General features: G+C 38.9%; 7 protein-coding genes across 9 annotated transcripts in view; all 7 read right to left on the bottom strand.

Moving 5' to 3' along the window:
- socs7 (suppressor of cytokine signaling 7) overlaps window positions 1-11252 on the bottom strand; it is a 24976-nt gene extending 13724 nt beyond the window's left edge. For 2 of the 3 annotated variants that reach the window (XM_038288143.1, XM_038288144.1), the window contains exons 1-2: window positions 9540-11251; window positions 2345-2436 (exon numbers count right to left, since the gene is read on the bottom strand). In XM_038288143.1, coding sequence (XP_038144071.1) covers window positions 2345-2436; window positions 9540-10873 — 1426 coding nt within the window. In that variant the 5' untranslated portion in view covers window positions 10874-11251. Of the gene's footprint in view, window positions 1-2344; window positions 2437-9539 lie in introns of all 3 variants that reach the window. The other variant, XM_038288145.1, reaches the window with a different exon arrangement.
- A 10562-nt stretch (window positions 11253-21814) lies between these two features.
- LOC119785533 lies at window positions 21815-39999 on the bottom strand. The gene is made up of 6 exons (XM_038288255.1): window positions 39895-39999; window positions 35047-35349; window positions 31960-32244; window positions 31473-31580; window positions 22592-22647; window positions 21815-22239 (listed from the first exon to the last, which is right to left on the bottom strand). The coding sequence occupies exons 1-6, from the start codon at window positions 39929-39931 to the stop codon at window positions 22120-22122; spliced, it is 909 nt and encodes a 302-aa protein (XP_038144183.1). The 5' UTR covers window positions 39932-39999; the 3' UTR covers window positions 21815-22119.
- Window positions 40000-57797: 17798 nt separating this feature from the next.
- LOC119785490 (CD48 antigen-like) lies at window positions 57798-62149 on the bottom strand. Its single transcript, XM_038288193.1, has 4 exons — window positions 61793-62149; window positions 61154-61459; window positions 57994-58278; window positions 57798-57904 (listed from the first exon to the last, which is right to left on the bottom strand). Exons 1-4 carry the CDS (start codon window positions 61842-61844, stop codon window positions 57798-57800), a joined length of 750 nt encoding a protein of 249 aa, XP_038144121.1. The 5' UTR covers window positions 61845-62149.
- A 12790-nt stretch (window positions 62150-74939) lies between these two features.
- LOC119785489 (protein krueppel-like) lies at window positions 74940-75532 on the bottom strand. The gene is made up of 2 exons (XM_038288192.1): window positions 75466-75532; window positions 74940-75332 (listed from the first exon to the last, which is right to left on the bottom strand). Exons 1-2 carry the CDS (start codon window positions 75478-75480, stop codon window positions 74940-74942), a joined length of 408 nt encoding a protein of 135 aa, XP_038144120.1. The 5' UTR covers window positions 75481-75532.
- Window positions 75533-78143: 2611 nt separating this feature from the next.
- On the bottom strand, window positions 78144-87733 carry LOC119785482. The gene is made up of 8 exons (XM_038288181.1): window positions 87729-87733; window positions 87110-87167; window positions 83255-83294; window positions 82510-82824; window positions 81488-81796; window positions 79715-80002; window positions 79098-79147; window positions 78144-78921 (listed from the first exon to the last, which is right to left on the bottom strand). The coding sequence occupies exons 3-8, from the start codon at window positions 83280-83282 to the stop codon at window positions 78847-78849; spliced, it is 1065 nt and encodes a 354-aa protein (XP_038144109.1). The 5' UTR covers window positions 83283-83294; window positions 87110-87167; window positions 87729-87733; the 3' UTR covers window positions 78144-78846.
- Window positions 87734-92163: 4430 nt separating this feature from the next.
- Window positions 92164-93146, bottom strand: LOC119785483 (oocyte zinc finger protein XlCOF15-like). Its single transcript, XM_038288182.1, has 2 exons — window positions 93064-93146; window positions 92164-92930 (listed from the first exon to the last, which is right to left on the bottom strand). The coding sequence occupies exons 1-2, from the start codon at window positions 93076-93078 to the stop codon at window positions 92298-92300; spliced, it is 648 nt and encodes a 215-aa protein (XP_038144110.1). The 5' UTR covers window positions 93079-93146; the 3' UTR covers window positions 92164-92297.
- Window positions 93147-110017: 16871 nt separating this feature from the next.
- Window positions 110018-117045, bottom strand: LOC119785467 (stonustoxin subunit beta-like). The gene is made up of 4 exons (XM_038288162.1): window positions 116965-117045; window positions 114977-115076; window positions 111972-113444; window positions 110018-111769 (listed from the first exon to the last, which is right to left on the bottom strand). The coding sequence occupies exons 2-4, from the start codon at window positions 115065-115067 to the stop codon at window positions 111228-111230; spliced, it is 2106 nt and encodes a 701-aa protein (XP_038144090.1). The 5' UTR covers window positions 115068-115076; window positions 116965-117045; the 3' UTR covers window positions 110018-111227.
- Window positions 117046-117279: the final 234 nt, after the last annotated feature.

Here is a 117279-nt window from a genome sequence, read left to right as displayed (position 1 = left end):
CATTTTATATTGCCCTGCTACTGAAATGCTCAATAGAGAAAAAAAGCCTCCAGCTTGTTTGTCTCCATAGTCTGGTTCTGTTTGCCACAGCGGCAGAAACCAGTCATCTTTAAGCCAAAGGCCCCTTTAGAAGCTGCAGCTGCAGTGGAGGCCCCAAACTCAGCCCTTGTTCCATGGGGCCACAGGGTCAAACTCAGTACCAGGTGATGATCGATAAACAGCTGCAGGAGAGATCAGTCATCGACCTTTAACTCAAAGTGACCTGGTACCAGGTGCATATATGAATCCCCCTGCATTAAAACATGGTGATCCATCATGAAATTTCCTTCCTAGTAAAAAAGTGCAAAGGCAAAATGCTGCAGATTCCGATTGAGGGCATTGGTGTCCCCAGCGAGCACCACAGGATTCCCAGAAGGCACTGCTTCTAGGACACCATCTAGAAACAGTGACCACTGAGTTATTTGGAAAAAAAAAATTCCATCAGTGACAACAAATAAATTAGTGATGAATTGTGTTTTGATTAATTCATGGAGAAAAAAAATCCTGGAACTAAAAGATTTTGCTTCTGAGAAAAACAGATTTTTTTTAATAAAGTCAGCATATTTATTTTAACCAGATCAGCTCCAAGCCTCCTCATCATTTTTACACGAGCACTCTGTCCTAAATAATTAAACACTAATGCAATGGTGAGATGGTCAGGTCAGCTAAACAGGGTGACTGAAGGGCACACACATGTAAATACATGATTTAACAATGCATTGAAAAACCTAAAAATCAGAGTAACAAACAAAAAAATGCTGCAAAGAAGAAAAGCTGCAATCACAGTAAATAGAGAGCAGCAAAGTGAACACGGATCGGGGACATTTTACATGCAGGGAGGCACAACATGTCCAGTCAGGGTGGCAATGCTGCACACCTTTACTGCAATGTGGAAGTAAATGTGATATAAATGGAACCAACACAACACTTTAATTCTTTTATTATGTAATTTTGTCTTCTAAGAAACAAAAACCACTAGGGATGCACGATATTGGGATTTTGGCCGATATCCGATATGCCGATATTTTCAAACTCATGTAGCCGATAACCGATATCGATACCGATGTTAAAGATGGATAAAAATAAGTAGTCATTGAAAATAGCAGTTTTATCCATTTCTGACACAAAAATAATATACTCAAATATATTTTTATACGCTGATATCAAATTGATTTTTAAAAACGCGGTATCGATCTATTTTACTTTCAAAATCTCATGAAATTTCATCGTTCTGTTACAAACTCTCGTGATATTTTGCAAATTCTTGTGAGATTTTGTTTGTAAAATAGATAGATACCGTTTCAATATATCAACATATAAAAATTTGGCAAAATTTCGTGAATTTTCGGGGGATTTCGTAGCATAACGATGACATATAGCAATATTTCATTAGTAAAAGAGATTGATATGGTGTTTTTAAATGGCAATATATCAGCATATGAAGATATTGTGATATTTGAATGTATCAATATTTTTTCCCTCGTCTTTAGAAGTTTTTAAGTCTGTAAAAGTTTTTGAGGAAGAAGAAGTAGTTTTTTTTTTTTTTAGACTTTAGAAACTCAGAAGCTGATCAAATATCGGGTTAAATATCGGTGGGGTGGCCGATGTCCGATATTCAGTTTTAAGGCCGATACAGGCCGATACCGATAGGGGGCAGATTATATCGTGCATCCCTAAAAAACACCTTTAGGTACAGGGTAACTGAAGAAAACAACTGTTCCACAAAATAAAAACATAAATAAATATAAAAAAAGAACTTGAATTACTAGACTGGACTGATTTTAATCAATACGGTGATTAAAATGTGCGGATCAACAAAACATATAAGAGAATTAAATCTAACATCTCTGAAACTTAGAGAATTAACACACACCAGGTGCTCCCTCTGGGTTCCCTGAATGTTCCTCCTCTTCTTCATCAGTCTCCTCTGCATTTTCCTCTTTCTCTCTGTTTGACTCTAAAATCTTTACCACCTATACTAACATAATTTCACAGTCACTCATTTTTTCAGACTGTGCAACTCTTTGGACATTCTGGGAATGCATTATTTATTATGTTTTTATCTAAATTCAGACTTGTGGAACATCTGATATCATTTTATGTTTTTAATCATATAAATGGTGGAAGAAAAATCAATATTAGCTTAAATAATGGGACCAAAAAATGGGCAGCACGTGTCGGCGATCAGTTAGACTGACGTCAAAGAAATCGACCTTAGAAAACCTGCATCAGTTGATCTCTGTTTATGTGTTATCATGTTACAATACGTTTAGTTTCTCCAAGTGAACCATAAAGTAGACCTTACCAGTGAAAGTGGAGAGGGAAGCAGAGAGGGAGGCAGTGAGGGAGGCAGGGGAGAAGGCACTGTGGGCCCTGATCAGCCGGGGCTCCCTGTGGCTGCAGGGACAGAAGGAAGAACGGAGAGCATGAGAACAGCAAGTAGAAAAGCTCTTCATACGGCCAGGAATTAGCCTGCTATTGGTTCTTCATAAGTGCACTATTTAATTCGGAGGTTTTTTTAACTGTCTTCATACTTTAGGACTTTTAAAGAGTTTCCCTACTTTACCTGCAGTAGATGATTATACAGTTGCATTAATTTTAGGGATGCACGATATTGCGATTTTGGCCGATATGCCGATATTTTAAAACTCATGTAGCCGATAACCGATATCGATACTGATGTTAAAGCTGGACAAAAATAAGTAGTTATTGAAAATAGCAGTTTTATCCATTTCTGACACAAAAATAATATACTCAAATATATTTTCATATGCTGATATCAAATTGATTTTTAAAAACGCGGTATCGATCTATTTTACTTTCAAAGTCTCATGAAATTTCATCGTTCTGTTACAAACTCTCGTGATATTTTGCAAAATTCTTGTGAGATTTTGTTAGTAAAATAGATCGATACCGCGTCAATATATCAACATATAAAAATTTGGCAAAATTTCGTGAATTTTCGGGGGATTTCGTAGCATAACGATGACATATAGCAATATTTCATTAGTAAAAGAGATTGATATGGTGTTTTTAAATGGCAATATATCAGCATATGAAGATATTGTGATATTTTAATGTATCAATATTTTTTCCCTCGTCTTTAGAAGTTTTTAAGTCTGTAAAAGTTTTTGAGGAAGAAGAAGAAGTAGTATTTTTTATTTTTTTTTTAGACTTTAGAAACTCAGAAGCTGATCAAATATCGGGTTAAATATCGGTGGGGTGGCCGATGTCCGATATTCAGTTTTAAGGCCGATACAGGCCGATACCGATAGGGGGCCGATTTTATCGTGCATCCCTAATTATTTTATTTAGATCAGTTTAGATCCCTTAGATTTAGGCCTGGATCAGTTTGTCCTGGCAGCTGACGTCTCCTGTCTTATAAACAAGTCTAACTGGATTTTTTTCTTTTTTTAAAGCTAGATGGATGTTGGAAGTAAGCATTTTCTATCAAAATTACTACAAAATAAATAGGAAAACGTATAAATAAAATGAATAAGTCATAATTGGTTATTATTTTCACTGGTCAGACTCTTTGTGTTAAGCAGTCTATTTGCTTCATTTCATGTTTAAATGCTATCTAGATTTATCTTAGATTAGCCTGATAAACCAGACTAAATGTGAGATTAAATGTGTACTCGCCGGCAAAAATTATTTTGGCCGCTGGCAGTTGGGGCTAGTTTACTAGGCTAAGCTTAGATAACATCTTGAAAAAAAACACGAGTACTTTCATAAGGTTTAAAAAATAGATTTTACCTGAACATCTATAACAATTTTCAGATTGAAGATGGAAATTCGTGGTGTGATATAACTTCCAATTTTATCATATGCAAAAGTTTAACCATCAGGAACTGAAATTAAAATTCTCAGAGTGAATCTGGATGTACAAAATTAATCGTATTGGTTTGAAAGTGAATTTCATTTACATGAAACTGCATTCAAAATGTGAAATCATATAAAACCTGCCTTAATGATTAAAAACTGTTTTTTAGTTTAGAATGTATGTAATGCATTGAAAATTCACTTCAACCAATTTAAATTTCAGTTCTAGTATTAAAATGTATTTCCTGCCACATCCTAGCTGCTGAAAGACCAGAGTAACCAAACACAGACTGGTGTGATGTTATATTTGGTGAAGGTATGGGGCTGAATTTAGACCTGGAGAAGAGGAGCAAACAGGAGCTTGGTGGACATCCTGCATCAGGTCCAATGATCAGCAGCAAACTCTCAAGTTTGTATTAAAAGTTATCATATGGATAAGAAGCATCAGGTAAACAGATGATTGGCTAACTATTATACCTATGATTCTTGTTGTTTTTAGTTTAATATGCTAAGTTAGCATAGTGCTCAACGAAGTCACTATCTGATCTGTACTATGGCCTCATGTCAGGAATCCAGTTTGTGTGGTCTGTTTTTGTGTTTCCTTTATTCCTCCACCAGGTGGTGCCCCGTCCTCATTGGGTCTCCCTGCACACCTGCAGCTCGTTGCCTCATTACCTGTTGAGTGTTCTTAAAGCTGCTGACTGCCACTACCTCGATGCAGAGTGTTTGCCAGTTTGGGGTACTCTAGCCATGCTTAGTTTACCACAGCCTAACCTGAGTTTTGTTTTGCCAGTTTGGGTACTCTAGCCAAGCTGAGTTTTGGCTGAGTCAAACTAAGCTTTTGTTATCCTGAGTTTAAATCTTGCTGTTTTTGTCTTTGCCTCTCGGCAGGAAGTCATCCTGCAAACTGGATGTTTCGGACCTTCTCTCCCCTGGAAGGATCTTCTGAGAACCAAACTGAGCTGATTCAAGTTTGTGGTTTGGATCAACCTTTTCCCCCCCAAGGATCATCTGGGGCTTCTCTTTGCGCAGAGGATTCATCTCCACAATAACCCGTTCAAGTACCGCAGGAAATCTAAGTGGCAGTCAGCTTCTCCGTTCATCAAGGAACAACCGCAACCTGGGTAAACCCTGTCCGCCCTCCATCAACAAGACAATCACTGGAACATCCCACACAGACTGGATTCAATCGGTCTGCGCCAGGTGACGTCAATGTTTACCTCGGGCGTGGTGCATCGTGGGAAAACCACCATAATAGGTGGAAAGTCGAGATAACCCACACGCGGCTGTTCTTTCGGCACAATTATTTACCAGAAATGACACGATCGTGTTGTGTGAGAGGCTGCCAGTCCCGGTGTCGTGCCAAGGTAGTTATCCCTGCGAAAATTTGTATCCCCTCGTCGGGAGCGCGCACGGAGTAGGAAGAACAACCCGAGTTAACTCCGCTTCAATTCCAACGTCCAGAACTTGAAATTTGAAAGGTTTTATGTGTATGAAAGTTGAGCTTTACTGTTTTATTCTTTACTTCACATGTTATAGCAGAATATCGCCAGTGATATTGATCTAAAACTAATAATAAACACAAACGTTTGCTTGAAAGCTGGTCGCTGACAGCAGTGTCTACTCCTCCCTCTGAAAGCAAACAGATCCTTGTTCTTTTCCACACGTTCATTAAAAAAAACCTCTCATTGTTTCACAGTGTCCAAATGTTCTCATCCCATTGAAAACTGTTGTAAACCATATACTTGTAATAAAAATGAAATAGAAAATGGAGTGCACGTGTAATCATTAAAGACTATATGCAGAAGGAAAATATTTCTTCCTGGTTGAAATTTAGTACTTAAATCTATATCTGTGTTTATAGTAACGTACAATTTATCTATGTTGTACTATCCTTAATAAACAGTTTGTCTTCTAACATCAGCCATTTTATTTCATCCCATATTGCCAGAACTGGCAATATGGGATGAAATAAAACCTGCTGTAATCTGTTACCCCAGTCTAAATCAGGCAAAAAAAAAGGCCCCATCTTTTTCATTTTTGGCTTTTAAACATCTTTTATGATGACAACTAACTCCTGAAACTTTGGAGTTGATTAACCTTTATTTCTTAAAGTTATAAGGGGGGAACAAATTATAGCAGGCCACCTGCTATAATCTGTTCCCCCTGTCTAAATCAGGCAAAAAAGGTCCCAGCTTTTTTCATTTTTGGCTTATAAGCATCTTTTATGATGACAACTAACTCCTGAAACTTTGGAGTTGATTCATTTTTGGCTTATAAGCATCTTTTATGATGCAAAAAATGAAAAAGCTGGGACCTTTTTGGCCTGATTTAGACAGGGGAGAACAGATTACAGCAGGTGGCCTGCTATAATTTGTTCCCCCCTTATAACTTTAAGAAATAAAGGTCAATCACATCAAAAGTTTCAGGAATAAATTGTCATCATAAAAGATGCTTATAAGCCAAAAATGAAAAAGCTGGGGCCTTTTTTGTCTGATTTAGACAGGGGGAACAGATTACAGCAGGTTTTATTTTATCCCATATTGCCAATTATGGCAAAATGGGGTGAAATAAAACGGCTGATGTTAGAACACAAACTGTTTATTAAGGATAGTACAACATAGATAAATTGTACGTTACTATAAACACAAATATAGATTTAGGTACTAAATTTCAACCAGGAAAAATTATTTTCCTTCTGCATATAGTCTTTAATGATTACACGTGCACTCCATTTTCTATTTCATTTTTATTACAAGTATATGGTTTACAACCGTTTTCAATGGGATGAGAACATTTGGACACTGTGAAACAATGAGAGATTTTAAAGGAACGTGTGGAAAAGAACAAGGATCTGTTTGCTTTCAGAGGGAGGAGTAGACACTGCTGTCAGCGACCAGCTTTCAAGCAAACGTTTGTGTTTTATAATCAGTTTTAAATCAATATCACTGGCGATATTCTGCTACAACACGTGAAGTAAAGAATAAAACAGTAAAGCTCAACTTTCATACACGTAAAACCTTTCAAAATTTCAAGTTCTGCACGTTGGAATTGAAGCGGAGTTAACTCGGGTTGTTCTTCCTACTCAGTGCGCGCTCCCGACGAGGGGATACAAATTTTCGCAGGGATAACTACCTTGGCACGACACCGGTACGGTAATTTCGCATTCTGTTTACTTTTTTCCATATAGTCAGAGAAACAAACTCAATCCTTTAGTCCTTCGTTTAGCTATGTTGCGGTTGTTTACACTACGCCTTTTCCACCAAAAATGGCGTCTTAGCAACAAATGTCACGTGACTGGCGGAGACCGATAAAGGACACCTTTTTCTGGTAACGTGAGTCTGCAACCTATTCCTCCTCTTCAAGTCAAAGAATAAAATTTCCCACTGAGCCTGAACTAACCGCAGTGTCTTCCCCTCACTTTCCAGTTCCGGTTCGAAGGTGTTCAGAGCAGCACTGAGCTCATCTCATTATTCTAAATAAACCTGTTAAACTTCTGCATTCGGGTCCGATCTTTAGTTAAATCATGACACCTCATTTGCGCATGCAACCAGAAATTCATCCAGGTTACCATTAGATAATGAAAATAAGATTCCAAATGTATTTTTTAAGTCGTTAAAATATTCAAGCCTGCTAAACCACATCGTACAAAATATCTATTGCTGAGAGAATGGATGCGTTCACATTATTTGTTATATTGCTTGTAATAATTGCTGATGACATCATCAGTATTGCTGATTAGGGGTGTAAATAATAATCGTTTTGTATCGATGCATCGATCCAACAGCCAACAATCCGATGCACCGACACGTCCGCAAGATGATCGATTCATGTTTTTTTTTTTTTCCTCAGGTCTATTTTTATCCATTTGCTCCTGGGTGTAATTCTCCCTCCCGTGCTGCGGTGGCGCTAAACCTATTTTGCCCTCCTACCTCGCTTCCTGGTTATACTCTTACAGCAGTGTGTTGCAGCAAGCTTGACACAGACATTTTTAAATTATGCTCAATATTGAAGCGTGGTCTGTGCTACACGCTGTGGGTCTAGATACGGCCGAGGCGGTGAGGAAGTGGGGGTGAGTTTAGTCCGATGACGGAGGGACATGAGGGCCAAAAAGAGCGGAGATCCAGCTGGAAAAAGGGTCCCAGCGTTCTCGTGCACCTCGCTCTTCTAGCGGGTCAAACTTCACGAGTTGTTTTCCGCAATTTCGGTCATAAAAACAAAACAAGCCGGCCTCCTGTCTGCGGCACTGTTTGGGGTCAGCTACAATTTGGGAGAGGTGCAGCGGAGCGTCTCTCAAGGGGGCGGTGACGTCTGGAGCCGAATTGCACCCATTGCACTGATTTTGTGCAGAAATTTTGCAGTATTTTTTTATGCAACTTTTCTACTTCTGTTATTTGCTGTTGTTTCTAAAAAAAAAAAATGCATAACGATATTACAGCTTTCATTGCTTTATTTCAAACTTGAAACTTTGTTTAGCCTGTAAGGTCTAAAAAAAAATAAAAATATTAATCGATTAATCGAATCGAATCGTGGTGTATTCTTGAGTATCGAAAATAATCGAATCATTGGGTCAGGAAATCGATACTGAATCGAATCGATATGATATGATTACACCGTGTTTATCTGTATTTTAGCGGCATCATTCTTTAGCTTAAGCACTTTATACTGTATAGGTACGATAAAATGCAATGATAAAACCAAGAAAAATGACAATTATTAACAATCAAAAGCAGAACAATATGCCTTCTGGAAGTAGGGCAGGGATTGCATTTCCTGGACAGATCGCGTAGAGATGAGTGATACAATAGGATGTAAATGCATTAATTCTTGTGACCCTGCTTATATTTCTGGATGCGCAAATGAGCTGATGGTACGGATCGGGTTGTGACAAACTGGTCTTTGATCAACAGTGTACCTGTTAGTGCAGCAGCTGTTGATGGATGTTATTGAGTGGGACAGCCCATATTCACCTGGATGACATGCAGGGGCATTTGTTTTCCCGATGCTTCTTATGCATTTAAGAAAACAAAAAAACAAAACAAATACGAGTTTTGCTGCTAGTTTTTTGGCATTACGTGAATCTGTGTTGGATTACTCTGGTTTTATTCAATGAACCCAGATGTGTGGCACAAAATCAAGAATTGAAATTTAATTCTGGAACAGGAAGTAAAATGATTCAAACTGAATTTTCAAGGTCATAAAATATATTTTAAGAGAAATTTGTTCCGTTTTAGATTATTTAAAAACAAATTTCATTTAGTTTCATGTCATCAAATAAAGCTTCCAACATTCACTTCCAAAAAAAAATGCACTTAATTAAAAATTTTGCAAATAGATTAACTCTGTGGGATTTAGACTCTTTATTTATGATCATCTTCTTATAGTTTCTTCATCTGGAAGCAAAATGTAAAGAACTAAAGATGGTGACTCCAGATTTTGTACAGGATTGTTTATCAAATCTACTGATCACTGCAAATATTAAGTATATCCCTGTTTTAGGATTGTTTTGTATAGATTGTCGTATGCAGGATGGAATGTTTAAATCTATTTGTTTTATTTCAAACAAAGTGCTCAGCCTTGTTTTCTGACCTGTAGACTATTCTGCGTATCTGCCGGTTTGCTGATGTTTGTATTTTTCTAGAACTATTATCATGGTCTGATTCTTTTATTGGACCCACCTGTCAGCATCCTGTTCAGCTCCAGAACCACCTTCCATGTCCACCAGACTCACAGCTGAGGATACTGAATAAGACACTGAGGGCCTTTTGTCCAGGATGTGAGTCGACCCGCTGCAGCTTTTAGTCCGGAACAGTTTACTCAGGCGGGTCTTCAAAGAGTTCTTCTTGGACTTCCCTGGAACCTTGAATGTCTTGTCTCCGCCTGCGGTTCGGTATGTGGGGGTCCTGGGGCCACCGGTGCACCGCTTTGCCCTTCTGGGAGTGGAGGACTGGCTTGGGTTTGGGCTAGTGGTCCAGGGTGAGTTCTGGACAGGTGTTGATGTCTTTGTTAATGCCTGAGTGGAACTTTCTGGACCAGCGGTTCCTGGCTGGCCAATTTCCTCCATCTGTGTCCTCAGTTCCACCTGGAAGCTGCTGATGGAGAAAGCCCCAGACATCTTTTGGATTATTTCTCTTTTCCTTTGGAGTAAAAACTCCCTGTGTCCATCATCAGCATCCAGCTCCTCCCCAGGGCCCTCCTCCATGCCCCTACCCCCCAGCCCCTCCAGGACCAGCAGAGCATCGCTGGTCTCTGTGGGGTCATCCCTGGGTTCTGCTCCCTGGGCGCCCTGACAGGAGCACTGCGGCAGCTCCGCTCCTTTCAGCAGCATCCTGGGTACCGCTCCTACCCCCAGCTCCCCGAACCGCCGGGCCAGCTCCAGCACCGCCTCCTGCTGCTCCCTGCAGCTCTCAGGTCCGGAGGTGTCCGCCAGCAGAGGCCAGGCGTTGGGGGTGGTAATGAACCGATGGCACAGCTCTGCGGCTCCCGGACCCTCCGCGGCTGAAGGGACTGGAAGCTGCGCTGCTGACGGTGTCTGACCCATCGGGTCCCGGGGCCCCTCTTCTCCAGCAGGGCGGTTGTTGTTGACAGCTGGGCTCGGTTCCAGTGCGTCCCTCGGCGCAGGGAGACGGTCCAGATCTCCGCTACGCATAATGTTGGAGAAGACAAGCAGCTGCGGGCGCAGGCCGGGGCTGGGGACAAAGTCAAACCCCTGGGGCCCCATGGAGCCCTGGGTTGTCTGCTTGGGGCCCTGCGTCCCCCCGCTGTCAGCTGCAGCCGTGGTCTCGCTGCTCTGGCCTTTGTTCTGCGGGCTGCAGGGACGCTGCAGGCCCGGCTCTCGGCTGATGTCCAAAGCCGGTTTAACGGCGCTGTTAACCAGCGCGTCCTTCCCCTTCCCGGCCACCGTCCCCCCAGACTGAACGTTCCCGTTTTCTGAGTCCAGGCGGCCATCCTCGGCGGCGGACACCAGGCGCATCAACACGAAATCAGGCGACATATCCTGCGCGTTGTTCATAATTATTTGACAGGATGACGAAATGAAAATCACAAAGCGTTTCGCATCGCTGACAGAGATGCGGTCCTTAGAATAAAGAAAGGATCGCGTCTCTCCTGCCTGTCATCGCCTCTCCAGGCTGGAGGCTGAGCAACAATGCACTGATGTTTTTCTCCTCCTCCTCCTTCAGGACAGAGCAGCATCCATCTGTGACTGATGGGGAAAATGTCTGCAGCTCCGGTCCAGCAGCAGGCCGATCCTGGGTCACACATGCGGGTTGATTTGATGCTGGAGAAATAAAAACTGGAGGATTCTCCGGTCATTGAGCACAATCTGTCTCTGATCCCAGCCTGGCTCCACCCGCTCCGCTCATCCTCCTCATCAGCACCAACGATCTGAACCAAAGCTTTCACATATTGATTTTGTCGTGTTTTTTTTCATAAGCCAATTTTCAGATAAATAAGCAAATATAAACATAAAATTAAACAAAACATAAATAATATATATAATATAATAATATTTTTGTTTATTCATCTACTTCATGAATGGCTGGTTCTAAATGGGGACCAGCAGGGGCCAGTGCCCCAGCAGAACTGGATGGCCCCTCCATTGAAGGCACCAAATCAGTTTTAGATCATGATATGCATTAGCACAGAAACTGTACAGGTTTAGTTTAACAATTATTATAAAATTGCATCTTTAGCTTCAGTTATATAGGATAGATCAGGATCTCCAGGCACAGCCTCGTAACCAGCATTTTGAACACTGAGGTCATGTCCTCCGTATTTTCCCGTTTATTTATTTTTTTAATCATTATTTTTCAATTCAGAAAAATGTCAAACTATATGATGAAAATTGTTCTGGCTTTGATTGGTGCAAAGATCAGAATGCATTCTCGTTTGTTAAAAAAAAAAAAGTCAACCATATATTGTTGCAAGTCATTTGATTCCTTTCGTGAGACATGCACATGATGATGGTGACAATAATAATAGTAGTAATAATAATTCAATATTAATAACAACAATAATAATATACTATAATGATAATAATAATAACACTCACACACTTAAATACTCTAATTTTGTGAGCTTTGGAATTGTTATAACAAACATGTTCATATTCACCTCCTTGATGGGCTTGTGATTTATTTCTCTTTATTCATGTTTCCAAAATATATAAAAAAAAAACATATTAGGATGTTTTTTGTCAAGTAAGATTTATGTCAATATTCAACATATTCTCATTATCAGTTCGTAGGAAATCATACGAAAAGTTATGCACAGTATTTCGTACGTTTTTAACGTTTTTTCTCGAAAAAAACTGATCCGTGCGCAACCAGACAGACGAAAAAAGCAGATCTGCGGACGGACGTAAAACTGGGAAAGACAGTGCAATAATTACTTCTTGGTGTCTCTAACTACATTGCTTGCTGTTTTGTATCTTAGGGTTAGGTGTAGGAATAGGTGTAGGGTTAATTGTAGGTTAAATTCTATGTTATTAAATGGTGCGTAAGATGCGCATGCGCAAGGATATCTTGTCTCGAGGCAAGACGTAAAAATACAACGAAATACGACGAAAAAAGCACCAAAAACGTCAGAAATTACTGTGCATCACTTTTCGTACCATTTCATACGAACTGATAATGAGAATACACTGCAATATTTGACCTCGGTATTTCTAAAATCCTGGTTACGGCCCTGTCCAGGCATGAAAGGAATTTGGCTTTCTTGATGTATCAAATAATGAACTATTGTCCTGTATTTTTGATTTTATTCTTTTGTTATTTGCCCAAAAGAAAAGCCTCCTGGCCCCTCAGATGGAACTGGTTTAGAACCACTACTGACTTCAATTTTGTTTTTTAATTTGGAATCAAACGAGATTTATTTCCCTGCAACCTTTTCATAAGAGTATTTTATTTGTGTAATGTTGAAATCTGCAATTCCCAAAGCAACAAAATCTTCATTCTTCAATTAGAAATAAAACATTAAATCAAAATTATAATAAAAAAAAAGGGTTGTAAAAAAATCCTTGAGTTTAACTTAAAAAAGTTTCACAAAATAGATTTAGATTGACTTATAGCTTAAAAAAAAATACACATTTTGAGTTAAAACAAATACATTTTGAAGAAATGTATTTAAGAAACAATAGTATTTTAGACAATCCAGTAAAATTACAAATTGAATGAATAGAAATATATTGCAGAGGTAATGATAATATATATTCACATTTTTTTTATAACAGGCTTCCTTTGTCTTAAAGAGCCACAAAACACATGTAGGGTGGTTCAAACTCCCCTCCAGGATCTGCTGAGGGTGTAGAGCTGATCCAGTGTTCTATGGCCAGGATGAAAGAACACAGCTCCTCCTGAGAAAAAAATTGTACCAACAGGTTTCAAATATCATGTTATTAAGCCTATCTCAACTTTCACAAATACACATATGTGATTCATACATGCACAGGATAAGATCCACACACGCACAGCACAACTCACACAAGCACAATAAAATCTACACACACTTGTGGAAAAGATCAGAACAGGTTCAGGAAGGCTCAAAGGTCCGAAGACAATATGGCTCAGGATCAGGCAATCAGAACACCAACAGGTAAGCTACAGAACTGTCACCGAAGGCTTGAATTATCTGGCACTGAATACTGGGAACAAGCAATCTAAATAGAGACTAGAGCAGGTGACACAGATAAACAGTGTTGAGAAACTGGGCAGAGCTAGACAGGTGAATGGAATGAACCATTAAGCCAGTCATTGGTGCCAAGATCATGACAGTTTTAGTCTGTGAGGCAGTCATCCTGTGCACTTTTAAGGAAAGGCATAACAGTTTCCATTTTGATAAAGCTTATAGTTTATAGTATAATTGAACTTTATCACCTCACATTGGAGGAATTTACCTCTGCATTTAACCTATCCCCATAGGGAGCAGTGGGCTGCCAGTGTGGGGCGCTCAGGGAAGAATCAGGGGTTAAGGGTCTTGCTCAGAGATCCAGACTGGCAGTCTGTGGGAGTGGGTTTTAAACTCACAACCTCAGGATTCCAAGCTCTATGTCCTAACCACTTGGCTGCCACTCCTCTCACTGGGCCGCCACTCCCCAGTGTAGTTTGATTGGCTCATTGTTATCCTGTTATCTCTGTAGTTATGCTGCTATAGGCTTAGGCTGCAGGAGGACATAGGGACCAGTTTTCACGATTCTGCTTCATTTTATCTATATTCTCCCATTCTGAAGTAATTGTTATTTCACCCCCTAACTGGATGCCCCCTCTATTTTTTTTCTTATAGTAGCCTCATCTGTTTTTCTTGTGTATGGTTTTTAAACCATCCTGAAGGGAAACATTAGCTAGGGGGCTGCCATCATCACCTCCAATTATTGATGATAAATGTGGGCCTTTTTTTGTGATTAGTCCTGTCTCTCTCCTAGACATATCTATGGACTGTGCTCTTACAGTGATTGACTGGATGTGCCCTCTTTTATCCATTTTGACACGAAAACTGACTCATAGCTCATCTGCTTACCTGTCACCCCATGCTCATTCAGAAGGAGTGATAGAAAACTTTTAACCAATCATACTGTGTGATCTGAGTGAATTGTATCTGTTAAGTGCCTCGGGATAGCTGTGAAGAGGTGCTATGTAAATATAATTTGTTGAATTAAAATTCATAGAATTTTGGGAAAACTATAACAAAACAACATGCAATGATAATAAATAGGGATGCACGATATAATCGGCCCCCTATCGGTATCGGCCTGTATCGGCCTTAAAACTGAATATCGGACATCGGCCACCCCACTGATATTTAACCCAATATTTGATCAGCTTCTGAGTTTCTAAAGTCTAACAAAAAAATTTATAAATACTACTTCTTCTTCTTCCTCAAAAACTTCTTTTTTACAGACTTAAAAACTTCTAAAGACGAGGGAAAAAATATTGATACATTAAAATATCACAATATCTTCATATGCTGATATATTGCCATTTAAAAACACCATATCAATCTCTTTTACTAATGAAATATTGCTATATGTCATCGTTATGCTACGAAATCCCCCGAAAATTCACAAAATTTGGCCATATTTTTATATGTTGATATATTGACACGGTATCAATCTATTTTACTAACAAAATCTCACAAGAATTTGCAAAATATCACGAGAGTTTGTAACAGAACGATGAAATTTCACGAGATTTTGAAAGTAAAATAGATCGATACTGCGTTTTTAAAAATCAATTTGATATCAGCATATGAAAATATATTTGAGTAGAATGTTTTTAGAGCATAAACAGTAGTGAATTAAATGCACACTGAAATAATTATATATTTTTTTTAATAAAATGAAGACATATTTTATTAAATTAATGACATATTTATATATTTAATTCCTTATTTATTTAATGAATTACACATTTAATTAATTGTTTATTGCTGTATTTATTTATTTAATTGTGGCACTTTATATTAGTGACGTGGTTGTAATTAATGAATGACACATTTATTTATTTAATTCCACATTTAATTAATTATTGACACATTTAATTATTTATTTAATGCTGTATTTATTTATTTAATTTTGGCACTTTTTATCCTCCATACACAGCAGGTCTGTTTTAGGAGGACCATTTTTATGCACAAGCACAGCTGACAATTTGGCACAGTAACAGCAGCACCTACTATAAGTAAGAGTGAGGAATAACAAAGGTTTTTGCCTTCTTATTGATTGAAAGAACAGTAAAGTACTTATCCTCTCTAGTTAAGGATTGATTTATTGACTAAAATCACTTCATGTTCCACATGTAAGATGCTTCCTTTTGGAAGCCCAGCAGATTGGAAAAGGTATTTTTAAAATAACATTATTTAAAATGTTGACCCTTGTAAAATCACAAAACAAACATCTCCACTGTTTGTTTCCAATTTTCTTTCTGATTAGGCTGTTGCTTTGTCACTATAATCAGTCCGCCTGCTAAATATTTTTTGTCCACTTGATGGCACAATAGAGCAAAGGATTCACCAAACTTTAATATGCTTTCATTATTACATACACACACACGCCCCACCCCCCTTATCTGCTTAATATCTGCTTACCTGGTATAAGACAAAACACATAAAAAGATTTTAAAGCTACAGTGTGTAATTTTCAGCGACATCTAACGTCCAGACTGCAGACTGCAGCAACATGAACATCTCCCCCCCACCGCTTCTCCCCCCCAACAGTACGGCGAGCGTTACGGGACAAAATGTCTTCCACGACGTCCGCATCACCTACCTTCTCAAGTGATGAGGTTTGTTTACATAGATAATTTTACAGATGGTATTTCATTAGTCTGTGTAGGGTATAGATTTCATGTAGACTTAAGATAATAAATATACCCGTAATGGGCGATCTCGCAATCTCTAGTTTGTTGGCTCTGCGCTGCCGTAGCGCAAAGATGTCTGCCTCCATGGCTGCGAGACCCGCTCCTATGTAATTATAAATAACAAATTCGAAGGCAACGCAAATATTAAGGTTAAGAGGCTGAGCTCGTAGATGATGATAAATAACATAGTTATGTATAATATATTACATTTCTGACTGTATATCCCTGTAATTATTACACACTGTAGCTTTAAAATGAAAAAAACAAACAAAAAAAAACAAACAACTAAATTGATGTACTTATATGCATGCCAAACTGGTTCTTAAGAGGTTCTGATTAAACTAATTCATCCCCAGAGTAAACAATTCCTGTGAAAACAAGAAACAGAAGAAAACCTAAAAATGCTGCATGCTTTTATTTTCAGTAGGTTAAATTATCTGAATGGTGTCTTTACTATAAAAAAACAAACGTACGGATGAACCTCGTCCAAAAGGCTGCTGGCAGAAACCAACTCCCTGTTGGTAAAATTAAATTAAACTCAGTTTATTTATATAGCGGCAATTCACAACACCTCATCTCAAGGTAGGCTACTTTACTGTTCAAGTAAATGACAGTCAAATTGATTCAAATTTTTTTATCTAAGGAAAACCAGTTAATTGCATCGACTCATTGACTGGAAGGTAATCCCTCACCCCAGGATCTAAGCATTTAGTTTAACAGTAGTTAGTGAAGCAGCTCAGTTGAAGGAACAGGAACACATCACCTTTAAGGTTTGCCCAGAAACCTCACCCTGTGATTTGCTTCTGCAGACATAACCATCATGTCTAAGTCTTCGTCACACTCTGTTAGTATCTGTTAGATCTTAGTAAACCAAAAAAAGCTGTGTGGTTTCCTTCAGCAGACAGTGACCAAAAACTGCCAAAAGCTGCTGAAGCATCAGATCATCAGACATTTAGCTGATGGTTTCTGACTTTGCTGTAATTTAAATGCTTATCAAAACCTTTCATAATACGATTGATGTTACAGGTTCTCAGTTGGACATAACATATTATCTTTGTTTCAACTCACCTTTTCCTGCTTTTGAGTTGCTGCTTAATGCTGAAACATTCGGTGTGAGATTATCCTGTTTGTATCTCATCTGTTCTAATGTTCTCTGCTGTCTGAAACTAATTTTTCACAAACAGAAGTAAATGAAGCAGAACTGGAGTATTTTTCTGTGTTTATATACACTCACCGGCCAATTTATTAGGTACACCTGTCCAACTGCTCGTTAACACTTAATTTCTAAGCAGCCAATCACATGGCGGCAACTCAGTGCATTTAGGCATGTAGACATGGTCAAGACAATCTCCTACAGTTCAAACCGAGCATCAGTATGGGGAAGAAAGGTGATTTGAGTGACTTTGAACATGGCATGATTGTTGGTGCCAGAAGGGCTGGTCTGAGTATTTCAGAAACTGCTGATCTACTGGGATTTTCACTCACAACCATCTCTAGGGTTTACAGAGAATGGTCCGAAAAAGAAAAAACATCCAGTGAGCGGCAGTTCTGTGGGCGGAAATGCCTTGTTGATGCCAGAGGTCAGAGGAGAATGGCCAGACGGGTTCGAGCTGATAGAAGGGCAACAGTGACTCAAATAACCACCCGTTACAACCAAGGTGGGCAGAAGAGCATCTCTGAACGCACAGTACGTCGAACTTTGAGGCAGATGGGCTACAGCAGCAGAAGACCACACCGGGTGCCACTCCTTTCAGCTAAGAACAGGAAACTGAGGCTACAATTTGCACAAGCTCATCGAAATTGGACAATAGAAGATTGGAAAAACGTTGCCTGGTCTGATGAGTCTCAATTTCTGCTGCAACATTCGGATGGTAGGGTCAGAATTTGGCGTCTACAACATGAAAGCATGGATCCATCCTGCCTTGTATCAACGGTTCAGGCTGGTGGTGGTGGTGTCATGGTGTGGGGAATATTTTCTTGGCACTCTTTGGGCCCCTTGGTACCAATTGAGCATCGTTGCAACGCCACAGCCTACCTGAGTATTGTTGCTGACCATGTCCATCCCTTTATGACCACAATGTACCCAACTTCTGATGGCTACTTTCAGCAGGATAATGCGCCATGTCATAAAGCTGGAATCATCTCAGACTGGTTTCTTGAACATGACAATGAGTTCACTGTACTCAAATGGCCTCCACAGTCACCAGATCTCAATCCAATAGAGCATCTTTGGGATGTGGTGGAACGGGAGATTCGCATCATGGATGTGCAGCCGACAAATCTGCGGCAACTGTGTGATGCCATCATGTCAATATGGACCAGTGAGTGTATGCTGGCAATTCTTTTTTTTTTTTTTTTTTTTTTTAGCTCAGAGTCATTAAGAATAACGTGTTTCACCTCTAATTATGCAGAAAATGTCATCTTCATTCCTATTCTTTGTAATTTGTTTTCATATTTTCTCTAAAGGACTACAAATGAACCTCAGGTCCAGAACCTGAATGGTGACCCATTCTCTCTTCCAGGTGCTTGGATTGGATCCCAGTTTGTTGGCCTTTGTTTCTCCACTTGCTGTCTGAAAAAGGACCAGAGGTTATTTGTGGAGTTTAGATCTAAGAAATTTTCTGACCACAGGGCCGATGTTTTGGTGGATTCTGATCTTGATGTGACATCATAACCACCTCCGCCCATAGTCACGATTCTCCATCATGTTAAAAAATCGACTGATTATTACAATGGCGTAACGACACAACAAAAGGCCCATAAGCAACATTATCTGGTTGGCCCTCATATGAAGTACAACCCATGTGAGGCGTCAACCAACCCAGTGGAGTACAGCAACATGGTGGTGCCCTTGCCAAAAAAGGGCACCACTATTTTCTATTTTCTTCAGATTGTTGTTGGCATTACCAGCATGATTCAAAGGTGAGCAATTAAGGTCAAATTTTAATGGTGCAATCATTTTAGATACGAATTTCACATCTTAATAGTAGAGACAGAATTATAGAGCCTGTACAACATGTTATAATTTTCCAAAGCTTCTAAGCCAACTAATCCATCTGAATCATAGATTATCGTCAACACCTAGTTATTATCTCTTTTGAAATCCGACCCGGGTTCCCTCTCTCTCATCAGACTTGTTATTAGATCAAACAAAGGTTTTGTGATTATTCCAATAGCGGTCAGCTGAGTTTGTTTTGCCTTGCTACAGTATTATCTAGAATTTGGAAAAAGAAACTTAAAACAAAAACTTTGTTGTTGTCAAAGGATCTCTTCATTTAACATGTTTCTGTTCTTTGTTGAAATCATCTCAATCTGAAAGATTTTCTTTAATTGAAAAATTATATTGAGCAGTATAAATGCTCTATATATGCTCTTTATATTATAAAGAGTAGCCAAATTCACTCTCTGCATTTAACCCATCGCCTTGGGGAGCAGTGAGGGGTTAAGGGTCTTGCTCAGGGAGCCAGAGTGGGAGTGGGGCACAAGCTCAGAACCTCTGGATTCCAACCTCTATGCCCTAACCACTAGGCCACCAATCAATGAATATTAGCTGGCCTATCATTAGACATGAACCCATGACCCTGAGATTATTCTAATTGCAAGCACATTAAAAGAAAGGAAGTAGATTTGCTAAAACAATAAAGGTAAGTGCATTTGAGAGGCCAATAAAGTGGTTGAGATTTAATAATAAAATGGTATTTGGAGTAGATGAAGGATCAGTTTCTGGTATATGTTATCTATGGTACTAGTTTGTTTATTGTTGATATGATTTTTAGATTGTATGCATTTCTTTATTTCAGTATCTGATGTGAATAAAGAGGGTTTCGTTTAATTGAATTTACTACTGTGTCATCTTACTCTGACTGCAGATGTAACATAGAGTCGTGATGATGGCTGTCCATCACATCCTGGCTTAGCATAGCTCTTAATCATCAGACATAAAGGTGACAAAAGAAATATGATAGGAAGCACCCTCCTATTCGAATAACACCTATGACGATGACCATTGTGCACTTCTGCTTTGGCTGAAGTGTCCCCACCATTTTTCCTGATTCTGATGGCGTCCTGGTCTCCCAGGTAAAGCGTGACTGTACCTCCTGTGCCCAAGGTTTCATCCTATATATCTCATGTGCTTATAGCTTCTCTTCTACCCAAGGGTGGAATGTGCACATGCATAAAATACTTAGAGCATAATATTTTAAGCACAACTGGACATGTACAAAAATGAATGTTGAGTAAAAAGTTTGTCAATCAGTGGTAAACCTCTCCTGTAAATTTTGTAAAACTGGTCCAATATGCAGGCTGTTCAGTGTCGCAGTGGGTAGCACTGCTGCCTTGCAGCAAGAAGGTTCTGGGTTCGATTTATCTGCAAGGAGTTTGCATGTTCTCCCTGAGCATGCGTGGGTTCTCTCCGGGTACTCCGGCTTGCTTCCACAGTCCAAAAACATGACTGTTAGGTTAATTGGCTCTAAAGTCCCCTTAGGTGTCAGTGTGTGTGTGAATGGTTGTTTGTCCTGTTTTTCTCTGTGTTGCCCTGCGATGGACTGGCGACCTGTCCAGGGTGTACCCTGCCTCTCGCCCGCAGACAGCTGGAGGTAGGCACCAGCACCCCTTGCGACCCCACTCAAAATCTGCCGGCAAAACATGTTCACTTTTGTTATCCTGCTGCATGTAGTTTGGATTACGCACATGAAAAATGCCTTCCAGTTGCCTTGGCAAACTGGGCCAGAGGCTGCTGTTGAATGGGATTCCCTGTGACAGCAAACTGCCGGTATGTGGGGGTCTGAGCAGCTAAGACAGCGAAATAATATTGGAAGGCAGGATGGTAATCTGGATGAACTGACTACACAGATAAAGTTTTCAGGTGGACTTTCTCACTTAAAAACATATAAAAACTAATTTTTACTCACCGATCACAGCAAATATAGCTTCCATTTTCCACCACGCAGCTAGAGCAGCAAAGATGCTTCAGCTAAACTTGTACAAACCCCCAAAATATGAAGCAGCACGTGAGTTTTTGATGCTTCTGCTGCTTGCGATCTGAACACAGCATTATGGGGTCCATGGATTGGCGGTGTTTTACATGAACACGTTCAATGAACAGCGTTCACTGAATACATTCATATTTTTAATAAATGGTGAACTGTATGGATCAGTTTTGAAAGAATAAACGTGAAAGAGAGCGACGCTCACTCTGAGAATAATCAAGTGTCCATTATTAGCTATGTAAAGTTATAATAGTAGGACAGCTGCTGTAGAGGTGCGGAGAGCAGAAGAACACTGGCAGAGGTAGATTCAGATAACGTGATGGACAGGAGACAGTTTTGGTTTGACAGTCTTCCAAACTGATATATGCTTGACAATTTGTACAAAAATAAGAAAATGCAATTATTATTACTATTTCTTTTTTTATAATCAAAACATTCATCATAATACCTGACCAGAAACCATGTATTTGCATTTATTTTTTTACATTTCCAGGCCTGGATAAAGTTCACAGTTCACGCACACTGATATGTAAGGCTTTGAAAATACATTAAGTTCAGAAATACACTATGTATAGAAACCACAACATATAATAATGACAATGGAAATTTTTTTTTAAAGATTTATTGATTTTATTATAATTCTTTGGGAAATTTTAAATAGGAACTGTTTTAATGCACAAGGAGTACAAACTCGAGCAGGAAATAAAGGGACACAGGAGGGTTTTAATCAGTGATTTTAATCAGTTGTGTTTAACTGAAGGTCAGAGTCAAATCATGAAAATAAATGTGGTTTTAGTTTTTTGTAGTTTGTATGGGTGTCTTTTATGGATGTATGGTGTCCCTTTTAACACGAACTGGGATCTTTTTTTTTTTTTTTTTTTTTATACAAATAGCAACTTTATTTTAAAGCAGAGATTTTATGTTTCTTGTGAAGGACCACCAAGTTCTTCTGATGTTACCTCAGGAAGCTTCAATTTTGCATAAACAGTTGTTTGGGAGTGGTCACAACTTTCTGGTGTTGCAGCTAAAGTCTCTTCCTGGAAAATTAAAAACAAACACATGGAGATTGTGAAATAAAAAACACAACAAAACTTGAGCAAGATAATTGCAATGAAAACCTCTGGTTGTTTCAACACGACCTCCACTGGATTCATGCAACCATTGATACCTTTGCTGATGTTTTGGGTAATTTAGATCGTCTCTTTGTGGAAATAGTCTTTAATCTTTTCCAACTTGTTCTAAACCTCAAATGAATGCATCATAACTTATTTTCCTTGAGGAGAGACCTTAGTGCTCCTTTATTTTTTAAGATTACTCTGATTGTAGATTTGGTTTCAATGAAAACAGTAAAAACCTTAAATACATTTTTGAGTGGAACTGTCAACATACCTCATGTGTTCTATTAGTCATCTGAACCTCCATATATTGGCACTCTCTCAGTGAACCTGCAAAATAAACAAGTTTTTGGATTAAATAAAAATTAGAAGCATTTCAAAGCAGTAATTAACTTATGGAGCAACAGACATATAAAATTGAAACTTGGAGTTTTAGTGTGTGGGAAGAAAGATGGTCTTTCATAACTGATTGAGGAGTAAGTCACTTTAAAAGCCCAAGTAGACCAGATAAACTTTATTTTGGGTTTAAATATCCATCTGTCCGTCCATCCATCCATCCATCTGTCCAAGTTTTTCATTAAGGTGAAATCCATCTGCACCGAAACTTTATTTAACATTGCACAAACTGGTTAAAAGAGCACTATGTGAAGTAATAAAGGTAAATTTTATTAAACCTTTAGACTTTAAAATTGCATCTTGGGTAAACAGTGGTTCAGTATTTGAATAAATGGGTTGAAAGGTTCAAGCATTACAGATTTTATTCATAAATATTCAAACAAAAAACTTAATGTAGTGGAGAGGTTTGAGTATGCCTATGATTGTAGGACTGTTTTCTGAAGCTTTGGCTCGTGGTGGAGTAGTGAACAGTTCTCTAAAGAGAGGTAAGGATTAAGTAGTCTTCTATCAACAACTCAATATGAGTCTGTTAGAGACCTCAAATCCCCGTATGTCCCAATCATTATAAGACAGAACAACTGAGACCTTGGTGGCAGGCATTAAGCTGATTCAGCAGTGGGTAGACCCTCAACTATAATCATTGGATATGAATAATGACTGCTAAAACCAGAAAATGAATACAGGTGACATGTCTTTGGAGGATGGGCTGTATTTATCCTTTGAAGACAAGATAAAGCTTGGAGTAGAGGAGCTTCTCTGCATTAAAAGGACTGTGGAAAATTCTAGGATTAACATTTCACAGAATGGCGATGAAAATCCAATAAAATAGCAAACTTCTGTCAAATATGAATTATGCAACCCAGCCATCTTTCCAGATTCCTTCAAATATCTGTTAAGCCTTTGTGAACAACTAGAGAAATTATCTCCTTTCATAAGAAATGCTTATTAATCTGTTTTATAAAGAGAGGCAGGCATCCCTGTCATTTTTTTATTCAAAAGATTCTCCCCAAAGAAAAAACATAGAAATCAATACATTTTCTTTGGATGAAGCACAAGCTTAAGGCAAAATTATCTGGAAAATCTTGTTGTCAGCTTTGTGTGAATTTGGATTTGCAATATTTTTCTTATTAACTGGAAAAAATATTAAATTATATATTATACAGTTTCCCAACAGCAGGTTTCAGGATAAGTATACAAACATTTTTTTTTGCCTTTGGAACCAGAGGAACACCAGGTGGCCAACTTTCACTACTTTCTTATTGAACTTCCAGTTCTCTTCTCTGGGTGGCGCAAGAGGTGGCCAAGTCACCTCTTTTAATGAGTCGCTACCAGCAGAGGTGTCGAGTAACGAAGTACAAATACTTCATTACTGTACTTAAGTACACTTTTTAGGTATCTATACTTTACTCCATTACTTCTTTTCCCTCCTACTTCTGACTTCTATTCATTACATTCTCCTTACATCTTTAAAACAAACGTTACATGTTATTCGGTTGCAGAGATCAGGGATTTTCGGACTGCAGCCAAATTAGCTCCTGATGGGAAATAACATTAGTGCCATTTTAAAACTCCACACTTTGAATTTATTAAAAATGTTAAGATTTTAAAACATGTGGTTAAAGATTCCTCTTGGTGATCGTCTCGTTTTCAACTTTTAATATATTTTTACACATCAGGGAAATAATCATGTCTGATTGTTTATATTTTAATTTTGACTCAGGCAACAGTGTTTGCATGGGTTTGCGGGAAACAAATTCAATTATATAACAATAGGTCACTTATATGAAAAAGCCTGATACTATTCAATTCAATTCAGTTTATTTTTATAGCACCAATTCACAACACGTCATCCCAAGGCACTTTACAGTTCACCAGATCATCCAGTCAAATTGATCAAAGGAAAACCAGTTCATTGCATCGTCTCATTGACTCAAATGCAATCCCTCACACTGAGCATGCTAGTAACAACAGTGGAGAGGAAAAACTCCCTTTTAACAGGAAGACTGGGGTTCAAGGAGACAGAAGCAGATACAAAAAGCAGCTGTAAAAGGCGGCCCCATCCAGGAAATGCACAACCAGGCAGACGAGCTCAGAGCCAACTCCCATATCAAAGGATGAAGAGAGCACATCCAGCCAGTCACAGTCAGAGAAACAGAACCACACAGGAAAACAGGCCGATCTCCACTATCTCTGAACAAAGATGTTGATGGCAGCAGCACAGCTGATATTTCTCTCCAGGATGGAGTTACAGACAAACAGGAACAGGTGAGGCCAAGCTACTATGTTACATTTAGCTTCCTGTATTACATTTAATTTTATTGCACATTTTTGTTTCCTGATTTAATTCTCATTTAAAATCGGCTGTCTTTATTAAAAGACAATTTAGTCCTGAAATTGTTTTAACAATCTTCTACACATTGTTTAAATTCTACTTTTCTGTCTAAAGCAACCAGTGTGGTGAGGTAGTTTAAATGAGGAAAGATCAGATTATCAGACTGAATAAGCCTGGAGCAGAATATGTGAGAGGGAGGCTTCATATGACACCGATGAGAAATATGATCTATTCAAACTAGCGTATGTGTTCACACAAGAAGCATTGAATATTTGATACCATTGTCACCATGCTCTTAAAGCAGGGCACTGGCTGCTCTCCTTTTTAGTAGCATGTGATGTGTAGCATGTGATGTTTAGCTATAAATTATGTTTTTGAACATGACAAGGAGTCAGAGAGGAAAATCTAGCGCTCCTTTTCCATTAAATGTCCATTTAAAGCCCTGGGATGTATTCTATATTGGTTATAGGAACCTCAGGGAGTTCCTCTGTGTGCTTTCCCCATTTCTCTGAAAGCCTGACAAAAACTGCAGTACCCTATCAATCCAGCAGGTGGTGGTAAGAAGAGCACGCAAATGTTTTTCCTTTACTTCCAGTACCGTGATTAACAGAGGTGTCAAGTAACGAAGCACAAATACTTCATTACTGTACTTAAGTACACTTTTTAGGTATCTATACTTTACTCCATTACTTATTTTCTCCTACTTCTGACTTCTACTCATTACATTTTCACATACATAGCTATACTTTCTATTCCTTACATTTTTAAAACAAACGTTACTCGTTACTCTGTTGCAGAGATCAGGGATTAGCGGACCACGGTCAGGTGTTATGCCGGAAAGTGCATCCCTGCCGAGACATGCATCCCCAGTACGGTTGTTATGAACAACATTAAATCCAAAGATTTTGTCCGCGGTTCACTTGATTTATTTGTTGTAGTCTCTTGTTATTCACACACAACAATAAACAGTGATAGCCGACGTGAGTTTGGAAACTGCAAAGCCTTGTCTTAGGCAGTGTGATGCATTCACGGGCGTCAGATATCTACTGTATGGTGCATTCAGGAGCATGGGACATTTCACACTTACAAGGAAAGAGCCATAAATGTAACGGAACTTCACTCATACAATAATGTATTTATTCAGAAACATTGTGGGCGTTCTTATAATACTGAATGCTCTATAATTATATTTCTGTTATTTTTTGATTATGCGTATCTGCTATCTTTTTATTCTAAAAAATCTAAAATATTACAGCAGCAAATTATCAAAGTTTTTCAAAAGCCTGTTCAAAAGCTCCAAATGAGGCTTCAGATCATACAGCGACAATTGCGCTGTCATTGTTTTACAGGCAGAATTTGCATTTGCTGACCCTTGTCCTTTTAACTACTGATGGATATAAAGGAATACAGTCATACAAGTGTCAACTCCTCTGAGATAGCAGGGGATGCAATTTTTGGCAATTTCTATTATTTATTTATTTTTATTTCAAAATACTTGATTGCATAAATACCTCATTTTATTTCAGTGTTAAATTCTGTTTAAAGTAACAGAGCATTAAAAATGTCTCTGGACCTTTACTGGTTGATGATTTTCTTTATTCAGACCCAGCTGATTTTTAATTGGTGACCCCTGGTTTAATGTTTATAAATATTTATTTCACTTCATGTGCGCCATCCAATGCAGATCATTTGCGCCATTCCACTTCTAGTGAAACTAGTGTAATTGGATGAGTCATATTACGCAAACATTCATTGGTTAGCTAAAGGAAATCATTAGAAGCAAGCAGGTGTTGTTCAGACTGTGAATTGTCTATGCTATGCTACGATGTCAGAAAAAGATGTTGAAATGTCTCAAAGGTCGGACACAGGCGAGAGCGTATTAGGAGACGGAGACCAACAAGACCTCCCTCATCTTTGGCCCTATCTCAAAAATTTTTTCGAAATAGTCAAAGCTTTCAATTCATATAGTGGCATCTTTTTTTAAAGGTAACTTTATACATTTATACTTTAAGTAGTTTTTGGAGCACATACTTTTTCACTTTTACTTGAGTAAAGAGGTCAAGTTGAGTGTTTTTAAACTGCAGTATCTATACTTCTACTTAAGTAACAAATGTGTGTACTTTTGACACCACTGGCTACCAGTCCCTCTTTGCCGATTGATAATTAGTCTGGTTTCCTTTGTTTGAGGATGCTACCCCCAAACCTCTCAGTTTACCGTCAAATCTCCATGCTCTTCAAAAGCTGCCTGGCTGGCAGTGTCTCTGGCTCCAGGAAAGATCCCATTTGAACCCTGCTAACCCCCATCTCCACCGTGCTCTCCCTCCACCTACTTTTCCACCATCTAATCCAAGCTTCACCTCTTGATCACACAGTAACTCCTGAGTCCCAAGGCTCCCAGATCATTTTTCTTCCCCCTGGTAGTTCACTTCTCTCTCAACACTAAGACAGCAAACAAATAGCACTGTTCAACTCACATATAAAGCCTTGACGTGCATTAAGGTTCTGTAGCACGTTTTGAGCAGGAGGAGCTTTGGGTCTGAGCAGCCGAAGCAGGGCCTCGTGAGCTTCCGAGCATCTGATGCGCATGGCGTGGAAAAATTAAACTTTTGCTTTTGGACGCACCACATCAACCATTCAGAAAAGCTGATTTGGGAGCTGGTGGGGAGACAGACACAGCACTGGTGATACAGATCGCTATGGTCACTCCTCTGAAACGGTTTCATAATGCCTAAATTAACCTGCCACTGCTGCCAGCAAAATATAGTCAATTTTATCATTCTGGTGCCTGCAGTTTGGATTATGTACACTAACATTACCTTCCAGCTGCGGCGAACAGTAGCGGAAAAGCGCAAAGAGGCTTTTTGAACGTCAAAAAGCACGGCCGGTGTGCCAGGGTCTGAGCAGCTCCAACAGCTAAATAATATTGAATGCAGGATTATAATCTGGATGAACAGACTGCAAAGTTTTCAGGTGGACTTCCTCACTTAATAACATATTAAAACTACTTTTTACCCACTGATCACAGCAAATATAGCTGCCATTGTTACAGGCAAAGAAAGGATAGGGTAGCTCTACCCAACACGCATCAGACCCACTTTTCGACCACACAGCTAGAGCAGCAAAGATGCTTCAGTTGCGCATCAGTACTAAACTCGTACAAGAAAAATGAAGCAGCACGCACATTTTTAATGCTTCTGCTGTGTGTGGTCTGAACATAGCATTAGAGTTTCCAAACGTACAGTAGGTTGGATCAATTCAGAGTTGCAAATTTGATTCTGAGTTTGTTAAACCTGCTTTTTGAAATTAGCCTCACCTGTTCTCTGACAGTATGTTGGAAGCATGCAACACATATTAATAGATTAGATACACAAAAGAAATAATTTATGCTCAATAATGTCAGGATATATGGAAGTTTAAAGAGGACCCAATTGCAGAGACTGAGGCAGCTTTAGTTCATGTAGATTCAATTGATAATGCAACAGAAATATAAGTCCAGTAGTACAAGGGCCAGGAAATGCAGGAACCAGAACAGAGAGTAACATGGGAGCTAACATGCAGGAAATTATCAGTGTGTTAGAATCCAGTGGCTGCGCCCTCCCAAGGCCAGATCCAATTACTGATTATGTATAGTGCAGCCCAGGTGCAGTGTTTCCTTCAAGGCCTTGGGTATCCTGTGATTCATTGCTGGTTGAAGCAAGCCAGCTGCTCCATGTGCAGAGGAAAAATGGAAATGGTGACGAACAATGGTAAAAGTTGTAAGTACAGTTAAAAGATGAATTCTTCGTAAAGTTAAGAACTTTGAGAAAAAGTTGTACTGTAACAAGTTAAAAGGTTTAAGTATCACAGATCAGATTAAATTAACTTCTGTTAATTCTTTCATGTTGAGGCGATGAGTAGGGATGTTATTGTTATTTGGTGGAAAGACGATGCAACAATATGTTTTTTAACAGAACTGGTATTGCTTCTATTGCTTAACAAGTGAGCATAACAAAAATGTTTCTAGCCTTCAATAAACATGGCTAATGTAATAGGCCACTTCGAAATGACATAAAACTAACTAGAATATATTTTCACAATTGTTGGTTAATGTATTTTCTACTGTCACTTTTCATCATGTTTTTAGTGATTAGGAAAATATTTAGCAAATAAATAATTGTATTTTAAATTAAATGTAATTTTTAATAAATGTTGGCATCAGTAGTTTAATTATATATTCTAAAATAATTATAGCAATATACAACTGTATTACTCATGTTTCTCGCCAAAAACTCAATTTCCATTTTCTTTACGTTACACTTGAAGGCATCATGATAACCTAATTGTCGTTTTACTGAGCCAATCTGAACACATCATCACGCAGCACGTCTGAAACTTTGTTTACTTTTCAAGCTAACTAGCTTGTATGCTTCCGATTACAACACGGATTTCACAATTACTATTTTTAACTGACCGGACAAGCTACAAAGTCTGTGTGCCAGTGGTACTCTGAGTGGATGATGGAAGACGGGCCCGACTGTGGTGTGGCGGCAGCAGCAGGAGGAGGAGGAGGAGTCTTTTCAGTTGAGCCATCCTCTAGCCACGAGCAAAGTTAACTGCCAGACTTCACTTGTTTTACTTTTAATATCTGTTTGCTTACAATTTCATTCCAAAACATTGGTGGACATGCTGCAGTGATTGGATTGATTAGATTTAAATGCTGTGGCGCGACTCGAGGGACACACAATTATGTTACAGGACCTCCGGGAGAAAAAAAAAAAAACGACCAGACTCGATAGTGGTATTGATAAGCCCAAACGTTATTGATTTTCATGTTTTGAAAAAAGTGGAACCGGGTCCTTGATAGAACCGGGTTTCGATCCCCATCCCTAGCGATGAGTCTCATGTTTCTTTTTCTTCATGTTTTTTCCCCCATCATTTATTGTCATTACACTGTCAAACGTACAGAGCAACAAAATGAACTCCCTGCATTTAACCCATCCCCTTGGGGAGCAGTGGGCTGCCATTGTTGGGCGCCCAAAGAGCAGTGTGTGGTTAAGGGTCTTTGCTCAGAGACCCAGAGTGGCAGTCTGTGGGAGTGGGGCTCGAACTCAGAACCTCAGGATTCCAAGCTCTATGCCCCAACCACTAGGCCACCACTCCCCTAATGAGGTTGTTTATCAAATTAGGTTATTCTTGTAAATATTGAGTAGAAGGGGCCCTAAGATTGACCCTTGTGGAACGCCACATGTGATTTCTTTGATCTCTTATGTAAAGTTACCCACTGATACAAAAAAAGTAACTGTTCTTCAAGTAGAATTTAAACCAGTCCAGTGTTGGACCAGAAAGGCCCACCTAGTTTACCAGGCACTCTCATAACATGAAGTGATCAACAGTGTTGATTCCTGTGCTGAGGTCTAATAATACCAGCACTGTGGTTCTTCCACAGTCTGCATTGGACAGTCTTTGTATTGTGATGGACACGGAAGACTAACTGGAAGTGGCTGTTCATTTTTAGGAAGCTGTTTAGCTTCAAAAAAACTTTTTGTCTTCAATAATCTTATAGATAAAGGGGAGGTTGGAAACAGGCCAAAAATTCTGCTAGTTCAAACTTCTCTTTTGGACACGCTGCCCTTTGTCTGGTAATTGCTGTTTTTCTGCTCCCGGGAAAAAACACTTGACGTACACAAACAGCAGGGATTTCCGAGCAGCTGCCTTTTAATGATACAGGTACAGGACATCTGGTACAACGAATTTTAATAGCATCAAAACAAGCCTATTCATATAAACATAACTGAAAGGTCTGCAGTCATACCGTAAAAGTTTAAAAAAACGTCTGACATAGATATTTAAACCTTTCTGAACTTCCCTTTGATCTGCTTTCATTGCACCTGCTACTGTACAGCAAACGGTTATTGACTGATAACATTACACTCTAAGGTAAATGTGGGGCTGACCTTCCGGTTTATCTTGGTGATAACTTTATAACTGGAAAAACAAATGAGCAGAAAGCTTCTCACTAGATGAGTCAGATTAACTATGTCATAAAAAAAAGGTCAGAGCTACAAAGTTGTTGGTATGGCATGTTTTATTGCCAAGATACAGTTAGGAAAATGGAGAAGTTGAAAAATTACTTCCCAATATAACTAAAACATGTTCCTACTGTAAAAAGCATCCACTAAGTGAAGTATCCTGTTTAAAACTATAAATATTCAATGGCAATCTAGGTTAAATTCTATAACAAGTCCATGTCAAAGACTATTTGAGCTGATGTAATGAGTTATTTCTCAACAGTGAGATCAATAAAGTCAATCAGTCATTAAAAAAGCTTATATCTACAAAAAGCAGTAAGGTATTTAGCTCAGCTTTAAACTGTAGACTGAGGCCTTTATTTGTAAAGGGTGAAAATCTATCAAACTGGGTCAAAAGAAAAAAAAAAAAAACTACTTGCCTTTTGTTGGTCTGGTTGCCTTTGTCCCTTGAAACTTCCACTTAACCATGAAAATGACCAGAACAGCAAGGAGAAGAAAACCGATGACAACTGGTATTATAGTCCCGTCTATTAAAAGACACAACACATTATGATCCTCTAATAAAAATTTTTAAAAAATACAAAAAAATGTTTTACTAGAGCTGCACAATAAATCAGATTGCAAGGATCACAATGTGTATGAAAGCTTTTAGTTTGGAAAATATAATTAATACCAATAACAGAGGTGATAGCTGGATGGACTCTTAACTACCTCGATATCCAGACCTGATGTTTAGTTTTCGTAGCAGAGATGATAAAACTTAAGGTGAGTGTTGTGTACATTATGATGATACAGATAATAAAATAATAAATATATTAGAAACATTAAGCCAACATGTCAAAATTGCATGTCGTGCTGATATTGTGCAGCCCTAATTCTAAATATTTATTTTACAACAAAGCTTACAATATCTTTGATGATCAGAACTTTCTGTCTCATTGAACCCACAGGATGTCCTCACATCAACGTGAAATGTCTTGTTTCCTGCAGGGTTGGCTGCTACACATCTATATGATGAGTATCTGTCCTGTCTGTGCATAGTGATGGGTAAAGAGACAGCAGAACTGCTCTGGTTCAGTATCTCCTCATCTTTGTACCAACGCAGAGACGTCGGATTGTCCACAGAACAGAGCAACCAGCAGCTCTCAGAGCTCACAGTCAGATTTTCTACTGCAGGAGTCGGAGGATGATCTGCAATAAATACACGGTGATCAGGAAATTTAGGTATAAGAATGATGACTTTCTGTGTTTAAGGTGATCCCCCCTTTGCACACCACTGATTGGAGATTAGACCAAAAATACAGAAGCAGGACATTTTATCCATTTACCTTCAACATGTTTTAAAACATGCGTTTTTCATGTTAGAAGTAAACCTTCGATAGCTGTTGCCCTCGGATTATTTTAGAAATCTTCTCACTTTCATCACCTGTTGCTCCTCATCCATACTCATTACTTCCAAAAGTCACTTGAATTAATTTTTATAGTTTAGGAAAAACAAATTATGGAGCATTATAAGAAATCATTAAGACAATAAGAAATTATATTACTCCAATATATTAAATAATAAGCACCACAACTTTAAAAGGAAATGGAGAACAATAGATACTGTTAAGGAAAATGTATATATCCATTGTATGTTTTCTGATTATATGTGATGTTAATATGACATACTGTTATTAGATACACTGTGAAATCAAATAGGTCTACAGACTTACATTAGTTAACTTTACTAGTTTAGCAACATGTTATTATCGCCTACATTTTCGAGGTAATGGAGACTTGCACTGGGAAAAATTCATAATACTTAGAATTTAAAGTGAATATTCCTTTACATAGAGTTAAAGGTATAGAGGAGGATCTTTCCAGGTGGATCATCTAAATAAGTGGTCCTCCTAAATGTTAATCATTCTGGTGATATATTTACAGAAGGCCATCCTAAATCATACTTGTCCCGTTAGCTATATTTTTCTGCGAATGCTCACTTTCAGGCGTATATCTGTGGTGAGCTACAGTTTCAGCCAGTGATTGAAGCTCACCTTTCTCAAAGCAGTTCTTTGAAAATGGCCGAGGGTGTAGTGTAAGAGAAGAAAAGAAAGGGGTAAGAACACGCAAATATATCCCAGAATGCTTTGCTCTCCTTCCAAAGCATTATGGGATTTGCTGTCATTAAACGGCTGCTGTCGCAATAGGCTGCGGATACTCAACAGCGCCAACTAATAAAAATAGCGCAGCCACTGCGCAGTGGACCAACTGGGAAGTGATCATCTGTCCGAACGATAAGTTGACCGAGTTCCCTATAGTCCCCACTCTATAGAGTGATTGAGGGATTTATGGGTTAGGGCGGATTTTCGGAAACTGAAAGCTTGTATGAACTATGACAACAGAAACTTTTAAACTGAGCGTAGACAAATGGGCTCGTGCATGATCTCGCACAGACATTTTTTTTAATTTAAAGTGGAGAAGGCAGGTCTTATAAAAAAATTTGATTAAATCCTCCACAGTACCTTTAAGCTAACTAGCAACGAGAAGTTACTACCGTTGAGAAGTTGGTGGTAACATAAACTTACTGTAAAAGTTGTTTGGTAACCGCAAATAAATCTTATGAAGAAATTAAGAAAAGAGACCTATAAAAAAAAAACTTAAATATAACTAGAATGTGAACAAATCTGACTTCAATTTTAGATATATTCCATTTTTGTCCTACAAATATCCAGAAGCTGTAAGATCTCCTTTATCTCTTCATATTTAAGTGCTGAAGCAACCATACCTGAGAATATGTTGATTGACCCCTGATTACGTTTCATTATGTACTTGAATTAAGCAACAACAACAAGTAGGCACATGGAGACTCCCTCTGCGTTGTGAACAGGTGTGTCTTAAGCTGTGTGTGTGTGTGTGTGTGTGTAGGGATTTTTAATGCAGTGAAAAAAAAGACAATTGCTGAACTTTTTTAAAGGTTACTTAAAATGTATGACACGATAAGTAAATAATGCAAATAGTTGGACTAGTGTGCTCTGTTAAGTTTTTTACTGAGTAATTAATAATGAAGCTGTAAATTTCCGAAACCGTATAATTTTTTTAATGAAATGGGTCTGGGGGGTGTGTACGGTGGCCCTGAAGTGCAAACTGCAAATGCAAATCTAAAAGCGCAACTACATTAAGAAAAACAAAACTACATAAAGCAAAGCGCAACTACATTAAGAAAAACACAATTACTTTAACCTACCGGAAAGTGGGAAACATGAGACATCGCTGATTGGACGACGGCGCCGTTTGACCCTTGAACCGGAAGTCATTCTGCCTGCTGCGGCTTTTGAAAACATGGATATTGTCGGCGCCCCAAACATAGCTGCCGTAATCCAGGAATATTTTGAATCAGGACATACGTACGAGGTGATACTGGATATGCTCAAGACTAATCACGAAATTTCAGTTAGTTTGCGTACACTGAAGACACACTTAAAAGAAGCTGGACTGTTCAGACGACGCAACTTCCGGTTCAAGGGTCAAACGGCGCCGTCGTCCAATCAGCGATGTCTCATGTTTCCCACTGGTACCTACCTTTTCCGGTAGGTTAATGTAATTGTGTTTTCCTTAATGTAGTTGCGCTTTGCTTTATGTAGTTTTGTTTTCCTTAATGTAGTTGCGCTTTTGAGATTTGTAGTTGCAGTTTGCACTTCAGGGCCACCGTAGATGAGAGCAAATATATTTATCTTTATCCCATCCCCTCCTAAATAATTTTCCCTCAATTTGTAATAATATTTGCAGAATATCATCCTGTATCTGTTTATAACTGGCTTAGGATAAACAGAAACTGAACTAAAGCAAACAATGATTTATTCTTGGTGAACTAATATCATTGTATGTAAATAAACTTTCCTTGCAAATATTTTCTGATTCTAGACACAGCAAACATCGGTAGGATCACATATAAAGGGTTTTAAATGAAGTGAAGTTTACTGCTCTGATTAGTACTGAGCTGTTATGACGTACCGTAAACTGTGAGATTATAGGAAGTGTAGAAAACTTTTCCTTTTTTAGAGTCAATGTTATAAATTCCTGAGTCGCTCCTCTGCAGGTCTGTGATCATAAAGAGTCCAGAGTTTTTGCTCCAGTGAAGTTTGTTCATGTAAATCTCCTCAAAAGTCTGAAGTTTTCCATCATTTATTGAAGCAATGTTTCTTCCTTTTAAAAGAAATCCAACCTCCAGCACAGGATCTGGGAAAGTGACGTTTCCACCAATGATTCCAATCAGGTTCTTCTTCACTTCCTCAGCTGCAAATAATCTCATCAACACTGTAAACACCAACAGATACAGAATGATTATCACTAAACTTCAAATACAGACATTGATAAATTACCATTTGATTCAACCACTGAACACAGACAGTTCTAAATTAAAAAGGTTTAATTTAAAAGGTTAATGTGGAAGAAGTTGAAGCTCAGTACTGGATCCATGTTCTTTTGTTGAGGTTCACTTTAGAGCTTAAACCAAAGGGAAACAGGATCATTCTGATTTAGGTCACAGTTTTCTCTTTATTTCAAAGCTAAAACGAGTTTCCCTTTAATCAAATATTATGAATAACAACATCTAACATAAAGTTATTTTAATGAAGAAAAAACTGGAAAAATCATCAAAATCTCATAAAAAGGTAAATGATGAAGGTTGAACAATTGCTTTTAAATGCTGAAAGCAGGACTGCTTGGTGTTTCCCGTCTTTCGTGATTTTAACCACTTTGGGGCAGCAGACGATTTTTATGGAGATGTTTTTAAGAAATAACCAAATCTAACTTCTGGAACTTGAAGCCGATTAGATCGTCCATTATACTTTTAAGATGCTAGTAGAACCTGCAGCTGAAAGATTCTCTAAGGCTGCCTTATTTTAATACTGCAATATGAGAAAGTAGCACAGCCAATTAATAAGACAGAATTACTCCACTTGATGGGAGCCTTGATTTCCATGAGACATTTCACTACACAATCTAAAGCATTGAAATATTAGCGGTTTCGCTTCTACCAGATGGGATTGTACTGATCAGGATGGTAGTTGTAAGCTGACCCAAGCACAAACGGCAGTTATAAATCAGTGATTTAAATGGGCCAAAGTTCTGAATGGTCCTGGTATTAGGCTGTCTTATAGAGAATCTGTAATTTGTGTAATCAGCTAATATTTGGTGGTTCAAAAACTCCAGGGCTGTCACTAGAGCACATCTGGAATAATCATGAAGTTCAGTTTTTGTTCATGTGGAGTTTAAATAACTGCCAATCTTTTTTTTTTTTTTTTTTTTTACAAATCTTTCAACAAACTAAGAGGCAAGTCCCCAACTGAGAACTGATAAAGTAGATATAAACTAAACATCAAGTAATGTCAAACCATTTAAAGTTAAACTGAGAAAGGAACTCTGCACTAAACTTTAGGAGACAAGCCACCTTTTTTTCAGTCGAGAACCATGGCCACTGTTCTCAACTGTGGCCATGTTGAGAACCGTGTGGTTCTCCGTGTGGCCACTTGGAGGAGCTGATTCTCATCATGACCACATCACTCAGCTGTGAACCGCCCCAGTGCATGCTGTAGGTCTTGGTAGGAGGGAGCAACTGGAACCACATCATTTGGAAAAAGCAAGATGAGATCCCGGTCTCTAAACCAGACCCTCCACTGCGCATAGCAATCCTGTCCATAAAGGTTATGAAAAGGACTGATGATAGAGGGGAACCCTCTTAGAGTCCATCATGCACTGGGAACAGGTCTGCCTGAACGCCGGGATTGCGGAACAGATTCCTGCTCCTCTTGTACAGAGTCCACAACTCTCCTAGTAAAGGGCCCCTAACTCCATACTCCTAAAGCTCCAGCTCCTTCCCTTGCAGCGAGCTGCTTGGTTCAAACGCCCTCATGAAGACTACGAAATCGAGGCAAATGATGTTGCCAGGTACAGCAGAGCTGGGACCCCATCCTGGAACCAGGCCAGGTTGGAGTTCATTGGGCAGCGCCTATCAGACAACTTTGCTTCTTCCTCATGAGACCTGGCCGGGCCGAGTCCGAAGGCATGACGCAAAGCCATTCCCCAGTGGGTCCATCACCTGCAGGACGAACCATGAGGGACTCGTGCAAAGACCATTGGGCAGCAGTAAGAGGCCTCAGGGTCCTGAACCTTTGACACTTAAACTGGTGTTTAGTATATACATTTATATATATTTTGATTTTTACCAACATCTGGAGAAAATGTCACGCCAATAGCACCTCTAGAAATATATTTACTGAGAAAAATGGTGGCGTTTTCAATAATAACTTTACCAATTTTTTTTTTTCATAGTTCTATGTGGACAGCGCTGCAACAGTAGAAGTTGTGAGTTGAATGCTGTCTCCCAGCTTGTTGAGATCCATTTGAAGTCCTATCCTACAGCTGCTTAGGCGAATATAAATATTAACTCATAATTATAAAGTCAACGTATCAATTCCCTGTACAAGCTGGTGGGTCTCCTTCGACTAAAAACAATATTTAACAGTATAAGAATCATGCAGCTATAAAGCCACAAATCAAGCCAAATGAACACTGACAAAAAAAAATCATTATTTAAACTTTTATTGTTAAGGGCTATGCTTTTTATGGTTGGAGGGAATCAACTGGATAAGTCTAAAGCTGGTCATGAACCAAAATATGTCTAATGGAAAAAATCAACAAAAAAAACATGCTCTTTTAAAGGTAGTAAATCTTATGATTAATCATGGTACTGAAGGTAAAAAAAAAAAAAAAAAGTTGTGTGCTCTAATTATCACCACCTGCTGGATTGATTGGGTACTGCAGTTTTTGTCAGGCTTTCAGAGAAATGGGGAAAGCACACAGAGGAACTCCCTGGGGTTCTTATAACCAATATAGCAAACATCCCAGGGCTTTAAATGGGCATTTAATGGAAAGGGAGCGCTAGATTTTCCTCTCTGACTCTTTCTCATATACAAAAACATCCTCATTTATAGCAAAACATCTCGCTTTAAGTAATTTCCCTCCGGGATTTTTAAAGTACTTCTGATTCAGATTTCTGCTTAAAATGGAGAGCAACCAATCCCCCGCTTTAAGAGCGTGTAGCTGCTGACAATGGCATGAATTATTTAATGTTTCTTGTGAGACCACATTCTGTACTAGTTTGAATAGATCAGATTTCTCATCTGTGTCATATGAAGCCTCCCTCTCACATATTCTGCTCCAGGCTTTTTCAGTCTGATAATCTGATCTTTCCTCATTTAAACTATACCTCACCAAACTGGTTGCTTTAGACAGAATAGTAGGATTTAAACAATGTGCAGAAGATTGTCAAAAAATGAGAACTAAATCAGAAAACAAAATGTGCAATAAAATTAAACGCAATACAGGAAGCTAAATGTAGTATAGTACATAGTAGCTTGGCCTCTTAGACTTAGACTTGACTTTATTATCTTTTGTTCCTGTTTGTCGGTGACAACATCCTGGAGAGAAATATCAGCTTTGCTGCTGCCATGAACACCCTTGTTTATAGATGGTGGTGTAGTCAGGTTTCCCTGACTGTGAGTGGCTCTCTTCGTTCTCTGGCATGGGAGCTGGCTCAGAGCTCGTCTGCCTGGCTGTGTGTTTCCTGGGCGGGGACGCCTTTTACAGTCGCCTTTTGTATTTCTGCTTCTGTCTCCTTGAACCCCAGACAGTCTAAGCAGATGGCCGCTCAGACTGAGCCTGGTTCTGCTGGAGGTTTCTTCCTGTTAAAAGGGTGTTGTTCCTCTCCACTGTCACTACTAGCATGCTAGTGTGAGTTTTTTTTTTATTATTCAAAGTAGGGAGTTTTAAACTGACACTAATATTATTTCCCATCAGGATCTAATTTGGCAAAGAAATAAAATTAAATGAACACCTGCAATTTTCTTCTAATTTAACTGCAATGCAAAACTATATTAAGATAAAGAGGGTTTGGATAAGCTTCAAATAAAACACAAATAATATTTGAATTCACCGAAAACGCAGGATTTAGCAGTTTAACATCATAATGGCAAATAGCCACCAAACATTTTGCATGACGCACACAGCCAAGAGCGCATGTGCGATGTAATCCAGATGTCTCAAATTGATTTCTTCCTAGTCAGTTGGATTACAGAGATCTGAAATTAATTTTAAAAAATCCTGAATGTTTATTTTAGATAGGAGTAATGCCATCTTGAATATCTGAAAGTAACGGCCCAATACACATAAATGGGGAAAAGTGACGTCACTATTAAGAATTACATTTCAGATGTCTAAAATATTCATTTTAGATAGAAAGAAGCGCGGTTGTTTGCTCTTTTTTTTAAAGAAGAAAATGCGATTATAGCTCACAGCCTGCCTTGCTGTTTTTTGCAGAGAGGAGTAGGAAGTCGCATCTTCCTTCCTTCTATCTATCCATCCATCCATCCATCCATCCATCCATCCATCCATCCATCCATCCATCCATCCATCCATCCATCCATCTTCTGATCTTAATCCCAGGTGGGGTTGCTAAAGGGCTGCTGGTATCTATCTCCAGCTGTCTGGTCGAGAGGCGGTTCCACCCAGGACAGGTCGCCAGTCCGTCGCAAAGAAGCCTCATCTGCACTGAAAAAAGTAATGCAACCGTTTTTAGCATTTATTTAATCATATTTAGTGACTTTAACAGTTTTTATTTTTATTTTATTTTAGTAAGGTAGATCATAAAACAATCGTGTTAAAGTAACTAAATGTGATTAACTAAATGCCAAAAACGGTTGCATTATTTTTCCAGTGTGTAAATAGTGTCTCTGTTCCCAACAGCAGCTGTTTCATCATTGCTAGATCTAGAACATTCAACAGAAACAGTTTTTAACTCACCGATAGAAAAGAGAAAGATCCTTAATGGGCTCTCCATTACATATTGTCATTCATATAAACACAGAGCTCAGTTTGTCTGTTTCATCTTCCTGTAATTTATTAGACGCTGACGGTGAACTGGTTTCAGATCGCTCCGCCCCCAGTGCCTTCATTACTAAACCAGGGCAGGTGCACCTTAGGAAAGCATAATTAATTAAAAACAAAACAATCTGATAAAAAAAAGGTCTGCAGCAATGAAAAGATGAATTTTAATCTAGGGTGTTAGTTTATGGAAATATCTTAATGATGAAAAAAATGCAAATCTCTCGGTTCTGAAAGTCATGATGATGAAGACATATTGGTTAGGTTAGTTTTTTTCTGTCATTTATTTCTGTGCTGAATTCTGTTTGTAATTTTACAGACTTTTCATTTTAAGAGTTAAAGGTACAGAGGAGATCTATTTCCGGGTGGATCATCTAAATAAGTGGTCCTCCTAATTGTCAATCATTCTGTTGATATGTTTACGTAAGGCCGTCCTACAATGACTTTGAAAAGTTATTTTCTGAGAAAATACGAGATACTAAAGAAGCAGTCTTCTGTAATGTTGGAAATTATCATGCAGCACATCTGCTGAGTTACCGGGTAAAGTGGAAGCAGAGGGGAAGAAGTCTCCTGACTTTTTACAGCTTGTTGGACTGAGGGGGACAATTGCAGTTTTACCTTCCAACCATCTACAATATTTTCTCTATACTTATTCCAGAGAGATTCAACAAGACCACTGACCATAATTAAGATGGACAAACACAAAACCAATACAAAACAGCAAACTCCAACAAACCTGAAAAACTACAGATGGGTTTTTGATTTGCATCTGGCTTGGAATTGTCATGGTGGGTTCACAAGAGAGACCCAAGTATGCAGAACCCACGAAACGGAAACTGAAGTGAAAGGTTTAACAAGTTTATTGTTTCACAAGCACAGAGTAATCACAGGTTCTGGTTCAGGCCTGGAGGGCAGGTTCACTGGAGTCTGCGTGGGAGACAGTTCAGTTAGCGCAGCATCAGAAGAGTTTGACTTTGAGAGTTTCAGGTTTGTACCTTGAGGGTTCTTGGTTTAGCTTTGGGAGGAGAACTGTTGGGTCCAGAGAATGTTTGTTCAGCAGAGTCCGTTAGCTGCTTCAGCATCTTACTACTAGAGAGAGGGCAGACCTTGGTTTTGAGTTTCCAGCTCTTGGTCCAGAGCTGCATGGAAATCCAGAGAGAGGCTTCAGGTTTGGCTCAGAGGGCAGGCTCGGCAGGTTAAGCTCTTCCAGAGCTTCACAAGAGAAAAACAGGTTTCCTGAAAGTAGAGACAAAGGTTAGAATCCAGTCTGGATTCAAAGTCAACAAAGTGCTCAGAAGGATCTTGGCTTAAGTGCTAACCAACTGAATTCAACACTGCGACATTGAGGCAAGGTCTGAAGACAGCTTATATAGTGTGGACCCTCTGATGAAGGAATGAGCCTCAGCTGTGCAAGAGGCTAGGCTGAGGAGGATCCACGGCGGACTCTGCTGGAGGAAGGTGGTACTACTCCAGCTCCCAACAGGAATGTGCTGAGGAGGATTAGCTTCCAGGTGCTTCAAAACATAAGCAATCCAATTACACTTTTCTCTAATGCACATATGTCAAAGTCAAGGCAATTGTTTATCCATGGCCCCCTGGAAGATATTTGATTACCATTAGAACCGCCCCACAGACCATGGCCGCTTGTGGCTTCGCAGGCTACCGTTGCAGCTCTGCACCCAGCCATCACAGCTCTGCACCCAGCCATCACTCACCTGGAGAAAAAAAACTCTTATGTGAGAATGCTGTTCATCGACTTCAGCTCAGCATTCAATACAATTATACCCCAACAGCTGATATGCAAACTGGACAAACTGGGCCTCAGCACCTCCCTCTGTAACTGGCTGCTGGACTTCCTGTGCCAGAGACCGCAAGTTGTGCGCGTCGGTAACAACACCTCGGACACTATCACGCTGAGCACAGGAGCTCCACAAGGGTGCGTGCTAAGCCCCCTGCTCTTCACCCTACTCACACACGACTGCAAAACAACCCACAGCACTAACCACCTGGTGAAGTTTGCAGACGACACAACCCTGGTGGGACTCATCTCCAACGGTGACGAGACACACTACAGGACAGAGGTGGACCACCTAGCCAAGTGGTGCAGTGACAACAACCTCCTACTGAATGTCAGCAAGACAAAGGAGATTGTTGTCAACTTCCAGAAAGGTCCCCGCCGACTCCTGCCACTGACCATCGATGGCGCTGCTGTGGAGAGGGTGAGCAGCACTAAATTCCTAGGAGTGCACATCAGCGACGACCTCTCCTGGACCACCAACACTGCATCACTGGTCAAGAAAGCCCAACAACGCCTCTACTTCCTGCGGAAGCTGAATAATGCCAGTGCCCCACCAGCCATCATGACCACCTTCTACAGAGGAACCATTGAAAGCATCATCACCAGCTGTATCACTGTATGGGGCGGGAGCTGCACTGACTACAACAGGAAAGCCCTGCAACGTATAGTGAACACAGCTGGGAGGATCATCAAGGCACCTCTCCCCTCCCTGCAAGACATCTACTCCAGCCGCCTCACCCGCAAAACCCTCACAATTTTGAAGGATGACACCCACCCAGCACACAACCTGATCCGTCTCCTGCCCTCCGGAAAGAGGTACAGAAGCCTACGGTCCAGAACCACCCGGCTGGCGAACACCTTCATCCACCAGGCCATCAGAATGCTAAACTCCCTCCACCCCCTCCCCACACGGTCTGCTCCAGCCACCAGGCAGACAGGAAGCTAAGACTGCCCCTCTCTCTCTCTCTCTGTCTCTCTCTCTCTCTCTCACACACACCCACACACACACACTGTACCAGAGACTGCACCTTACCTGCACTACCTCAGCCTGGAACAAACTATTGCTGCTGTTTTTATTGCTTTTTATTGTAATGTTTATATTTCATACTTATATTTATCTTACCACTCTTACCTGTCATGTCCCGCACTTTATGTCAGTTTTAAATGTTAGTCTTGTATATTTCTTGTATATTTGTATATTGCAGAGAGTAAACGTAATTTCATTTCCCTTGTATGTCTTGTACATATGTAGAAAATGACAATAAAAGCTGACTTGACTTGACTTGCATTGTGGGGAATGTATTGTTGGTGTGATTACATTACATTTCCAGGGGAAAACATGATTGTGATTTCCTTTTTTTTTTTTTTTTATGTATTTGTTGTGCATGTTTGGATTGTTTTGGTTTTTGCTTTTTCCCCTTTAACAATCCAAGCTGTCTGAAGTCTAAGGAGGCGGAGTGCACTAACTGCGCTCTGCAAGTGCTGCGTGCAAGTGTCAGCAGAAGCTGAATGGAGCCAAAATAAAAGGAGCCTGGATGGAGGGAGGGGCGGAGCTGATCCTGCAGGTGATAGAGACGGACATGCTGTTGAGTGAGGGGCAGGTGGCATCTGCACAATACTCACCTGGGTCCTGACTGTGCCATCTGTTCACCTCCTGGTATTCTGTACCTGGTGTGCGGATCCCACCTGTTTTACTATTTGAAAGCAGTGATCGGTGGGATCATAGCACAGCACAGTAATGCATTATTGGTTTATAATGCATGCACTTTCATTTATGTATTTATCTTAATACATTTATTAATATAATAAAAGTTTATTATATTAATATTGATATTAATATTTTGTTTTGTTTTTTAAAACAAGGTGGTAGTTCTTGGTTCAATAGGCTTTGTTCATTTCAATATGATTTAATAAATATTTAACCAGTCCGGCCCTCGGCTTCTAGCAAATTTGTTTTTTTTTTGGCCCTCGCTGTATTTGACTTTGACATCCCTGCTCTAGTGTGAGTCAACAAAATCGTCAAAGATAGCTGTCGAAATATTTTCAGAAGAACTTAATAAAAGTCTAGTTACATCAGATTTAAGTCTGTTTTGTAGTTGCTATGACTCAGATGACCGTGAGTTTAATTTGACCCTTACCGTCTCACTAAAAAGCTTAGACATTACTCTAAAAGGCAGCTTTCCATGGTGACCTCCAAAACTTCTACAAACATTTTGAATTGTTGCTGCAGCACAGTAGTGTCAAAAGAGATATTTAAACGGAACCACAAAATACTTCCTGTTTCAATGAAATGTACATAGGCTAAAAAAGAGCGTGCCTGTCTGTCGCATGAGACCACTTAAACCAAAGTGTGAAATACTTTTCGTTAACTGCAGTGCTGCTTCTGCAGAAACAATACCACAAACGGCTACATGGGGGTAAAAACATGTTTTCACACCTCTCACTAAATTCAAAGCTATATGGTCTGTTTGGAAAATTGACCGCTCGCTTTAACATAAATGTTGTTTTGATCACCCACAGCAGCAACAACAGCAACCAATTGTTTCAGATAATATTTAATGTGTCTTTAAGCAGTGAAAAAGGAAACAGTCCAGGTTTTATTCAGTACAGATTATCAGACAGCAACAGTCAGACCTTGTAGGATAACATCAATGACATCAATTGGCACAAGGTAGCAGCCATTTTGTCAGTTTATGACTTGTAGCTGAGCCCCGCCTTGGAACTGGGTCTCCTGGTGTCATCTAAGCTAACCCATTTTGCCCCAGTGCTGCTACATGTTAATGCATTTATGATTAGTTAATTTTTCCCTGTAAATCCATTGGTTTGATTGCATTTAAGATCTATCTTTTAAAATACAGACAAATGCAAAAACCAACTATGTAACAGGAAAGTTTCTGATTAAAAGTATTAGTAGTGCAATGATAAAACACTTGCTTAGATCAGTGCAGGTTCGACCCCCAAAGCTCATGTTCTCTCTCTCCTAAATATATATGATTTTTTTATGTGGTCCATGTTGCTGTATTTTTGTAGTTTTGAGGAATTATTATTTTATTTTTTTAACCACGTCACAGGAATGTTCTTTCAGTCTACAATTCTTTCAGTCTGCAGATGGCGCCAGATAACGAATAGGCTACTGGCAGAGAAACAGCCAGGTTCTTGCTAAGATACTACATAGGCAAGGTGTTGGGATCTGGAGTTGTTCCTCCTTTCCCCAGCAGAGTGCGCCGTGGGTTCTCTGGGCTGGAGCTCACCAGCACACCTGGAGCTCGTCAGCCCATTAGAGGACCCCTCTACTTAAGCAAATGCCAGACCTTTCTTCGACGCCGCAGTGTTAGCTAAGTTTGGTTAGCGAACCTGAGCCTCCTTGTCTTTAAATTTTGTCCCCTAGAGAAAACCGTATTCTAACCAGTCTTTGTCTTGTCGCTCCTAGGAAAACCTGTCTCTCGTGTGAAGCTCTGGGAGAGCTTAACCTGAATCTGCCTGCCTGCCCTAGAGAGCCAAACCTGAAGATCTCACTTTGGAATCCACCTGCTGCTCTCGGAAGGAGAGCTAACCCCTCAATCCAAGGTCTGATCCAACAGTCAGATATAAGACGCTGCACCTGCTGAGCACTCTGTCAAACCAACAGTCTCTGGACCCAACCGGTTCCCCCCCTCTGAGAAGAAAGCCTGAAACTCTCCAAGGTATAATCTGCAATAATCAGAAAACTAAACAACGCTTCCTATCCACCTGGTTAACCAAACTGTCATCTCTGCAGACGCCTGAGAATCCAGCCCGGACCTGTTTCCTGAACGCAGTCTAATTTTGTGCAAACATTTAATAAACTCTGTTAAACTTTTCATCTGTCTCCTGGTAGTGTTCTGCATGTGGGTTTGATTCAGAACCAATCATGACACAAGGTTCTCTTTTTCAAGAGACCTGGCCAAGATGACAGTACAGATTCTTTCATGTCTTTTATTTATTATGAACTATTATTTATCTTTTTCACACTGCCTTTGATCACTAGTCAGTTCCTTAACTTCTGTGTACTAGAACAAGATCCAAATATGCAAGAAACTAATTACATTTTCACGTAGGAGACAAGGTATGGGGGCAGCACCTTGCATTGGAGGTGTATCCAGAGAACAGGCACTATGTGACTAAGATGTCACATTTAATTGTAACAACAATTGCTACCATCTTGACAGACGTAAAAAGTAGCGCTTGTTGGTAAAAGACAGAGAAAATAGCTGTGAAATTTCAGAAAAACAGGCGCTTTTAGCAGGTTTATTTCAATCTTAAAGTGTTGATTAAAAGCGAATAGTGGCTTTCTTGGCTTGCCATATTTAGCGGCTGGATTGCGCCCCTTTCATTGACTGGACTGAACTGTTAAACAGAGTGTCTGTGATTGGGGGGTGCCCTGCCCCCCTCCTGTAGTTGCAGATCCTCAGCAGCTTCACTTCTGTTCTGTCTCTTTATGTTTTTATTTTAATAAACTTTTTGAACTTTCCTACTGGCTGTCTCACCTTGAATATTGGGTCCATCTGTCCCGTTTTATAAGAGTGGAGGAACATTAAAATTTTGAGTTCCCCATAAAACTCCCTGGCCATGCTTTAACTGAACCTGTACCTGTCCCTGGTGATGGAAGCAGTATGTCAGATGGATGAAACTCCTCCCTTTCCTCAGTTTGCTTTCTTCTGTTTGCAGAAGAACTGGTAGACCTTCTCCTAAACCTGCTTCTTTGTTTGTGTTTGTACCTGTCAAATAACACAATGGCTATTGGAGCTCTCCATATCTGCTAATACCAAAGCTAGACTGATCCTTTTACTTTTGTTTATAGAGTTTAAGAGAGTAAATGTAGTCCCAGTCTCAGAACAGTTGCCATTGCCTCTTATGGAAGACTGCATAGAGAACACTGCAGCAGCTACCCGTATAACAATAGATTTGCTCAAAGGGTACTGCTGCTGCTGCTACTAACATCCAGAGTGTTTGATATTTTAGCTTTTGTTACTCCAGACCATTTCTGAATGTACACAGTGATGGGCCTTGGCAAGATACGTTTGTGAACACTAAGGTGGAGGCCATTTTGGACTACCCAGACTCACCTAAAGATATGAAATGTGCTGGTTCTTGGGTTTGGTTGGCTATTGTAGGTGTTTCTTTCAAATGGTTGTGGTTCCTCTCACTTATCGGTATAGTCAAAAATAACCCTTTTTGTGGACTGCTATGTGTTTACATCCATTCAACTGTGCCAAGCTTCATCTTCGCAGTGCGCCTGTATTGGCAGCCCCTAATTACAACAAGCGCTTCAAGCTGGAGGTGGATGCAACTGCTACTGGTGCTGAAGGAGCATTCCTACAAGATTGATGAGCTGAGATCTTTCATTCCTTTTCCCACTTTCCAGGTAAGCCTGTCTTTTATATTGCAGCATTTTAAGGTCTATGTAGTTATCCTACTGGTTATTGAACTAGTTTGTAATAACTGAACTTTTCAAATAGACCTAATGTTTTAAAGTCGGCCACAAAGACGAAAGAGACAATTTACCCTCACACTGAACTTCAATGGTCCCAAAAGCTACACTTACCTGATGGGTTCCCTCCATTATCTCCTACCAGATCTACCTACAGTATTATGCAAAGCTGTGCAAAGCAATTTTTCCCTTAGGGTTTAGCTCAGAACAGCTGACAATGATATAAATTATTGTTTTTGGTGTGTACAGAAGCCTTAAGGTTGTGTGTGTTTGAGGTGGTAAATATGTATTGTAAAGTTGAAGCTGGTAATATTGGTTTTCCTCATGCCTTATAATTATTCCTGAAAGAAAAAAACATTGTTATCTTAGAGGAATAGTCTCAATTTTACACTGCTAATGCTCCTGATAAGAAAGCCACATTACTTTAAACTTGGCTTATTCTTAACTCTTAAAGGGACAGTAACCTTTTAACACCAGCCTCACCCTGAATATGGGGCAGCTGCTGTGCAGCTTCAGTGTGGGCATGCTACAGGTCATTTAGCTCTCCTTGATTGATCACTCAGACTCCAGCTCTCTTGTTGCTGACCGCCACTACCTGTTCCTATCTGCAGCTCCCGTTCCTTCCCCTCCAGTTCGATCTGCCTGCCAACTCTCCACTGCCTCTGAGACAGCTTCCAGACTCAGTTCACTCCCTTCATTGGAAACTCATGACTTGGACGCACACATTCTCCAGCCTGAGCCTTCATCCGCCAACACTGCTAGTGACTGTGTCCCCCCCAGGGATTCCCTGTCCTTTCCACATGCTGCTTTGCTGAGTTTGTAAATAAAACATCAAACTTCAATTCAAATCAGTTCAGTTTATTTATATATCGCCAATTCACAACACATGTCATCTCAAGGCACTTAACAGTTCAACCAGAACATACAGTCAAATTGATTCAAAGTTTTCTACCTAAGGAAAACCAGTTGATTGCATCGACTCATTGACTTAAAGGCAATCCCTCACACTAAGCATGCTTCTAGTGACAGTTGAGAGGAAAAACTCCCTTTTAACAAGAAGAAACCTCCAGCAGAACCAGGCTTAGTGTGCCATATGCTGAGGCTGACTAGGGTTCAAGGAGACAGAAGCAGAGATACAAAAAGCAACTGTAAAAGGCGGTGTTGGGATCTGGAGCTGTTCCACCCTTCTCCAGCAGAGTGCGCCGTGGATCCTCCTGAGCTGAGCCTCCAACACACCAGAGGCGCATCTCGTCATCAGAGGATCCTCTCCCTTTATAACCAGCCTTCAGACCTTGCCTCAACGCCGCAGTGTTTATCCAGTTTGGTTAGCACCTGAGCCTAGCATCTCCTGAGAATCTTCGTTGTTTCTGATCCTGATTGGATTCTAATCCCTCCTTGTCTCTGCTTTCAGGAATCCAGTTTCCCTTGTAAGCTCTGGATGAGCTTAACCTGCTGTCATCCTCACAGACTCCAGTGAACCTGCCCCAGGCCTGAACCAGTTCCAGTGTTTATTCCATGTGCTTGTGCTCAATAAACTTTGTTAAACTTTTCATCTGTTTCCGTGGTGTTCTGCATACTGGGCTTTTCTAAAACCCATCATGACAGAACACTGCGGCCAAACACAAGGCCCAGCAGATCACCTCTGTCGTCGGTTGGAGGAGCAAGATGCTCAAATCCAAGGACACGCTCAGGCCCTTCGTGAGTTGAACACCCACATTGAATTACAGGACCAAATGATTCAAAGCTATGCTAACTACATAGACAGTGCAAACGCCACGTCGGCAGCGCAACCGTTTCCGGGTCCAGTTCCGCCTCCGAGGTCACCGACTGTGACGTCATCACCTGAGTTCCGCCCTAGTCTTCCTGAAAAGTTTTCAGGTAATATGAAGGACTGCAAAGGGTTTTTGTTTCAATGCCGTCTAATTTTTCTGAACTCTCCTGGCAGTTTCCCAACTGATCAAATGAAAATAACCTTTATTCTGTCCCAATTAACCGGACGAGCCCTTGAGTGGGCGGAGGCAAGGTTCACCTCCGAAGACAGCCTCAGCTGTCAATTCTCTGATTTTGTTTCCGAATTTTCCCAAGTATTCAACCAAGAATCTGACCAAACAATTGACTCTCGTGCTCTTTTGAACCTTACACAGGGAAATTCTTCTGTAGCGGATTTCTCCATCAACTTCCGGGTCAAAGCCGCAGCTTCCGGATGGAATCAATGTGCGCTAAAAAGTGCTTATTTCAAGGCTTTAAACGAAAATATAAAAGATGAACTTGCAACCCTCGACGAACCAGCTACACTAGAGGAATTAATCCGCCTGACTATTAGGCTGGATAACGGAATCCGAGCTAGAAACAGCTCTAAAACAAGGAATCAAGGGTTTTTTGAATCAGCCCCTGCATCTAATAATGCAACTGTTTTTTCTGCTCCCACGGAGCTCGTTTCCAAGCCGAGGTCTAAGACCCAGTCACTCTCTTTGCCAGTTTAGGCCTCTCATACAGTGGAGACGGAAGCCGAACCCATGCAGGTTGGACATACAAGGCTAACTCCTGAGGAAAGGTTGAGACGTTTCAGAGGCAAGCTATGTATCTACTGTGGTGAGAATGTCCATTTCATTGCTTCATGCCCTGCTAAATCAAAAGCCGGGGCCCGTCGGAGGATCTGAGGAGTCTGACGGGCCATGTAAACTCTGAGAAATCTCCTCATCTGATGCTCCCAGCCACCTTGTTTTTCTCAGATCAGAATCTTACATTGTCCGCCTTCATGGATTCAGGTTGTGAACGGAATTTGATTGACTCCAACCTGGTTCAGCAGCTACAAATTGAAACTATTCCTTTAAGCCAGCCTCTCAGTGTCTCCGCAATCGATGGGAAGAGACTCCACCAGGTTACCCACCAAACGCAAACCCTCGAGCTGTTGATCTCAGGTAACCATCGTGAAACCTTAAAATTTTTTGTTCTTCCCTCTGCATGTTCTCCTTTGGTGCTTGGTTTTGAGTGGCTCAAACGACACAACCCCCATATAAACTGGACTGATCGCCATATAGAATCTTGGTCGACCTCATGTCATGAAACGTGCCTCCGTTCGGCAGCTCCCGCTGTGAGGTCTCCTAGAGGCGGGGGGGAGATGGACTCTCCTGACCTTACTTCTGTCCCTTCCGAGTACCATGATCTGGCTCCTGTCTTCAGTAAGGTCAGTGCTACGTCCCTTCCACCTCACAGACCAAATGACTGTGCGATCGAGCTATTACCAGGAGCTCCCCTACACAGCAGTAGACTTTACAATATTTCCAAACCTGAACATGAAACAATGGAGAAATATATTAACGAGTCATTAGCTGCTGGAATTATCCGTCCCTCTTCTTCTCCGTTGGGTGCTGGTTTCGTTTTTGTTGGCAAAAAGGATGGTTCACTAAGACCTTGTATCGACTACAGAGGCCTGAACCAAATAACTGTTAAGAATAAGTACCCACTTCCATTATTAGCATCAGCCTTCAAACCAGTACAAGGGGCTACTGTCTTTACTAAACTCGACTTAAGGAACGCCTATCACCTTCTCAGGATAAGAGATGGAGATGAATGGAAGACAGCCTTTAAGACTCCTTTGGGCCAGTTCGATTATCTAGTCATGCCTTTTGGTCTCACTAACGCCCCTACATGTTTTCAAGCCTTGGTAAACGATGTTCTCAGAGACTTTTTGAATGTGTTCGTGTTCGTCTACATCGATGACATCCTGATTTATTCTAAAGATCTTTCTGAGCATAAGAAACATGTCCGCCTGGTCCTGCAAAGATTATTGGAAAACAAACTTTTTGTTAAAGCCGAAAAATGCGAGTTTCATCAACCATCACTCACCTTTTTGGGGTTTGTGCTCGAGGGCGGGCAGGTTAAGCCATCTGAAGAAAAGATAAAAGCAGTTTTGGAGTGGCCGGTACCTGAAAACCGTAAACAGCTGCAGAGATTCCTGGGTTTCGCCAATTTCTACCGAAGATTTATCAGGAATTACAGTCAGACAGCTCTTCCTCTAACTTCTCTAACTTCAGTCAAAAAGACCTTCCAGTGGACCCCCGAGGCACAAGATGCGTTTGATAAACTTAAGACTTTGTTTTCCAGAGCCCCACTGTTAATCCAGCCCGATCCTTCAAAGCAATTCATCCTCGCAGTGGACGCTTCCGACTCTGGTGTAGGAGCTGTATTATCCCAAAGACTCGATACAGATCAAAGAGTTCACCCATGTGCTTTTTTTTCTCGTAGACTTTCCCCTGCAGAGCAAAACTACGACGTTGGTGACCGTGAACTCTTGGCCATCAAACTGGCATTGGAGGAGTGGAGACACTGGCTGGAGAGAGCTGAGCACCCGGTTCTTGTATGGACTGATCACAAGAACCTAGCCTACATCCAGTCTGCCAAACAAGCCAATCCTCGTCAGTCAAGGTGGTTTCTCTTCTTCTCTCGCTTCAATCTCATAATCTCTTACAGACCCGGATCCAAGAACATCAAACCCGATTCTCTCTCTCGTCTTTATTCCACTGATCAATCCGAGACGCCTGAACCTGTTCTTCCCGCTTCCTGCACTGTTGGAGTGGTTACCTGGGAGATCACCGACCTAATAAACTCTGCCCTGGCTTCTGAACCTGACCCAGGTAACGGTCTTCCAAACAGAACTTATGTCCCTTCTTCAGTCAGATCTCGCCTGATACAATGGATGCATACAGCCAAGTTTTCCGCTCATCCGGGGGTGAGCAGAACCATCGCCTTAATTTCTAGACGTTTCTGGTGGCCTACCCTGCACAAGGATGTCAAGGAATATGTTTTGGCTTGCCCTACCTGCGCCAGAAACAAAACCTCACATCAACCACCCTCAGGCCTGTTGCATCCTCTTCCAGTTCCCACTCGTCCCTGGTCTCACATCGCTATCGACTTCATCACTGGTCTCCCCATCTCCCGAGGTATGCCTACAATATTTACCATCGTAGACCGATTTTCAAAATCTTGCCATTTGATCCCCCTCAGGAAACTTCCCACGGCCTTCCAAACCGCCCAGCTCCTGGTTAAACATGTTTTTCGACTTCATGGAATCCCCCAGGAAATTCTTTCTGACCGCGGACCCCAGTTCATTTCTCAAGTCTGGAAGGCCTTCTGCTCAGCACTGAACTGTAAGTCTTCACTCACCTCAGGTTATCATCCACAGTCAAACGGTCAAGCCGAAAGAATGAACCAGCAGCTCGAGTCTACTCTCCGTTGTCTAACCTCCAATAACCCCACCGACTGGAGCCAATACCTCACATGGATTGAATACGCCCACAACTCTCTAAAGTCTGCTTCCACCGGCCAGTCACCATTTCAGGTTAGTCTCGGTTATCAACCTCCGCTTTATCCAGCAGACGAGAGAGAGATTTCGGTACAATCAGTCAACCATCACATCCGTCGATGTCAACGTATCTGGAGAGACACCATCGCTACACTCAACCGCTCCTCTGAAACTTCAACGCCGCAGTGTTTATCCAGTTTGGTTAGCACCTGAGCCTAGCATCTCCTGAGAATCTTTGTTGTTTCTGATCCTGATTGGATTCTAATCCCTCCTTGTCTCTGCTTTCAGGAATCCAGTTTCCCTTGTAAGCTCTGGATGAGCTTAACCTGCTGAGCTTGCCCTCTGAGCCAAACCTGAAGACTCTTCTCTGGATTCCCATGCTGCTCTGGACTAAGAGCTGGAAACCCAAAGCCAAGGTCTGCCCTCAAGTTAGAAGTAAGATGCTGAAGCGATTATTGGACTCTGCTGAACTAAACAGTCTCTGGACCCAACAGTTCCTCTCTCAAAGCCAAACCCGGACACCTCAAGGTATCAATCAGAAACTCTAACTCAAACTCATCTGCTCCCAAGCTAACTGAACTATCATCCTCACAGACTCCAGTGAACCTGCCCCCAGGCCTGAACCAGTTCCAGTGTTTATTCCATGTGCTTGTGCTCAATAAACTTTGTTAAACTTTTCATCTGTTTCCGTGGTGTTCTGCATACTGGGCTTTTCTGAAACCCATCATGACAGGCGGCCCCATCCAGGAAATACACAGCCAGGCAGATGAGCCCTGGGCAGGCCCACACGTCTGAGGATGAAGAGAGCACATCAAGCCAGTCACAGTTAGAGAAACAGGGCTACACTCAAAAACAGGCAGAGCTCTAACATCTATAAACAAACGTGTCACGGCCAAACAGGAACAGACCAGATGGAGCTACTTTTAGGAAAAGCAGAGAGAACATTTAAGATTTAAGTAACAGATTCTGCAGGGTGGGAGAAGGGAGATAGAACAAAGCAGAATGATGAAAAAGAAGTCCCTATGTCCTCCAGCAGTCTAAGCCTATAACAGCATAACTATAGAGATAGCTCAGGATAACCTGAGCCACTCTAACTATAACCTTTATCAAAACCTTTAAAGCAAAAAAATAAAGGGTTCTCCTTTTCAGAAACCCAAATCTGGTCACCCTATTTAAGGCTTTATTTGTGAGAAAAGGAGGATTTTGAATTGTATTCTGGATTTAACAGGGAGCCAATGAAGAGAAGCTAAGATAGTGGAGTTATTATCTCTCTTTTTAATATTCATCTGAACTCTGGCTGCAGCATTTTGGATCACCTTTTAATGACAGTTTCTGGACTTCCTGATAGTAAAGAATTACAATAGTCCAGCCTAGAAGTAAGAAAAAAATGTTGGATGTTTGAGATGTACAAGTTCAATGAAAAAAGGGGAGGTGAGGGGGATTGTAGTGATCTGCTGGAATAATGGAGCACAACATTTTAAAATGAACACATCAAACAGCGAGTTAGAAACAATGTTACAGTGAGAAATTATAGATGAACTGATGAATCTTATGAGGCCATCTAGTGGTGAGCTAGTGAACAGTAGATTAATTAGTCTGCTGTTAAGCAGAGATTGGCTCAAGTCCAATCTAGAGCTACCATCCTGCAATTTTTGATGCATCCAATGTTTAGTGGCTCGTTACCATGCCTCTGCTGAACTAAATGAGGGGATGAGCCTTCAGATTCAGGTATGTTAGAGAAGAGATGCATCAAACAGTTACAGGATGGTAGCTCTTATAGACTGGACTTGAGCAGTGTTGATCTAGAGCAGAGGTGTCAAACTGGTTCCAGAAAGGGCCATGTGGCTGCAGGGTTTCTTTCCAACCAAGCAATAGCACACTAGACTCTAGTCATTTCATCAAAATGAGATCAACTGAGTCCAAAATCCCGGATGATTTTGAAATTCCCATCGGACATTATTTTTAGGTATGAAAAGTAGGACATGTCAGGGAAAAAGAGGACGTCGGTCACCCTACCATATCAACAATCTGATGTTTCAGTGAGTGAGTGCTTGTTGCTATGATGCGTCTTTACTCAGCAGATTCGCTCGCTGTAAACCAACCAATCAGTGCAGAGCTCATCTAAATATTCATGATCATACCATAAAAGGAAGAAAACCTGTCGTTCCATTCTAGGGCTTTTAACCAGGCTTGCATTAGGGCTCATAGAACAGCATATATGCCATTTTCAGCCCAACCAATGTTACATACCCTATTCAGAGACCTAAAGGACCAGCACATAATACCCTATAAAATCATTCTATTACCCCTTTAAATAAGCTCAATGAGTTCAATAAGTTGATAAAGAAGTTATTTTCTAGTAACTCCTTTAGAACTTCTGTGATGATTTTACAGAATATAGTGATATAAGAATATTATGGAAATTGTCCAGTTGTTCTATAAAACACTCCTAATGATGATTCCATTTCAGTGGCTCTGCTCAGTCTAAGCTTTAACAGACCTTCATTTTTTTTTTGCAATTAATGTTTAAAACTAATTCCAGACAATGATAAACATTTATCTTTAAGCTAAATACCTCTGAATTTTACTAGGGTTTTGAAAAATATAGACATTTTTCGACATTTTTTTTTTTTAATTAAGAATTTTCACCAAGAGTCTTTTTCTGTGTTGGAGCTGCACAGCGGTGCAGTTCGTAGCAGTGTTGCCTTGCAGAAAGACCGTCTCAGGTGGTCTCAGGTTCTCCATGTAGGACAGTTACAGTATATTTCACTGCTGTCATACACCAGGAAGACGACTTCTGACCAGACTGGACAATCCTCCCTGAAAAAGACAAAACAAGTCTAAATTTGATTATAAATGGAGGGTAAAATTGAATCCAAAGAGGTTTATGTGGGTAATGTGGAATCCTTTCATGGTTTGGGGTCAGACATTGGTTATTTTCACACCAGAGATGTTTAGATGTTTTCTTTTTAATGACCTCTGGTCAGTTTCCTCATTGATGTGCTTTGTATGGATGTGAACTCAGTGATAAATACACTAGAGCGTAGACCAGAAGAACTGCATCTAGACCTCCTGATCTGATCTCCGTTAGACACAACTACCTGGTCTACCCTGCAAGCTTGAGTGAAACTCCTTCCCAGATGTGTGTTGCATTGTGAGAAATGGAGTAAAACGTTAGAAGCCAAAATTAAATGGAGTGCTCAGCTGGATGAACAATGAGGTCCATTTCATCACTGATTTTTGGGGCTGATTATTATATTTCTCATCTCCTAAATATGACTCAGAACAGTAAAAATGTTCAAATATTTCAGCAAGCAGCTTATTAATCTACTGCTCAGATAATTTCACCTAAAATGAAAGCCCGAAACTCGCTAACAATATTATTGGGGTCTCTGTGTTTTCTAACATTTGGTTCTGCTTCTCAGGAAACATCTGAGCCATGAAGAGGAGTAAAGCTTTAGTGGGTTTTCAGTGAGAAATTCCTGTTTGCTTGGAAATTTCTCTGTTTCAAAGTAATCTAAACCAAATAGAGCAAAGTAACAAGTAAAACTCAACTTCTGGATTAAACTAAAGAAACTAGAGGTATGAAAAACTCCTCTCATTGTGTAACATGTTTCACTTTGGGGCTCAGCCACTAAATTAAACGTTTTATAATCTTTATGTTTTTATTATCTCTTATCTGGACAAATCAATAATTGATCAGTATTGATAAAAACCTTCCTTGGTCACCTCACACCACTGTTTAAAAGCACCTTAATCCTTCATCCTAACCCTTTTGTTTATTTACTGGATTTAACTCTTTGAACTATTTAAAGCTGCAGCTACAATATGGAGGCTGTCTTGGTACAAAATAGCTTCTGCAACTTCCAGCATCAGCTGTCTTGTCAAGTGAAGATGAGGTTTGTTTACACAGATAATTTCATAAATAACAATAATACCGGAGCTGGTGTGAGCCATCAGAATTGACAAAGAATCTGGGACAGGAGTCAAAACATCATTAAAAACTGAGCGAAGGTTCAGTTGCCTCCATTTTAAACCTGTTTAGTGACCATGATCATGATGACAGAATTTAAAGGCAGAGATCAGAGTTACGTTTCGTTTAGGATACAGGCCTGCTGTCGTCATGTTTGTTAGGTTTCAGTTATTGGTTTTCATTTTGGCATCTTGTTCAAACTGTATTTGAGAGACAGTTTAAGATTTTAAATGAGTTTGAATGTAATGTAAGCTTTTCATTGAAAGGTAATTTGGAATGAAACATCTGGTTACTTTAGTAAATTAATCCTTACATCATGGAAAACTTGGTGTGAATATGGGTGCAACTAGGTGGAAATAAATGCTTTTAGAAGGCTTAAAATTATTTCAATATGTTAGTTGGTTAAATTAATTTAATTTGAATAATCATCAGAGAAAATAAATCATTAAAATGCTTGACATTTTTTTATTTTTGCAAATTTTATTAAATGCGTAGTTGTAAGCCATACAAAGAGCATCCCAGTGGTGCCCAACAAAGTTTTAGTTCAGGAGCTCCACCAGGGTTGTTTACTGCTTTTATTTATCAATATATACATGTATGTATGTATGTAAATGCATAAATTCTAAATTAATGTTATGACTTCCCTTTTTATTATTTTTATCTAGTATTACGTTTGTCAATTTCCATTTATTTTACTGGCAGCTGATTGTTTTCTCTCTTTAATGGAAGGGTGTGTAAAATTTCGAGCACAACTGTCTGTAGAAGCTTATGTTGGTCTATAGCCCAAAGATGTAATCTTTTAAAAACATATGAGAAAACAATGGGAGCTAATTATTTTTATTAAATTCTTATTATTATTTTTATTACCGGTATTATTATTCTTTAATATAACCGTCAAGACTTAAAAACTACTCTCACCCCTGATGAGGACATAGGTTACCTCCTTTCCAGGTGACATAAATATCATTCGGATTAATTTTACAATAGATTTATTACTTATTTCTTTTTTCTTACCATATTTGTTTTTATGAATATTGTCCATTTTCTACCAATAAAAAGCTTCTGCATTTATCAAAAAATATATTTATGCAACAGCCATAGTTGACATTTAGAAATAAAACCAGCTAACAAATGATAGTATTAAAAAGCTCATTCTTTAATCGTGTCTATATACTAAATATATCATCTAAATAACCAAAAGATTCTGTTTAATGTTTTCTAATATCTGGAGTAATGTTTATCTGTCGGAAGATAGATAATGTTGACTAAACTGAGCTTAAGTAATAATGACTTTAGATCAATACTTGCCGCGTGTTTGTCTTGTTGCGTTTTCCTTCCTGATCATCATCCAGACGACCAGAGTAAAGATCAGAATAAAGCTGCTGAAGACCAGTGGAGCCCAGTCTACATAAAACCACATAAAACATTGTTGTCTAATAAGAACAGTTTTTTGGATAAATTAGTTATTTTCTTCACAGTTAGTTGAAGCTTACATTGACTTTGATGATCAGAACTTTCTGCCTCATTGAACCAACAGAATGTCGTCAGGTTAACATGTAGAGTCTTCTTTCCTACAGGGTTGGCTGCTACACATCTATAAGACGAGTCTCTGTCATTTCTGTAGACAGTGATGGGTAAAGAGACAGCAGAACTGCTCTGGTTCAGTATCTCCTCATCTTTGTACCACAGCAGAGACGTCAGATTGTCCACAGAACAGATCAACCAGCAGATCTCAGAGCTCACAGTCAGAATTTCTACTGCAGGAGTCGGAGGAGCATCTGCAATAAATACATGGAGATCAGGAATCAATCATAAGAATAAGGAATTTTTTATGTGCACGTGTAACAGTTAAAAATGCACTTCATTAATTATTGTTTTTAAATGATGTTATATGAAGCTTTTGTGATCTTATTTAGCAATGTTATTTTGCATTATTTAATTGATTTTCCCTGTGAGAATTTCCTCTCTGTACTCTGTCTCTTTTTGTCCCTCCAGGGCTCCTGTAGGTCTTTCTGGCCCTCATACCTTCTCCCTTCCACTTCCCTTCACAATGCTGTTGTGCACTGCTGCGGGTAAAGTCGTGGTAAAATTTACTGATAAAGTTATGTATCTTATGTGAAAGTAGCCATATATGCTGAAGTCTGTAGTAAATATTATTTACTTTTATTTAATCTTATGTTGTGAGGGGTGCTGCAATGAGGTACAGTGGTTAGATCTACAGTACTGCCATGCAGCCAGAGGGTTCTGGGTTTGATTCCTGTTCTCCCCATGCATGTGTGGGTTCTCTCTGGGTACTCCAGCTTCCTCCCACAGTATAAAAACATAACTGTTAGGTTAACTGGCTTCTCTAAATTGTCCTGTTTTGTCTCTGTGTTGCCTTGTGACAGACTGGCGACCTGTCCAGGCTGTACCCAGCCTCTCGCTCGTAGACTGCCATGACCCTGACAAGGACTAAGTGGAAGAAAATGGAAGGATGGATGTGGTGAAGCTGTTTTGACCTTTATTATGAGATTCACTTAGTTTTTGTTGTCATAGGCTGTTTCCCAATCTAACCTCTCATCACTATATAGAGCGGGGACTATATGTGAGCTCAGTTAACTCTGTTCGGACGCGAGTCACTTGGAGTCACCTGACTCCAGCTCCCCACAGTGCCTGCACCATCTTTGTTCTCTCTCACACCCTAAACAGATAGCATAATCCTTTGTGAGGATAGGTCTCTCAAAGCATTCTGAGATATATCTGCTTGTCTAGTGACCATGGTTGCATGCTACCTTTAAAAGTGCATCGTGAGAAAATTTGAGTACACTGCTTTTCATTATCTAGACGTTTAGACACTAAAAAAATGGTGTAACCCATCGGCGTCGCCAGACCCCATTTACTGGGGCACGTGCCCCAGTATAAATGAGCTGTGCCCCAGTATAAATCTCATGAATATTTGCAACAGTGATACATTTTTTTAATGCATCAATTTAGATAATTCCAACGGGAGGAGACGTATATTTCTACTCAAATGCGTACAGTAGCAAGTGTGTTGTTAACTCCAAATTGAGGATGAATTAGCGCCCTCACGTCAGCGCATGTCTCTGCATGAACTGCAGGTAAACTAACGTGCTGCTCTCAACTGAGTTGGATGGGACACTGTGCGGCCTCGACGCATGTTTAGTTCTGGTAACGTTTCTTACCTGTCAATTTTATTATTTTCCCAGTGAAACCACATGCTTTATAGGCTACTAACTAAAAATTACTGGATTGGTTTGTAGATGGATATCAGGAAATTCCGCACACGAAGCAGAGACAGGGAAGCAGTAAAACAAGATGAGAGAGGGAGGTAAGGTCCCGTAATGAATTAGTGATTTAATGTAACCAGTTACATTAGGAATGTTATAAGCAATATGATAGATATTTACATAATTATAGATTTACGTTTTTTAATGTTTGCTGTAGAGAATGAGAATGAAGGTGCTGGAGTAGGAAAGGGAGGAGGAGGCGAGACTGACAGGCAAGAGACAGGTGAAGGACAGGAGAGACAGGACCATGAAGGTGATGAGGGAGCAACAACCAGCTTCCACAAACAAGAAGGGGACATTAGTGACTTAGGGGGAAACATGATGGTCCTAAACAAGTGAAGTTATCCCACTATCCCCAGGACAAATTTGGAGTTAAAAAAACTTTCATTTAATTCAAAATGGTTTGAAAGCTTTTTATGGTTGAAAAATAAAGCTTTGTCATCAAGGATATGCAGTGTGTTTTCAACTTGCTTGATAACATCATGTTCCCCACACTAACGCAGGTCATCCAGATCTCCCTCACTATCCCAGTCTACAGCTGGAGGGGTGAAAGGTCATTCAGTGTGTTGAGAAGGCTCCACACTTGGCTGAGGTGCACAATGGGACAAGACAGGCTCCATCATCTTGCTATTTTATCAGTTGAAAAGGAAGAACTTTCTAAGCTGAGTCACAGTCTAGTGATTGACCGCTTTGCAAAAATTAAAAATAGGAGGTACACTTTAATGCTCAAAAAATAAAAGAAAAACTTAGTTCATGTTGAGTTAACATTTCCCCTGAACTAAAACTCTGAAACCTAGAAATTAATGATTACTTCAGAATGTGTAACTTTTTATTTTTAAAGTTGGTGATGTCTTATTTTTTATAGCTGCAATGTTGAAAATGTTCATGTTTGTTGAAACAAATATGCTCTTACACTCATTATTATCTCAACTGGTAATTTTGGTAGGAATGTATCAGAGTGGGGCAGTGTGCTTGTCTGTATTTGTGTATGGCAGGAGGGGCATATGCGGTAGGGGGCCAGTGCCCCAGTAAAGCTTTGTGCCTAGCAACGCCCCTGGTGTAACCACAATACAGTGGTCTGTATAGGGGTTTGGGTGGATGTTCAGCCAGAGCCTTTGTATCTGTCGGCCGCACTCTGCTATCTAATATGTACTAACGCCAGACAGCTTGTTTAAAAAAAGTGACCAGAGGGGAATTTATGGTTTTTTAAATCTTTTCTGCAGGCATGTTTTAGTTTCTTTTTTTTTTCTTCTGGCAAATATTCCAGAATCCTGAAAAGTAAACATAAGTAGAATCTTATATTCAAGGCTAAAAATGAAATTAAGTCTAATTTATGGTCTGATTATACTGAGATGTTGTCACTCACCATAAACTGTTAGATTGTAGGAAGTATAGAAAACTCTTCCTTTTTTAGAGTCAATGGTATAAATTCCTGAGTCGCTCCTCTGCATGTCTGTGATCATAAAGAGTCCAGAGTTTTTGCTCCAGTGAAGTTTGTTCATGTAAATCTCCTCAAAAGTCTGAAGTTTTCCATCATTTATTGAAGCAATGATTTGTCTTCCTTTTGAAAGAAATCCAAACTCCAGCAGAGGATCTGGGAAAGTGAGGTTTCCACCAATTATTCCAATCAGGTTCTTCTTTACTTCTTCAGCTGCAGATAATCTCATCATCACTGTAAACACCAACAGATACAGACTGATTAACACTAAATTCACTAGAACAACCACTGACACAGATAGATCTAAATAAAAACAGGTTTTAACGAGATGTATTAATTAGAAAAAGTTTAACCATAGTGCTGTATCCATGTTGTTTATTACAGGTTCACTTTAAAGCTTTAACCAAAGGAAAACTGATCTGTTTTTATCAGAACTAACATATCTGAGGACATTGGCTACCACTGCTGTATAAAATAAATTAAACATCAGACATTTATCTAACAGCAACTGTTACATTATTGCTACTGTAGATCTAGAACATTAAACAGAAACAGTTTTTTACTCACAGATAGAAAAGAAAAACATCCTTAATGGGCTCTCCATAACAGACTGAAACATTATGTTATTCCTCTGCTACAGAGCTCAGTTTGACTCCACTCCCCTCACATGGTTCTTAGTTCTAAGACTTACAAGCCCCTTCAAAGTAAAAGTATCCTTTATAACTGTATTTTTGTCCCTTTTTTCAAAAGAAAAACAGCTTTAAAATTAAAAACAGAATGCATCTACAAGATCTCATTATTGTGAGCTCTGTTTCACAAATGTATGATTGAAAAATAAAACCTTACAAACATGGATATCCTGTCTTTTTACTGTGCGTCTAACAATTCATTCTTATCGTCCTTTAGACACTATTCTAAAAAGCTGCATTTCTACTGCAGTATTCAAAACAAATACAAACACCCTGACTTTTTGATGCAGCACACTTCTGTTAAAAACTGTTCATTTAAAGGAAAACATAGTTCTTCCTGTTTAATTAAAAGTTACACTGAGTGGTTTGAAAAGGCAGAGAGGACGTTTACCTGTTAGTCTAAAACCACGTTAACCAAAGTGTGATCTGCAGTTTGCTAAGGATAGTACAGAGACATAAAACCACTATGTTCTCTTAAACTGTTCTCTAAATGTTTCTGCAGAAAGTAACAACCAACAGCTAATACGCCCTTAAGCCGCGATCTCCTCTTAACTTTTTTCTTTTACAGAAATAAAAAAATAAACAGAAAAATCCTCAGTTAGCTGAAGGGTTGGCGGTGTAGCTCAAAAAACATATGGAGGAAGTGTTGCATTGTGGGCTGAGTGTCAGACTCACTATTTAGAAAAAGTAGGCAACAACCTGGGGCCCCCTGCCAGTAAGTGTCCCTGCTAACAGCACGCCTTGGTAATAATACATGGTCAAAATGAAATAATATGATTTACAATCAAAATAATGACAAAAATCGTGTCACAAAACACCATAAGCATCTCCTTCTCCCTTTCTCATTAGGATCACTCCATTCGTTTATGGCATAAAGGGATGTAGTGATCCCTCCCATCATTTAATCCATCCAGAGATGCACTGTGAAAAAGACAGGGAAGGAAAAGGGTTTAGAAAAGTGAGTTTTAAAAGTAAAAAAGTAAAATAATAAAATGTATTTGTGCAAAACCAAAATATTCTTATACTGAATTATTTCGCAATAGCACCAAATCCCATGAAAGATGTAGATGTTTGGTTAAAAGATGCATTAAGTTCATCCATCCATCCATCCATCCATCCATCCATCCATCCATCCATCCATCCATCCATCCATCCATCCATCCATCCATCCATCCATCCATCCATCCATCCATCCATCCATCCATCCATCCATCCATCCATCAGGGTCTCAGTGGGGTTGATGCCTATCTCTAGCAGTCTACGGGTGAAAGTACATTTATATGTTAATCTGTGGTATGACTCACCCCACTGATCACTAGGGAGAGGTGAGAGGGAGAGGTATAGGAATCCATTAAATAATTGTAGATTTAGATTTTAAGTTTAAACTGTTTTTTTTATTATTATTTGCGAAAGAGCCTGTCAGTCGCAGCATATATCAAACTGCAGTTTCAGATCTGATAGAGTCGATCTTTAAAGTTTAATAAAAATAAATAAAATGTCTGAGAAGAATAACCATATACGGTAATCTGGGTTCAGTTCCCATAAGGAACTATCTGTCACCTAAGTACAGATGGCTCATATTTTCATGATGTTTGCTTTGTTTTGTAAATGACAGTCTTTGCTTATAAATCGTTGTAGGAGCTTTTCAGACCCAGTCTTTTGCATACACATATTTTGAACTTTTATATCCCTAACCCTGACCCCTGCCTCCCATTCTACTTTTAAAATTCTGGGAACCATAATTAAACCTGCAGAGACTGAAGACTCTGTTAGCAACATAAGGAACAATCATATCTCTGGTACGAGATGGAGCATGGTTATTTAGGGCTTTATATGTGATAAGGAGGATTTTAAATTCCATTATGGATTTAACAAGAAGCCACTAAAAGGAAGCTAAAATAAGAGAGATCTGATCTCTCTTTTTAATCTTCTGCAGAGCTTTGTCAGCAGGAATAATGGAGCACTACATTTAAAAATTAACACATCAAACAATGAGTTAGAAGCACAGTTAAACTGAGAAATTACACTCACCGGCCACTTTATTAGGTACACCCGTCCAACTGCTCGTTAACACTTAATTTCTAAGCAGCCAATCACATGGCGGCAACTCAGTGCATTTAGGCATGTAGACATGGTCAAGATAATCTCCTGCAGTTCAAACCGAGCATCAGTATGGGGAAGAAAGGTGATTTGAGTGACTTTGAACGTGGCATGATTGTTGGTACCAGAAGGGCTGGTCTGAGTATTTCAGAAACTGCTGATCTACTGGGATTTTCACGCACAACCATCTCTAGGGTTTACAGAGAATGGTCCGAAAAAGAAAAAACATCCAGTGAGCGGCTGTTCTGTGGGCGGAAATGCCTTGTTGATGCCAGAGGTCAGAGGAGAATGGCCAGACTGGTTCGAGCTGATAGAAGGGCAACAGTGACTCAAATAACCATCCGTTACAACCAAGGTGGGCAGAAGAGCATCTCTGGACGCACAGTACATGGAACTTTGAGGCAGATGGGCTACAGCAGCAGAAGACCACACCGGGTGCCACTCCTTTCAGCTAAGAACAGGAAACTGAGGCTACAATTTGCACAAGCTCATCGAAATTGGACAAAAGAAGATTGGAAAAACGTTGCCTGGTCTGATGAGTCTTGATTTCTGCTGCGACATTCGGATGGTAGGGTCAGAATTTGGCGTCTACAACATGAAAGCATGGATCCATCCTGCCTTGTATCAACGGTTCAGGCTGGTGGTGGTGGTGTCATGGTGTGGGGAATATTTTCTTGGCACTCTTTGGGCCCCTTGGCACCAATTGAGCATCGTTGCAACGCTACAGCCTACCTGAGTATTGTTGCTGACCATGTCCATCCCTTTATGACCACAATGTACCCAACTTCTGATGGCTACTTTCAGCAGGATAATGCGCCATGTCATAAAGCTGGAATCATCTCAGACTGGTTTCTTGAACATGACAATGAGTTCACTGTACTCAAATGGCCTCCACAGTCACCAGATCTCAATCCAATAGAGCATCTTTGGGATGTGGTGGAACGAGAGATTCGCATCATGGATGTGCAGCCGACAAATCTGCAGCAACTGTGTGATGCCATCATGTCAATATGGACCAAACTCCCTGAGGAATGCTTCCAGCAGCTTGTTGAATCTATGCCACGAAGAATTGAGGCAGTTCTGAAGGCAAAAGGGGGTCCAACCCGTTACTAGCATGGGGTACCTAATAAAGTGTCCGGTGAGTGTAGCTGATTAAGGCAATGAGGCCATCTAGTGGAGGGCTAGTGAACAGTAGATTAATTAAGAGAGACCATTCATCAATCTTATTATTTTATTTACCAAGAAAGTATCTATTTTCACATTCAGTTTTTACTATTCAAGTCTGACTGCAAATTAAGCTGTACTGTCTAAGATATCCCATCCTCCACTTTTCTCGGTCATAAAGAAAATAATGCAATAATGCTACGTTTTCTCAATATTGGTTTGTTAAATAAAATATCCTGAAAGTCAAAGACTGCGTTTTTTACTTCAATTGATTTTTGTGGATGCTACTTTAACACCTTTTTTTTTTACTTGATTTAAACAAAAGAGATTATTATCGAATAACTGGTCAAAGATTATTGAAGTACAATCATTGGGGGAATAAACTATGAAGCTGTATATGAGAAGGAGCAGAGCAAACTGTTCCTCCTAAGGAAGTTTAAGTTTTTCAGTTTGCAGCAAGTCTGTTGTTGAGACTGTGATCTATTCTGCCATCATCTGCTGGGGTAACAGATTTTAAACTAGCATTTTTATAAAGTTCCTAAACAGTAACCCTTGCTTCCTCTAAACAGCAATTCTCTTTTCCACAGAAAACCAACCCAAGTGATAACGGAGAGCAGCTGTGCATAGCCTGGAACAAATAGCCACATACCAACTATTATAATACACAATGAATATCCAATAAATAGTTTTAAATCTGTGTATGCAAATTATTTTCATGTGCAAATTAAAGTGCAATGCTAAATAAAGTGTCATTACAGTAAACAAGCTGCGTTTATTTAATAAAGTGTAAATGTACCTTTAATGTGCTACAAGTTATTTACATAAATAGTCCCAGTCATGAAGAGCTCTTCATTACACTCATGCTCATTCTGGAGGAATGATATAAAATGTTTAACCAATCTGACTGAATTGTCTCTGTAAAGTGCCTCGAGATGGCTGTTAAGAGACGCTATATAAATATACTGTTTAATTAAAATTAATTGAATTTTTAGAAAGCTATAACAAAACGACATACAATGATAATATGGTACATTGTTATTATATGGTATGTCACTGCTGTTAAATGACTTTATGAATACTACAGGTGCTGGTCATAAAATTAGAATATCATGAAAAAGTAGATTGATTTCAGTAATTCCATTTAAAAAGTGAAACTTGTATATTATATTCATACATTACATACAAACTCATATATTTCAGATGTTTATTTTGTTTAATTTTGATGATTACAAATGACAACAAATGAAAATCTCAAATTCATCATATCAGAAAATTAGAATATTGTGAAAAGGTTCAAAATTGATGGCCCCTGGTGCCACACTCTAATCAGCTAATTAACTCAAACCACCTGCAAAAGCCTTTAAATGGTCTTTCAGTCTAGTTCTATAGGCTACACAATCATGGGGAAGACTGCTGACTTGACAGTTGTCCAAAAGACGACCATCGACACCTTGCACAAGGAGGGCAAGACACAAAAGGTCATCGCTAAAGAGGCTGGCTGTTCACAGAGCTCAGTGTCCAAGCACATTAATAGAGAGGCGAAGGGAAGGAAAAGATGTGGTCGAAAAAAGTGTACAAGCAAGAGAGATAACCGCACCCTGGAGAGGATTGTGAAACAAAACCCATTCAAAAATGTGGGGGAGATTCACAAAGAGTGGACTGCAGCTGGAGTGAGTGCTTCAAGAACCACCACACACAGACGTATGAAAGACATGGGTTTCTGCTGTCGCATTCTTTGTGTCAAGCCACTCTTGAACCACAGACAGCGTCAGAAGCGTCTTGCCTGGGCTAAAGAGAAACAGGACTGGACTGCTGGTGAGTGGTCCAAAGTCATGTTCTCTGATGAAAGTAAATTTTGCATTTCCTTTGGAAATCAAGGTCCCAGAGTCTGGAGGAAAAGAAGAGAGGCACTTCATCCACGTTGCTTGAAGTCCAGTGTAAAGTTTCCACAGTCAGTGATGGTTTGGGGTGCCATGTCATCTGCTGGTGTTGGTCCATTGTGTTTTCTGAGGTCCAGGGTCAACGCAGCCACATACCAGGAAGTTTTAGAGCACTTCATGCTTCCTGCAGCTGACCAACTTTTTGGAGATGCAGATTTCATTTTCCAACAGGACTTGGCACCTGCACACAGTGCCAAAGCTACCAGTACCTGGTTGAAGGACCATGGTATCCCTGTTCTTAATTGGCCAGCAAACTCTCCTGACCTTAACCCCATAGAAAATCTATGGGGTATTGTGAAGAAGAAGATGCAATACACCAGACCCAACAATTCAGAAGAGCTAAAAGCCACTATTAGAGCAACCTGGGCTATCATAACACCTGAGCAGTGCCACAGACTGATCGACTCCATGCCACGCCGCATTGCTGCAGTAATACAGGCCAAAGGAGGCCCAACTAAATACTGAGTGCTGTACATGCTCATACTTTTCATGTTCATACTTTTCAGTTGGCCAACATTTCTATAAATCCTTTGTTTTTATTGGTCTTCAGTAATATTCTAATTTTCTGATATGATGAATTTGAGATTTTCATTTGTTGTCATTTGTAATCATCAAAATTAAACAAAATAAACATCTGAAATATATGAGTTTGTATGTAATGTATGAATATAATATACAAGTTTCACTTTTTAAATGGAATTACTGAAATCAATCTACTTTTTCATGATATTCTAATTTTATGACCAGCACCTGTATGTTTCTTTAATGAGGGGAGAAAGATGGTGTGATGAGACCTTAGTCTATATAGTGATGGAGGAATTACACAGAGCAGGTCTCTTGTTTTAGGAGGACCATTTTTTATCTAAAAACACAGCTGACAATTTGGCACAGTAACAGCAGCACTTACAGTAGGTCAGTGAGGAAAATTAAGTTATTTGCCCTCTTATTGATTGGAAGAACAGAACAGTATTTCTTACCTTTTGTGAAGCCTAGATTTTCTGGCTACCCAACCTTCATCAATTACAAATTAAAAGGATGCTTCCTTTCTGAAGCCCAACAGAGTGGAAAAGGTATTTTTAAAATAGAATTATGAAAAATCTGGACACTAGCTACAATCAATGTAAACTGAGCAAAATCACGAAACTACCTCATTCACTGTTTGTTTCCACTTTACTTTCTGATTAAGCAGTTGGTTTGTCATTATAATCAGTCTGCCTGTTCTATATTTTTTGTCCACTTGATGGCACAATAGAGCAAATGAAGGATCAGAAGTTTTGTCTTCAACGCTTCAGAAAACTTCATTAAACCATCTTTAGGGTGATAATCTGAGGGTTTGAGACTAAGTGCCCTGCAAATGCAGTCACCCCCTCCCTCCCCTTTACTGCTTTCCTGGTATGTCGTATTCAAACATGTAATATAAATGTTTTTTGAACATTATCATATAAGAGGATTTACACAAAGTTTTCTAACTATAATAAACATGAGACAAACACATGAAAAGATTATAAAAAAATAAATGAAAAAGAACACTAAATTGGTGTGCTTATGTGTGCCTACACTGGGGTTTCATTGGAAGGGGTTCTGTTGGAACTAATTCATCCCTACAATAAACAATTTCTGTGAAAACAACAAACAAACAAAACAAAAAAACCTCCAAAACTGCTACATGCTTTTATTTTCAGTAGGTGAAATTATTTTGATTGTGCATTTACTTTATAAAAAACAATCAGACAAATGCAGCTTGTCCAAAATACTGCTACCAGAGACCAACTCCCTGTTGTTAAAAGATTCTCAGGATCTAAGCGTTAAATTCTGGGATGTATAGGAACTGTTTCATTGAAAAAAATCAGATCTGTTTTGTTCAGACTACCATGAAAAGATCAGATACAGGTCGCATATGGGCCAAAAAAGCAGGGTCACCTTAGGCTGCAGTGTGAATGTAGCCAAAGACAGGACTAATGAGCTGATTGGGAGCAGATGTGAACAGAGAATTCTAGAAGGAGCTAGGGAAAAGGAGACCAACACATGAGGGCAACAGAGGGCAATCAAGAAAAAAACTAACGACTCAAATCTAAATATCCAGAAAACACAACAAAATAGAAGTTAAACCAATTAAACTAGAAAACAAATGAAAACATGGATCAAGGTGAAACTGAAAACTCAAAAGAAAACTAAAACAGAACGAAAGCCATGACAGAAAGTTCAGCTAGCTTAAGACACACCTTAAGACACACCTGTCCCCCATGCAGAGTGATGCTCCGTGTGCCTTTTTTGTTTTTGTTACTTAATTTAAGTACCGGTACATAATGAAGCAAAAACAAAAACAGGGTTCAATCAGTACCTTCCCGTGTATGGTGGCTGCAGCAATTAGATATGAGGAGATAAAAGAGATATCAAAGCTTCCTGATATTTGTGCTAAATTTCAAGAATCCAGTGCTGATAGTGAAAGATGATTTAGTTTAATGAATCATATCTAAACAGCATCCAGAAAGTATCTTTACAAGGCATATTTGAGCAACCATTGAAGAAGTCATTACGCCAGATTTGTTTAGATTCTAGTGACATTTAAATGTATTTTATAGGTTTACAGTGATGAGCAGTAGCACCGCTACATGTAGCGAAGCTATTAGTTTAACTACATGTTCCAGTAGCTTGACCGTAGCGTCGCTGCTTTATTTATCAAGTAACTTTCCAGCAGTGATGTTATTGCTCTGATCAAGTAGCGACGTAGCGTCCACAAACGCTACAAAATCCAGGGCAAAACTAAGAAATTAAACCAGGTTTTCTATTTTGAAACAACAATCAGAGTTATTCGTTGGACATTCATGCATGAGCCTCTATTCTGCCTCTTCTGTGTGTATCTACGACACATGCGCATGCGTACTGCAGTGGAACTCAAAGAATAACACCCACAGACACACGCAGACACACAGAGACACGCACAGGATGGAGGAGGAGACAGGAGCAGAGCGAGAAGATCAGCCAACTGTCCCTACCACAGCGTGGCCTTATCTTCAGAGATTATGAAACTTGTTGAATCCTCAGATTAAAAAATAAGTGTACAGATGTCTGCTTTGCAATAAAAAAAAAATGTTGTCAACATCCAGGACATCCAACACCAACCTGAGAACTCACATTCAGGTGAATCACTAATTTCCCTCCTGCAGTATGCAAGTAAAAATATCTAGCGTCAGTGTAAATCCCAACTCACTTTAGCCAAATGCTGTATGTAAATTAGTAAAACGAAAGCTACCCACCTACCAAAAAGCAGTGTGTGATGGAAAGGGACTAGCCAAGTGGCTAAGCAGAAGTGTTTAAAAAAAAAAAAAGAAAGCTTATGCAATTTTTATAATTGTAACATGAGAGATTTTCAAGGTTCTTGGCCATAGAGAGCTCATGTGGCCAAGATTAGCCATTTGTTTTACATAGCCAAACACTCATTAAAACAGTCAACTACAGTATATTTTTTTAAATAAAAATGTGAAAAATATATCAGCTTTAACTTTATTGGCACCTTTGATTTCCAGATAGTTCAATCTGATGTGTGCCACTAAGATACTCTAGTTAGAGAGCAGTAGTGAAACTTCAATATTGTATTTTCATGTCCTAGTTTACCTGACAGGATGTTTACATAAATCTGTTTTTAGGTTTTGCACAGATAAGATTTTTTAGGCATGGAGGAACAGCTCTCCCATGTATAAAAATAAATACATAAATAAATACATGTGCTCAATAAATAAATAAGTATTCAATTAATTACCCCCCAAAATACAATGAATAAATATGTAGGTAGAAATTAAATTATACGGTGAGACATAATTATATTTATCACTTAATTAGCTTCTTTATTTTTTCATCTTTTTTGTAAACAGTTTCATTTGTTACTTGAATCAACTGTTTAATTGGGGTCTGAAGAAGTTTTCTCTAAGGGAGACCCTAGAGAAATAAGATGCCTTTTGTAGGGTTTTGTTCTAAGTATTTTGAATTTTTCACAGTGCAAGTGTCTATTAATTCACAAATGTAGGTGATAATAACATGTTGCTTAACTAATAAAGTTTACTAATGTAGTAAGTCTGGAGAGCTATTGGATTTTACAGTCTATCTAAAAACACCAATATAATATATTAACATCACATACAATCAGAAACCATAAAATGGATATGTAAATTTTCTTTTACAGTATTTATTATTCCCCATTTGCTTTTAAAGTTGTGATTCTTATTATTTGATATAATGGATATATATATTTTCGAGTTTGGTGTCATCATAAAAGTGTTAGAATCTTATTTATTTGAATTAATCTGCCAACTAAACCTCAGTCTTTAAGTTCATTCATGGATATGAAATATGAAAACATTTCCAACATGTTTAAAAGTTGACACTTCGGTCCATTTTTTCAACATAGTGTAATGCGAGACCAGCGAATATAGTTTTTGTTGGGATCTGGAGGCTTGTCTACCTTTCTCCACCAGAGGGCGTCCTGAGATCTTCCTCCTGAGGGTGTGAGCTGACTTCTACACACCTGTTTCCCATCTGCTCATCATGAGGCCTTGTTAAGGAGGAGGAGGCTGACACTTCCCTGCCAGAGTGTTTGCCACTAATGGTACCAGCAAACCTGAGCCAGCTACTCTGATCTGTTTATCTGATTTTTGTGAACTAGTCTGACCCTGTGTTCTTCTACCTCTCAGATCCTGACTTATCTGGATATCTGTCAAATCCTGGAGAAAACAATCGCTGCCTGGAACCTGCCTGTCTGCCCTCCGCCTCCGCCTCAGCCTCTGCCCTCAGCCCTCAGCCTGCCGATCAGCCTCTGGACCCTCAAGGTTTCCCCCCCCTGCCGGTCAGAATACCCCCTGTTGGGTTTTAATCCAGAGAAATGTGAGTTTAAAAGATTAAAAGGAAATGATCAACACAGAGACAGGGTTTTGTGACGTCAGCCTTCTGCAGAAGCGGAGAGAAGCTGCTGGCTCGGAAAACCAGCACCTTCTCACACAGATCCCTTCATAGCCAAGCCTTTTATTAACAGTTTACAACATCAAACAGGCGGGCCTAAAACAGAAGACCCAGTAATGATTGTCGGGGAGGATGCAGGTAACAAGATAGTGTGAATTGACCAACTGGCTGGATGGAAGTCACACAACCGTGTGATTTTGCCTCATGACCTACTAGGGGTCATAAAAGTTTATGACCCTTCTGGTTGAATCACAGGATAGTTATCACTCTAACACCCCCTGAGCAGGTATTAACTCAAACCGCTGTTCAACTGCAAGCTTCCTGATCCACTCTAACCGATCTGTCCTCCTCTACTTGCTTCCTTCCCGTGACCAGCCTGACGAGCCAAGACCCCGTTCACATTTCACTGTAAAGTTTGTAAATAAACCATTTAACTTTTTCCCTGTCTCATGAGAGTGATTCTGCATGTGGTTTAGACAATTAGACCCCAACATGACAGTTTTAGGTAGACACGTGCTTTTTATTCAATTTAATTGAGTCAAATATAGAAAAATTGGATAAGGAGTGTAATTAATTGTTTCCATTTCCGTTTTTGTGCACAAAATCAGATAACAGTTCATCTGTTGTTTTCATTGTGGTCTTGGAAACAAATTCTGAGAAAACCAAAAGTTTTTGGAGTTTTATTTTTTTAATTTGATACACTGATTAAATCAGATTCAGAGTCAAACCGGTTGTGTGATACGTTTTTTTTTCTCATGTCACATTGACTGCGTATAGAGAGGCTCTGACCATGCAGGGTGAGCAGATCTCGATTTATGTAGTTTTTTTTTTTTTATTCTCTCTGTGCCACACAAATTTGAACACTGTCCCACATTTGACTGGGAAAGATTATAAACAGTAAAAAAATATATACATAGCTGCACCATGACCAGAATGCTGCACAGCATCAAGAAAAATACAGCAACAAAGCCTGGGGGACATTTTATAGGTACTGGAATAGGAAGTGAGAGGTGATTCTCACAGAGAGATCTGTGAAGTTCAAGTTTTTTTTTTTTTTCATAATAAGGGGAGTGAAACAGGCAGCGCTTACCTGCACTGTCTGCCCCTCATTCTTTTTTTTGTGAGGCTCAAAAAGGATTGCTATTTTGTATCTATTTTCTGTCCTCCTGAAGTTTTTTTTTTTTTTGTGGAGAGTGATAAGCTGTGCTTTCTACTGTCCCTGTGATTTTTGCAAGAAATTTCTTTAAAAAGTACTGTTTACTTTTACTTGATTAAAAATATGCTGAAGTAGTCCTACTCTTACTTAAGTGCAACTCTACCCACCTCTAATCAGAAACAAATAGACTTAAAAGATTCTTTCCCAAAGCTGCAAAGCCGATCATCTCTCTGCTGGCAGTAGCTAAATATCCTTCCTAAAAATCCACTACACTTCCAGACCATTTCAGCACAACCTGCACTTTTTTTAAATACTACATACTATAGTCCATGAATATCTGTGCTTGTGTTACATTTTAAATCTACTCTAAGGATTGTAATCTTTTTTTTTTTTTACTATATGTGTAAATAACATTTGATTATGTATTACATGTGTATTTAGAGCTGCTGTCTCAGGAAACTGTCATTCTGTGGACAGCCACTGAATTTGAACACAGCATATGTCCTCCAGCAGTCTAAACCTATCGCAAAATAACCATGGAGATAGATCAGGATAACCTGAACCACTCTATTAGCTTTATAATAAGGAATGTATTGAGCCTAGTCTTAAAAGTAGACAGGATGTCTGTCTCTCAGACTAAAACTGCTAGTTGGTTCCACAGGAGAGGAGCCTGATAAATAAAAGATCTGCCTCCCATTCTACATTTAGAAATTCTAGGAACCACTGCAGATTGAGAGAAGTGAGTGTTTGGGACACCAGAAACAATCAGATCTCTAATATCAGATGGAGCTTGGCTTTTTAGGGCTTTATAGGTGAGAAGGAGGATTTTGAATTCTATTCTTGTCATGATTCCTGGCATGAGTGCTGGTTTGATTCAGGATTCAACACACCTGTCAGCTCTGCCCTGTTTCCACTCAGCCTGCATCAGATTTCCCCTCTTACCTAACTGTATAACCAGCTGTCAGACCAGTGACTAGTGTCAGATTATGACGAGTATTCCTGTAAACCTGCCTGGCTGCCTGACCCCTATCGGACCTGTCTTAGTGTCTTTTGGATCTCTGACCTGTATTCTGAGTTCTAGTTGCTGATTGTGGTGAATCTCTCCCAACCAGCGCCAGTTTCATTCCAATAAACTGTTTAAACGTCTCTTGCTCCGGTTGAATCTGGGTCTTCCATTATCTACTCATTATAATTCTGGATTTAACAGGAAACCATTAAAAGGAAGCTAACAATGGAGGAATATGTACTCATTTTAAAGTTTTTTTTTATCAGAACTATAGCTGCAAAGGGAAGAAATGTAAAAATCTTTGAATGCAAGTGTTTTATTAAAGACGTGAAGCTTTGGTCTCAGATAAGGAGAAGTCAATTTCCAGATGATGTTGCACAGATTTCATTGGTCTGAAGCTTTTTCCACACCTCCTGCACATGTAGGTACTCTGGTGTGGATATGTAGATGGGTTTTCAGAGAAGATTTACGACCAAAGCTTTTCCCACACTGATGGCAAACAAAAGGCTTTTCGCCGGTGTGGATGGACAGATGGTGATTCAAATCTCCTTTCAGGTGGAATTGCTTCTCACATATTTGGCAGACGAAAGGCTTTTCGCTGGTGTGGATGGACAGATGGCTATTCAAACACCTTTCAGGCGGAATTGCTTCCCACACTGATGGCAGACGAAAGGCTTTTCGCTGGTGTGGATGGACAGATGGCTATTCAAACACCTTTCAGGCGGAATTGCTTCCCACACTGATGGCAGACGAAAGGCTTTTCGCCACTGTGGATGGACAGATGGCGATTCAAACCACCTTTCAGGCGGAATTGCTTCCCACACTGATGGCAGACGAAAGGCTTTTCGCCACTGTGGATGGACAGATGCGTATCCAAATGTCCACTCTGCCTGAATCGTTTCCCACACTCATAGCAGAGGAAAGGCTTCTCGCCGGTGTGGATAAGCAGGTGTATTTTCAGACCGTAAGAGCTCTTAAAACCCTTTCCACACTGGTCACAGCGATGTGATTTCTCAGAGACATTAAGCTGATCCAGGTCTCTGTTTTCCACATGCTGCTGACCTTCACAAAGTTGTTCATCCACATTACTGATCTCCATCTGTAAGAGAACAAAAACGAAAAATCCATCAATTCTTTGGCACCACTGAATATAGTGTAAACCCCTTTTGATGCCTAATGTGGACCAAAATTATGGTTCTTCATAAGAAAAGCTTAAACTCAGAATGACTTACTGGAGCTTGAGACATTGCTTGGATGTGTATGTCAATGTTTTCTCTTTCCTTTTTTGACTATCCTGCTTAGAAAAGAACAGTTTAGTTATTGATTACCTTTTACATGATAAAGTCAACACATTATCTTCAAATTATAACTGTACCTGGAAAAAAATCGAAATCTAGATAAGTCATTTTTTCTTAGAATAAGTGCAATTATTCTCGGATTGAGGAGGTAAAGGATACATTTTGCCAATGGAACAAGACAATTTACATTTAAAATAAGAAAACACTATTGCATTCTCTTATTTCAAGTGCATATTATCTAATTATCTTATTTTAAGAGTAAAAATACTCTTAAAATAAGATAAAAAATAGTTTGCCAATTACATTGGCAAACTATCTCATTTACCTTCTCAAATTAAGGATAGATACACTTAATTTTCGAAATTTTTGCTTATTTCTAGATCGTTTTTCCAGTGATACCACTACACAAGAAGCAGTCAAATAAGTTATTACACAAATAAACATATCATGAAAACCAACAGTTAGTTGCTATTTATAATAAATGTTTTTAATTAGTTTAATTTCCTCTACCTTGTGGTTCTCTAATTAAATCTTTATAGCATCAGTCTCAAAAGAGAGTTTTCTTACCTTTAATGCTGTGAAGTTGACTGCTTGCCTGCTATCTGTCTTTCTGCAAATCAATGATCTACACTTTTAAAAAATGCTTCTTTTTTTTTACTGTAACCAAGGGTTAAAAACATTCTGAAAAGTCCAGTATTTATTCAAAAGAAAATAAAATAGATAGCATTACGTCACCTCATACATTCTGGATATCTCGCCTCATGACAGCACGCTGCCATTCTCTGCTGGCCTAAAATCAATCAGAAACACTAACATACATTCTCAACCTACACTTAATTTTTTTTTCTTTCCAGCTTTATTAATTTATTCGAAACAATTGATTATATTTAATTTTGTAGCGTTTCTCTTGATTACTGAGCTGCTTTCATTACATTTATGTGGTCTCTGTATTTTTTGTCCAATCAGATTTCAGCCTTACTGCGTTGCTATGTCAATCAAATCTGCCCAGGTTCTTCAGAATCAGCAGTACTGGCTGATGTTACCTAACATATTAGTGAGAAACATTTTCTTCAACCAATCATATTTCAGATTTGGGGGCAGCTAGATGGCCCACACATTTGTCAGCATTTTCTGTCCTCTGATTGGTCAGTTAGAGCAAAAATATTTACAGCCAAGTTAATTTAACGACAATCTGCATTTTAGATCTCATTAAAAGTTCTTCTGGCCTCAACGGCTGATCCTTAATGGAGAAACTAAGACTTCCTGCACAAAGACAGGAAGAAGGATTTTGTTTGTAAATAATCAGCACCTCTTGTGAGTTTGATATGTATTTTATTTTCACGCTTAAGCTCCATTTTATCTGTTAATTAGATGCATATTGAATTTGAACGGCTCCTGAAGGTTTAAATGCTTCAGAGCTGCGGTTATAAGGTAGAGGATTGCAGTTCCCCCGAACTGGACTTCTTGCCTCAATGATCTTAGCATTCTCGCTCATACTAATCTTTGTCTCGGTTATACCTGTGCTTGTTGCATTTCATATTTGAATAGTAATGGCTGTTTCTTTTATTAAATTGTGAAAGTGGTGATATTAACCCCTTGACACCCATCATTGCAAATTGACATCCAAATGTATATACATATCAGCTGTGCGGCTGCCATTAACACCTCTGTTTATAGATGTTGGGATTGGCCTGCTTTTCAGTGTAGTCCTGTTTCTCTGACCGTGGCTGGCTGGATGTTCTCTCCTCATCCTCTGACATGGGAGCTGGCTCAGAGCTCGTCTTCCTGGCTGTTTGTTTCCTGGACGGGGCCACCTTTTACAGTTACCTTTAGTATCTCTGCTTCTGTTTCCTTGAACCCCAGTCGGCTGCGGCAGATGGCTGCTCACACTGAGCCTGGTTCTTCTGGAGGTTTCTTCCTGTTAAAAGGGAGTTTTCCTCTCTACTGTCGCTACAAGCATGCTTAGTGTGAGGAATTGCCTTCAATTCAGTGAGTCGATGCAATCAACTGATTTTCCTTAGATAGAAAACTTTGAATCAATTCGACTGTATGATCTGGTGAACTGTAAAGTGCCTTGAGATGATATGAGCTGTGAACCGGCGCTATATAAATAAACTGGATTGAATAATGAATTGAACAAATCAAGTCCCTAACTAGCAGACCCTTTGAGGAAAGAGATCTTATTTTAAATAAACCACATTTAATCGTTTTAACTTTTTCCCCAATTGGAATTATATTAATTTTAAATAGATGATCATGATTTACTCCTTATAGTGCTAGCCTAGGCTAGCTACTCCTTACTACCAGAAGTAAAACATTTTGAAAGTGACAAGTGCAAAGTAGAGAAGTGCTGCAGAAGGTGCTATTTTTTATGTGTTTCTGGACAATTAGTTTTACTTGATACAGAGATATCACAGAAAGAAATTAGTCAATCAATCAAGTTTATTTGTATAGCCCTTTACAATAGCCAAATGGTACCCAAAGTGCTTTACAACAAAGCCATAAAACAATACATAACACATACAAAACATACAGATACAATTAAAAGTGCTGTAGTGGTGCAGCGCTGCAGGACATTAAAAGCCTTTCAGAGGTGTATAGAAAGGAGCACACAGAAAGATGACATCTAAGAGACAGTATTATCCTAGTCAGAATTAAATGCTAATTTAAAAAAGTGGGTTTTAAGCTTTTTTTTTTTTTTAAAAGGCTGAGGTCAGTAGTGGTGCGGATGTCAGGGGGTAGTTTGTTCCATAGTCTGGGAGCAGCGACGGCAAAAGAACGACCCGAGGAGCGTAAAGCTCTGCCTCAATTGCGAAAAGTTAAAAAGAAAAAAAGAACTTAATTCAGACGGAGATAGACTGAACAGCAACAACACTGTTCAACAGGCCAAACAGGAAGTGAACACGATACGTCTCACCGACAGCAGCAGTAGCAGCCTCCCATTACATTCAAGTCAGTTCATCTGTTCAGCCTTTGTTTAGCTCATGCCCATCTTATCACTTAAATTGCCGTCCTTCCATGCCATTCCATGTCAGGTTTGAGACCTTAGTTTTTACATTTTCTTGTACTTTATTAAATACTTCAGCTAAACTTTCTGTCTTCATCTGCCTGTCTACATATGAGTCTATCCAAACTCAACATTTCCTTACACAATAACTATATTAAAACTTCCATAACCAAAGCCATCAATGTGTACTTAGCAATGAGAGTTGGCAAAAACAGTAAAGAAGGAGATCAGAAATATTTAGCACTTTTAATGCAGCTTCAAAACTATTTTGAAGACCTCATGACGGAATGAAAGAGGATATTATGAAACTAAGTCTGATTAGTTGGATTTGCAGACCCATAATTCCTTCCTTCCAAGTTCTCTAATAGATGTCCATCAGCATCCTGAAAATGAAAAGAATATGCCCGAAATCATTAAAAATGTTTTTGCTGGCAGAATCTGGCAATCACAAAATTTCATTTCAATCACAATAAAACAGAATTAGCATCAGTAAGTACACTAGCACCAGTAAGGTAAATAATGACTTTAACATGATAGGTAGCATTTTTAATTGGTTTACCTGACATGAGGCTAGGTTCTGAAGCTCATGGTTTCTGGTTTCTGTTGGTGCTGTAACATATACATGAAGGTAAGGAATTAATGTATGTGTATATATATATATATATATATATATATATATATATATATATATATATATATATATATATATATATATATATATATATATATATATATATATATATAATATGTGTGTGTGTGTTAAAATGTAAGTGTCTTTCTCTGTATGTACCTCTTTTTATGAAAAAATAAAGACATCCAGCACCAAGCACCACAAAAACCACGAAGAGACCGATTAAGATGTAATGATTCCTACCTGTTAATCAGAAAAAAATAAATGTAAAGTTTAAAATAAAGATATAAAGGTTAAAATATTTATCATGATGTAATACATTTAAAATGAGCTTAATGGAAAACAAAGAACTTGAAGCCCATTTCTAAAGAAGCTCATCAATCATGTGAAATTATTTAATATTTTAATGTTAGAGTACTTTAAAGAGTTAAAAATGCTGGTAATTAGAAATATATTCAGAGAAACACATCTATGTTATTATTATTTTTTCCCAGAATATTTTTTCCCAGCATATATTATGCTATTAATTTCCCAGCATATATCACCTGCAGAAGTAGTTGAGGAATGACATGGATGCCATACTGAGCTTAGAGGTGTCATCTCCAAACTTACAGGGTTTTGTGCCCGACAGCTGTAGTTTGAAATATCCTCCCTCTGGATCTCTATCTGCAAAGTGAGGATGGAGGTATTTGGGTTGCTGATGTTGCTGATAATGATGTCTCCATAGTACCAGGTCAGGTTTAGGTCAGGTCCATTCTTCACAGAACACTTTGCAGCACAAAACCTGCGGGCTGGTTGGGGCACCTTGATGATGTTGGGCGTAGAGACAGGATCTACAGAGAAAGATGATTTTCAGCTGTAATTTGAGAGTTATAGTGAATATCTATGAGTGACTAAACATCTGATACCACAATGTGCAGAAAAGAGAAGGAGCATAAGGTTCAGACAAATAATTAGATGAAAGTAGAGATTAAGAAGCCATTTTAGAATATATATATTCATGAAATATAAGAAATTATTAACATTTATTCCCAGCTGGGGAAATGGATAAAAAACTGGTATCCTTGTTCCTCAGGAAGAAAACACATTGATGTTCTGGAAAGAAATGTCTTAATTTTGCTTCTTTTGGTTTGTTTCTTTCTTTGCCATATAAACTAAAAAACTGCTAAACTGTTAGTAAAAATGAAAACAGAAGAAATCTGCAGTTGTGCAATATTGACATCAAGAAAATCAGTCATGAAATTATTGTTTCATTCATTTAATTTATAAAATCTATCATTTTTACAATAGTGTTGGTATTTCCTAGATTAGTGGTCTTAAACTCAAACCCATGAGGTCTGATGTCCTGCAACTTTTGAATGTGTTTGTTTCGACACACCTGAACCCAATATGAGCTCGTTAGCAGGGCGTGACTGATTCTAGCAGGACAGTTTAGGCTCCGTTCACACTGCAGCCTGAAGTGAACCAAATCCGATTTTTTTGCCCATATTTGACCCGTATCTGATCTTTTCATGGCTGTCTGAACAACAGAGATCCGTTTTTTTCCAATGCGACCCAGGCCATTTGGCTATGTGGTCCTAAATCCGATACAAATCTGATCTTTTCAAATGCAACCTGTGTCTGAACGGCCAGGTCGCATTCATCCGACCTGAACGTCATTAATACCTGACGAAAGTCACCATTCTGCTTCTTGCTACGCAGAAGTGGCAAAAAAATAACCACCATGGCGTACGATGATGCGGAGTGCAGTATTTATTGTTTCAGTTTATCCATCTAGAAAAGATTAAGGTTTTAAGATTTGGAAAGATTGCTATATGCGCTCAGGCACTACCTTCCATATTTACTTCCGTAAACACAGAGCACGCTGGCTTGTGACGTCATTGCGTCCTCCACTGCGCATGCAGAACACTTAAGCCAGGGGTGTCAAACTGGTTCCAGAAAGGGCCGTTTGGCTGCAGGTTTTCTTTCCAACCAAGCAATAGCACACCAGACTCCAGTCATCTCATCAAGGGAGTCCAATCTGAACATGATGACTTTTTGACATGAATGGAGTCTGGTGTGCTATTGCTTGGTTGGAAAGAAAACCTGCAGCCACACGGCCCTTTCTGGAACCAGTTTGACACCTGTGACTTAAGCTGTATGACTGCAGTATACACAGGAGATCACACACAAGTCGCATATATTTGGAAATGTGAACGGTAAAGCAAAAAAATCGGATTTGCCAATTCACAATGAACCAAAGTTTACACTGTATGTTGTATTGAACTTACAGTAAAGCCTTAGGAGATGCAGTACATTAATGCTTAAAAAACACTTACCATAAACTTTGACCTGATGTTTTAGACTAATTTGATGACACTGATTCAATTTAATTTCGGAGCAGTAAAATCCACTTTGGTTGTTAGTTACTTGAATAATGGTCAGATCTAAGTTGGTTTTATTGAGAAAGAAATTGTTGAAGCCATCTCCATATCTGACAACAGAGTTCTGAAAACTGGCGATCTCTTTTCCATTAAAACCTGAACCGTTCGTCCAGTTGGCAGAATGGCCCATCTCAGTTGTTTGCAGTCCAGACTTCAGAGTTACATCGTGTCCCAGCTGACAACTATAAGTTAAAGGGTCACTTCCTGTAAAAGTCAGAAATATGATGTTATCAACTTTTATTGTGAGAAATATACCAACATATATACAACAGATGTAAAGGTTAAAGATGGTAAGAAACTGCTCTGAGGATCAACCATCACAACTCTTGCATTTTCATTTAGTTATGCAGAAAGCCAGCAGCAGCAGCAGAGTCAGGAAGCCAATCTCAGACTAGAAAAGCAGGAAAGCTGAGCTTTGGGTCCTCAGTCCAACAAGCTGGTAGAACTAGGGAAATAGGCTTGAATTGGTAGGTTGTGCACAGATATAACAGTCAAGCAAATAGAGCAACATGCAGTCTGAGAATCAATGGGAAATTCAAGAGGCTGCATTCAGGGGGCCGAAGCACATTCCTGTAGAGAACAGGAGCCGGGAGAGAATACCAAGAGTGGGCAAGGTGGAACAGGGAAGTCCAAGAGGCGGAAACTGAGATCAGGCAGGAAGGCAAGGAAATAATGCTGGACATCACCCACACAATGACTTTTGATAATCTGGTAATGCTTGCCAGCAAGAGAGTAATAATAAAGCCAGGGTCACAGGTGGGATGAATGAGGTGTGATTAGGATGCAGCAGAGGAGGTAAAAACGGAAACAAAGATTGAATTGCTGCAATGCATAGAGCAGCAAGAACAGACAGGAAAACTCAAGACAATAACTTTATTTTTTGCTCATCAGAATGTTTGTATTTTTAATTTCCTTACCTGTCACAGACAGGCTGACATTATGACGGAAGTGTCCTCTGTCTGTTGAAATAAAGCCCTCAAATGTTCCGCTGTCATTGAGATTGAGTTTTGAAATCGTGATTGATGCATTTTTTACATTAGTTTGCAGCCGGTCTTCAAATCTGGTTCCTTTAAATTTAATTATTCCTCCTTCCACACGAATAATTTCTTCAGTTTCATTGTTTTGTGTAAAGTTCCAATGGTAGGAAGATACATGTCCAGTAGTTTTAGCATGAAATGTAGCAGTCTGACCCTCCTGCTTAGAAACAGCAGATGCTTGACAACAGAGAAAACCTGCAGAAAAAAAAACAAAAACAAATGTAGTGTATTTTGAAAAACATTGTTGGAAGTTGTTTCCGAAAGGAAGGTCCTCCATTAAACTGTGGCTGTCTCAGATATCACCAACAACAAACAAACAAATGTAAACAAGAATAAACACAACTTCCTCCAATTTGTTGCACAAACTGTCTACTGCAAATAATCAACCCTGTTATCCAGGTTAGAAGTGTTACTTGAATGAAGCTGAGGTCTGTTTACTGCATGTCAGCTCTAAACATCTCCAGATCCTACATAAGGAAGTGAATGTCTGCAGGTTTATGCTGTATAATCAGTTATATGACAAGTAAATTACTAACTTTAGAGTCTTGTCAGGATAAAGAAGAAGCAAAAGATGAAACAAAAAATTTTTATTTTAAAAATACCATCTAAATAAAGTAATACTTACTTAGCATAAAAAACGTAACCAGCTTCATTTCTTCAGCTCCCTGTAAATCAAACATATTGTTACTACTCTTAAACTTTAGGAGTTTATCCCAACCAATAAGTACCAATGGCGTTTCCACACTAATTCCTCTTTTATTGGAATTCCAAAATGATACAGGGTCACATTGTCTATAATTTCCCCTTTTTTTTAATTATTTTTTTTAAGTGTGATTTCAACATGAAAATGTTTAAACTATGTGGTTTGAATAATTAATGTTTTTACCCTCCATTTCATGAATGATGAAAGTTCATTTTATCTTATCTTCTAAATATAAAGTTTTCACTAAAGCTGTTGCACACTGGCAAGGCTGTAAAAAGTAGTGTTGCGCCAATGCCATTTTTTTGCCCCGATACCGATGCCCGATACCTGGCTGTGCAGTATCGGCCGATACCGATACCATAATAATGTAAAAATAATTGCCATCATGGCTTTGTCAAGCTGCTGCCTACCTTCGTAAAGCAGGAAAAAATCTAATACAAAGTGAATCCAGTAGAACTTTTTATTGCCTACCAGGAGTGGGTGACAATAGTTGAATAAACTTATGGCTCTCAAAATAGTATCGGTGCCCTATTTGTTGGTACTCGTCGAAATCGATACCACCATTTTAGGGCAGTATCGGGCCCCGTCCGATACTGGTATCGTTATGGGTGCAACACTAGTAAAACGTATTGTTGGATGTTTAGAAAAATGGCACATATTGTAGCTCAGACTGTAACTTGTTTTTATTAAAACCTTTACAGTTCTTTTGCACAAGTTCAATATAGATTGCCGTAATCTCATCTTTGCAAAAACAAATAAAGTGCTGACAGAATAATTACCACTGATCTCCATTTATTTAATTGAAGTAGCAGAGTTTAATATTTTTTTCCTGCAACAATTATTATCATTCATAGTAATAGTTTATACGTTTTTGCTCATCCTGTCTTATAAAGTAGTCAGAAATTTAAAAAAATGGTTTAAGTTCAGGGGCGGGGCTAGATGGGGGGCCAGAGGTGGCCATGGCCACCCTCAGCCAATCATTGGCCTCCCCTGTAGCCACCCCTACCATTTTCCCCCGTCTAATGCAGATGGTGGCAGCAGTAATACCCTCAAGTGGAATATTCAAAACATTTTAATTTTTCATATAGTAACAATTACTTGACAACAAAAACACTGTGGTTAATTTTGCACAGCAATAAACTAACTTAAAAGATGATAAGTACACAATTCAAGCTCTTTTCAGAACTACAGCAGCAGCCATTCTAAACGGCCCTACCCAGTCAAACACCAGCCCAATGTTCCTCCTTCTGTCCTGGGCATACTTTTTTTTTTTTTTTTTTTACTTTCTCTGAATTACAGGCTCTGACCAGGAAATTGCACTTTTCTTTACATCTTAATGTCCACAAATCATGACAGAAATAATATTTTATTACAATGATTGATGTTTGAAAAGGAATTGTAGGCGACCAGCCAAGGACCCATCAGGGAAAGTGGGGAAATTTTGAATGGCTACTACTGTAGATTTTGTGTTATATGGGGTAAAGAGAAAATTATGTGTCTCTGCAACTAATCTAGGAGTCTTCAGCCAAATCATAGAAAAATAACTATTTTAATAAAAAAAGTACTGAATAATTAATTTATGTAGATATTAGTACTTGTAAATATCAATTTTATCCAGAATGCTTATTGATAAGTAGGTAAGTAATGACAATGAAAAAGATGTTTGCTATACCTTTTATTTAGACAGATGTTAAAATATATGCGTTTTTTGTTAGCAAAGGCTTTAGGAAAGTATAGTTTGCTTTATTTAGAAAATATGGATCTTTTGCTCATTAATTTTCCTGTTGGAACAGTATAGATTGACCCTGAGGTTCTGGCGCCTATCCGCTTTCGACCACCCCCTGAGGGTACATTGGCTAATGCCTGTGTCATGAAAAGGTGTTTGTATGGAGGACCCAAATGCAGAGACCAGTTGGCAGAGGTGAATTAAAGTTGGTTTATTAAAGTTCACAGGTCCAGGGGCAGGAATCAAAGTCCAACAGAAAACTACAAACGCACCTGAACCAAGGAGACATCAGGGGTTAACCAAAACTAGGAGCCAGGGAGGTACACAGACAGAAGTTAGACGAGGATCCAGCAAACAGGAACTGAAGAGGGAGGGCTTTTAAAGGGGACAGAGACAAAGAGAGAGCTAACGAGGGGATTGAAAACAGGTGAAGACAGAACAGAAAAACAGAGCAAGGGAGGACACAAGAGGGCAGCAGAGGACAACAAATGGAAAACCAAGAAAAACAGGAACAAACAGACCAAGACTCTGACAGCCTGGCCATTCTTATAAAACTTTTCTGGCCATGCCTCTGTTTAAGTTAAAATATCTGTTTTCTGTTTGACTTTGCATCTTTGCATGTTTAGACTAGTTAGTTTAATGCCAAGGATGGGTTTGGATTAGTGTTGCGCCGATGCCATTTTTTGGCCCTGATACCTGGTTGTGCAGTATTGGCCGATACCAACAACATACCGATACCATCTGTTTGAAATTGATGTGTGTGTATATATGAAGAACTGTAAACTACTTGGATGTAAAATAATTGCCATCATGGCTTTATCAAGCTGCTGCCTACCTTTGTGAAGCAGGAAAAAGACTAATACAAAGTGATTTTATTGCCCGCCTGGAATGGGTGACAATAGTTGAAGAAACTTTTAACTCTCAAAATGGTATTGTTGCCCTATATGTCAGTACTCGCCGATACTGATACCAATGTTTTGGTGCTGGAACGGGGTCCCACCCGATAATGGTATCAGTGCAAGACTAGTTTGGATACAATATAGCTAGTCCACTCATGCAACGTTGTACGGTCAAATAGTCCACAAATGAAGAAAGAAAGAAACAGAAACAGGGAATAATGAAGACTTTTACAGAACTCAGAATTATTTTGTAAAATTATCTTAGCTTTGCGCCCATTCTTCCACACAAACTATTGTCAAATTTAAAGAATTCTGAGGTTCCTTTCGATGGAGCCATATGATCACATATTTAAAAATGGGTTTTCTCACAAGCCAAGGTACTGAGTGGACCAGTCCAGCTATTTTACTTTCTGTTTCATAAACCAATGCGTGTGGGACTACTTTCTTCCATGGAAAGCCTCACTGGAGGGGCATGATGATAGTTAGTTTGAGAAATAATGTGTTTACTATTATGCAAGTTTCTCCACATGATCATACCTGTTCTCTGAGATTGTGGTATGAATTTCATAAGTCTGGGACAATAAATATGAAAATAAGGAGGAGAGTGAATCTTTGGCAGGTTCCAGGTTCTACGTTTGAATGTGCTATATGCCCATATAATGTGCTATATGCATTATAGCACATTATATGGACATATAGCACTTTATATAGCTGCATATAGCAGCTATATGCCTATATAATGTGCTATATGCCTACATGGTGTACATCAGTGCCACATCTTTTAAAGTGAAGACAGATTGTTAATTATTGATCAAACACATGCCTGTTTATCTGATGTACTGATATAACAGTGAAATGGAGTTTTATAGTTTTAATGCTTGATTTTATTTAAGGAGCAATTTATTTTGTATTTTGATCATTAGATTCTGGATGATCTAAGACAACACTGATGTGTAGTATCATATATCATCATCTCTTATTCCTCTTCACATGCCAGGATTTTACATCATGGGAATGAAAGTAACCGTCAGTGACAGTAAACACTAACAAGTCGTCACTAACATAAGTTTCAATAGCAATCTTTAAACATTTCGGTCAGGGTTTTTTAACATATTTCTTCAACTCAACAAAATTTCTTAGCACCTGATTTACCCACAGTTTCTGCTTCCTCTTCCTTGGTTCTTGCTTCCTCTTCTTGAAGATTATTCTCCTTATAGACCAATGGATATTTGCATTATCTATGGAAAAATACATATCTTGGAAGAACTAGAAAGCAGAAGCAGCCAACTGGGAGCTCAGACAAACAGAAAGAAAAACTTCTTCATGCTTCGAAGTGATTTAGACCCCTGAGCTTAAAGCAAAGAGCAAAGTCCCTTAAAACAAAGCTAAGAAAAGCTTCTCTTGGTAACGTGTAAAAATGTAATTACGCTTGGTATGATAATTAGACATAAAAGCAATTTTGTTTTCCCATCTGAAAAAATATAGCAATGAACCATAAGAAATTTCCATAGACCAAACTGATAACAATCATGTTTATAAAAAAAGATGTCTTACTATATAACAGACAGACAGTCCTAAATTCAATTAGCTTCAGTTACAAAATATTTGATAAAAATGTTTTACAAATGGATTGAAATATGTGATTATTTTAATTTTCCAAACTGAGAAATTCTCTTACATAAGATATTTGTTTTTCTTACTGATCAGTTTGCTTATTAAATATTATAAATTCATTAAAAATAAAAGCAGTTTTGGATTTGAATAGACGTACCTGTATCTTCTTCTTCTTACTGCCTTCCTCATGTCAGTCGCTCTGATCTTAAGGCTGAAATCTAAACAGAAAGCAGAAGTTCATTTTCATTTTTCACTGTAGTGACGCTTTTTTCCGTCTCTGAGTCCTGTCCCTCCTCTGATGGCGACTCCCCAGACTTCCACTGTCTGGACTCTTCTACATCCGTAACCATCGTTGCCCCATCCATCATTATTCACCTGCATCAATCCCCACCAGCTGCCTTCTCAGCCTCTATATATACACTCCCCTCTTCCTGGAAATCCAACATCTTAATACAACCATCATACTTCATTCAACAAGTTATTACCTTTCTTCTTCAGTTTCCTCCTGAAACTGAACCCTTAAAAAAAGATTTATTTAACATAATGATTAACTGTAACTGATTAATACATAAATGCTGATAATGCTTGTTATATTGCGAACATGCTTGGTGTGAGTGATTGCTGTAGAGTCAATGACACAAAGAAAGTAAATGTCTACTTTTGCCAGATAATCATCCAGTCAGTAACTGGATGCAATCAGCTGGCTTTCCTTGGATAGAAAACTTTTACCTGACTGGATGATCTCATTATTTGTCTATGAGAGGACGTGTTGTAAATTGGTTAAAAAAAGAATCAAAAAACATTAATTAGGTGTTTTTTTTTTTCTTGTTATGCCCCTTTTCCAGCGGTTTCCATTTGTCCTTGCTCTACTTCACCCCATCAAGAGTTTTGTTTGGTAGTAAATTCACCGGCATGTTATGTGCAGAGAATATCCTGCTGAGTTTCTCAGAAATTCCAAATACAATTGAAATTACAATAAATTTTGTTTGTCTCTCTCTTTTCTCCTCTGCGGTAGATGCAGCATTGTTCTTCCTGATAATTTCTTTGGTTTACTTAATAGATACTTACTTAACTGTAGGATAACCATATAATTGGAGGCATTTTCTGAAAGGTTTGAGCTCTTAGGATGTTTCCTCTGCAACTGGGGAAACATTGACAGACCTCACACCTAGAGTCCTAATGATAGAAAGTTTGTATTCCAGATGTAAGATAATGTAAATATTGGTCTGTATGTGTTTGTCTCTGGTAAACATCAGTATTACACTGAAAAAAACTATCTAAAAATGTGTAAAAATGTCTTAAATTAAGTGTATTAACACTTAATTTGAGCAGATAAATAAGATGATTTGCCAATGGAGTATTTTTATTCTTAAAATAAGGTAATTAGATATTATGCACTTGATATAAGACAATGCAATTGTTTTTTCTTATTTTAAATGTAAATTGTCTTGTACTATTGGCAAAGTGTCGCACACATTAGTAATTCAAGAAAAAATGCACTTATTTTAAGTAAAAATGACTTATTTAGATTTAATTGTTTGCAGTGTAATACTTGTCCTCTATGTGAAGCCTCAGAACTGCGTTTTTCACATTATTCTCGCATCGTCCTAGTTAAACTTGATTTCTTTTCCACTGAGTTGATTTCATTGGTGAATACCACAACTTCCTCCTATTCTAGTCTGGTGGTGATTGGTGCACAGCTCTATCCCTCTCTTCACTCTAGTGTCTAAGATGCACAGGCAACAGCTGGAAGATTTGGGTACAAAGTAAATCGTTGACCAATAGTGTGGGATGTCCTGGTGCCAAGTGCAATCTATAACCTGCACAGAAGTCCAGTAATGAAACACAATGAACTATAATAAGGAACTCTGAAGAAGCTGCCCTCCAGAGACCAGACTATGCATGGCAGTGAGCAAAACAATTTTTAGCCAGTATCGCTCCACTTCCTGAACAAGCTGTCACTTATGATCCACTCTCTTTGTGCCCCTATTTCATTCCCAAATCTCTGTTATGTACAATATTAACGTGATAACTCTATATCCTGACAGAATAACTATCCTAATTCAATAAACTGCCTGGGAAAACATTTGTTTCGACACATAACAGGCAGGTATTATTAGGGTTTAACAGACTCATATATCATCAATAAAAATAATCCTATAGATCAGTTGCTCAGTACTTGAGTAGCCTTTTTAACAACTACTTTCACTGTTACTTGAGTATTTTCTTTAAAAACGACTTTTCACTGTTACTTGAGTAAAAATATGATGAAGTAGTGCTACTCTTACTTAAGTGCAACTCTACCCACCTCTGATCAGAAACAAATAGACTTAAGAAAAGATTCCTTCCCAGAGCTGCAAAGCCGATCATCTCTCTGCTGGCAGTAGCTAAACATCCTTCCTAAAAATCCACTACACTTCCAGACCATTTCAGCACAAGCTGCACTTTGTTTAAATACTACATACTATCAGTGTTGGGAAAGTTCTCTTTCTACGTGAACTAGTTCAAAGTTCAGCTCAATTATTTTAAAATGAACTAGTTCAGTTCATAGTTCATAATTAAAAATGTTGAACTAAGTTCACAGTTCCAAAAAATGAACTAGTTCATAGTTCTTTTTTTTTTTTTTTCATATATTGCTCAATTACTCCATAGCCTACTGTAGAACCACAGACAGCAATTATTTTATCAGTTGTAACTCTGAAACTGTGCGTCAGATTTCATCTTCATATCCAGTTTTGAATCCTTATCCAACCAGGGTTTACATTAGCATTGAGGGGACAGCATTTCCCCATTGTTACTTTAACGCTTTGTTGCTGTCCATTCACTTCACACTAGTAGCAGCTGCAGCTTTCACCCCTACAGTATATTCTCAAAAACATCAGGAAAAATGTGCTGCTTGAATGGTCTTTTTTATGAGGAATTATTAAAAGAAAAACAGGAAAGTAGTCTTTAAGGTGCAAATGTTGTTTTAATTGTAATATTTTTTTCAATTTGAAATTCCATTTCAGTACATACTAAAAAGGAATACTGGAAAATTATACCAGGCAGGTTTAACAAACAAGTTACATGAATAGTAAATCCCTCAAGAACATTTTACTAACACAAACTGAGGGACCAGGCTGAGGTAGGAATTTAAGGTTACTGAAGTGCGGATTTTTTTACTGAAAGCCGGCGGGCAAAGTTTGCAGAGAAATGTAAGATTGTTGCCATCATCCTCACCGACCACCTGGTCATAAAACTGTTATAGGTGATCATACTGCTGCTTTGTCGCCTCAACGGTCGCCTCCATGCTGCTGTGGCTTCCACGCTGCATTTTGTTTTGATGACGCACGCGACTGTAGGCTACGACGCTGGTAGCTGGTGTTGCCAGATTGGGTGTTTTTCCCGCTACATATTAAGGCCTGTTTACAGTGTGATTTAGCCGGGGTTTCGCCTGGAGGGCTCTATAGAAATCTGGCAACCTATTGAATGGAGCTGAACTGAGAGAGCGTGCCGTTCACAGACACCAGAATGAACAAGTTCACAATAACGTTCATCAGGCAGTAATGCAGTACGTTCAGTTCACGTTCGCCCAAAATATGAACGAGTTCATGAACTTTCGTTCAATGAACGCGTTCAGGCACAACACTGCATACTATAGTCCATGAATATCTGTCCTTGTGTTACATTTTAAGTCTACTCTAAGGATTTTAGTCGGTTTTTTTTACTATATGTGTAAATAACTTTTTAATAATGTATTACATGTGTATTTAGAGCTGCTGTCTCAGGAAACTGCCATTCTGTGGACAGCCACCGAATTTGAACACAGCATATGTCCTCCAGCAGCCCAAGCCTGTTGCAAAATAACCATGGAGACAGCTCAGGATAACCTGAGCCACTCTATTAGCTTTATAATAAGGAATGTATTGAGCCTAGTCTTAAAAGTAGACAGGATGTCTGTCTCTCAGACTAAAACTGCTAGTTGGTTCCACAGGAGAGGAGCCTGATAAATAAAAGATCTGCCTCCAATTCTACATTTAGAAATTCTAGGAACCACTGCAGATTGAGAGAGAAGTGAGTGTTTGGAACACCAGAAACAATCAGATCTCTAATATTAGATGGAGCTTGTTTGATTTTGAATTCTATTCTTGTCATGATTCCTGGCATGAGTGCTGGTTTGATTCAGGATTCAACACACCTGTCAGCTCTGTAGTTTCCACTTAGCCTCCATCAGATTTCCCCTCTTACCTAACTGTATAACCAGCTGTCAGACCAGTGACTAGTGTCAGATTATTACGAGTATTCCTGTAAACCTGCCTGACCTCTATCGGACCTGTCTTAGTGTCTTTTGGATCTCTGACCTGTATTCTGAGTTCTAATTGCTGATTGTGGTGAATCTCTCCCAACCAGCGCCAGTTTCATTCCAATAAACTGTTTAAACGTCTCTTGCTCCGTTTGAATCTGGGTCTTCCATTACCTGGTCATTGTAATTCTGGATTTAACAGGAAGCCATTAAAAGGAAGCTAAAAATAGAGGAATATGTACTCATTTTAAAGTTTTTTATCAGAACTATAGCTGCAAAGGGAAGAAATATAAAAATCTTTGAATGCAAGTGAATTTTATTAAAGAGCTTATTAAACTTTGGTCTCAGATAAGGAAAAGCATGAGAACTAAATAGAAAGTGAAGCCTCTGCTATGGTAGGATTTTCTTCTCTTGTGTGAATTTCCAGATGATATTGCACAGATTTCAATGGTCTGAAGCTTTTTCCACACCTCCTGCACATGTAGGGACTCTGGTGTGGATATGTAGATGTCTTTTCAGAGAAGATCTACAACGAAAGCTTTTCCCACACTGATGGCAGACGAAAGGCTTTTCGCCGGTGTGGGTTGACAGATGCTGATTCAAAATTCCTTTCAGGCGGAATTGCTTCCCACATGTATGGCAGATGAAAGGCTTTTCGCCAGTGTGGATGGACAGATGACGATTCAAATCTCGTTTCAGGCGGAATTGCTTCTCACATATTTGGCAGACGAAAGGCTTTTCGCTGGTGTGGATGGACAGATGGTGATTCAAATCTCGTTTCAGGCGGAATTGCTTCCCACACTGATGGCAGACGAAAGGCTTTTCGCCACTGTGGATGGACAGATGCGTATCCAAATGTCCACTCTGCCTGAATCGTTTCCCACACTCATAGCAGAGGAAAGGCTTCTCGCCGGTGTGGATAAGCAGGTGTATTTTCAGACCGTAAGAGCTCTTAAAACCCTTTCCACACTGGTCACAGCGATGTGATTTCTCAGAGACATTAAGCTGATCCAGGTCTCTGTTTTCCACATGCTGCTGACCTTCACAAAGTTGTTCATCCACATTACTGATCTCCATCTGTAAGAGAACAAAAACGAAAAATCCATCAATTATTTGGCACCACTGAATATAGTGTAAACCCCTTTTGATGCCTAATGTGGACCAAAATTATGGTTCTTCATAAGAAAAGCTTCAACTCAGAATGACTTACTGGAGCTTGAGACATTGCTTGGATGTGTATGTCAGTGTTTTCTCTTTCCTTTTTTGACTATCCTGCTTAGAAAAGAACAGTTTAGTTATTGATTACCTTTACATGATAAAGTCAACACATTATCTTCAAATTATAACTGTACCTGGTAAAAAATCGAAATCTAGATAAGTCATTTTTTCTTAGAATAAGTGCAATTATTCTCGGATTGAGGAGGTAAAGGATACATTTTGCCAATGGAACAAGACAATTTACATTTAAAATAAGAAAACACTATTGCATTCTCTTATTTCAAGTGCATATTATCTAATTATCTTATTTTAAGAGTAAAAATACTCATTACATTGGCAAACTATCTCATTTACCTTCTCAAATTAAGGATAGATACACTTAATTTACGAAATTTTTGCTTATTTCTAGATCGTTTTTCCAGTGATACCACTACACAAGAAGCAGTCAAACAGTTAGTTGCTATTTATAATAAATAAATAAATTATTACCTTGTGGTTCCCTAATTAAATCTTTATAGCATCAGCCTCAAAAGAGAGAGTTTTCTTACCTTTAACGCTGTAAAGTTGACTGCTTGCCTGCTATCTGTCTTTCTGCAAATCAATGATCTACACTTTTAAAAAATGCTTCTTTTTTTTTACTGTAACCAAGGGTTAAAAACATTCTGAAAAGTCCAGTATTTATTCAAAAGAAAATAAAATAGATAGCATTACGTCACCTTATACATTCTGGATATCCCACCTCATGACAGCGCGCTGACATTACAGAAGAGATAAACAACTGCATAGTAACGACCAGTGGTGGGCTGTGATGGCCTTCAAAGCCTTCTCTGCTGGCCTAAAATCAATCAGAAACACTAACATACATTCTCAACCTAAACTTTAATTTTCTTCTTTCAAGCTCTATTAATTTATTCGAAACAATTAATTCTCTTAATTTTGTAGCGTTTCTCTTGATTACTGAGCTGCTTTCATTACATTTATGTGGTCTCTGTATTTTTTGTCCAATCAGATTTCAGCCTTACTGCGTTGCTATGTCAATCAAATCTGCCCAGGTTCTTCAGAATCAGCAGTACTGGCTGATGTTACCTAACATATTAGTGAGAAACATTTTCTTCAACCAATCATATTTCAGATTTGGGGGCAGCTAGATGGCCCACACATTTGTCAGCATTTTCTGTCCTCTGATTGGTCAGTTAGAGCAAAATATTTACAGCCAAGTTAAGCTAACGACAATCTGCATTTTAGATTTGATGTCGTTAAAAGTTCTTCTGGCCTCAATGGCTGATCCTTAATGGAGAAACTAAGACTTCCTGCACAAAGACAGGAAGAAGGATTTTGTTTGTAAATAATCAGCACCTCTTGTGAGTTTGATATGTATTTTATTTTCACGCTTAAGCTCCATTTTATCTGTTAATTAGATGCATATTGAATTTGAACGGCTCCTGAAGGTTTAAATGCTTCAGAGCTGTGGTTATAAGGTAGAGGATTGCGGTTCTCTTAACTGGACTTCTTGCCTCAATGATCTTAGCATTCTCGCTCATACTAATCTTTGTCTCGGTTATACCTGTGCTTGTTGCATTTCATATTTGAATAGTAATGGCTGTTTCTTTTATTAAAATGTGAAAGTGGTGATATTAACCCCTTAACACCCATCATTGCAAATTGACGTCCAAATGTGTATAAATATATTAGAGGTGGGCATAGATACATTTTTAAAATTTAGATTAATCTCACTGTAGTCTTGGAATGAATCCAGATTAAAATGGGTCATTTGTATTCTGCCAAAGGGATTCATTAATCAGAATCAGAATTACTTTATTAATCCCTTTCAGGAAATGTTTTTCTTGCAGTGCAACCATTTACAGAAGAAGGAAAAACCAGATTGTAAGTACAAATAACATATAAGAATAAAATAACATAAGGATATGAATAAAATAAGGATAAGAATAAAATAAGATAAGGGCAAGAGTAAAACACAATAAGGATGATATGTGTATGCTACCTAAATAATAAGTAAGTCTTTGAACAGGTTTCTCAAATCAGATGGTGCATTAGACCAGGTGTTAGGAAACCAGATTGTGTGGGTTGTTTGTGTGTTTTTCTCTCCCTCCACCACCAGGTGGTGCCCTGTTCTCGTTGCCCTTCCTGCACACCTGTGGCTCGTTGGTTCATCACCGAAGAGTATTTGAGCTGTGGACTGTCACTACCTCTACGCCAGAGTGTTTTTCAGTTTTGGGAACTCTAGCCAAGCTGAGTTTAGCTGAGTCTAATCTGAGCCTTTGTTTCTCTGAGTCTAACTTTGTTTTTTGTCAAATGAAACATTTGAACTGAGCGTTCTACCAGAGGGTAAGAACACAGTTGGAGGGAAGTGGGTATAAACACTCAAAAAAAATGAAGGAAAAGAGATTTTCAAAGTTAAGTAGCAAAAGGCTACAGCCAAACAGAAGGTATAGACTACCATGAGACTGTTAGGATAATTATCATTGAAGATGTTTGAGTTTATTACACCTTGGTATTGGCTGCCTGTTGCGTGTCAGAACTGATGTTTTCCACAATAGTTTATCTGGTTAAGACGGTTCCTCTGTCGGGATTAGAGACTGACATTTTTTCGGGAATCCCACGGGTCACGGGATTCTCGTGGGATTCCCGTGGGATGGGAGTCAGTATTAGTAACGATCACGTGATTGGGACGGTACAGGATTAAACATTTACGGGAGCAGACGGGAGCGGGAGCAAACCAATAGTAACTTAAAAAAACGAGGATCGATGCCAAAAAATAAAATAAAATAGAAAGAAAAAGAATCCAGTACTGGCGCCACCATTTTGTAGTTTTTTTCCTTGAAGCCTACACTATAATTGTCATGATGGGTTTAGTGAGAGGCCCAAGATGCAGAACACAATGGACTCAGGGGAAAAGTTAACAAGTTTATTGTAACACAAGCACGTAGTAAATGTACAGTTTGCTGGTTCAGGCCTGGGGACTGGTTCACTGGAGTCTGTGAAGGAGACAGTTCAGTTAGCGTTGGTTTGGTTGGAATTGATCTTGAGAGATTCAGGTTTGTACCTTGAGGTGCGTAGAAGAGACTTTGGGAGAGGAACTGTTGGGTCCGGAGATGGTTTGGTTCAGCAGAGTCCGATAACTGTTTCAGCGTCTTACTTCTAGTGAGGGTGTTGACCTTGGTTTGAGTTCCCAGCTCAAAATCCAGAACTGCTTGGAAATCCAGAAGAGAGTCTTCAGGTTTGGCTCAGAGGGCAGGCTCGGCAGGTTAAGCTCTTCCAGAGCTTCACAGGAGAAAAACAGGTAACCTGGAAGCAGAGACAAAAGGGTTAGAATCCAAACTGGACTCAGAGATAGCAAAGTTCTCAGGAGGTTCTAGGCTTAGGTGCTAACCAAACTGATTAAACACTGCGGCGTCGAGGCAAGGTCTGAAGACAGCTTAAGTACTGTGGTCCTCCTGATGAGATGATCAGTCACAGGTGTGCAGGCAGCTCAGCTCAGGAGGATCCACGGCGGACTCTGCTGGAGGAAGGTGGAACTTCTCCAGCTCCCAACAATAATGCAAGTCAAACAAACTACACAACCCAAAAACCAACAGTGCTTCCGCTGAGTTTTTCACCCGCGCTGAAAAACAACAATGAAGGGATCAACAGTTAGTGGCGAACTCGACTTCGAAAAGTTTGAAAAAAGTGAAATCTTATTGAAGACAACAAGAATGGGAGTGGTGCAGGAGCGGGAGTCATTCTGAATGGGAGCGGGATGGGAGGGGGAGTAATTTCACCAGGAGTGGGACGGGACAGGATTTAGATTTCTACTCTGGCCCGGGATCGGGACAGGACACAATTTTTTTCTGTGGGAGTGGGACGGGACAGGAGTGAAAATCTACTCCCGTGTCAGTCTCTAGTCTGGATATACAGTTATAATCTTTATTCTGCACATGGCAAATATTTGAGAATGGAATGAGAGCGGTGTCCTTCAGCTAAGAACAAAATGTAATATTTTGATAAGGATGGAGCCATGATGTCTACTCCTCTGCTAACATGTATGATATAAAATGTGATGATGTATAAAATGCCTTTTTAACTTTTAATAGGGGCTACTTCCTGAGAAGTGAGCCCGGAGGTGAGCAGCTGCCTTCTGTAAACTCTAAGCAATTTCTCTGATCTGATTAAGATTACAATTTCTATCAGACTTTATTGTCATGTCTCCTGGTTGTTTAATACATATAAGTTATGAAGTGTTATTTAAAGAGTTTGTCCTGAGTGATCTCTTTTCAGGAAAAAGAACCACAGAAAAAAGTGTGTCAAGGTGCATACACAGAGCCTATATTTAACAAAACTTTTACTCCAACAGCTAACATGACATCAGTGCGAGCATTAAAGGGAAATGCCGTTTTTTTTTACATTGGGCCCTTGATTTTACGTTATTACATCATGTTCTACTCACCCTTATGAGTTTGTATCATTTGGAACTGTTCTGAAGATATTCCTTTAGGTTATATCTAAGTAACGTCTTCCTATGGGCAAACAATATGAAGGCACAAACTAAACTGTTCATAATTTATTCTTTATAGTACGCCAGCATTCATGACATGTAGGCGATTCCCTGTCCCCCAGACATTTTTGGTTATATTTTTTATATTTATTTTTTTTTTAAACAAAGTGGAGTGTGTATGACGTCATCCGCGTGTTCCGGCTACTATTCATTCATCCTGTCCGCTGAACTGCTGCTAGTTTTACTCACATCCCTGAAAGATGTCTAGTGCTACTACCACAGATGATCTCGCTCTCAAAACGCAATTAAACGATTCAGATTAGCTACCCGGATGAATAGAAGGGGTAGAGCGTAGCCGCCTGTGGCCTGGGCTGCCTGTCACAACTCCAGTCCGGCGCGCGGATGACACATAGCAGTTCAGAAAAACCTTAAAGTACATCAGATGATTGTCAAAACAGCTTATTTACATGCTCCAATTGAGGAAGAAATTTACTTGGAAGAGCGTGAGGGGTTTGAACAATAACCATAAACAGGAGAGAAATTTGTGTATAAATTAAAGAAATCCCTGTATGGATTAATACAATTAGGGAGAAAGTGGTACAAACTCATGAACGATCATCTTGAACTCAACAACTTGGAAAGGAACCCAGTTGATCATTGTGTGCACAAAAACCCGACAGAAAATGACACAGTTATCGTGCTCATCAGGGTGGATGACTTGATCATTGCTGCTAGCAGGATTGAGACTTTGGACGGTTTCAAAGGAACAATGAAATCAAAGTTTAACATGAAGAACTTAGGCAACATATCACATTTTTTAGGCATACATTTTGAGCAAGAAGATCATATAAAATTGAGCCAAAAGACATACATCCTAAAAATGTTGGAAAAATATGGAATGTTGGACCGCAAACCAAGACTTGATCACAAAGAAATCGTGAGTGCAATGAAACAAAAATAATGAATCCTACAAACTATCGAGAGATAATAGGTAGTCTGATTTATGCGGTGACATGCACCAGACCAGACATCAGTTGGATAGTGAGCAAACTTTCACAGACATTAACTAAACCTACGACAGAGGATCTAGTGAATGAAAAACATTTTTTGAGGTATCTAAAAAGTACTTGTGACTCTGAACTAAGTGTCAGGAAAAACATTGAGGGCTTGAACCTTATAGCCTACAGTGACTCTGACTGGACATCCTCAGTAGAGGACAGACGCAAAACCACAGGTTATTGTTTCAGTTTAATGCCAAAAAGTCAAGCCATTTCTTGAAATCCAAGAAACAACCAACTTTGGCTCTTTCCACATGTGAGGCTGAGTACATTGGGTAACAGCTACTACACAAGAAAGTCTATACTTATGCAAATATATGGCTATTATTTGCATTATTTTGCCAATTGTCTGGCATACTGCCACATATGAAAACTTTTAGAGCTTTAGTTCACTTAGCAATCAGTCTACGCACAAACATTAAGCCACAGGTGAGCTGTTTATATGGAGGACAATGGAGGAAGCAAGAAGAGTGAGAATTAGAGGAGGCCGGGGAAGAGGACGTGGAAACAGAACATGCTCGAAAACCTTTAAATTAGATGCAATTTAAAAAAACACACACACACAAAAAAACAATAATTGTTGGGCAACATTCTTCTGTCATGATGTAAAAGTATTTTTGTCATAAACACATGATGCTGGTTTTTCTTCCATGACCATCTCTGTCCAAATTCCTATAAAAAAAAAATGTGTTACAGTTTTCTTCTGAATGTTAAAACCCTGTCCAGGATTTTTAGAGCCTGATTTCTAAAACTATTAATACTTATAGCAAAACCACTTACTCAGTTTGCAAAACTAAAAACACAATCACTGTTTTGCACTCAGTTTGCAATCTGGTAACACACAGTTTGCCAAATTGTAGGTGCAGTCCACTGCACAGCACTGTTTTTGCAGAACACAACTCAATGCTCCAAATAATCAACCCACTCCTAGCATAACTATACACATATATGACTATTTTTTGCATTATTCTGCCAACTGTGTGGCACACTGACACATACGAAAACTTTTAGATCATTAGTTTACTTAGCAATCAGTCTAAGCACAACAAATAAGCCAAAGGTGAGCTTTTTATGTGGAGGACAATGGAGGGAGCAAGAACAGGACGTGGAGGTGAAGAAATAGGAGGAGGAAGAAGAGGAAGAAATATAATTGCTGATTACAGAGCTACGCTAGTGGTGCATATAATCAACAGTGGTTTGACCCTAAGTGAAGCTGGCTAATGGGTTCAGCCTAACCTGAGCCACTACTCTGTAGCGAGCATTGTAAGGACATTTCAAAAGAAGAATCGGTAAGTACAGTCACTTTGCACTTTGTTTTGTAGCGCTGCCATACTCTAATAGGAAACAGCAACACCATCCATGTACATGTTACTTTATAGAATTGCTAGAGGTCCAGATGCTGGAGGCTGAGGAAGAATGTTCACTGCAGAACAAGAGGCTATGAGAAATACAGCAGTGCATAATTGAGGATGACACCACCTTCCAAACCAAACACAATGTGAGCATTTCTGTATTATTCCATCTACTTGCACACAACACAATACGAATGAAACAAATCTTGTTATGACAGAAAGTCAGGGTTAAAAAAAAAGTCCCACCAGTTTTTTTCTGTCTGATAGTAAAGACTTCCCTGATAGCTCACACCTCAGTGGACAGCAGCAGCTGAAACTCTATGTCTAACCATCCTTTATGTCAACTAAATAAAATAAAAGCCGAATGTACAGCCATGTAAATTGTTATGTAAAATGAATCTTTACGGCTATATTTTTCATATCAAAATATTAAAGGTAGAGTCTTCTCTTTTTTAGAGGGATAGGTCCTCTCCTACTTGAACGAGCTGAAAGCCACGCCTCCTATACAGTGCAGCCACCATACCGATTTTGACATATCATCCTTTTTGAGCACGTGATAATTTGATCCAGGTTAGTCCTGAGTTAATGCACTTAGCAGCAAACCCTGTGTAAATTAATTTAATCCACTTTAATTTATTTCTGTAGCACCAATTCACAGTACATCATTTCAAGGTACTTTACAGAGAGATCAATCAAATCAAGCAGTGGGATTGATAAAAGGTTGTATCTAAGGAAAACCACTGAATTGCATTGAGTCACTGACTTTGCAGGATTCAGTCCTCCTGAATGAGCATGTGGTGACAAAGTTTCTCTTGTTTTTCTCATTGACTCTACAAAAATCCCTCACACAGTGCATGCATGCAGCTGCAGTGGAGAGGAAAAACTCTCTTTTTACAGGAAGAAACCTCCAGCAGAACCAGGCTGAGTGTGAACGGAGTTGAGCTTCCTGTCTCCTCCCTATTAGCCCTCAATGGCCAATAAAAGGCCAGATATCCCTATTCCACCTGCACACACTCTTTAAAACTGAATTTAATTATTTTCTCTTCTTAAACTTAATTAAATCATCTATGAAATGTTATTAGATAGTGCCGGAGTTAAAAATTTTTACTTACCATGTCTCAAATCCTGTTCGTATGAGAGAGTTTCAGTATCACCTAGATTCAAAAGTTTTTCTTTGTTACATTTCTAACATATAACTGCTTTTACATCTGGAAGTAAGACCAAAAATGTAATTGTTTTCTATTTTGATGAAATTACAAATTTGTATTTTATTAAACAGCTTTCAATAATGCTGCCATAATAGTCTAATTTGATAAAGTATTATCAAATAAATGACAATAAAAAAAATGCAGTTTTAGAAGTTCTATATGGTTTACTGCAGAAAAAAGCTTTATCCAGCAGAGGGCGCCAAATCGCAATATATTGATATATTCCTCAGCTAAGATCTGTCTTGCTCTGAGCTCAATAGTACAAAACTGGTCAGGAACAAATTTTCCTGTCCTCTGTTTCTGCTGTCAGTCATTTCACACATCTAGAAATATATGTTCGATGTTAACACTTGGATATCTGGAAATCCAAAGTGCTTTATTTTTATTTTCTTTATGAAATATATCTGAATTGGTGATTTTTAATCAGAGTTTACAGTATTATGGAGGTCTGAAATATGATTTAATCCTTGTCAAACTTCATTTATAAACATCTATGTTTATTTAAGGTAGGAGGAAGGTCATTTCAGAAATCAATTCACGTGAATAAAAAATATTTAGTTTGTAATGCTAAGAGTTATATTCAAGATATCTCAAATGTTAGTTTTGGATGGAAAGAAAGTCATTTGCAATTTCAGATATGTTAATTTTGATCAGGAAGAAATGTATTTCAGGTATTAGAAATACATATTCCCTGAGGGACGACCTGAAAGGACGGCTGCCTGTTGACTCATTAATTCACAGCTACTGATAATCCCAGAAGTCCCTGCAATTCTGATACCACTGTTTTACCTACAAAGCTGCTAAAGTCCAGATCCCTAATCAATTGTCTTTGCTTGGTTTTGCTCGAAATAAAATCATTTATCTGTTCTTTACTTTCTGCCTGGGTTTCTCTATCATATATTTTACATGATACGTTCATTAATGACGTTCTGTGAGACTTAATTTGTTTATGATTTACATCTGAAAAAATAGATAACAATTTTCATGTCTAGGTTTTTTGACAATCATTAGTATCTTTGTATTCATACTATCATTTCTAGAGGTTCAATGATTTTGTTGACTTTAAAACATGGATTCCCCCCCCCCCCCCCCCCCCCCCCCCCCATTAGTTTCCCTCTTGATCAGAGAAAAGTAAAAAAAAATATGCTTGCAAAAAAAAAAAAAAAAACCTTTACAAAGTTAACTTCTGTTTCCAGTCGGTGGGATAGGTATTAAAACTAGGAAAAAATGTAAAAACTGAACAATTCCAGTAAAATTACAAGGTTGAAACCATTTCTGACTGATTCTCGGTTATCAACTCTACGCTTTGGCATTTGGCATCTATTACAAAGCACAACTTCACATAACCTCTCAGAAATTGCTAACTTATGTTGCACTTAAATGTTTACTGAACCTGCTTGAATATGGCTTTAATTTTCAAAGTTAAAAGAACGATTTAGTGAGTCAAACTGCCATCCAGCGAAGCAGACATAAAACGACAGTCTTAATGACATAAAAACGTCAGCACTTCAGAGGTTATACACTGAAAAAAATATAGCAACCGCTTTTGGCATTTACTGTAAAGTGCCTTGAGATGACGTGTGTTGTGAAATAGCACTATATAAATAAAACTGGATTAAATCAATTTGAGAAAATCATCCTTGGTTTAAGGTAGCTGCCTAAGAGATGAAGAGCATCCTGGTTTATTGTCCAGAGTAAAAAGTCTTCGGCTGCACAAATACACAGAAAGTGATGTACAGTGATGGGACTAACGGCGTTGAAACTAACGGCGTTACTAACGCCGTTACCTTGTTTTAGTAACGAGTAATCTAACTAACTACTTTGACTGTAACTATAACGCAGTTACCATTGCAGGCACCCCGTTACTGCGCGTTACTCAGGTCGCACAATGAACCTTTTTTCATGATAGGACTCGTGCGCAGCTGCGTGAAGCTGACACCCCACCCACGTCAAAAAACTCTGCAAATAGACTGAATGGTTAGTGCAACGTTAGTGCAGATTTGTGCAGAAAAAAATATTGTTTGTGCTACTTTTGTTTAAGAGATATTAAAGATTATTTTTTAGGTCATCCAGAGGTGCGCGCCTTGTCACGAGAGAGGGGAGGATGAGATTCCGTCTGTCAGTTGGGTAGGTGGGTGTTTCTGCTGGTGGGTGTTAACGTACAGCACACACAGAGAGATGGAGAGTGATGATGACTCCAGCAGCAAAACAGCGTTTTCCACATGGAAATACCGGTGTTATGTAGAGCTGCGTTTCCCCATCACATAACAGTTTCCTCTGCATCTCCACACAGCGCAGGCGGCACGAGTCACCGCGCAAGCGGCAGGAAACGCGCATGCTCGCTAAAGGCGCGCAACAGTCGCTCTGTGCTCGCGCCACAGGAGAACTATGGAGAGCGTGAACGATCAAATGAACCTGACAACAGCCAGAAATGATAGCCTATATGGAGAAAGGGAGAAATCTGGATGGATGGATGGATGGATGGATGGATGGATGCTCTGCCTTCTCAACCTACTGTATTTTTTATTTTAAACATTATTTGATGGCCTTTGTGGCAGGGATGGAGATCCATATTTTATGTCACACACAGAGTATACATCTAGATAGATAGATAGATAGATAGATAGATAGATAGATAGATAGATAGATAGATAGATAGATAGATAGATAGATAGATAGATAGATAGATAGATAGATAGATAGATAGATAGATAGATAGATAGATAGATAGATAGATAGATAGATAGATGTTGCAGTATCTATAACAACCCGAACACACAGGATTTCAGAATTAGACATCCCCAGTTATTAATTTCATATACTCACGGGATCTGAATGTCCTGTTATAAAACTTCACATCGCGTTCCCCCCTGATGTCATTTACGTTGAGTTGCAATAAATGCTAAACTGTCTGCAGGTTCTTGTCTTTGTCGTCCGCTCTATTCAGCTGGCTTTGGAAACACACGGCGAGAAGGTGGGGGCCGGGTGGTGAGGGTTACGGGGGCGAGAAACGCAAAAGTAACGCAATAGTTACTTTTACTAGTAACTAGTTACTTTTATTGTGGAGTAACTCAGTTAGTAACTCAGTTACTTTTTGGGAGAAGTAACTAGTAACTATAACTAATTACTTTTTCAAAGTAACGTGCCCAACACTGGTGATGTATGATGTCAATACATCAATGAATAGGTTTTGATCATTGGAAGAAGCTTAAAAAATGTGAGTTTATGCTTTAAGAAGACTTTGAAGCATCAACTTAAACCCATAAGTTTCCTTTTTTTCCCTGTCTGAACCACATTCTAAGAGATTTATCCATTTCTGTCTGTCGTACAAGAAGAAGCAGACAGTTATAAGAGTACTGCCCAAAACACAGCACCAATGCTTCTTTTTCAGTGTGATTCTACATCTAGTTAAGGTATTTATATTCTGTGGGTACCTGTGTAGTTTATTTGAGATATTTAAAATAAGAAGAGTGTCTGTTTTCTATTTATCACCTCTGTCCTATCAGCTCAGTGAGTTTGAAGGATGTAAATACCTGCCTGAATAAATTAAAAGAACTCCCCAACTGAATAAAAGGGTTTGTGCTCTAGTTGATGACTACACGTCTTCATAAACCAGTGGTTCAAAAACTACTGCCAACCAGCCTTTCAACAGTTGAAAAAAGAAAAATGAAGTATATCAAATAGAATATAGCAATTTATACAATTTCCTTCAAATAAAAACTACCAATTTCAACGTATGGTAATCATACACTTATTTCATTGTGTAACAAAATTAAATGTTGCGACCAATACATAAAAAAAAAAATCTAAATGACTAATTTATTTGTCTCCTTCAAGCACCCCTGCAATAACACTGCCACTACCATCCCCAATCTGAGAAACACTGTCTAAAATAATGAAACATCTGCGAACCAGCCCTTGTTTATATAAAAGCAAGACTTCTTGTTCGCCTTGAGCAGTTCAAGCTGCAAAAACCCAGCATCGGAGGCTCACTTTATGTGATTATTCAGTAAGGCTTTGCTGAAGGTGTGACAGATGTTCCAGTGTGGCTTAAATTGCCTTTTGATTGTGTGCAATAGTGCAGAACAGATGAAGACTTAACGATATCAGGCAGATCATGTTAACAATAACCTTTCATTGAATTGGGTCATGCTTTCAAAACTCAATGAAGGAAAATTTTCCGAAACAATTTGGTGGCAAAGACATGGATAATGAAAACAGAGCTGTGACAAAGAGTCTATTTTAAAGAAAGATCATCCGTCCATGAAAGAGAAGCAACTTTGTAATATACATCATTCATAATTTAGGATTTTTTGGGACAAAAACAAATCAAGCATGATCACAGTACTATGTTGTCTTAGAACACACAGAGAGATACATGTTTCCCTGTACGAAACACTGACATGAATCATGGTTAAAATCAGGTTTGCTTTTCAATAATTAATTAAAGTTAAAACATTTTTAGATAAACTAGTGAAGCTAAATTAAAGTAAGCTACTTTTTACACAAAGGAGAAGAAAAAAACATATAGTTTGACATGGATTTTATTTTTTTTTATCTTGATGAATTTGGAATGAGGTCAAATTGGTTTTAATATGATTTAGAACAACTCTAATGTGTCAAAGGCAGGAAAGAAGGATCCAATATTTAGGCAGTGGCATAATTCAAAGCGTTTTATTAAACACAGATTACAAAAGCAGTCTGTGAACATGCAGCGGCTGCAGGGGGTCACCGCCAATCACTGGAAACTCTGGTTAAACAGTTCAGTCCAGTGTCCAAAGAACGGGGATGGCGGGTGCTGCTAGAGGGTTTCAGACGTGGAAGGCTGCAGAGCTGATAGGAGACCGAAGACAAGCAGGCAAAACTATCAAGACAGGGGGCAGGCAGGTTCAAAGGTCAAAATGCAGAAATGGGTCAGGATAAGATAGTAAGAACATATGATTTGATTTGCTTAAATAGAAATCAATAAATGTCAGTTAATTGATTCTTAACCTTTTGTGATTATTATAATTAGCTGGCCAACTAGGGAGGACTCATCTTAAAGGACTCTGGTCATATTTTGTTACTCAAATGTGATGAGTATCTGAGGAACACAAACGTTGCCATTATATTAGTGTTTAAACCCTTAGTGAAATAAAGCTTTTTTTTTTAGCTTTATAAACAACAGCTCACAACATGTCAGCATGGCGTACCATGCAGCCAAACTTGTTAGCTTGTCTAAAACAACAGCAACCATACAAAATCATCAACAACCACTAAAAACCCAAATTGTTTAGCCAGAATCACTTTCTGTAACTTTGCCAGACCTGTACCTCCTGCTGATCTTCATTTGGAAAAAGCTGAGTTGTCTCTAGTATTCAGCGGCTTAGAAAGTCAGGCTTGCAGCAGGAGTTTTTTTGTTCTCATGTACCCCACTTCTCTGATCTCTGGTACCTCAAAGTTCCTGAAAACTCAGAGAAATTGCTGAGTCTGCTCAGTCAACAGTTTGCTTTTGCAGCAATTTGGTTCAGAAGTTAGCCAACAGTTACACTTACCATTTGATCAGTCTGCAGATTTTGGTCCTTGGCTTGTGGCCTTCCATGATGGTGAACCTCAGAATGGTTTAACGGCAAAAAAGTGATGCAGCTGCTTTGTCCCAAAACTCAAAGGGGGCCAGGATTATATGTCTCTGTTAGAATGACTTGTGAGAGGGGCTTTGCAAAAGTTGGAAATTGCATCTTCCTCATCGAATTATCAAGTATAAGATCTGCATGGATATTTGTTCCTAGTGTCCAAAATCAATATCATGGGTTATGGCCAAAAACCTGTATTCAAATATCAAGTGTAAAATCTATGAGGATTACAGAACATTATTCAGTGCTAAATATACGCAAAGCTGTAGCTTATCCATAAACAACTGACCAAAACATCCTTAGTGTATGAGTATGCTTGTGTATATAGGGTCTACAGGTCTCCTTCAGCAGGGACATATACTCAATATCAGGTGCTAGGGGATCCAGATTCATTTCAAAGAACCAAGAGCCAACACAACAATGGTCATAGCCCTAGATTTCCAAAGTTACCCCGGAGAACAGGGGCAAAGGTAGGGCAGCACCCACCTAAGATGGGCAGACAAATCCCCAGGGTCCAGACCCCAGCAATGGTTCTAAAACAGAGAGTGTTTACATTGTGAAGTGTTATTTAAAGAGTTTGTCCCGAGTGGTCTCTTCTCAGGAAATAATCAGGGAGAGAAAGCTTAAAGGTGAACACAGAGTTTTCCTTTACAGCAGAGGTGGGCAATTCCAGTTCCTGAGGGCCGCTATCCTGCAACTTTTAGATGTGTCTTTGGTTCAGCACACCTGAATCAAATAATTAGATGATTGAGAGGACTCTGGAGGAAGTGACTGTGTCGTGGAAACTGTCCTCCCAACGACTTAAAATTGATGCTAAGTCTTATAAAAATTCAAAGTTCTTAAAAAGCAGTAGAAAAGTCTTCAGACAATGTTAAAAAATTAGGCAGAGGCAACTGGGTCCAGGTCCGGAGAGTTTTATTTACAGAACACACATGAGCTGTCCACCGGTGAGCAACTGACTTACATGCAGAAAAAGGCCCTCTTTTATTCACTCCCGGGGCTTGGGGCTCTTTCATCTTGGTGGAAGACCCACCTCCAAACCATATTTTATATTTTTAATTGAAACCTTTCTTTAATCTATCAAAGCTTTTTCTTCACAAGTCATGGTGACATTTCTTGTAGATCATGATTACAATTAGTGCAGTTAAATCAAAAACACATCATAGTCTTAATCATCAATATGTCAAAACAATGTTTTCATCCAGTGTGACTTATGATCATAACATTACATCAAAAAAAGGTCAGCATAATTTTAAAACTCAAAGTCCCAGTAAAACATCACCTTTTGTGTGACCAGTACCGCACCGCATGCTTTGGAGATGACAACTCAATATATTACAATTAGTTCAGCTGAGCTGTGCAACCCTGAACAACCCATTCTCAATGTGTCTGTCTTACAAACAGGTCTCATTTCTGCACCCTGTTTTTATCAAAGCCTGAAATGGCCTTGGACTCCTTTCAATGTTTCTGTTCCCCGCTTATTCTCGGTGTTTCCCCACCCTGGTCTTATCTCTCAAACTTCAAGGCTGCACTCAAAGCTGCAGCTGCAGAGAGCTTACACACACACTGCTCTCTATCTCTCCACATTTGATGGAGCACACTCTTTTGGACTCTTTGACCTGTATAACATAAATGTATTTAGTGTAAAACATTTATTCAATATGTAAACATGTATCCAATATATTCTAATCATTGGTGCAGATTAATTTACTACATCAACTGCATACTAAGGAGGTAACCGAGCCATTTAATTCAGGTGTGTTGGAGCAAGGATGGATCTAAAAGTTGCAGGATTCCGGCCCCCAGGAACTGGAATTGCCCACCCCTGCTTTACAGCAACCAGCCCACAGGCTCCACTGGCAGCTGTTCATGTCCAAAGCAGACTCAAGCGTGGGCCCCGATACCTGAGCCCAAGGGGTGCACCAACCCCAGAGACCCAAGGGGGGGCAGGCCCAGCCCACCACACACCTAGAACCCAACAAAGCATCCAGCATCACACGAAGAGAAACACCAATGCACCAATAGACAGCGGGACCAGTTACCTGCAAAGAGCATAAGGAGAGTTTGTATTCTAAGCGTAGGAGTATATTTTCATTCACAATTATCAGATTTGAGCCTGTATTTTTATTTTTTATTCATAATTTCTTTTTAATTGTTATTTGAACACACATGCCTTAAGTTATACAGAAAAGGTAAATTACATATTACAAAAAAATTACAAATCCAGCATTACAGGCAAGGTACTACAAGACAAATATCTCTCCATACATATCAGTAATTCAATTTTCATAAAAGATAGTAACTGATCAAGAAACCCAGGGTGTAAAGTCAGTGAAACTGGTTTATTTTAAATTCATTATACAAATATAATAATGCAGAGCAATTTTAACTCATTAAGCTCTAATATTGTCATCAATAGGTTAACAGTAACACCAAAGAGAATATTTTTATATTACAGAGAACATAAAAAAGGACAGTAAAAAAAATGGAAGAAACAAAAAATCTAATTGTTAGATACAGTTAGAATCTTTTAAAATATATTTCACAATATTGACAAGACAAGTTTAACTCTATGGTATCTCTCAGTGTATTTTCCAGATGCAGAAACAATCTACATGAATTTATTAACTTCTTTAGCATTTTTTTATTGCCGCTTTTTCACTCACTTAAATCATGATAAGCTGTGAGTCAGTCCTACAAAGTTAGATAAGATAAGATAAACTTTTATGTTGCACAAAGGGAAATTTGTCTCGGCCACAGCAGTATACAGTTATAGCTGCAAATATAAAATAACAGACACAACACTAAAACAACAACAGATGAATTAAATGTTAATTTCCTTTCAAGCCATTTAAAAACAGGGTATCGCATGGTAAGGAGATGTAAGTCCTACACATTTCATCTAATTTTAATATTGATACCCTCTGTGGGAGGTGTTTCTCCATTTTTAGTTAAATCTTAGAATTTAGATTATTTACTTTGATACTTTAATTTATACTTTAGAATATAAATAGGTAGGTCTTTGGTAGCTCATTATGCACGTAGGTGGTCACATGTTTTTTTTTTTTTTACCAGTTCTCAGTTTTCAGCCAGTCAATCAATCAGTCAATCAATCAAAGAACAGGTGCAGGACTCAGAGTGAGAGCAATAGAAAAATCCTGGGAAGCCTGTAACCTGTTTGTCTGTACGGAGAATAAAGCACGCAAAGAACTGGATTTTTACCCTTTTTTTTTTAAATCTTTTTTTGGACTATGTAAGCCAAAATCCACAGTGCATCAAGTGGCTATTTGAGTTGAATTCACCTTTTGTTTTGATCACCTTTAAGTCTTATTTTTTATTTTATTTTTATTTTAGTTTTGTACAAATAGTCACTACATCTTCAAATGAAAGATGAAATTCTAGACTTTAAACAGGCACTGCAGAGTTTTCCAATAATACTGCCACCTGTGGCCAAAAAACAGAACTGCAGCACTCTTCTGCTCGTTCTTGTACTTTTTTCACCTTACCTAGAGTTTTTATCAGTGTCTGAGTTGAGCTGGGTGCTGGTCACTTCTTATTATTCACAAAACCCATCATGAAAATAACGCTTTGTTTGCTAGGGTTAACCCATTCAACTTGAAGTCACATCCTCCAAACTTCCAACCCAATGTAAATTTAGTCAAATAGGCTACAGGCTTAGAGATGCAGAACTGCTGAGGTGTCAGTCTGCTGATCAGCTGGTTTTAGTTGTAAAGGGTAAAATAAAAAGGCTATTATATATATCAAAAAGATATTTTTCTGTACAAAACTTACATAATGTCTCTATAAGTCTATAGCCACAGCACAACTAAAACTTGAATTAGGAAATAGAATGTTTCAGTATTCAAATACACGGGAAATTACCATCTTTCCATAAAAATTGTTAATGACCCAGATTGTGGTCTAAAAATTTTAACTGGTACCATCTTCCCTTATTTGGCTTATGATTACTTTATACACCTAAAAAATATATGAACTGGATAAAAAATAAAAACAAAAACAAGAGACTGCCTTTTTAAACTAGAGACTACGGCTGTATGCAATTCATTTAAATCTAGATCAATCTTTTTTTCTCTTTAAATCCTTGCTTTAATCCTTGCTGAGTGTTTTGGAATCTCTTATCAATTACTACATAAAAGTATCCTAAATTAATGAAATATCTATCATTGGCATCTGGATTGTGGAGTTTTTTTTCTCTTTTGGTTTTGTACAAAAAAAAAACATGTCATGGAAATTAAATTGTGTGCTTTTATCCTTTGTATGTGCATCATATGAACTGCCTGCAACATATCTTAAGCCTTATTTAGTTTGTTTAGCTTAGACATTTAGCTTTATAGCCATCAACTACTTATTATTTTGTTACTTGTTGCATTTAGTGGAAATGCATCACATTTATGTAAATCCATGCAGTTCCCCTTAAACTGGACAGAACATAGCAAAGTTGTTTTTTTCATAGATGTAGAAACCTGGGTAAAGTGCTTCAGTGAATCTCTTCTCAAAGGTAAACAGATGGGTCAATGTGTCAGAGGAGACTGTGTAGAAAGACAAAGTGCCTGCTGGCCAATCCAAATACACCCCAATTTTGTTGCATCCAGTAGGAAGACTCAATTGCTCATCCTTCCTAAAACCATGCCATGCACGGAGCACGTTGTCATTGACTCCAAAGTACCAGGAAACATCATTATACCCAAATCCAGTAGACTTACGATTTCCTTTCCTTGGATTGCTTTCATATGCAAGGCCTATGCCGAGATCTTTATTCTTTTCACTGCTCCACTTTACTTCAAAGTAATGACAGCCTCTTAGACCTTCCCGGCACAAAACTTGGGGATACCAATCAAATCTTTTCTCTGTTTTGGGATATTTTTCCCAGGATCCACTCGTTGCCTTCTTGTCTCCAGCAGAGAGAGTGAGGTAGCCATTCACAGTTTCTGGGTCCAAGGTGAGATCACAGGAGTCTGTGGGATACATATAGTCTGTTAATGCTTATCTTATTGACTCAACAGAAAAGGCAGATTTCTCACTTATTGAATATTCAAATTAATGTATATGATGTTTTTGTGCAAATGTACAGGATATTTCAGTGCAAAATTACTAAGGTTTAGCGTATGGTTTGATTTATGGTCATTTGAAGTTTTAGATAAAAACATTTGGACTTACACCACATTAGATCTTGTTTATCCGTTACATTTCTCACTCGAAGAATGGCAGGTTTTGCAAAGTCTTTGGTTTTCAAAACGCCTTTACTGTAATGGTAGATAGTTGCTCCTTTCAACCCCTGATTTGGCAGTGCTGTTACAAGAAAATGAAATCTGCCGCTGCTCCTAAGGCCTTTAGCTGTTTCTGCAATCATGTTTGCTTTCTCTTTGATGTTTTCTAAGACCTCATCTGAGAAGAACCACTGGTCTTTGGCAGGTGGAGTAACAAAGTTTTGAGTTTTTTTTAAATAACTGGCCATCTGGTCCATGTAGGCGTCACTCATTTCAATCGAGGTAAAAACAAAGCAGAGGGCATTTTCTACACTCAATACTTCTCTATCTAAGTCTGACTTCTCTGGGATGATCTTGATTCCCTTCATTATGTCCAAACAGGAGGCAATGACGTTGATTTCTCTGTCTAAATTATCAAGCCATATGTTTAAGTTTTTCTTGTTGAAGGGAGAGTTTTCCTGCTGATCTACGAAGTTTTCTAATGATTCCTCTTCTTCTTCTTCTTCTTCCCCTTCACGAATAAGGAGAATTTTCTCCTGCATGGTCTGTTGGACGGTTTTCATGTAATCTGCACAGAGATCCTGGAAAGATTTTAACGTTCTCTGAATCTGTGGAAATATCTTAATTTCTTCTCTTTCTTGAATTTCATTGCATCGCATTTGTATTTCTCTGATACCTTCCCAAACATTTTCAGCTTTTTTGAGTACAACATCAGAAATGCTTCCCTTCAGCTGAGCTGCAGATGAATCCAGGTTCTTCAGAGGAGACAGCCAGATTTTAACAGGAACTGATTTCTCTCCATCTTTTCCAAGAAGCCCTGGAAGGTTTCTGAAGGTTTCTGCTGCTTCTTCAAATGTTGTAGGATTCCTTTCCAGAATGAAATCTCCATAAAATTTACAGGAGACTTTTTCCATTACACTTTTTTCTGCCTCTCTGAGATTTCTGACCATGTTTCCCTTAGGATCCAGCTTTGGGATCTTCTTTATCAAGCTTTGCATGCTTCCCTCCATGCTGAGCAGACTGCTACTGTCTAACCTTTCACTGTCAAACACAAAGAAGGCATTCGCGCCATAAAGGATGCCTGTGACAACATGTGTTGCATGGCTATATTTGATGACATCTCTTGCTTGCAGTTTCTTGGCATCTTGGTGGTTCATGTCCAGTCGTTCATACGCTGTTGTTGCTTTGTAGTGAAGGATGACTCTGCTCTGGTTCCTGAACTCTTTCTTATCATTCAGATAGTTGGCAGATGCTCCAATATCAATTAGACCACTCAGAACACTGGCTGTGAGAGATTCATCAGCCTTTAGCAGGGAAGTCTTGGCTGCTATAGTGTCTGAAGCAATAGTGTCATAATCACTGCTGTTCTGGGTCTTTCTTATGGTGAATTTTTTAATTGTTTCTCTGTCCCACAAGTTGAAGTCTGCAGAAAGTAAGAAAAGTAATTAACTTTCATTATAATATACATTGTGTTTCTCTAGTGTTGAGGGTTTTATTTTAAACAGTTTGTAGAAATTCTATAAAGCCCCCCCCCCCCCCCCCCCCCCCCCACTGAGTTTTATAGGCAAAAACACCACATTTTTAAGAAAATCTATGTCATTAATCACTGCTGACTCTGACAATTTATTACCTCAAGATCTTACTAAAATTTTAAAGTCCTATTACATAAATGAACCAAGTCCTCTCAATTAACAATAAAAACTTGTCTTTACTCTGTAATTGTGTTGCCTTCGAGTGGTCTAGCCTCCTAGAAATGGCGGGCCAATCACAACGCAGAGATGTGTTTTAAATTTTTGGATGCAAAGTGGGCGGGGTTTTGAGGGCATGACGACAAAGCTGGGCGACGCTGCAGAAAGCACAAGGAAGATGGCAACAACTATTGAGGCATGCACTGCGGCAGCAGCAGCTTTCAATGGAGCACTCCATTGAAAGTTAAAAGTTCTACTTTCTGTTGTTCAATAAAAGTACGTTTTAAGATCATTTGAGGCGAGAATATTACACTTTAAAGCGTTACTATATGGTCCATTTACCGATTTAATGCGTAGTTAAAAAAATTATTTCCGAAGTTGAGAGGCCCGCGGCAACCAGCGGACCTCCAAGGATAACGGCAGCCAGGGCTAACTGTGGCCCGTCTGCAGCGGCCCTCATCTCTGCATTGTCGTGTGTGAAGGACCGCTGGCTCAGCTTTAGAATTTGTTTTGGAAGGATTAGACTTGGCGTTTTCTTTGAATAGTGAGCAGGAAGAGGTTCTACGCTCATTCATTTTTAAGAAGGACGTATTCGCCGTTTTACCGACAGGCTGTTTGTTTACACTCCCCCACCAGCTTTTCCGTCACACACACAGTCAGTTGCACTCATTGGTCAGAGCGTTTGCCACAGACATGGTTTCAAAAACAATGCGTTGTTCTCATCAACAGTCTTCCGATGTCTTATTCATTGGGGCCAGACTAAATTACACATTTAATCTCACATTTAGTCTGATTTATCAGGCTAAGTGAAACCACCAAAATTATGGCCAATAAAGTTCTAATAAACTGTTGCCAAAAACTGAACATTTTAATGTCAGTGGTATCTTCTCTGTTCATAACAAAGGGTTTGACATAGTAACTGAATATGTAAAGTATGTCAGACACCACTGATTGAGTCTACTCTCCTTTTCTCTGAAATATGATGGTGGAACATTTTGCGTCTAAGTATGTAGTTAAATTTTAAGAGCAGCAAATCACAATCTTATGTGATACAAATGACAAAAACATCCTTCCCTGTAGGAATAAGCTAAGGAATTAATAAACTCAAAGATATTATGATAATAATTTAATGTTACACTTTGAATTTGGTTAAAAATGACAAACAATGCTCCAGAAGACTTCATCTAGTTCACCAGAAGCTTCAAAGTTCAGCCAAACCAATGGAGAGATATTGATTGGTGTATAAGGAGTTTTCTTCTTATCCCACCTGCTAACAGTTGATCTTGACGAGCGTCATACAGCATTCCTATAGCGAAGGGCCGACCCAGGGCAGGTACGTGCATTTGATCGAAGTCCATCTCATCAACCTGAAAATAGTAGACAAACCTCAAAATACTTTTCGAAATTCTTTATAAAATAGGAATCTCAATAAAACTGTTTGAGATGGGTGTTTTGGTTGAAGTTTCTTCCAATAACTTTTGCTTTGTTGCATTTGGATGTTGAGATTTTTAAAACTAGTTGTTGGTCTCTGAAGCACTGAAGATATAATTGTTACTGGTCAAATATGGACCATTTGGAGCTGCTGTTCATAAGAGAAATATTCTGTATGGTATTACCAGAAACAGAACCAAGCCAGACGAGGAAGCATTTGCTTTTTATGTCCATCACCTTTGGAACAAACTACCTAAAAACCTGAGACATTCTAGAAAGATGTTCCGGTTAACTAAACCAAAAAATTAATTGCTTCTTTTAAGTTTCAACGAATATTTTTCCAGCTAATTTTTATGAAATACAAGTTTTACTGTTATAAATGTGATATATTTTTGCTTTATTGTCATTTTCTTTACCATTTATTAAATAAATGAATGTCTGTTTCATGAGAGCTGAACAATAAACTTGCCTGGCCTTGCCTCAAAACACAATTTGATAATTCACAGATCATACCACAGTCCTTGTTAAAACTTGTCTTTCCTCTCTTGTAGTTACTTACATCACTCACTTCTGCCTGTATTCTGGCACTAATACTGCAACATGTGACTCCACTATCATTTTTAAAGGAACACGTCTATCTCTTATCATCCCCTTCATTTTCAAAGTTCTTGAAGGTATCGTAAGGTAAAATTTACCCTAAACTAATTAGTTTTCAACCTCATTAGGCACCAAATTGTCCTGATAAATATTTTAAAAGCTCTCTTTCTCCTGCTAATTTATGTCTGTTTTCCATTCTAGTCTTTCTTGGTCTGAGTATGAGCTTCAATACATCAGTCATTCAATCCTATTTGAGAGACTATACCCACAGTTTGCATTTCCTGTACCCCTTCAGACTGGTTCAAATTATATATCTTAGGCACCATTTAGTTAATTCAAATTGAGTCTATTTATATTCCGTACTACCCAGTCTCCACAGATGTACGACAAGATTCTGTCCATGCCTTCAATCCCTCTGCTCCTTAACTTTGCTCTTTCATGTCCTGTGACCAACAAAACATCAGTTCTTACACAGTTAAAAAACCCAGTTCATTAGATTAACCTGTACCTTTACATAAGTAAACTGTATTATTATTATTGTTTTTCTCATTTTTAGTACTATTATTATCACTATAGCTTCTTAAAATAATTTTTTCAAGGATAATCCCCATGTGTGTCAATCCACAGAGAAGAAATAAACCCAGTTGATTAACCTGCAGAGTAAGTCAATAAAATTTTCTTGACTATAAATCATTTAAGTTTATTTAGATAGTATAAAATCACATCTCATTTCAAAATACTTTACTAAGTCAATCAAATCATCTCAGCAGATTGGTTCTCAGATATTCAGACATAGATTTCAATGCTTATTTATTTAACCTTCATTTCAGCAGGAAGTCCCTTGAGATAAAATCTATTTTTCGAGGGAGACTTAATGAGCATGAATAGATAGTGGATGGTCAATTGCAATGTGTTGTTGCCTTTACAGCAATCCCTCATACCAAACATGAAAGCAGGATTATTCTAAGGGTAATTTCTCCTAAAACAAGAAAACGATCCAACAAAACCTTGTGCACACAAAACCTGGAAACGAAAGGACTAGAAAACAACAAACGTATTAATATCGCAGCGTCTAAAACAAACAGTTTATACTGTATAGCTATATATTTTTTTCATTTTCAGATAATCTGTGAAGTCAGTTACCATTAGATTGTAGAAATATAACTCAGTAATCACCTTCATCAAGCAGGTTGGTAAAACGTTTTCAGTTTGTGTTTGTTAACTTACCTGACGAAGTTCAGCAGAACTTTTCTGAAGTTTTCTTAGCTTCTGTCAGCCCTAGGCTCTGCATCAGCCCTGGTGTAAATGATCTCCTCCCATCAGCACTCCAATAACCCCCCTCAGAGTCCCGCCCTCGAGTCCATAGCAGCAATGTAGCGAGACATCAACTGAACCAGATGCAGAAGATGAATTTGAGATATGAGTCTTTTAACCATTCAGACAACATTGCTGCTAAGCGTGACCAATTTCAGCACTCAGCAAAGAAAACATGAACTGAAAGCACGACTCAAATGGTCCTTTCACCATATTATTCAATAAAAA

The sequence above is a fragment of the Cyprinodon tularosa genome, unplaced genomic scaffold, assembly GCF_016077235.1.
Source record: "Cyprinodon tularosa strain WSP-4 unplaced genomic scaffold, ASM1607723v1 ctg25, whole genome shotgun sequence".
Lineage (NCBI taxonomy): Eukaryota > Metazoa > Chordata > Actinopteri > Cyprinodontiformes > Cyprinodontidae > Cyprinodon > Cyprinodon tularosa.
Note: the sequence above shows the minus strand (reverse complement) of the source record. Positions and strands in the feature narration are given on the sequence as shown.

Excerpts from the sequence above, each read along its gene's own strand:
- LOC119785533 (XM_038288255.1), bottom strand. The coding sequence starts at position 39,931 with ATGGAGAGCCCATTAAGGATCTTTCTCTTTTCTATCG. Across the intron at positions 35,350-39,894 it reads GATCTTTCTCTTTTCTATCG|TGTTGATGAGATTATTTGCA; the intron begins GTGAGTTAAAAA and ends TGGTGTTTACAG. Across the intron at positions 31,581-31,959 it reads TTCTGATCATCAAAGATATT|ACGGGACTATAATACCAGTT; the intron begins GTAAGCTTTGTT and ends GTCTTTTAATAG.
- LOC119785490 (XM_038288193.1), bottom strand. The coding sequence starts at position 61,844 with ATGTTTCAGTCTGTTATGGAGAGCCCATTAAGGATGTTTTTCTTTTCT. Across the intron at positions 61,460-61,792 it reads GATGTTTTTCTTTTCTATCT|TGATGATGAGATTATCTGCA; the intron begins GTGAGTAAAAAA and ends TGGTGTTTACAG. Across the intron at positions 57,905-57,993 it reads TTCTGATCATCAAAGTCAAT|ACTGGGCTCCACTGGTCTTC; the intron begins GTAAGCTTCAAC and ends GGTTTTATGTAG.
- LOC119785482 (XM_038288181.1), bottom strand. The coding sequence starts at position 83,282 with ATGAAGCTGGTTACGTTTTTTATGCTAA. Across the intron at positions 82,825-83,254 it reads GGTTACGTTTTTTATGCTAA|GTTTTCTCTGTTGTCAAGCA; the intron begins GTAAGTATTACT and ends TTTTTTCTGCAG. Across the intron at positions 80,003-81,487 it reads ACATCAGGTCAAAGTTTATG|ATCCTGTCTCTACGCCCAAC; the intron begins GTAAGTGTTTTT and ends CTTTCTCTGTAG.
- LOC119785467 (XM_038288162.1), bottom strand. The coding sequence starts at position 115,067 with ATGGACTTCGATCAAATGCACGTACCTGCCCTGGGTCGGCCCTTCGCT. Across the intron at positions 113,445-114,976 it reads TCAAGATCAACTGTTAGCAG|ACTTCAACTTGTGGGACAGA; the intron begins GTGGGATAAGAA and ends TACTTTCTGCAG. Across the intron at positions 111,770-111,971 it reads TAAACAAGATCTAATGTGGT|ACTCCTGTGATCTCACCTTG; the intron begins GTAAGTCCAAAT and ends TGTATCCCACAG.